This window comes from Phoenix dactylifera, chromosome 1 (genome assembly GCF_051530095.1).
Source record: "Phoenix dactylifera cultivar Ajwa chromosome 1, Ajwa_hap1_PhDact_Kaust_v1.1, whole genome shotgun sequence".
Taxonomy (NCBI): Eukaryota; Viridiplantae; Streptophyta; class Magnoliopsida; order Arecales; family Arecaceae; genus Phoenix; species Phoenix dactylifera.
In genome coordinates this window covers 58,949,857-59,075,374 of record NC_143190.1, presented here as the reverse complement: position 1 = coordinate 59,075,374, position 125,518 = coordinate 58,949,857, and the positions used below count along the sequence as shown (strand labels likewise).

The following is a 125,518-nucleotide window of genomic DNA, read 5'->3' as shown; positions in this document are numbered from 1 at the left end:
TGTTTACAAGGATTTGGTTTCGTGGAATACTACCATCACCTGCTACACTCACAATCTCCATGACATCAGATTATAGCAGTAATATGGTCCCTCTTAAGCTCTTCAGATGCCTCCAGTCCATGGGAACAGAATTTGATGAGTTCATTATGGCAAGCATTCTGAAGTCTTGTGCTATGCAAAAGGATTTAGAAACAGGAAAGATGATCCATGCTTGCATTATGAAACTTGAAATAAAGTTGGACGCATATGTGATCAGCTCACTGATTGATATGTATGCCAAGTGTGGGATTCTTGAGGCATCTCTCTGTCTCTCACAGTGTTTCAAGATAATCTAACATTTCATTATACATCCAACGAGGTAAATGGTTTCATCTCAAACACCTCAGCTTTAAGATTTAATCAGTTTTTACATAAGGGGGACAAAATTATCTGCTGATACCTTGTTCTGTTTGTCAGTATCATGATGATGGGTAAAGTAACTGCCGGCCGAAGTGTAATCAACCCAGGTCCCAGCGACCGGCGACCGGTGACCGGCGACGAGCCGACAAGAAGCGGAGAAACCCTAGCTCCACGCCTCCGCCGCTCGGCTGCAGAGCGCCTCGGCAAATCCCAACCAAAACGAAGATCCCAACCAAAACGAAGAAGATTCATTCGTAAATGTAATCGTACCTCAAAACCTAGCTTCGCCGATGATAGGTGGTCGGGACTCCTCTTCACCACTTCGCCGAGCTTGGACGGTCGACGACGACGACGACCGGTCGACGACGACGACGACGACCGGAGAAACCCTAGCTCCAGGCGGACCACGCTTCGTCGCCTCCGCCGCTCGTCCGCGCCGCCTCTGCTGGCCTGCTCTGCAAATCCGTCGGGCTGCAAATCTGAAATCCCTAATGGGCAATGGCAACTCAGCCGCGATTCGGGCTAACTGGCTAAGGGCCTAAGGCATTCGACAATCGGTGGCCCGCGTCGGGCTGGAAATGGGCTCGGGCTTGGACGGGCCCGGGCCGGGCCAACCAAATACCCGAGCCCGGCCCGAAATAAAAATGGGCTGAATGATTAAGCCCGAGCCCGGCCCGAAATGCAGTGAGCCGGGCCCATAGCCCGGCCCGCGGGCGGCCCGACCCGATGGGCTTCGGGCCGGCCCGAGCCCACTTCCAGCCCTACAGGCAAGTGACAAGGTTTGCCAAAAATAAGACGGTACGGAGACATACCAATCGGAGTTTTAAAAGCAGTACGATAAGCCCAAAGTGCATCAGTTAAACGCAAAGACCAGTCTTTGCGATTTGGGTTAACCGTTTTTTCCAGAATATTCTTAATTGATCGATTTGATACTTCAACTTGTCCACTTGTCTGTGGATGATAAGGGGTGGCGACTTTATGGGTGATCCCATATTTTCGCATTAAAGCCTCAAAAGGCTTATTACAGAAGTGTGAACCCCCATCACTGATGATGGCTCGAGGCGTTCCAAATCTGGAAAGAATGTTTTCTTTTAAAAATTTTAAAACAGTTTTGTGGTCATTATGTTTGCAAGGAATTGCCTCAATCCATTTGGAGACATAATCTACAGCTACTAAGATGTACAAATTTCCGAATGAAGGAGGAAATGGGCCCATAAAATCTATTCCCCAACAATCAAATATTTCGATAATTAAAATTGGGTTGAGGGGCATCATATTCCTACGAGTTATCCCACCTAACTTTTGACAACGCTCGCAAGCTTTGCAAAAGTTATGGGAATCTTTGAACAAGGTGGGCCAATAGAAACCGCACTGTAAAATTTTTGCAGCCGTTTTCTTGTAGAGAAATGACCACCGCAAGCTTCAGAATGACAAAAGGAAATGACACTAATAAATTCGTCATTAGGTACACATCTCCTAATAATTTGGTCTGGGCAGTATTTGAAAAGATAAGGATCGTCCCAGAAGAAATTTTTTATTTCAGTTAGAAATTTTCTTTTGTCCTGTTTATTCCAATGACTTGGTAGTTCACCTGTGACTAGAAAATTTGCAATGTCTGCAAACCAGGGTGAAGATGTGATCTTAAACAGTTGCTCATCAGGAAAAGTGTCTTTTATGGGTGAATTGTCTAAGGAATCTGGAAGAGTCAGACGGGACAAGTGATCAGCTACTACATTTTCTACCCCCTTTTTATATCTTATTTCTAGAAAAAATTCTTGGAGCAGAAGGATCCACCTAAGCAAACGCGCCTTAGCATCCTTTTTTGAAAGAAGGTACTTAAGGGCAGCGTGGTCAGTGTAGATAATGATTTTGGATCCAATCAAGTAAGACCTAAATTTGTCTAGTGCAAATACTACGGCGAGTAGTTCTTTTTCCGTAGTTGTGTAATTCATTTGTGCACTATTTAAAGTCTTACTTGCATAGTAGATAACATAAGGCTTTCGTTCTTTTCTTTGCCCTAGAACTACCCCAACTGCATATTCACTAGCATCACACATAATTTCAAAAGGAAGTGACCAGTCAGGTGGTTGCATGATGGGAGCAGAGGTCAGCAAGCTTTTAAGTTTATCAAAAGCTTTTTGACATTCTTCAGACCACACAAATTGGGTTTCCTTTTGAAGGAGATTACATCAGGGTTTAGATATTGAGCTAAAATCTTTAATGAATCTCCTATAAAATCCTGCATGACCCAAAAATGAGCGTATATCTTTGATAGTTTTTGGGTTGGGTAAATTAGCAATTAAGTCAATTTTAGCCTTATCTACTTCAATTCCTTCAGATGAAATGACATGCCCGAGAACAATTCCCCTAGTTACCATGAAATGGCACTTCTCCCAGTTTAAGATTAGATTCTTCTCCTCACACCGAATTAAGACTAGCCTTAAATGGTCTATACAGTTTTCAAAAGAGGAGCCAAAAACCGAAAAATCATCCATGAAAACTTCCAAGAAGCGCTCAACCATGTCGGAGAAAATACTGAGCATGCATCTTTGGAAGGTTGCAGGAGCATTACATAATCCAAAAGGCATTCTCTTGTAAGCAAATGTGCCAAAAGGACATGTGAAAGTGGTCTTTTCCTGATCTTCAGGATCAATTGCAATTTGGTTGTAACCTGAATAGCCATCTAGGAAGCAATAATATTTATGACCTGCTAACCTTTCTAAACTTTGATCAATAAAAGGTAGAGAAAAATGATCCTTCCTAGTGACAGAATTAAGTTTCCTATAGTCAATGCATACACGCCAACTAGTGGGGACCCTAGTTGGAACTAATTCATTGTTGGCATTTTTGACTACAGTAACACCAGATTTTTTCGGGACCACTTGGGTTGGACTTACCCATTTACTATCTGCAATTGGGTAGATCATACCCGCATCCAGAAGTTTCAGAACTTCTGCTCTAACCACATCCTTCATGTTTGTGTTTAATCGACGTTGAGGTTGACGAGAAGGTTTGGCATCAGCTTCTAAGTGGATTCTATGAGTGCAAATTGAGGGACTAATTCCCTTGATATCAGCAATTGTCCACCCTATTGCTCCCTTATGCTCTTTGAGAATTTCCAATAATTTTAGTTCTTGACTTTGTTCGAGTTGGGATGATATGATCACAGGAAAAGTCTCTTCTTGACCAAGGTATGCGTACTTGAGCTCAGATGGCAAAGGCTTTAGCTCAAGTTTAGGTGCTTGAACACTAGATGGTAGAGGACTATTGTTGCGTGTGGGCAATTCTTCAAAACGAGATTTCCACCTATCTGTATCCAACAAAGGAGCTGAATCTAATATAGCACTGATTTCTCTAAAGTTTTGGTTGATATCTGTATTTCCGAAATGAGTTAGGCATGTTTCTAAAGGATCAGAAGAAAGAGATGGGACAAGAGCATCTTCTACAATGGAGTCGATCAGATTAACTCCATGAATTTCATCATTTTCGTTATCATTATCGGGTTGTTTGCAAATGTTAAATATATTAAAATCTATAGTCATATTCCCGAATGACATTTTCATTATTCCATTTCGACAGTTAATCAAAGCATTGGAAGTAGCTAGAAATGGGCGGCCTAGAATGACAGGTATTGGAGTGGTACAGTTCATGACAGGCTGGGTATCTAATACTATGAAGTCGACTGGAAAATAGAATTTATCAATTTGGACAAGTACATCCTCGACTATTCCTCTTGGTATCTTTATAAATCGATCGGCAAGTTGGAGAGTAACCTTGGTGGGTTTTAATTCACCAAGTCCTAACTGTTCATAAACTGAATAGGGCAGTAAGTTAACACTAGCACCTAAATCCAGAAGGGCTCGTTGTATCCTGAAGTTTCCTATGATGCAAGATATGGTAGGACAACCAGGATCTTTATATTTAGGCGGGGTGTTGTGTTTGAGAATAGCACTCACCTGTTCAGTTAGAAAAGCTTTCTTTTGTACGTAAAGTTTTCGCTTTATGGTACAAAGATCTTTTAAAAATTTGGCATAAGATGGGATCTGCTTAATGGCATCTAATAAAGGAATGTTAATCTTTACTTGTTTAAAGATTTCCAGGATTTCTTGATCATGTACTCCTTTTTTAGCTGCAAGCAAGCGCTGAGGAAATGGAGCAACTATCTTGTGATGCAGTATTGGATCATTTTGTTCATTATCATCTTCATCATTCTTTTCAATAGATTTTTTAGGTTTGTCATCTTTTGTTTGAATTTCTTTGTTAATTATTTTTCCACTCCGAAGGGTTGTGACAGACTTTACTTGCTCAAATTTAGGTTGGGATGAACTTGCTTCATGGACCTCATGTTGACCCTTTGGGTTAGATTGAGGTTGGGCTAGAAATGTCTCTCTTTCCCTAACATTAAGTTGAGCCTCAATTCTACCTACAGAATTTTTAAGTTCTTGGAGTGATTGCATTGTATTCTGATTTATTTGAGTCTGCCCTTGCATGAAGGTTTGCAAAGTATCTTCAAGGGATTTCCTATGTGGTGGCACATAAGGAGTAGGAACAGAATTTCCTTGAGATTCATTGGCAGTGGGTCCATGTCTCCAGCTAAAGTTAGGATGGTTTCGCCAACTAGGATTATATGTTTCTGGAAATGGTCTTTTATAAGTATTGGTGAAATTTGCTTGATCATGCAACACTTCTTGAAAAGCAGGGATTGTAGGACAATCCTTGGTTACATGTGCATTACTCTCACAAATTCCACATATACTTTCAACAATAGTTTGTGCTTTTCCTAAATTGGCTTTGCTTAATTCCATGGCTTCTACCTTCCTAGTCAGATTAGCAATTTTTACATTGACATCATTATCATCTTTAATAAGATATATTCCTCCTTTTGCATTAGGTGCTATTTTTGATTTGTCATTTTTATCTGTTGTATCCCAAGCTTGTGCATTTTCTGCTAAAAGATCAAAATAATCCCAAGCTTCATTTGGTTCCTTACTCATAAATTCACCGTTACACATCATTTCTACAAATTGTCTCATATTGGAGGACAAACCATCATAAAAGAAACTAATGACCCTCCAAATTTCATATCCATGATGTGGGCAAGCAAGGAGAAGGTCCTTAAATCTTTCCCAACACTGAAAAAATGTTTCTCCATCTTTTTGTGCAAAGTTCATGATATTTCTTCTAAGTGTGTTTGTTTTATGTGTTGGGAAGAATTTCTTTAAAAATTCTCTTGTCATTTCTTGCCAGGTAGCTATGGTCCTAGGCCTTAAGGAGTGTAACCATGACTTAGCTTTTTTCCTTTAAAGAAAAAGGAAATAACTTAAGCTTAACTACCTCTTCAGTGACATCATTGAAATGAAGTGTTGAACATACTTCATCAAATTCTTTCAGATGCAAATAGGGACTTTCAGAATCAAGTCCGTGAAACTTTGGAAGTAATTGGATTATTCCTGGTTTCATGTCAAAAGCTCCCGCAGCAGTAGGAATAACCATACAGGATGGGGTACTGGTCCTAGTGGGTTGTAGATAATCACGAAGCGTTCTAATAGGTAAGTCATCTTGGAATTCATTATCTCCCTGATTACTACCATTATCTTCCATTTGATTATTTGAATTTTGAACAATTAAATTTTTATCTTTTGATTCAACTCGAAATAATCTATTCGTTTTATCTCTTTGCCACAACCGCATATACTAAGTTTTTTATTATTTTTTATTTTATTTTATTATTTTTTATTTTTATTTTTATTATTATTAATTTTTTTTTTTTACACAAACACCCTAATACAGCAAAACAAAAGTTTAATTAAAACATGCATCACCCAACAATTTCTAAGATTTTCCTAAAAATTCTAGACAGCTCCTAACTGGGTTGAAGAGTACACTTAAGCCTCCAATCCGGTCTAATAACCTAGTCGACCAGATAAGCTCCCAGGTAAGTGGAGGGGTCACGATGCATGTAGCAAAGGTCCCACTTAAAAACCACTTTCCTCGAACAGAAACTGTCTCCCTTTAATCACTTAGAGGGACAAAGCTTGCCTAGACATCGACCGGGGTCATAGAGCGAAATTGGTGCAACTTTCAGTGGTCTTCGTCCTATTGAGCTCGATTATCCTTAGGGGACAACGTCTAGTTGATTTTAATTAGGCTTAGGATATTTATGCACTTGGATGATTTTTGGGCTAAGGACGAGTGATGAAATTCCGACCTTATCTTGTTAATGGGTTCAGCCCTTAGATTATTTTATGCAAATGCTTTATACTATATGCAACAATCAAGAAGATTTTTAACATTTTATGTCATGACATTAAATTGCATTTGAATAGTTGATCAAGCAAACTAGCTAAATTTTTTTTCTTCTTTTTATTTATTTATTATTTTTATTATTTTATTATTTTAATTAATAATATTTTTTTTTTAAAACAAGAGTAAAATTCTAATCTAGGAAAAATAGGACTAGTATGAGCAAAACAGAAAAATTAATTTAAATACTCACGGCCGAAGTTCGTTCACTCCGGAATCCAAAAATGTGATCTTGATCTTCCTTGTTACTGGTCCTGCTTTGTGTCGCCCTTGAATCTGAAAAGATTTGAAATTTCAGCTGTGTTAAAAATAAAGAAAAATTGAAGAACTAGAAATAAAGAGTTGAAATTTGCAGCCTTGTTCTCGTTCGCACGTTGCAAATCTCCGGCAACGGCGCCAAAAACTTGCTACGTTTTTGATCTTGCTCTTTTTAAAAGAGAAATTAAACGTAGGATACCCCAAGTATAGGGTGTAGCGAAGTAATATTCTCGGTGAGTCCGAGATCATATCCACAGGGATTTGACTATGAACAAAAACTAAAGGCTAAATAATATTCAGATTGACAAAAATATAACTAAGGCATTAGGATTCAGCCTAGCACTTCATCATGCTTTTCTTAAAATCACCTATTAATCATAATAAAATAGATTTAGTCTTATGGGCAGCATTACAATAATTCTATTTTAAACTACAGGGATTTCTAAGCATCTGTTATACCCGGGGGAAATAACAAATCAAAGAAAATATATAAGTTTGAAATAATTTCTATCAAATCTACTGCACCATAAATCAAATCTAAAACATTAAAATTCAATTGATGATTTAAAGAAAATACATGAAGAAAATGCTAGGCTTTTTCCTAGCCTTAGCTAAAAGAGATTTAGCTATCCATATGAGATGCAAGCAATTTTATAAAAGGGATTAGCATAGAATAAATAAAATAAAACATAAATCCCCTTTTTTTTTCTTTGTTTGGTTCAGAAACAGGGCACCCTGTTTTCTTTCCGTGGCCTCTTCTCCTCTCTCGCTCGGCTGGAAAAGGTGTGAATGTTGTCTCCCCTTTGCTCCGTGTCCTTCTCCTTCTCCTTCACCGGATGATCCCCAAAAAATGGAAGGCCTCTTCCTTCTCTCGCTCGGCTGGGAAAATCGGAAGAAGATATGCTTCTGGATGGATCCTGCTGACCGCCCTCTTTCTTCCGTCGGCTGCTGCTGCTTCCACGCGATGGTTCTCCTCCTCTTCCTTCTTTGCTCCCTCTTCCCTCTCCCTCCTCCTCCGGATGGCCCTCGTGCTCCTTCCCGGTTCCTTTTATAGATACTTTTAGCATGTTTGAAGGAGGAGAAACGATCGGAGAAGCTGAAACGCTGCTGGGAGTGGATGAGATTCGGATTAAATGAAATTAAGGCTGCAAATGGGTCGGGTCGACCCGAGATCCGACCCGACCCGACCCGTGTAGACCCGATCCGACCCGAATTTTAGAACCCGCGGGTCCGGGTCGGGTCCTAAAATTGGACCCGAATCATTTTCTGGGTCGGGTCTGGGTTTACCGAACGGACCCGACCCGACCCGAATGGACCCGAAGAGAGAGAGAGAGAGAGGGGGGGGAGCAAAAGAGAATTTTTTTTTGTGTGTGTGTGTGCGTGTTTGTGGGGGGGGGGAGTAGGATTCAAGCTTGGAAGGATAGCAACAAGCATAGGCTCACAGAATCCAAAGGAACCTCGGCCTATTAGGATTCTCTCTCGATCTATTACACTGTTGATACCTCTGGTGTCTCGGTAGCTGGCTTTTTTTTTTACCTTCTGTTTTCTGGTTTTTGTTTCTTTTAACTTTTGTAGAGAGGAAGTGAGGGAACACTGAACTGAATATGGGTCGCGCCAGTTTTCTGCAATGGAAGTGGATTTTGGAAGAAGGTCTGGGATTTTTTTTGTCCTCGTGAGAGGAGAGCTGGGAGACACCAAGTTCCCTCCAATCAGTCATATAGATAAAAAATAGTGTGATATGAAATTTGGCTTGTAGACCGACTTAGTAAGTCATGGGTAATTTGTTCTGACTGGAGGTCAATTGCAAGTCATGGGTCACCCAGCACCTCATAATTATGATATGACCAAATTAAATTTGTCCAAATTTTTTTCTAAAACACAAAAAAAATGGACCCGATTGGATCCGAACCCGACCCGACTCGGACCCGGACCCGATCCGGACCCGACTCGGACCCGACCCGACCCGATCTTCAACCGGGTCGGGTCTGGGTCCAAAATTAGGACCCGAACAAAAAATCGGGTCGGGTCGGGGTCACTTAGGACCCGACCCGACCCGACCCATTTGCACCCCTAAATGAAATCGAATCACTTGGGATGCTCTTCATGGCTGGGACGGTTCTCTGTTGCTTGGAATCCAAAAGATCTTGGGGAGTTGTTTCACGGATAAAAGAAAGAGCCGGTTTGGCTTTTGGATTTCCCTCACTGCCGTTGGGAGCCACGGACGGTTGAAGATGCTAAGAAGCTCCTGGAAAAGAAGTGGAGGACTCGGCTTGCGACTCTTCTCCTCCCTATGGTTGCTGGCCTCCTTCTCTTCCGTCGCACGCTCCACGCTTGGATGAGCTGGGAAGAAACAGGGGAGACGGAAGGATGCTGATGAGATGCCATGATCGGTTGGGAAAACTGGGAAACTCCTCGCGTGCTCGAACGGATGGAATGTGGCGACGGTTGAAGAACTGAGTGCTGGGTTTGTTCCAAAACAGAGGAAATGGAATGTTGCCACTGTCGGTTGGAGAACTTAAACATTGGGAAGTTGATGGCAAACGGATTGAATTGTTTTGGGACTTTCGAGACGGCACAGGGACACTTGAAGATGTTGGGAAATCACTTGCTTCAACTCATTGATGTGGATACATGAAAATTTTATGTTAGGAACTGTTGAGTCGCCTCATCACGGACACTGGGGAATTCGTTGAGCTCGAACTACCAGGCATTGCGCTAAAATCCAGCATTATTGGGTCTTTTGAATTACATGCACTCAGACACAGATAAAACATTAATTAATTAATTTTATTAATAAAGATTAGCTATAATACTAATTAAGATAATATAAAAATTATACTTTTGTACTCTCATCATAAAGCCTAGCGTGCATAGTTTTGGTGGATCCTCTTGGTTATCACAAGTGTAAGAATAAAATATTAATACCACATCTATTAGATGCATGAAGTATGATGCTGTATATGCCAAAACCAGTCTAACTTGCCATAACTGTAAACCGACTAACATTACTGCATCTAATAAATGCAGGAGCATTAAAAGCTGTGCATAACAGAAACGTAAGAAAGAGATACAGAGATTTCCATCTTGTGGTGCCATCTATAAGTCAAGCTGATAAAGGCAAGAGGCCAATGAGTTCAAGGATGGAATAGTTGTCTACATACTGATGTCTCAGAGGCTTTTTCCCTCTTTTACCTGCCTTAGGGCAGGATTTGGAGTTGTAAATTCCAGTCTCTTAATGAAAGATGGTTTGGTCTTCTGGCCTAATCTTTTTCTCAAGAAAAAGCACATTTTATTGAAGAAAAGGACACTAATGTTTGTGAGAGAGAACATGGCTTGATCATTTGCGTATTAAAAGGTACGGAAGTTTCTGATATAAAAGTGAAGTTCTCATTTTCTTCTTCATGCTTTAACTGCACATTGAAGATCCTGACTCCTTGCTGCCTAGATGATCGGTATTGGATCCTTTTGATGGTTTCCTGCATATACATAATATCTGGTCGGTGTAATTTTAATTATTTTGTCAACTTTCTGGAAAAGTTTCCTAGATTCTCCTCAAATCTCCATTAAGCCTTGTATAGTAATGGCTAGCTGATCCACTATAGGTACTTGCAGTTTCACATAACAGTAGCAGCCTATACAGTCTAGTTCTTTGGTAAATTTACAGCCTCTAATGAACAAGAAGTATTCGATTACCTCATATGCGAATTTGTGTTTCAGCAGAAGTTTATTTCTTTGCCTGTTTCTTGTCTCTGATGGTGGATTTAAAATTGATTTTGGATTTTTTGGGTCTCATCCCTTTTGTTGTTAATAAGATAGAAATAATCTTAGAATTGGATTTGGTGAACAGTCTTAAAACTCTTTTTTGGGTGAAAGCGAAGGAAAACATATTACTCCTTTAAATATTAGTGGCATCAAATTTGAATATGAAAGTTATAGCATGCTATGGCTGAGATGCTTGCAGGCTCAGATTCCGAAGTTTATGGTTGCAAGCAATACATCAGAACTGTCTATTTTCATGCAGTAATTATGCTTCTGTTTACTGCTTGCCAAGGTGACTCTTGGACTCAAACCTGGAAGGCTGCAACCCAGATTAAATCGAAAATGTTCTTGTTTGGAGAAGCTGGAACAGAGCGTAATTGCAAGATGAGTTAAAAACAAACATATTTCTGCAAAACAAAAAGGTTTTTCATGAGATTTTGACATCATGGTTGTCAAAAATGAGATCTGTTTGGAGGAGCAAGAAGAAAAAGAGAAGTCGCAGAGGCCTCTGTTTCCCGCCGAAGTAAAAATGTTCGAGAAAGATATGCATGCATTTCTATTTACTCGACCCTCCTGCTCTCCAGCATTGCACATTTGCACATTACTTGGATCATAGGCTTGTGCGAATTTCTAGAGGGATTCATTCAAAACTTTTCTAGAGGGATTAATGGCGTCCCCAAATCTATCATGGTGGATTAGATGTTTTTCTGCTGCGACAATCCCACCCGCTGAAAACTTCATGTGCCTTGTCAAGAAGGTGATTTTCCCAATGCCTGTCAAAGAGGACTTAGCATTTAAAAATGGTAAATACGGTGTTTTAATATCTTTGATCTTAAGGATGATGATGGATCAGGAACTAGTTTATAATGTCTTTTGGACTTGTCAATTATATACTGTCCTAATTAACAGAGGTTTTGAAGGATCTTGTGTGCTCTTTGGTTACAGAGACTTGTATAAATTAAAACTCGTCCATCTCGTGTGTGAAGCATTAGTTGGATAAAACAAAAATGTTGGTTCAAATAGGCTGCATGAATGATGGATGAAAGCCAGTTTTTATGAAATCCAAGTAATCCGGATAATCCGTGGGTATTCTGTCGTTTAACATTTTGGGAGGTTGGCATTGCGGAAAAACTGAAACCTCGGGCATGCACCAGTTTCATCATCACCGAGCCCCCTCAACTTCCTCATTAATTACTCTGGCTGCTGCGCCTGTCCCGTCACGGTCATACCAACCGATAAACACCTAACCGCCATCAATCAAATCTCCCTATCTCCTCTTTCTCTCTACGTGCATGCATGCCTTCTTATTTAAGCACCACCACGTCCCCAAACCTGAACCATCCCTGAATAATGCCTACCTCGAGATGGCCTCAACTTGTTCTAAATCCCAGCTCTCCCTCTCCCTTCTCTTTCTCCTTTTCCTCGTTCCGGAGCATGCGACGACAATGGGTGCTGCCGATGCCTGTGATGCGGTCGTGATGCCGCTCGTTCCGTGCCTCGCACCCTTCAGCAGCCGCAATGGCAGTTACACTCCATTTTTTATGTGGCGCAGCGGCATGAGCGGCTCAATACATTTAGAAGCCTAAGGCGATCTCACTAAGAAGTTTTTTTTTTTTTTTCGTTTTGTCTTTGAGGCTTTTTCTGCAGTGGACTGGCCTGAGGCGAACTCACTAAAGAGGGTCGTTTTTCTTTCTGTTTTGTCTTTGAAGTCTTTCCTATGGTGGGCCTTTTTTGGGCCAGAGCCTTAGGCGACCGTCTCAATCACCACAGGGTTGGGCCAGCTGTACGCAGCGGGGCTGCTCAAGAACAACAACACTCCCTCCAGGAGCTTGATGGCCAGTCTGCATGTGCCTCAAGGCCCTCGTGGCCCAGTTCCAGCTGATTCGCCCCCAAGCTGTGCGCAATTGCCTGAGCCAAGCACTAATTGCCTACCGTAAGTTCTTTCATCTTTCCATCCTCCTTCCTGCCTTCCCAATGGATCGATTGGTAGTTTGAAAAGAAGCGTAGGCATGGTGAAGCTAGAAATAATATTTAAGAACTTAAAACACTTTATTTTGAGCTTCACTCGCTTTGTTCTTAAGTACAATAGATGTGGATGAAAAGATTGGTGTATGTGTGCTTGATCTATTCACAGAACCGACTACAAAAAGAGTTGCTCCGTATACACGTCTCTTTGCTCAGTTTTGAGAAGTGCCTGCTTGTAATATCTCTTTGCTCTTGCTTGCTGAGGGAGGTGGAGCGCTTTCTTTACCACTTAGGGTAGATATCGAGGTATCGATCAATGGTCCATCCATTACAATGCTCTTTGATTGGCTCTCACGGCACATTCTCTCTAAGGATTTGAATCTCGAATCCTCAGTTTTGTCGATTGAGCGCTTCACTTCGGGGAAACTCACCGGCGTTTTCCCTTTTAGCATGCTTACCACAGCGGACATTGAGGGCCTGAGAGCTGGAGATGGGTTGGTGCATACGAGGGCGATGGACAGCATCCGCAACGCCTCTTCCTTGAAGTAGTTTGAACCGAGGTTGGGGTCAACTAGTTCAAGCAGGCTTCCCTGCTCTAGTGAAATATAGGCCTGCGGATGATGTACACATGGAATGGATGTTATCACCAGATTCATCTATAATAATGGTAAGTAAGAACACGACATAGTTTATTTAAGTGAGAAAGTTGATGTAAATTGAACCTGATTATAATAAATATTCTTATTTAATTAACTTTTCTTTTTTTTTTTGGGTACAATTTAATTAACTTTTCTTGACAGCTAGCAAAGTAATGAAATTGGCTCGAGCAAGGAAATCTTGGCAATTAATATGCTATGTCTTTGTTTAAGGGAACTCTCGTGTGTGCATATGCATGTGTGCATGTCTTATAAGCACATATGTATATATACATAAATATATGCATAACTTGATTGTTATAAAGTCTATTTTTATTTAATTAACTTTTTCTGAGAACTCGCAGAGTTGTGAAACTGGCTCTAGCAAGAACATCCTGATTCCTGACATATTGCTACATCCTTGTTCAAGATATACGTGAACTTTGTGTGTGCACATGCAAAAACCTCTTAGAAGCCAAATATTATATGTTTTGGCACTTTTGCAACCTGTGCATCAACGGGATACAAAAACAAATAATTTCCATTATATAAGTATGCTCAAATAGATGATGAAGCATTTAAATTGGAAATTCAACTTATTTATCATAATTTACACATGCTACAACTTATATAATTGAAAATTAATAGATTTTAATGCTCAGATTCCAGCTAAACAAGGTCTTACATCATTTTCACTCTTCATTTTTGTACCCACTTAATGCATAGATTAGAAGCTACTATAATACATGATTTTTGATTGCTAAACTATCTTACTAGGATCGATCATGATCAATGGTGCCGATCTTCGATTGGCATGCCATATTATTAATTTTGGATTTGAAAAGAGTAGATACCCTTCTAGAATAATTCTTCTGAGAATATTTGGCCTTATATACTTCCCGGCAAAAATCAATGAAGGACTTCTCAAAATCAAAGTCCACACCATTGATTATGATCTACATTGTGTAAAGTATCTAGAGAATAAACATAATTTATTTTGAAGGTCTTTTTTCCATGCATCGAACTTGAACAAAATGACAGTAGAAATAAACCTAATAAGAAAAATAATATTATAGGCTGCATAATTTATAAATCTAAACCATTGATCTTGACCTAAATATATACAAACCAAATTTTAGCTGGTTTGGATGTCTTTAAAATATATATCAAACCAAAATGTGCTATGTCATCATTAAAATCATCCATTTTTATTTGATGCACAGGGAAACTATCTAAAAATGCATAATTTTTTTTTGCCTCTAAGCGTTTTATATAATGTAAATCATGATCAATGATATGGATTTTGATTCTGAGAGGTTTATCACTGATTTTCACAAGGAAACATTTGAGGCTAAATATTCTCATAAATATTCTAACCTAACTCTCTTTCTCTCTGTTTGTGCGAGTGTTTGTCACCTTTTTGTTTTATTATAAAAGATATATGGTATAATCCTTCACTTGATGAGTATGTCAAGTAAAATTCGTGATCATGTGAGATTCTACAATTTTCACTTACCCAATCAAGAAGATATACAAAGTCCTTCGGTCCATAACTAGTGTTGCTCATTCCACTGACAATCTCCAACGTGACAACTCCAAAGCTGTAGACATCAGCTTTGTCTGTCAAGTAACCCCTCATTACATATTCAGGAGCCATATATCCTCTGCACGAGTAGGTTTTTCATAAAATATATAAAGAAGCTCTCTAGGGAAGAAAGTGTAGAATATTGTAAATCATACTTTCAATAATAAACAATCAAGGACTCATGCATTCTTTAGGAGCCATTGTCAGGCAAATATAATTAAAAAAAATAAATTATATTTTCTAGATAGACAAGAAGATTAGCCTAGAAGATGTTAGCATGCATTACAAAAACAGAAAATTAGCATTCTGTATGTTTGATACTAAATATAATCTGGCATTGCATATTTTTCATTTCTCAACTGTTGTATAATATGCTAACATTAGAAGTTCATACTCTTGACTCCTATCTTTCAGAATTTTATAGTGTCCTACATGATTTGGAATACTCTAATTTATTATGTTATTCTAGAATCCTGACGAACTACCCTTAATTATATTTTATTGTCTGGTCAATACATTTGAGAAAAGCATAACTAGAGAAAAAGAATCACTTCCTCAAAGCAATAATTTCTACTTACACAGTTCCAGCTATCCTGGTGTTGATGTGAGTGTTCTCTTCTTCATCAAGTCTAGCCAAACCAAAATCAGATATTTTAGCACTGAGGTCTTTGTCAAGCAGAATATTTGTGGCCTTGATGTCTCGGTGAATGATCTTTATCCTTGATTCCTCATGCAGAAATGCCAAACCTCTTGCTATTCCTAGACAAATCTTATGCCTTGTTCGCCAGTCCAGTTTCAGCTGATGTCTTTCAGGACCTGTAAACATTATAAATTTTTTTGTCATCCACAAGGCATAAACAATTGGTCAGAGCACACACACACAAACACACACACAGAGAGAGAGAGAGAGAGAGAGAGAGAGAGAGAGAGAGAAGAAATCACTGAGTGCAAAATTTTGAAAAAGATATTTAGTACAATGGAAGCACTTACCAAATAGAGCACGAGCAAGACTATTATTTTCCATGTATTCATATATTAGCAATAATTGATTTCCTTCAATACAAAACCCATAAAGCTTAACAAGATTTGGGTGCTGCAAGGCAGATATCATGCCTATCTCATTAATGAATTCACGGTTCCCTTGTTTAGACTTGGAAGAAAGCTGCTTCACAGCAATTACAGAACCATCTGGCAGCACCCCCTGTGACATGCAAATTATAAAAGGATCAAAATTCTACCTAAGGATAAGATCTAGGATTTCATACGCAGAATATCACTTAAACTGAGAAAAAGATACAAGAGTTCAACCAAGGGCAAGATATAAAAACCTTAATTTAAAAATGCTTTGTGCATACCTTGTAGACTGGACCAAAGCCACCTTCACCTATCTTATTTTCAGGATCAAAGTTCTTGGTGGCTATTTTAATCTGTTTTAAAGTGAAGTAACCTGTCTGCAACTCTAATCCTCTGAGGCCTGAATGCAAACATCTTGTAATTTTTCTTTAAAATTATTATATGTAAGATAAGAATGAACGATGAATAACCTTCAAAAAACATTTTACAAAATGCAATGATAAAGCAAACAACATTTACGACCTTGATTTACGTTTCATAAATGAGATATTAATCTGACATTGAATTTGTGGCAAACAAGGTCATCAGCCCTAACATGTATAGGATATCATAATCATCTGCATAGAGTGCATATGCTAACTAATAATGGCAGTGCAGATTGATGATCTCACAAGAACAAATTCAACCAATTGGCCAAAAACTCTTTAAAACTGTTGTTCTTTTTTCATATTCAAGCATTAGGATGTTCGGTATATGATACATGGCATCTTCAAAAAGATAGATCATCTTTGGAAAATTCGAGCTCCATTTTTCCTAAACATATTTCGGTTAAACAATTGATCGTACCATTGTTTTCATTGTTTTTCCTTCTGAAGAAAGACCATATTAATGTTATTGTCAGCACGATCCCAGTACAAGAAGCAGCAGCAATGCCCAGAAAAGCTCCAGATAACTTGCTTTTATCAGGCTTGAAATCTGCAAATTTGAAATTATTTTACGTCATCGTTATGAATAATGCATAAGGAAATGAGAGGATAGTGCTTTGAAAACTTACTTGGTGTCACTGAAATGGCTGATATGAGAGGTCCATATACACCTCTCCATGGAATGGAATTTGTGCCTTTCCCAAGCCATTGCAAGTGAATTTCCAAAGTACCATGTACAATGGTAGTAAAGGACTTGATTATTTCCTTTCCAGTCCCATTTGCTTCTTTTGCAATATTAAAGTCTTGCAAAACCTTTTGTCCCTGCATAAATTTATAGTTTTATCCATGCAAGAAGTATTATTTCTATGTGCTCTTTGTCGATAAATAAGAGATACATAGAAAAAAGTCTATGTAAAAAGTCAAAGAAAATAAAAATGAATAGATTTGGCTTATATTTTCAATGTTGGCATAAAAATTGTATGTGCATAAGTACATACTTATGTGCACATGCATGTAATTCAATGAATGCAACATTAAAAGTAGTCGCACCCTCCACAATGAAACATATAAGTTACTATTATATACTCTAACTACTAGCAACACATTAATATATATAAAGGCTTAGAGAGAAATATCAGAAAAAAAAAAAATCTTAATCTTGTCATAATAGGATATGCATAAAAATCAATAAATGTAATACTTAAAGCAGTCAATGCCGCAGATAAAACATGAGAAATGTGACGAATTGATGTAAGATATGCGATGGTGAAAACAGTCACCTGAATTGATACATCAAAGAAGCGCTCTCCAACACTGGAATATGTTTGGTCATCTGTGAACATAACCTCAGCAAAATGAAGCTTCACTGTATAATATCTCTTTTGTAAGCAGAGACCATAGTATTTAAGGGACAGAGGACTAAGCCTAGCAGTCATGTACAATTCCGGATTTGCCATGTTCAATATTGATGAATTTATAGCAATGTATTTTGCCTCCTTATTTCCTACAAAGCCTCCCGTACTGCTATAAGCCCACTTTCCACTATTAGATTCAGCATATATTGATGAACCTAGATGAGTGGTATCCTCTTCATATTCATTGCCACCAATAGTCACGTTGCTACCACCACAATTTATAAACAAGTTGTAGTCTGCAAATATATTTAATTGTCAATATGGTTTTTCTAAAGTAAAATTAGAACACCCTCATGATATGAGACAAAAGCTTCAAAACTTTCACAGAGTGGAAATTCTTTTGCAAATTACTCACTTTCAGCTTTTCCAGAACAAGGGAGGTTCCTCCTTAATCATGATGCTATCCTATAAGACAAAATTAAAAAAAATAATGTTAGGCATAGTTTTGAAACTTAAAAAATCGAGTTAATTGGAATTGGCAACAATTCAAGAAAGAAGTGACAATGCTATAAGAAGCTTACGAATAACTGTTTGCTGATAAATAACTAGAAACCAGATTCCTACGAGAAAGAGAATGAGAGTTCTAAGAGTAAGAAGAAACAAAATCACCAACTCATAGATCATAAGAGGGAGAGAGAGAGAGAGAAAGAGCAAATCTGAAAATCCTTACACATTGCCTTGCTGACATGTAGACAGTGCATTGGATCCTGTAAAGGAGTTGTAAGAAAGATCCCTGCAACATCAAAAGTCTTGAATAGTTGAGCAGCATTTATGATCAAATAAAGCTCCTCACAGCAGCATGACCTACAACTGAAGAAGTTTTAAGCAAACAAACATACAGTCAGCTTTTCCCTTATGCAATCCGTGCTCGCCCAAGTGGGAGAATGTTAGAATATTTTTAAAATATAAGCTTCCACTGATTGCGTATTTTTATTTTATAAAACAGGTGAGATGTATGGCTCATAATGGTACTATTGTTAAGCCCAATATAATGCGTGATCATTTTGTTTTATGGGCTTTGGTGCACCTTGGATATATAGGATTGAGTCATATTTATTGTGGTAATTTTGGTATGTAGGCTAGAAAACCCAATTAGGGTTTTGGAGCCTTTAATGGGAAGGCTCCCTTATGTTTTCTATATAAAGGCTAGGTCCCCCTCTCCTCTCTATATGGTTGATAGCTTGCCCCATTGACGGCTATCTTTTGTGAAGAGCAAGGAAGGGAAGATCCAGCCGCTATTATTCCAGGTGATTGAAGAACGTATTCAATATGTCTTCCGCAGGTATATCTCTTAAACTTGAATACATTATTGTTGTGATTCTAAATCTTAGCATGTTATTATTTATGATCAACAATAACTTATCCTCATGGCGCAGCGGAGCATGTTATTATTTATGATCAACAATAACTTATCCCCAAGGCACCGCGACGCCACTGTTCCCTTTGATCGCAAAATATAGAATCACAACAATAGTGTATTCAAGTTTGAGAGATATACCTGCGGAAGACATATTGAATACGTTCTTCAATCACCTGGAATAATAGCGGCTGAATCTTTCCTTCCTTGTTCCTCACAAAAGATAGTCGTCAATGGGGCAAGCTATCAACCATATGGAGAGGAGAGGGAGTCCTAACCTTTATATAGGAAACATAAGGGAGCCTTCCCATTAAAGGCTCCAAAACCCTAATTGGGTTTTCTGGCCTACATACCAAAATTACCACAATAAATAGGACTCAATCCTATACATCCAAGGTGCACCAAAGCCCATAAAACAAAATAATTACGCATCATATTGGGCTTAACCATAGTACCATTATGAGCCATACGTCTAACCCGTTTTATAAAACAAAAATACGCAATCAGTGGAAGCTCATATTTTAAATATATTCTAACATACTCCCACTTGGGCGAACACGGATTGCCATATTAATTTAAAAAACTTTATTTTGAAAACAACTCTCGGGTTAGACTACATAGGTGGCCACACATATAGCTCAAATGATAATCACCTTGGATACATGATCCGGTCCAACAAGAACATCAACATCGAACATGAAAGTCGTTACACCATTTAATCGATGTAAGACCACTCCACAGCTATAAATGCTAACATCCTTATCGACATGGATCCCCATCCTCCAACCAATGTGGTAGTATGTAGTATGAACTTAGCACCAAAATGTGATCAAAAGGTGTGCTAATTCACATCGGTCCTCATAAATGCTTCAAAAAGAAGCCACATGTCTCAAAAAAGACTCACATCATGTCTTTATACATTATATCTCGAGATCAAAATGATATCATAATAAAAGACATATGTGAAATGCATACTCAAATATAATTATAATTTTTGTGCACAAAATACAAAATTATAAATGGAGAGATAAATATTATTATTATTGAAAGAGGTTGTACCCGAAGCATATGGGTTGCCTACGTACCCCGTAAAGGGGATCAAGCCAAAACGTAGTTCTTTTACATAAATAACTCCCACTAACCAAAAACATCAAAAATTTCCACAATGCCTATATTAGCAATATGTATCTTAAAAACATATTATCAAAAACATCAAAGGTTTCCACAATGCCCATATTAGCAAAGCCCAGTGTCCAAAAAATGAACTTGAAAGGAAATCTTTGAAGAACAAACCGTATGCAAGTGTTGTAGGGAGCCTGATGTATGCTCAAGTTTGCACTAGACCAGATATAGCCTATGCAGTGAGTGTCCTTAATAAATTTCAAGTTTGCACTAGACCAGATATAGCCTATGCAGTGAGTGTCCTTAATAAATTTCAATCGAATCCAGGACAAGAATATTGGAAAGTAGTTACGAAAGTTATGAGATATTTGAAAAAGACTGAAGGTTACATGCTTACCTTTCAGCGTACAGGTCATCTTGAGGTGGTAGGCTACTTAGATTCTGATTTTGTAGGATGTCAAGATGATCTGAAGTCAACTTCAAGTTATGTTATTATGATGGCTGGTGGTGCTATTTCTTGAAAAAGCGTTAAGCAAACTCTAGTGGTTTCTTCTACTATGCAGGCTGAATTTGTGGTATATTATGAAGCTATGGTCCAAGCCATTTGGTTGAGAAATTTTATTTCGGGACTGAAAGTTGTTGATTCCATCTCGAGACCAATTATTATTTATTGTGACAATAGTGCAGCAGTGTTATTTTCAAAGAATAACAAGAGTTTTGGTGGCTCCAAGCATATAGACATCAAGTACTTGGTGGCAGAGATAAAGTTAAAGAAGGGCAGGCAAAAATAGAGCATATAAATACGGAGGTAATGATTGTAGAACCATTGACTAAGGAACTCGCACCAAAAATCTTTAAGACACATATTGCTAATATGGGCATTGTGGAAACTTTTGATTTTTTTGTTAGTAGGAGTTAATTATGTAAAAGAACTACATTTTGGCTTGATTCCCTTTTATGGGATATGTAGGCAACCCATATGCTTCGGGTATAGCCTCTTCCAATAATAATAATATTTATCTCTTTATTTATAATTTTGTATTTTGTGCACAGAACTTATAATTATATTTGAGCATGCATTTCACCTATGTCTTTTATTATGATATCATTTTAATCTCGAGATATAATGCATAAAGACATGATGTGAGTCTCTTTTGAGACATGTGGCTTCATTTTGAAGCATTTATGTGGACCGATATGAATTAGCACACCTTTTGATCACATTTTGGTGCTAAGTTCATACTACATACTGTCACATTGGTTGGAGGATGGAGATTCATGACGATAAGAATGTTAGTATTTGTAGCTGTGGAATGGTCTTACATCGATTAAATGGTGTAATAACTTCCATGTTCGATGTTGATGTTCTTATTGGACCGGATCATGTATCCGAGGTGATTATCATTTGAGCTATATGTGTGGCCACCTATGTAGTCTAACCCGAGAGTCGTTTTCAAAACAAAATTTTAAAATTAATATGGCAATCCGTGTTCGCCCAAGTGGAAGAATGTTAGAATAATTTCAAAATATGGGCTTCCATTGATTGCCTATTTTTTTTTATAAAACGGGTTAGATGTATGGCTCATAATGGTACTATGGTTAGCCCAATATGATGTATGATCATTTTGTTTTATGGGCTTTTGTGCATCTTGGATGTATAGGATTCAGTCCTATGTATTGTGGTAATTTTGGTATGTAGGCCAGAAAACCCAATTAGGATTTTGGAGCCTTTAATGGGAAGGCTCCCTTATATTTTCTATATAAAGGCTAGGTCCCCCTCTCCTCTCCATATGGTTGATAGCTTGCTCCATTGATGGCTATCTTTTGTGAGAAGCAAGAAAGGAAAGATCCAGCCACTATTATTTCACGTGATTGAAGAACGCATTCAATATGTCTTCCGCAGGTATATCTCTCAATAAATGTGGGTAGTCTGGTCTTCAACCTTAAGACACCAATGATCCATTGCACAATTGTCGTTGAATCTCCCTCTAACCAGACTTGAATTGCATGTAGATGGTTAATTACATAAACAACGCCGGAGAAGGGTTGTATTTTTCGTGCGAATCCACTATTGAATGGGTCACATATCGCACAGATATCAAAGCACTTGAATTGTCTGTTAGCTCTTTCTCATTTGACATACTTAGCTTTGTATTTGACAGTGCTCCTATCTGTTGGTTTTGAAGGCTGCTCCTTCAAAGCAAAATCTAAACCCAAAAGACCCAGTGCTATTTCTATGTCTCATTTCCATCTCATATAATTATTTTCAGTCAAGGTTTCAATGGCAGACAATTGGCTTGAAAGGGAAGAGGCATTTAAAACTGGGGAAACAACATCTTTTATTTAATATCATCCAAATGTGATGCATGCAATCAATGGATGACAACATATCTATCTAATCAACTTGGGCCATTAATTAGATAGTCTATAATCAAACTTGAAAATCATATAAGTTTAATTACGGTAAGAGCCTTAGTGCATCATTGTAAAGTCACCTTTGGGCTGACAATACAACACACTATGAGGTGCTCTTAAGACATATTATGAAGCCAATTAACAAAATCACATCAACTTTCGAAACACCATCACCTTTGGGTAGAAGGATGATTCTAGGCTAATGCAATCCAATTAATCACTTCATGTCATTTTTCTAAATCATCATACACAATAACACCTTCGGGCAAGATATTGCATGCAATGATCTGAAAAAATGCAATGCTACCCTTTTTTTTGAGGAAATCAGATAAATATCAGTGAGTGTGCCACTTTGGCGGCTACCAGTCACTTCAATTTCAAAATATTCTCTTAATAGAAAAATAAGGATAGTCTTTATGCCCAACAAAATTTCTGATGGCGGACCACTGCAGGGAGAAGAGAGAAAGAGGAAGAAGAAGGAAAGGAGGAGGAAAAAAGAGGTTATAGAGACGCTGGAAGAAGAGAAGAAGAGGAGGAAGAAGAAGAGAAAGAGAGGAGGAAGAAGAAAAAAGGAGGCTAGGGTTTATTCAATCATTCCACTTTCCTAATTCATGACCGGGGTGCCCTTATATAGGCCCTATATCATGAGTTGACCAAGTCAACAATTAACAAATAATCAAACTTGGATCCTTCAATTAATTGACTAAGTCAATTAACTGATTACAAACCAAATTAAACCTTACTAACATTAGACCATTAAACCAATTGATCACACCCAAAATTTGACCTTTGTAATTAGGCCTTACATTGATCAATTGATCCAATCACTTGACTCAACACGACTTAATAGCTAACCCAATTGACTTGACTAAAGCAAATGACTAAATCGACTCGACCAATAACAAAAGCAACTAATTAACTCCATCATCTGAATGAGGGACTCTGATGTCCCCATCAATTTCAATCACAAAATAATGGTTTATGTGACAAAAACATAACCATCAAACATGCTACAATCATAATCAAAATCACATGTGATTAATCAAACAAAAATATTAATCACAAAATTTATGGCATATATGACAACAAGATATGTCCAAAATTTATCACCTCATTAATTTAACAATTTAATAATTAATATGGATGAGGGCCTAATTCAAATTATTCAGTATTTAAACAATAATTAAATGGGTTACTAACTTTTAGCCCTAGGCTCAAAACCCATTCCGATCCAATAGGATGCAATGCAAATAAAATAATCTAATAAACATGGGCTGATTAAATAAAAGGCCCAACTTGCAACTATGGACCTATTTAGATTTGGGCTTAGTAGGCCAAAAAATCCTAAATTATTCCTTCCTATTTTCCTTCTTCCCAGCGTCGTCACTGTTCCCATTTTTTTTTTGGGAGGCATCTCGTGGCTGCCACCCATGGCCGCCACCATGTCGGCCATTACAAGTGGCCAGCGACACTCACCGGGTTGCCGCGATGCCCCACGGCCTACGGCCGACCGTGGGGTGGCTCGGGACACGCCCCGGCCCGCAGCAGCGGCGGCGTCTGCCCGCTGTGGTGCTGTGAGGCGGCCGCTTCTGCCCGCGGCGGATCTGATGGGGCGGCTGTCCGCCCGCGGTGGTGGCGGACGAGCCGCCTCGGCCTCCCTCTGCCAGCCGTTGGACGGCACAGAGGCGTCGGCGAGCAGGGAGGAAGGCCCTCTTTTTTTTTTAAAGCAACCTGTGGCTGCCTTCCATGGAAGCCACCATGCTGGCCACCACCCGTGGATGACAACCCCCATCTCTAGGTCGCTGCGACGCCACGAGGCGCGCGGCCAGTCCGTGGAGTTGCCGAGCTTGGCCATGGGGTGGCCAGGCTCGTGGGGTCGGGCGTTCTTCTGCGGCGGAAATGCGAAAGCCACCTCGGCTTCCTTCCGCCGGCCCGCACAGCGCAGAGGCGCCGGCCGGCGGCGAGGAAGATCCTATGCCATTCTCCTCATCTTCCCTTATGTTTACTCATCCTCCATGAATGGATCTAGAAAGAGTGATTAGAAAACGGCGAAGCAGATGAAGGAATAGGCATGCGGTTGGGAGGAGAAGTCTACGGGAAGGGAAAAAAAAGGATGAACAGTGAAATCCTTTTCCTTTTTTCTTTTTTTTTAATCCAAAAATCATATACAATCATATTTCATGCAAATCTAAAATAAAATCAAATCAGATATTTGATTATCAATGGGAGATATGTGTATGAAGATTTATGCACCATATATCACCAATGCATAAAATCAATCCGTAAATCCAGATAAAATAATAATTGTGTATAAAGATTTCTAATCCTAACATAATGGCTCTGATACCAATTGTTAATCATAAATAATAACATGCTGAGATTTAGAATTACAATAACACCGTATTCAAGTTTGAGATATATACCTGCGGAAGACATATTGAATGCGTTCTTCAATCACCTGGAATAATAGCTGTTGGATCTTCCCTTTCTTGCTCCTCTCAAGAGATAGCCGTCAATAGGGCAAGCTATCAACTATATGGAGAGGAGAGGGGGACCTAGCCTTTATATAGAAAACATAAAAGAGCTTTCCCATTAAAGGCTCCAAAATTCGAATTGGATTTTTTGGCCTAGATACCAAAATTACCGCAATAAATATAACTCAATCCTATACGTCCAAGATGCACAAAAGCCCATAAAACAAAATGATCACACATTATATTAGGCTTAACTATAGTACTATTGTGAACCATACGTCTAACTCGTTTTATAAAATAAAAATAGGCAATTAGAGGAAGCCCATATTTTGAAATTATTCTAACAAAAAGAATGAGAGAATAAAGAAAGAAAAGAATCGCAATTTCCAACCTTTTTTCATGGGAAGAATGAAGAGAAAAACACAGTCTTGACGCGTCCAACGATCAGAACCAAAACCACTGAAAACCAACCAAAAACGCGAAATCTATTCATCGAGAGCAGAGGAATCACGAAGAACGAACGGGAAACTAGGGTTTCGGACAGTTCCATAGCTATCCGCTTGCTTTGCTCTGATAATAGGGGATGTCATGGGCCTCCTCCACCTTCCCCCGCCATCAATGGCCGAGAGGCGCCTCGGTTCGACGCCATGGAAAGCCTCGAAGCCTCAGCGAAGAAGAAGAGCGGGAGACAGAGAAGGCCCTGCCGCGGATTTCGCAAACGATCTGATTTTTTTTTCTTCTTTATATTGAACTTTAAGGATCTTTGACAGGGATAAAGAAACTAGGGTTCGCAAATGATCGTATCAAGAACGATACCAAACTTTTATCCGCTGACTCAAGAAAAAAGAAATGCGATCAAGAACGAGATCTGGCCAGGGAATTCCAAACGAGGAGATCGAGGGTTTGGAAGCACTCACCTCTGCGATTCGGTTTACCTTTCCTCGACTTCCTCTTTTCATTTCTTGTGCGAGCGGAGATGACCGCCCGCGAAAGAGAACCGGGAGGGGGGAGAGGGAACGGAAAGTTGCGGTGGTTTGAAACGGGGGCATATTTATAGAAGGTGGATAAGGTGGTGGGACCTGTAGCTTCCGTGCAACGCAAGCTGACAAAAGGAATTTCGCACGCACGCATAGACTTCACCAGGGTCCGGAAGGAAGGGAATAAAATTAGATCGTTCCTGCCTACATAGGATCTAAAACAAACATAAAAGAAAACAAATAACAGAAAGGAAAATTGGATGAAAAAATTTAGGAGGCAAGAAACAAAAATTTATTAAAAAAATATTTAATCAAGGTTGGTTTTATGACAAACAAACAAAATTTTCTATCTTTTTTTTCTCTCTCTTACCTTATGCCCACGGGCATCCCTCCTCTTTTATAACTCTTACTAAAAGACAAAATTCGACTACATGACACAATTATGCTAAGCTGACCTAAAGCCGATCCTCAGTTAACTCGTATCAGCACATAAAAATTAAAAATAATAATAATAAGTATTTTCGAGTTCGTTACTCCAATATTTACTTTTTTGTTTTTTGGTACAACTAATTAGAGATGGGCACTGGGCCGGGCCGCCCACGGCCCGGCACGGCACGGCACGAAGCGGGCCGTGCCTGGCACGGCCCCTTTGATAGGGCCTTGCTGGGCTAGAGGTTCCTGGCCAGCGGGCCGTGCCAGGCACGGCCCGCTTCGGGCCTGGGCCGGCACGGCCCGGTCTAGGCCCGCAGGCCAAGCACGGCACGGCCCGTGGGCCAGCACGGCACGGCCCATAAGGGCCTGGGCCGGGCTGGCACGCGAGCCTGGCACGGTCCGGGCCTGGGCCCGGCTCGGCCCGATAAAATTTTTTTAATAAATTAATAAATATTGAACACTAAGAAATCTTGATTTATGAATATAAAGCCACCTTAATGATGGGGGGTTTGGCATAGACCCCTACCAGTTTATTAATTTAAATCAAAATGGTACATGAAGGGAGGTTTGGACCTTGGTCTGACCTCTAGATTCTAGAATACAATAAGAAACTAAGAAAGGGCCGAGGTTTGGACCTTGGTCTGACCTCCAGAATACAATAAAAATGTACAATTATAAAAAATTAAGAAATCTTACTAATCATCAGTGATTCAGTGAATCAGTATTCACTCTTCAGTCTTCAGTCTTCAGTCTTCAGTCTTCAGTCTTCAGTAGTGTTTGTATCATCATCATCAGAGGATGTTGTATTATGTCCACCTTTATCTTGAAGTCTTGCCTCAGCATCCAGCCAATCCTTGAAGCAGAGAAGCATCTCCACCGTTTCGCCCGTCATCCTACTTCTCTTTTCGTCAAGAACACGCCGACCTGCACTAAAAGCGGATTCCGATGCTACCGTGGACATCGGCACAGCTAAAATATCGCGTGCAATTGCAGACATAACAGGATATTGATTTCTAACACTCTTCCACCAAGATAATACATCTAGATTCTCTATTTGATTTTCATCATATGCAGACTGAAGATCATTTCGTAAATAAAATTCTAGTTCACTACTTAAAGATGAAGAAGATGAAGAGGAACTTGAAGCATGTGTGTGTCTTCTCTGTGCAATGAATGAAAAAATAGATGACGAACGAGAACTACTAGAAGGAGGAATAGAGGTTTGTATTTGTGTTCTAGATCCACGAATTTTTTCATCATATATAGCATAAATATCATAAAGAAGTTGTCTTACCTCATCTTTAGCAGATTCAGCATCTTGATTCATATTTTCAGCGTATGCATCAAGTAAAATTAGCACGCCATTTAATTTAACTCTAGGATCAAATACAGCAGCTAAGTTATGCATAGGACATATCCTGTCCCAATACTCATTCCATTTAGATTCCATTAGGTGAATAATAGGCATTAAAACATCATCATATCTATGTTCTGCAAATTTTTGACTAATTATATATGCTTGTTGTAAAAATGAATATGAAGTAGGGTAATAAATACCAGAAAGAACATTGGTAGCATTATAAAAACTAAGCAAAAAATCTTCCAAAATTTTTCCTTTATTCCAATCAGTTTCAGTCAATGTAAATCCTAATCCACGATCATTAATATATGCACTTAATAAATTTTTATATGGGTATGCATCATGTATCATGCTATATGTGGAGTTCCAACGAGTAATTACATCAAGTTTAAATTTTTTAAAACGTTTACCATGATTTATGCATAATTCCTTAAATTCTTGAAGTCTTGATCTAGAAGCATGAATAAAAGAAACTGCATTTCTAATTTTTGAAATCACATCTTGAATCATGCCCATGCCAGCTTGAACAGAAAGATTTAAGATATGACATGCACATCTAATATGCAGTAAATTTCCATCTAATATGGGATGCAATGAGTCTTTTAATAATACAACAGCAGAATTATTATTAGATGCATTATCAAAAGTAATAGACATAATTTTATCATTAATATTATATGAACATGCAGTTTGATAAATTATATTTGAAATTTGTTGCCCAGAATATGGAAAATCAAAAGCACGAAAAGCAAGAATACGTTTATTTAATTGCCAATCATTATCAATATAATGAGCAGTAATGGCAATAAAACAATTACTACCTACAGATGCTGACCAAATATCAGAAGTTAATGAAATTTTTACATTTAAAGTAGAAAGTGTTTCAATTAAATTTTGTTTCATTGCTAAAAAATTGGTCATAGCTACTCTTCTAAATGTACGCCTACTAGTTCTTTTGTAAGCAGGTTGTAGGTTTAATTGAACATATTCTTCAAAATTAAAAGATTCACATAAACTAAAAGGTAATTCATCCTTAACTATCCATTTTACAAGTGCTTTTCTTTGATTTTCATGATTATATGCAAAATTACCTACAAGTAATCCCCCTTGTATATTAAGGCTACTTTGAGTTTGAGCATGAGAATCATGCATCCTATGACTCTCTTGATGTCTTTTTAAATGCCCTGTTCCCCCACTACTACTACAACTATAAAGTTTGGCACATTTTTTACATTTAGCTTTCCAGACTCCCTCAACCATAACTCTATCAAATTCATTCCATACAGTACTAGTCCTCTTACGAGAAGAGGTTTGACCTTCACTCGGTTCACCAGTTCTAGAGGAACTAGGAACAGGGGGTTGGGGATTAGTTTCTTCTCCCTCAGAAACAGGAATGCCAAACTGATTTTCCTCAAAAGATGACATATCTATGATTAATTCAAAAAATAAAAACTAACCGCAAGGAGGAATTGAGTAGAGGGTCGGAGGGCAGAGGCAGAGCCGAGATTCCGAGCTTCCTCTTGTGCTCTCAACAGAAGCGACCTTCTCTTCTCAACAGGAACCTCCTCTTGTGTAGTACTTGAACAAACTAAAAATTAAATTGCTAGAAGAGCACTTTAGAGGAGAGAAATAATAGCAGTAGAGAAGGAGAGAATGAGAGGTTTGGTGTGGTGAGAATGAGGGAGGAATGGGCTATTTATAGAAGCCCAAATTTTTTTTTCCCAAAATACCCCTCCATTCAGCCGTTATTGGACTGTTGGGAGGGGTAAAATCGACTTTTTCCCGAAACCCCCTCTCCAGACGGGCTGTGCCAGGCACGGCCCGTCTGGAGCCGTTACGGGCCGTGCCAGGCACGGCCCGTTTGCGCCCGTTACGGGCCGTGCCTGGCACGGCCCGTGCCGTGCCGTGCCCGGCCCGGCCCACCAATAGAGGGGCCGGGGGCCGGGCCGGGCTGGCCTTTCGTGCCTCACGGGCCGTGCCAGGCACGGCCCACTTAGAATTTGGGCCCGGGGGGCCTGGGCCGGGCCGGCACGGCCCGTTGCCCAACTCTACAACTAATATGCACCGTAAAATGGCAACCACCCTATTGGGTCACGTGCATCATTTCCGTAAAGGCGGCGAAGCACCCATGTTCATTTAAAGAGTATGCTCAAGCTTGGTAAAAAAAAATCTTTATAAATTAGGTATGCTAGGCTAGATTTGGGCCCCAATTTTTTTTTAATTCTTAAATCATTGTGCATATTGTCTGCAAGAAATATTATTTAAAATATTCAATAGAGTTCTAAAAATAAAATTTTTGATTTTTTTTCCGCAAGGAACCAGGATAAACGAGAGCTAGGGCAAAACTGAGTGAGACTGGGACTAAACCTATCTCTTAAAATTGTAGATAAATCTATACCAACTTATTGAATTGGTAATCTCAATCCTTTTGAGAAAAAATTAATTTGAGTCTTTAGAATAACTATCATTTAATAATTAAGTTTGGTCATGCTTATTTAAATTTTCATTCATATGTTACATAATATGCTATTTAATACCATGAAAAATAATAAATATATTTTGCAAGTCAATGGATGTCATTGGGTGTCACAAATCTTTGGTGAAATCTTTATAGAACGCTTGTTGCAAACCTGAAACAAAATAAAAAAAAAATACTAGAAAAAAAAATTTAGAAGAGAAAAAAAAATTGTTAAAAAAATATAAATCGAGATCGGCTCTCTTACAAACAAATAGAACTTCACGCTATGCATAAAAAACACCTCATGTCACACATCTTTCTTCTCTTTTGTAATTCTCATTAAAATACAAAATATTACTACATGACAAAATTCTATTAGGCTGAATTTATTGAGCCTGTGACTCATCCTAAGCTAACTTGAATCATCACATAAAAATAATAAAAAAAATAAACTTCTTGTTATGACTTCGACATTCAGCTCCTCTTGGGTACAAGTAATATGTATTGCAAAATGATCACCACCTCGGTCATCTTTTCCATCGTTAGAGGTGTCGATGGCGAAGCAGGCATGGCCTTACTGGTGAACCATGGCATTTTCAGCGAATCACGATGAAACTTGCGTCAAATTATCTTGAGGTTACACGGTAAAATAATTTTATTTTTCTTTTCTTTTCCCCCAAAGCACTCAGCCCATCCTGTTTCTGCATGACAAATTCCTGAGACGGTTGGTTGCACACGATGGTGGATTATGACTTATGGCCTCGGTGAAACCAATTAAGAATTATCTATCAAATCATAGAATCACAGTCGAGGATCCGAAGCATTATTTTTTGAAGCAAAATGTTGAAGTCACCACCAATTCACAGTTGTAGTTATAGATGATTTTGGCCATTTGCAGAAATCGTTTCATCAAAATATAATTATAGACGGACCTAATTAATTAGCAAACTTGATCTTTTGCACCAGAAATCCAGTTTAATTTAATCAATTCAACTGTATAGCAGCCAACTATGGACCGGAGAAGGTTAGCTTTATTATTTGAGTCCGTGGACGAAATCCCTCGACCCTAGGCACTGGAATTATATGATCAAAGACCTTGCTCCAGTCCACAAGTCACAATAAGCAGGTTGGTGCGGCTTACAAATTTGAGCGTCCCGGGTGCAAAGACCAGAATCAGCCATAGTCAGAAAAAAAGCTTATATGAAATACTTAATTGCCTTTGAAATTTATAGTTATATTAGCAAAAAAGAGCTACTTGATCCAATTCAAAGTACAGCAGAAATACTGAAGCCTTTGTATTATTGTTCTTCCAAATATCACAGTTTCCTGCTAAAAACCAATGCAACTAGTGGAACTTTAGGAAAAATATCCTTCTATTTTCTTCTGTAAGACGAAACTAACCATGTGAGCTCTAACTTCATAACAATATAAGCTTTTGCTGCACAAGAACCACTGTACCTGTAATGGAGAGTCACTAGTCTGCTTGAGACAAGACACCCACTTTATTCTTGACTATAACAGAAGAGATGACAGATATGCGTCCACATGATCTGTTCTTAACTATATCATCTCCTAATTTACTTTTCCCCAACCCCTCAACTATAAACTAATCTCTGTAATCTGAAGGTTGCTTGATGAAGAAAGTGGAGCGATTTCTTCCTTGCTACTTTGGGCAGACATTGAGGTATCAAACATTTGCTCATCAGTCGGAATGCTCTGTGCTCGGCTTTCTTGGGATATTTCCTCAAAGGACCTGTTTCTCAGATCCATGCTCCTGAAGCCTCTGGACTCTGTAGTAGGTACCCGCACAGGCATCTTCCCGTCTAGCATGCCCACCACAGAGGACATTGTTGGTCTGAGAGTTGGAGATAGGTTGGTGCATATAATAGCCAGGTTCAACATCTGCATTGCCTCTTCCTTTGAGTAGTTCGAACCAAGGCTTGGGTCGACGAGTTCAAGCAGTCTTCCCTCCTCTTGTAAAACATAGGCCTGCAAGCCACGTAGAAGAAAAATGAGTAAGCATCAATGTTCAATTCAAATCTTACAATAAAGAAAAAAAGAACATCCAAGTGATAAATCGACAAAGAAAACACTACAAAATACGAATTTAGATTAAAGTGAAGGCAATGTCATATTTGGAAAAAAAAGAATGACTATATTTTAATAAACTTGTGTCACCTCAAGTAGACTACCCATAAGAGTGTATCGCATGGATGTTCACTTTGTTGACAGTTAGGAAGGCTATGGCATGACCCAGCAGTAGGATGAAAAACACAGCCAGATGGGTGAAGAACTTGGCGAGTCTTGGGAGTACAAAGCAAAGGTTAATTCAGTGATTCAGGCGAAGCAAACAGCAGATATTCTGTCAGCAGTTTTCAAAGCAGGTTGGATTAAACTAAATACCATACAAATGTGTTTCAATTGGATAAATTTTTGTGATGAGTCTGGTAAGCCAATTTGGCCGCTGCTGAATGGTATCCTACAGAAACTATTCAATACAAGGAAATTAATGCTGCTGGAGATGGCTTAATCCAAGCTAGGCAGCAAGGGACGAGGAAGTTTATTAACAAAAGGATTGGGAAGAGAGATTTGCATGGTTAAATTGGCTCGTCTATAATGGTCTCTCCAACACAATGGTCAAATGAAAGTTGGTTATCGAGTATAAATGAAACTGGGAATTGATGATATTTGATACAGTGGCGGTAAGGGATTCTTTTCAATTATTTCTAGGCATGAAAATAGGTGCCGTTGCTGGTTGGGTTTGGTCAGTTTAGAATAATACCATATATAATGTTAACCCAGAGTTAATGTGAGTCAGCGTCAAACAAGAACTCTTTCACCCATAAGTACCCATGGGTTGACCTGCATGAACAATCCTGACTACATTGTCCCATAACCTACTATACTTTGCATGACCCAACTGCAAACCTACTCCACCCATCCAGATCCAGGCACTAAAGACTTGGTGTCTCAGTTCTAAGGTGAACTAAACGAATAGTATTGAAAAGACAAACTACTCTTAAAAACCTAATGTCATGGTCATTACCCGACTAGGCATGACCCAACTCACACAATTAAAGAACTCTATCTGCATGGTCCAAGTTGGATCAAAAGCTTCAATCCAAATCGAACCTGTTTAGGCCAAGTTTGGAAGGGCATGCATTTTCAGTGATTTGTTATCGCAGGTGGGTGCAACCAATACAAATTTAGCAGGATATCGTCTAGTTTCTCTCGAGGATAAATGTTGCCATCAAAGTAATGATTACAATTTTGTTATTGTGCTATTCGATGCTATCTAAAGATAAGAAAAGAAAGGGGTAACTTTCAAAAATAGACAAATTTGCCCTTGCAATTTCCTTCATTCTTGGGCCATTTGAAAATAAAGAATGATATTAAATTATTTTGATATTAAACATATCAAGTACAAACCCAACATAATAATAATATAATACATTTTTCAATATAACATATAACCATACCATGTAATATATTCTAATAACAAATGTACTATCAATATTGTATTATTTTATAGAATATAAATGTTAATTTATATATTAGTTGGTAGATAATAAGGATATATTCATATAATGTAACATAAAAATATTATACTATAACAGTACCATAGAATAATACTACTGTTATTAAACATAGGGTACTGTTTGAGATTGTAAGGGGAATTTATGAGTTAAATAAAATTGTTGGGCATAAGCCGTTCCAGGGTACCTATGGAACAAATTATCTAGGTAGACCTAATTTGACCAAACCGTTGGGTATAAGAAACCCAACCAGTTTAAGAGGATCTGGCGCCCACCTTAGATCAATGGAGCTATATCTGAAGTTCAAGTCAAAAAATTTGACCCAAACCTCACCCAAATTGGAAAAATCTTCACCAAAACCCAGCATAAACATGGTCAAGTCAGATCTGTTGTTGGGTTGGTTCAGTTTTTGCAACCCCTAATCATTTCTTGCTCCTGAGATTCTTTTTAAAATAATAAAGAGGGCATCCCTAAGTGAATGCTTTGGAAGGACTTCAACTTAGGTGGTTCTATCATGTTCCTTTAAATGTCAGAAATGACCATTCAGAAGGAGGCTTAGACAGTTACAACAAATTAACATTATTATCTGCTTTACTGGCCCAAAGCAATTAGGATCTACTATGAAAATCAACTCGTAGTTTTTTGTTTTCTGAGGATAAAAAAATGAACTCAAAGTTATACATTCACGTTTTTGTTAGTATATAAAAGTAAGATCTTGTCGTTCACCTAACAATGATCATGTCAACAAAAGTTCCTGAACAAAAATATGAGATCCAATAACCCTTACCCAATCAAGAAGAAAAACGAAGTCCTCCTTGGGCCTATAACTTGTGTTGCTCATTCCACTAACAATCTCCAACGCAACAACTCCAAAGCTGTAAACATCTGCTTTGTCTGTCAAGTAACCCCTTGTTGCATATTCAGGAGCCATGTATCCGCTGCATAAATACAGATCATCTTCATACAGTATACAAAAAGTACTGAATGTGCAGTAAGACCAACCAAATGATATTAAGTGTTCAAAGGCTGACAGTGCATGACACTGTAAATTACCATAAGTACCACAGAACTGTATTTTGCTACTAAGTATCTTCTCAGGTTGTATATTCTATTCACTAATTAATGCATAAAATACCATTTTGACAAATTAATATCTTATACATCATCTACTTACAATGTACCAGCTATTCGGGTGCTGATGTGGGTATTCTCTTCTTCATCCAATTTCGCCAAACCAAAGTCAGCTATTTTTGCATTGAGATCTTTGTCAAGCAGAATATTTGTCGCCTTGATGTCTCGGTGAACAATCTTCAACCTCGACTCTTCATGGAGATATGTCAAACCTCTTGCTACTCCTAGGCAAATCGTACGCCTTGTTCGCCAGTCCAATTTCCGTCGGTGTTCTTCAGGACCTATTAAAATTATGCTCTTGTTATCCTTTCTGGAAAAAATAATTAGTCAAAACAAAGAACATAAAATGAAAAAGGGTGTTGAATGCAAAGTATTGGAAATTATGGTAAAACAACAGCAACATTTACCAAATAGAGCACGAGCTAGACTATTATTTTCCATATATTCATATATTAGCAATAATTGATTTCCTTCAATACAACAACCAAAAAGCTTCACAAGATTTGGGTGCTGCACTGCTGATATCATGGCTATTTCATTGAGAAATTCACGGTTCCCTTGTTTAGACTTGGAAGAAAGCTGCTTAACTGCAATTACAGAACCATCAGGCACCACACCCTGTGACCAGGTAGTTGCATTTTACAATCAAAGCTCTACCAAAGGATAAGATGTAGAATATTTAAACATAAAATTACTTAAAGTGAGAAAAAGTAATCAAAATACAACAAAGAGGGAGAAATGAAAGTATCGATTTAGTATTGCTTATGCATACCTTGTAAACTGGACCAAAGCCGCCTTCACCTATCTTATTTGCACGATCAAAGTTATTGGTGGCAGCTTTGATCTGTTTTAAACTGAAGTAACTGGTGTGCAGCTTTAGGCCTCGAAGTTCTGCATGTATAGGTTTTATGGTTTAGAAACTATTAGATCAATGCATGTATTACTAATACATGGCCTTTGAAACACCTATATATGGGAAAGCAATGAACAAAATGCCAACCACCTATGCCCATGATTTATATTGCTCTAATTTCTTAACATACAATGAGAAATATCGATGCAAGATATAATTTAATAAAGTTCTAGACAAATACAGCTGTCAAGTGGAACATATGAGATATGATAACCATAAGTTTTCTTTGGCATCTTACATATTTTATCAGTATTGTGTACAACATCTCTCCTAATGCTTATTTACAAATCACGCCAGATAAACCTGTTTTTATTTGCAAACAGACCTTGGGCAAGGTTGACGCTACCTTCATTTGGTTCCACTAATAAAAATATGTTTATCTGGTTCAATTTGTAAATAGACATAAGAGGAGCTGTTATATGCAATAGTTATAAAATATTGGACGTGAAATGTAAAATACCCTAACCATAAATATAGAGCTTCCACTAAACTTATTCCCCATAAACTTGCTGAAATCATATTTGCTTCTTTTTATCTCCAACTTGAAGAATATTTAATGCGGTGAACCAGAGATTGTCTGATGAGTGTAATTCCTAGGAACCCCTCAAAAGAGTATTTTAAAAGGAAAGAAAGCAGTTATCTCAAATAGATGGGGATCTTCGTTCAGCCACTTGTTTTTTTTTTTTTGAAAAAAATGGTTGAGAATGAAACCATTTTGCTTCGGTCTCCAAACTGCAAATCACACACAAATCTTAGAGATCCTAGAAACTGATGTCAGATGCCGACAATACAGTCTTCTAGCTGCACTCTTGAAGGCATAAGGTCTCCATTGAAAATAAATGTTCTGCAATAATTCCTAAAGGAAACTTTAAAAGCACAATCAACTAAACTGAGCTTAATTATCTTACCATCGTTCTCAGCATTCTTCCTTCTGAAGAAAAGCAATAACAGGATTAAGGTCAACACAATTGCAACACAAGAAGCAGCAACTATGCTCAAAATAGCTCCAAGAGATAGATTGCTTTCTTCTGTATCTGGCTTGAAGTCTTCAAAGAAGAAATTATTTTGAAGAAGAAATTATCAGACCTCATCATTATATAAGTAATTCAAAAGGAAATAAGAAATGCACTTTTAAAGACTTACTTGGTGTAACTGAAATTGCAGATATAAGAGGTCCATATACACCTAATTGTGGAATGGCATTTGTTCCTTTGCCAGCCCACTGGAAGTGAATTTCCAAGGTGCCATTTACAGTAGCATAAAATGGTAGAATAATATTCTTACCAGTCCCATTTGCTACTTTTGCAATATTAAAGTCCTGTAAAACCTTTTTTCCCTGCGCAAATATACAGTTTCGTCATACAAGAAGTATTATTTACATGCTCACTTTTTGACATTGACATGGTAGAATATATATACAGAATATAATGAACGTAGCATTTAAAGTATTATTAGAGCAAGCAAAAAAAATGTGAGACCTAAAGATTGTAAAAATAAAGAAAGCTACCTGTATTGATACATCAAATAAACGCTCTCCAACACTAAAGTATGTTTGGTCATCAGTGTACATAATTTCAGCAAAGTGAAGCTTGACTGTATAAATTCCTTTCTGTAAGCAAAGACCATAGTATTTGAGAGACACAGGATTTAGCCGTGCAGTCATGTACAAATCCGGTTTGGTCATGTTCAGTGCTGATACATTTGTAGCAGTAAACTTTGCATCGCCATTTGCCAGAAAAACTCCTGTGCTGCTATAAGCCCATTTCCCACTATCAGAGGCGGCATATCTTGATGGACCCTGCTGTGATGTATCATCTTCGTATTCATCGTCATCAATGAGCACTTTAGGACCACCACAGTTTATGAACAACTTGTAGTCTGCAAATATTACAAAACACAATGATAGCCATTCATAGCTATGGTTTTATTTAGATATTTTAACATATCCCAGTACTTTGGAATATAAGCCTCAATCTCTTTAAAAAGCATAACTGAAACAAATTATTGCACCTACTTCTAGCTTTCCCTGTGCAAGGGAGATTCTGCCTTAAACATGTTGCGATCCTACAAGAAAAAAAGAAATAGTAGGTAGAAATTACCAACACATACTGTTAAAGCTAAATTTGACATGATAAGGACCTATATGAATTCAAAAATGAAGACATCATATGATATAAAAAGCTTACAAGTCATTGTTTGTTGATGAATAACTAGAAACCAAATTCCTACAAGCAAAAAACTGAAATCATAAGAGAAGGATTAAATGAATCACCAACTATAACTAATTGATTGTGTGGGAATATGAAATTTGAGAATTCTTACACATTCCCTTGTTGACAACTGACTGGTGCCGGAGATCCTGTGAAAGAGTTATATGAAATATCTCTGCAATTTTAAGTAACACAGTCAATAAAATGATTGAGATGAATGTTAGCACAAAACCATGTTTTTGATATTTCTAACCAAGACTATGACTCATCATAGCCAAATGAATAGAAAGTTCTGAGAAAATAAACATTTTCTGAGAAAATAAACATACATGTTTTTTCTACTGCTCAAGATCCAACTGGGTATTGTTCCACTTAGCATGTTATTAGCAAGGAACCTACATGATAAACTTAAGAGATGGATACGAGACAATTCATCCAAAAGAAAAGGAATGTAACGAATAGGAAACTAGAGTAAAACTTTCTGAACAAGGAGACTACTGTAATGTTATATAATGTGTTCGTCTAGTTTGCTTACATAAAACCTATTGAATTTTGAAGGCCATCAAAGCTTTTCGGAATTGAACCTGTCAGGTTGTTAAAGCTAAGGTCTCTGCAGGATAAACAAACATAGAACAAATAAGCAGGAAAAGTTTGCAACTTTGTTGCTGACTTGTATTACGTCTTCTTAATAGTAGATAGTGTGAAAAATAACTGTAACGCAAACAACTAATGAAGCTAACAGATATGGACAAACTTACAAGATATAGAGAGTGGTCATCTCTCCAATAAAATCAGGGAGTTCACCAGATATGGACAAGTTCCTCAACACACTGCATCATACCAACAACTAATATGCATTAAGTAGGAAAAATAAACACACTGCATCGACATATATTGTACTATTAGCCTTTGTTGACTTCAATTACATTCACACTTACAGATATTTCATGCTTCTCATGTTCTGCAATGGAGGGAACTTCCCGTCCCCTCCTTTCCAGTCAGACACTGCCCTGCAGTCCCAGCCATGCTAATTAAGAAACACTAGAAACCACTGGACTGATCAAAAATTGAATGAAGCAAAGCACTAAAAAGGGTCTTACAGCTGAGTTATGTTTTCCAACTTTTCTAATACGGGAGGAAAGGGCCCCTCCATCGACGTTCCTTGGATATTTCTAGGAACAGATTGTTCAAGATTCAAATCGTTAATCACTCAAACGGAGGACTCATCTGGCATTGCCTTTCTTTCAAAAAAAAAAAAACAAAAAAACAAAAGAGAAAATTTTGACAGACTCGGAAACAGTTTTCGATTTTGGTAGGTTTGTTCCTGAAGTTTTTATTTTTAAATCAGTTTTTATAATTTTTAGAACTTTTTGGTGGAAAAAAAAAAGAAAATTTACTTCCGAAAGTATGGAAATGGAAACAAAAACCCGTTAGGGAATTCCGTCGAACATTTGGCCCGCGCTCCTCCCCGTGCACATTGCGGAGCTCAATGTCCCTGTGGACTCTGGCCTTGGCCTTGGCTCTGCGGGGGGCGATGTTCCTTCTCCTACGTGGGCGCCACATCGTGGCCACCGAAGGAAACAAGAGGAGGAGGCGGCAATGCATGGCCGCCGGGGAGCCGCAGGCGGTGGAAGATTGGGTGGGTTTTTGATGGGAAACGAGGTCGTGTGTGCAAGAGTTTGTACGAAGCTGATATTAAAGCATGGACCATGTTGCTGGAAATTGGACCGGGGGTGACCACTGGGTGAAAAGGGAGGAGCTCCGTCGTCAAGCGGTGGGTGGCGATCCGTCGGCAGGCGGCGTCCTCCGGAGGTCCTGCAAAAAGCCGGTGGCCGGTGTTTCTGGTGTCGGCCCTCCGATGCCTAAGTCAGAGGGGGCAAGAGAGGGGAAAGGATCTCTTTTTTTCTTTTTGGAATTTTTTGGAGCCCAGCCCTTGATAAGGGTGAGGGGTTTTCCTTTTATAGAGGGATTCAGGTGTACCTTGAGATGCGACGGGGCGGACGAATTATCATCATGATTGAACGCGATCGTGTGAATTAATGCGTCGCCGTAGGAGATCAGTCCGGAGTCTGAGTTGCCGTGGAGAGCTTGAGGTCCGTGAATGGCATGCATTAATTGTTGGGTGAGCCGGAGGTCTGCAGAGGCCACGTGCATTAATTGTTGAGTAAGTCGGAGGTCTGCAGAGGCCACGCGCATTAATTGTTGAGTAAGTTGGAGGTCTGCAGAGGCCACGCGCATTAATTGTTGAGTAAGCCGCTCAAGGCGTGGTCCCAGATCGGGCCATAGGAGGATGTGACCATAGCGGGCAGTCGGCGAGGTCCGGCTTCCTAGATCGGACGCCTTTTGGATCGGGCGCCTTCCAGGTCGGGCGCCTTCTAGGTCGGGTGCCTTCTGGGTCGGGCGCCTCCGAGGTCGGGCGCCTTCCAGGTCGGGCGCCTTTTGGGTCGGGCGCCCTTTAGGTCGGGCGCCTCCGACCACGTGCTGGCGGCTCGCTCATGTGCTTTGGGGCAATTTATTTTCCCCCAACACTACCCCCCGACTTCCAAGTTCGAGCCGTTTGCGAGCTCGGGCGTGGGAAGTAGTCACCTTTATTGTGTCGGTGGGGACCAGGGAGTCTTTAATTATTCCGGCGCTTTTGCGCGTTTCGGGGCACCTTTTAATAAGAGGAGATGGGGAGACACCTTTTCGCCCCTCGAGGCCACCTCGCCTAGTGAGCTCATGATGGGGTCCCGGGATCCGACAGGACACTGCCTTGTATTCGAAGCGTCGATTCAGGTTTAATATGTCGCTTCGATTTTTGGGGCCGACACATGGCATGATCTAGATAGAAGGCGGGATTCAGTTCCGTCGATCTGGGCCATCGGGAGGGTCTATATAAACCCTCCAATTTAGCCCTAGAAAGGTTTTGGTTGGCCGTTTGTCACTGCTCCTATCCTTTCTTCTTTCTGTTCCTTTTCTTTCTCTCCTGGTTGCGACCGAGTCTTTCCGGCAGCGTTCAGGGGCGATTTCCAGCGACCCCATAGTAGGTCATTTTTCCAGATTGGCTCGGGAGTCTTTTCCTTTCAGTATTTGCCTTCTTCTCCTTCTTCCCTTTTATTTCTTGCTTTCTCCTTTGTTTTATCTTTCGTTCCTCGTCTTTTTCTTCGTTTTTTTCCTTTTCTGAAATGGGTCTTGGTCCCGGTGAGGTCGGGTCTACCTTAACCGAGGAGGACCTAGATCTGGTCCGTTCCCGATTTTTCTTCCAGCCCGAATTTCGTCTCGAACTCGCGGGGTCGGAGGGCCGGGTGACTAGACCTCCACCAGGTCGGATCGGAGTATATATTGATATGCTCTGGGCCGGCCTGCAGTTTCCCCTCCATGAGTTCGTAAAAAATTTGCGGGTGGAGTACCGGCTCGTCCCAGCACAGCTCGCCCCAAACTCGTGGAGGACCATTGTCGGATTTTTGTCTCTTTGTCTTGCGCACAGGATCCCGACATTGGTAAGTGTCTTCCGCCGGTGCTTCTTATTGAAGTCGAATCCGGCGGACGGGGAGTGGCTGTACTTCGCCTTTCGGGGTGGCATGTCACTCTTCCGAGGTGCCCCTTCTCTATTCATGAGTGGAAGAGGAGATTTTTCTTCCTTTCTTCCGAGCTCTCGTGGGGGTTCAACTCGAGGTGGGGGCGTCCCGGGCTGAAGGCCATGAACAGGCTTACCAATCTTACGGCGGACGAGCAGAGGGTTTTCGATGCTCTGCGTGGTCTCGAGAAGGATATCATTCTGACCGACCTCCTGACCGAGGATGCTTTGGTGAATGTCGGCCTGAGCTCGGCGCGCCCCGAGGGTAAGGGCAGTTGTACTGCTCCTTTATTTTACTGTTTTCTACCTTATATGTTTCTGTCCTTTTCTTTTTTGATGCTGGTCTGATACTTAGAAAATTTTTCCTTCTTTTCAGACATTCCAAATATGGTGACGAGCAACACCGCCCTTTTCTCCCGACTAAGGAAGAGAGCGGCCGAAGCCAGCGGGGCTGTTCCCGAGCCCAGAAAGAAGGCCAAGTCGGCTTCCACTTCTGCCCCCGCCGAGGCGGGGGGCTCTGGGGCCGGACCCTCCAGGTCCGTACGGATTGAAGCCCCGACTACCGAGCAGGCGAGCTCGGGTTCCCGAGGGGCGATGGGCTTGGCGACCCTTGCTTGCCTCGCCCCCATTTCTCAGCGGCCAAGTCGGCCGGTTATCTGCCTGTGACGCTCGGGCCCCCAGCTGAGTGGGGGCCCCGGAGTTTCGAGCTCGGACAGGCCAAGCTCGTCGGGGGCTGGAGATCGCTCCGAGAGAGAGTCTAGTGACCCGGAGTCCCCGATTCACGAGGGCAGCTCGGCCCTTCGAGACAGCGATGTCGCGCGCGCGGTATTTCGCCGCGCGATGCTCCCGGCCGACCGAGCCGAGTTCGCAGGCATCGCACTTGGGGATATCGTCGACTAGACCTATTGCAACGCTGCTCGGGTAAGCTACCTTTTCATTCTTGCTTCGGTCATTTCCTTTACTTGATATTTCCTTTATTTTCGCTTATCGTCGCTTTTCCTGCAGCATATCCACGAGATTGATACGCTGGTATTCATAGCCTCGGGAAGAGGCTCGCCGACTCCAAGGCCGTGCAGGCGGAGGCCATCACGCGGATGGAGGCCGCCGAGGCCGAGCGGTGATCCGCGCTCGACCAGCTCGCGGAGGAGAAGGCCGCGCACACTCTGTCGAGGTCGGAGTTGCGCGCCTCCGAGGTGCGTCTTGCTGAGGCCCGTGCCGAAGTCGTTGGCCAAAGATATGAGGGCGGAGTTCTCCGCCTAAAAATCGAGCAGCTCGAGGCTCGAGAGAAGAGGGCGCTGGAGCAGGCCCAAAACGCCGTGGAACTCTTCAAGGAGTCGAAGGAGTTCCGCGATATGTTGGAAGAAGAGGCCGGGGATGGGTTTCTCCGCGGCTTCGAAAATTTTTGGAGGCAGATGCACAGGTTCTGCCCCCAGCTGGACCTGACCGAAATTTGGCCAAGGATGGGGATCGGTGTCGAGAGCGAGGTCGACGTTCCTGCGATCCTCTCGGCTGAGCAGGAAGTTGCTGAGGCCGAGACTAGTGCGGCCGAGCAGGCGACGCTAGAGGCTCCCCTTGGGGAAGTCACCGAGGTCGCTCCCGAGGCAATGGGAGAGGCCCTGCCTGAGGTCGCCGCGGAAGGTCCTGAGCCAGTTCCTGCCGACAATCCCCAAATAATCATCGTGGACGACCCTGAGGTCGGCAATGATGCAGCTGCCGCTTCCTAGGACTTAGCTTTTCTTTCTGTTCTCTCTTTTGTAAGCGGGTTCGGCCCTTGAATACGGCTGAACCTTAATTTTGTACTTGGCCCTTAGGCCTTTATTAATGAAGGGCTTCTTTTTAAATTTGTACTTTTCTCTTCTTTGCATAGTAGGTAAACTTTTACCTTGGCTGGCTAAATTAAATTCTTCTTCCACGAATGTTTCTAAGTCTTCGATCTCGGCTAAATCAGTAGACCTGGGTTCTGGTAGCATTCGCTAGATTGTCGGGCTTAGCTCTGATAGGGATCGCGCTAAGGCTCCGTGCTTAGATTTTAAGAAAATCCACTAAGCCTTTGAGCTCGGGCTCCAAAGAAGTCCCGCTAATCCCTTAGGCTTAGATTTTGGAAATTTAGCCAAGTCCTTGGGCTCGGTTTCTAGGATAATCTTGTCAAAGCTTTAAGGTCGGACTCCGAAGAGGTCCTAGACCGAGGTCAGACCACTGTTAGGGCCTTCGTGCCCGTTGGCCTCGAACTCGGTTGGAGTATCAACAAGTAGAATCCAAACTTGCGGTGAGTGTTTTGACGCCTCCGGGCTTAGCTATAGTATCATTGGGCGGAGTTTGAAGTTGTCGTTACAGGTCGTCTCGGCTTGAATTAACGCTTGAAGTCGGCCGGGCCTTCGCTCAGAGGGGTCCGGAATAAACGGAGACCGAGCTGCAGATTGGTGCACGGGGTCGAGAAGACCTTGGCTTATAGTTGATTCAGAAGAGCATCCCAACCTTGGTCGGGGGAGGTCCCGAGCTTGGTCGGGGTTTCGTCGACCGTCTTGCAATATAAACGAATAGAGGTAATGACATAGGTGCTAGATAGAGTTGTACCTTTCGCAACATCGAAGCCGGGCATCTCAGGCCAGGATAAGCGATTTTGCTCTATGGTTAGCTTTTAGGGGCATTCTTTGGCCTGTAGGCTGCTTTAGACGCACCTGCATACCAAGGGGTCCGCGTAGGTACTGCCGTAGTGTTGGGTGTCTCGGGGGGCCATGTAGGTACTACCCCATCTTTCCGAGGTCGAGGGAGCTTAGGCTCGCTGTCGATCTGGTGATGCTTTTCGAGGTCGAGGAAGTTTGGGACTCTACGGTCAACATACGGAGCATCCCGACCTTGGTTGAGGTTTTTGAGGGAGATCAAGTCCAAGCTCGACGTCGGCGTGGTGAGGTGTTCCAGACTTGGCTGGGGCATCCGAACTCAGTCGGGTTTTCTGAAGATCACAAATATCCCAATATCAGGAGAAGCACGGAACAATTAAGGAGAGTTATGAATAAATTATCAGGAGAAAGAGGCAAGAGTTGCGTTTTCAAGTGTTGTGGACCCCCTGGGGGGAGCTACTGATAGTATATCCAGAGGTTCTCGGAGTTCCAACTTCGTGGGATGAGGGTCCCATCGAGAGACTCCAACTTGTATGCCCCGGGCCGCTGCACTCGGGCAATTCGGTATGGTCCTTCCCAATTCGGGGCAAGCTTTCCGCGCTCGGTGGGCTGAGAAGCTTCAGCTCTCCTGAGGACGAGATCTCCTGCCTTGAAGAGCTTGGCTTTTACTCTGGAGTTGTAGTACTGTGCCATTTTTTGTTGATATCTCACCATGCGAACACGGGTTGCCTCCCTTGTCTCTTCGATGAGGTCCAGGTTGTCCCTGAGTTGGGATGAGTTAGAGGCTGTGTCGTAATGTTCCACTCTTGGTGAGGGGAGTTCGATTTCCAGAGGGATGACAGCTTCCGTTCCATATGCCAGGTTGAAGGGGGTCTCGCCGGTAGAAAGTCGGAATATAGTTCTGTAGGCCCAGAGGACGTTGTAGAGGTCTTCGACCCATTGCCTCTTGGATCGGTCGAGCCTGGTCTTGAGCCCCTGAAGAATGGTGCGGTTCGTCACCTCGGTCTCTCCATTCGTCTGTGGATGGGCCACCGAGGTGAAGCGGTGGTCGATACCGAGCTCGGAGCAGAATTCTCTAAATCGGGTATTGTCGAATTGGTGGCCATTGTCAGATATCAGGACGCGAGGAAGTCCAAATCTACAGATTATTGACTTCCAAACAAAGTCCCGTATCTTTTGCTCGGAGATCCGGGCCACAGGCTCAGCTTCAACCCATTTGGTGAAATAGTCGATGGAGACGACCAGGAACTTCCTTTGCCCGGTAACCAGGGGAAATGGCCCCAGAATATCAATCCTCCATTAGGCAAATGACCAGGGGGCGATGATCGAGGTCAGCGGGGCTGAGGGTCGGCGTTGGATATTGGCATTTTGCTGACACCGATCGCATCTTCGGACGAAGTCCGCTGCATCCTTTTGAAGTGTGGGCCAAAAATAGCCTTGGCGCAGGACTTTGTGGGCCAGCGCTCGGCCTTCCAGATGGTTCCCGCATATCCCTTCCTCTAGCGCTAACTGTTGCTGGAAATTGGACCCGGGGGTGACCAATAGGTGAAAAGGGAGGAGCTCCGTCGTCAAGCGGTGGGTGGCGATCCGTCGGCGGGCGGCGTCCTCCGGGGGTCCTGCAAAAAGCCGGTGTTTCCGGCGCCGGCCCTCCGATGCCTAAGTCAGAGGGGGCAAGAGAGGGGAAAGGATCTCTTTTTTTCTTTTTGGAATTTTTTGGAGCCCAGCCCTTGATAAGGGTGAGGGGTTTTCTTTTTATAGAGGGGTTCAGGTGTACCTTGAGATGCGACGGGGCGGACGAATTATCGTCATGATTGAACGCGATTGTATGAATTAATGCGTCGCCGTAGGAGATCAGTCCGGATTCTGAGTTGCCGTGGAGAGCTTGAGGTCCGTAAATAGCATGCATTAATTGTTGGGTGAGCCGGAGGTCTGTAGAGGCCACGCGCATTAATTATTGAGTAAGCCGGAGGTCTGCAGAGGCCACGTGCATTAATTGTTGAGTAAGCTGGAGGTCTGCAGAGGCCATGCGCATTAATTGTTGAGTAAGCCGCTCAAGGCTAGGGGTAGCAAAATATGACCCGACCCGCCAACCCGACCCGTGTTCGACCCGCCATAAACAGGTTTGGGTTTGGCCTAAACAGATTCGGGTCGTAAACAGGTCGACCCGTTTAACCTGTTTATTAATTGGGTCGGATACGGATTTTAGATGTCTGACCCGTTTAAACCGTTTAACCCGTTTAACTGTTGGGCAGGTTAAACAGGTCTAAACAGGTTAAACAGGTCTAAACAGGTTAAACGGGTCTAAACAGGTCTAAACAGGTTAAACGGGTCTAAATAGGTCTAAACAGGTCGGGTTGGGCAGGTTAAACAGGTTGGGTTGGACAGATTAAACATGTCTAAACAGGTTAAACGGGTCAGGTTGGGCAAACAGGTTAAACAGGTCGGGTCGGGTTGGGTAAACAGGTTACCTGTTTATTAAACAGGTTAAACGGGTCGGGTCGGGTTACCTGTTTAATAAACAGGTTAGGTTCAGGTTTGTAATTCCTGACCTGTTTAATAAACAGGTCAGGTTCAGATTTATAGTTCTCTGACCCGACCTGTATTTGACCCAACCTGTTTATGCCTGACCCGACCCGATTGCCACCCCTACTCAAGGCGTGGTCCCAGATCGGGCCGTAGGAGGATGTGACCACAGCGGGCAATCGGCGAGGTCCGGCTTTCTAGATCGGACGCCTTTTGGATCGGGCGCCTTCCAGGTCGGGCGCCTTCTAGGTCGGGTGCCTTTTAGGTCGGGCACCTCCGAGGTCGGGCGCCTTCCTGGTCGGGCGCCTCCGACCACGTGCTGGCGGTCTGCTCATGTGCTTTGGGGCGATTTATTTTCCGCCAACAGACTAAATATATCAAAAGACTTACGAAAGTTTAAATTTTATATGCATAAATTTTGAGGGTAATTTGCGACCAAGACAATGGCGGGTAAACCGGCATCACACGAGATAAGGCCATTTCCGTTCGATGGTTGAATCTGAGAAAGAAAAAGGATCATCGGTCATGATATTAATTTCTTTCCACCACCCCTTTCTCATCCTTTAATTTTCTTAATAAATAAAAAAATATGCAAGATCGAGCTAGTCCAACATAAATTAATTTTTTTTCCAATTTTGTGAAAAAAATTGCAAACTTAATAACTATTGATTTCTTAGAAATACCCAAAATATTTTCCAAATGATAATTATCAAAACTAATAATATTTTCGTTACAAATTATTTAAAAATATGCAACAAAAAAATAAAGATATATTATAATAAAACAATTGGTCAATAGAATTGATGCAATATTACTTGCTGCCAGACATGGATCAATTTGTATCATTACTCACAGAAATTCAAGTTTCGTCCAGTTTCCAATGAAGCTTGGAATTTTGCCAGAGATTGGGTTTCCATCAATTCTACTGCAAGAAGAAGCTCCATCAATTTTCAGAATCTACTTTAATTTATTTGATTCTAGGTAGCATATCAAAATTGTCGGAAAACCCATGGCCAGTGAGGCCCCGTGGGTGCACCTTGTAACTGACTAGTGGGAAGAGCTTCTTGACTTACAAGTCTGTCATGTTCCTGAGTTTCCCAAACGACTCTGGCAACTCTCCACTTATGTTATTTGCCGAAACTTGGCTGTAGGGAAGGAAACAAAGGGCAATTATAAAATAGAATAGTTAATAGTTCTTAGTTTAACAAATAAGAGTTGGAGATTTAATTAAGAATAGCCTGTGTATAAATGAGAGGGGGACTTACAAGATTCGTAAGTTGATCAGGTTACCAAGGGCTGGAGGAATAGAGCCTTGCAGTTGGTTATCTTCCAGAACCCTGTAAGACAGAAAATAATATAAAATAAAAAAAATTCTTCGTGGCATCCACAAAATTGTATACGAGAAATTCATTGAGTTGCACCAATCTTCTGAGAGAGTTATTCCTGGGTATTTAGGGAAAAAAGATAAAGAGAAAATGAAAACCGAGGAAAGGTAAGTACAGCTCCTCAAGGGATGTCATTCTTCCAAGCTCTCGTGGAATCGTCCCAGAGATTCGGTTTCCCAAAAGTGACCTACATTGAAGCCAGTCAGGATTATGTCATTTGTACAATTCTTCCTTCATCCTCTTTTCTTGAAAAGAATCTAGGAGGAAGATATGAGACGAAATACAGATGGGTGAGGGGAAGGGATGCCCAGGATGCAGGAATGGATCCACCGAGATAGTTCCAAGTTAAATCTCTGTTGCATAAACAAAAACATGGACAGAATAATGGCATGAGCTTGAGGTCCCGTAAATTCCTATATTTTTCACCATACTGCTATGTAGACTTACATATCTGTTAAGAAGGTGAGGTTGGCAAACTCCTCGGGAAGAACTCCAGTCAGGTTCTGACCCTTGAGCCAACTAAAATCCAAATAAAAGATATGATTATGACAATAATCTCAAAGCCGTCACCGGGAGAAGAAATATATTTAGCTTTAGACTGCACTAGTTGGGAAAATTGGTCTGATAGGATTACATGTATTTAAAAAGTTGCATTTCCAATTATACGACATTGTTTGTTTGTATTTATATGCACTTGCAATAAAAGAAAAAAAATATTTTCTAGATGTAACTCCAAATTTAATAATCTAAAACATATAATAACTTATCAGAGAAAATACAAATATGATACTACTGCATATTATATTAAAAACAAGGATATTATAGGGATATTAGTTTATTATATGTTTACAACATTATATTGAGTTAATAGATTGATAATACATCAAAGTATAAAATTAGTTAACACGATAAGGTCATAATCATATGGCTGTAGTTCACTTACTTTTATTATTTAACATTATATATATTAGTGTATATTATATGTAATGTTTTGTTGTAACAATGTCTGTGCCTGATGTTTTGTTGTAACATTGTAATATCGCTTCGCAATGTGTGCGCGTGATGTTTTGTTATAACAATGTAATATCACTTCGCGGTGTGTGCATGTGCATGTGCATGTGCATGTGCCTGTGGGGGTGCGTGGGCGTGGATGCAGGTGTGCGTCTAGTTGCATGTGTTATTGTTATTATAATTCTAGTAATACAATATATCTAATAGTGATAGAATCAGAATACCATTATATGAAAACTAATGATATTACACAATCATGTACATAATACATGCAAAAGAAGTATATCATATAGCATGCAACATATATAGTAGATTTTCCTTTAAAAAAAGGACATATATAGTACATTAATATACATAAGAATAAGTATGCTATGGTGATAGAATTATATGTATATCTAGATTACATAATATTTAATATTATAGAAATTTATATTTTGACATATGATAGTTATGATATGTAACATCCACTTTAACAATATGAAGCTATATTACCATGCGATAACAAACCAATTCCTCGTTGCTTAAAAGTGACAACTCTCATTAGCCTAGTTTGGAATTATTATACTGGCACTCAAAAATAGAATTGAGAACACATCTTTGACATCCTTCTATATGAAACCAGATAATGAATTTGAGGTCGCAATAATTGAAAATGCATGTTCATTCTTATGATACTAAACAAGCTAAGTATATTGTTTTTTTCATAAAATTTAGATCAGGCTTTATTCTTTGAAGGAGATCAAATGCAGAACATCGAAAAAGAGACTCGTGAGCAAAGGGGGCGTACATGCTTGTGACGTGACAGATATTGGAGGTCGTGTTGCACTCGCAAGTGACATTTTTGGCTATCCCGTAGGCGTCGGAAGATTCCAACCATCCTGCGGTTCTACTGCAAGGGTCCACTGAGAAGTCCCACTGCTTTCTCAACTTGGAGCCGATCGTTTTTAGCGCTTCAACTGTGGTCCATCATTACCAATTCATGAAACATTTTGTTTCTTAATTTCATGCAAATTAAAGAAAGAAAAGAAGGATGGTCTAATTATACTGCAAGGTTGTTCTAAAATCAAGATCATATCTACTGAAAGGCAATACCCAATTCCATACGGCACCCATTTCATGGAGTTGGGTCTTGCTCATCTGGAAACTGCCGTTCATTTTTGCATCAATAACTATGCTATGGAAAGATAGATTTTTTTTCTTTTTCTGAAAGAACTGAAATATAGAATGACCAAGGTTATAGGCAGTTTACTTAAATCTCCATCACATCTGTAACTCATTGACCTTGTATAAAAACAATCGTTGAGGTGACTCCGAATAAGAACGGAAGGAGATTATTAGTCGATACCAGTATCATCAGGAGCCATTGTTTCATAAGTCATGATGTGAAGAAAAGAGAATATATATTACTAAAAATAAACCAAAAAAGTACCTTCTTCATCAACCAGTTTCTGAGCTCTGCCCATATCAAAGCAGCTTGAAGCTAACAGCATGGAGAAGACAAGGAGAAGCGTAAGCCGACGCTTCCCCTCTTCTACTACTACGATTACTCTCATCTCCTCCATCTCACCCTCTTCTTTGGAAACAAGAACCAGGAACAAGCAATGCTGGCAAACTACATCAGGAAAAAAATGAGGATTCTCTGCGATGAATACCACTTTGGTCAAGAGCCGCGCCTTCGTTTCGGGAAAGAAAGATTAAAAAAGGAAGAGGGCTGCGCCTTTCCGTGTGCGGTCAAGAACCGCGCCTTGGTTTTACGGGGAAAAAAATAAGAACGAAAGAGGGCTGCGCCTTTCCAAGTTGCAAAGATGGGGTGGAAAGCACATGGCATCCAGATCCCATCCGCTCACCGTGCTTCTTTTTTGTTTTTTTCTTTTTCTGATAGGACCCACCACGTTCCTCAGAAGAATGCAACTTGTGAATGGATGAAACGCTTTGACCAACTGTGGCCCTTGACTCTGATGTGATGTTACCACGTACCATGGCTCTCCCGCTAACTCGGTAACTCGCCTCTAATTACAGACATAATTTGGTAAATTAAATATTATAGCACCACTTTGTCAGGACTTTGTCGATGTCCAAAAAGATTGTTATCTTTTAAATAAATTTTTAAATTCAAAATTGGTGTCACCGTGACACTCTGATCTTATAGTGAGCATAAATTTATATTCAAAATTAAAATTTGATAATCTTAAATTGAACTATATTTGGATTCTGAAGGCATAAATATTATTGTTTTTGGTACAAGACAAGTATATACTATTGATTTGTTAGTGGCATTAGAATCATCTGACGATGCGCATGCAGTTGATTCCACAATAAAAGTGATGACATTCGTATGTTGTACATATGCTACCTCGTTAATGTAAATAAAAAAAATGATGGAAGGCAAAATGGATCGTCCTACTCCAGTGTGGAGCTATCCAATTTTGGCCAAGCAGACCTCAGAGTCGAACAGGCCAGACTTCGGTCCCACTAAGAGCTAGGCCGACCTCGGACCCCATTGAAGGCCGAGCCGACCTCGGACCTCGCTGAAGGCCAAGCTGACCTCGACATAAGGCCAAGCCGACCTCGGCCCATCGGACCCTGTCGAAGGCCGAGCCGACCTCGGCTAGAAGCCAGGCCGACCTCGGACCTTGCTGAAGGCCGAGCCAACCTCGTCCTTATCAACCTTGATCTCCGTGATTCACGCCGCCTCCAACTAATGGCCAGCTGATCACAGCTCGACCTGAGACTATAGGTAACGGCTGAGACCCTCACCCTATAAAAAAGGGATAGGAAAAGGCCCTCCGTAAGCAATACAAAATAATTCAAGGACCAAGGACCATACCTTGCCATACCTATCAAGAGCCATATCCTGCTACACCAGCCAACACCATGCCATGCACAAGTACTGCCCAAACTGTGTGCCTCAAATGAGCCTTAGCCCTGGCCACACGCCACCTGATTAGGACCATCTTCTCTCATGATGAGGATGGACCATATCTTAGCCACCGGGGCATCTTTGTGAGGACTATATATAAGCCATATCAAAAATACTCAGAAATTTTTCCAACTCTAACTTAGCCATCGGAGGACTTTCGCCGGAATCTCCGGCCAAGGCTTTATGCAGATACTCCGGAGCGCAGGAGGTGGCCCTCTTTCTCCATCCTGACTGGCGTTTTCTCAGCTTCCTCCGGCGTGGTCACCCTTAGGCCAAATTTCAGCCCCAATAAAAGAAATATTTCCTTCATTATGACTCTCTGAACATGATATAATTTAAATTTCAAAAATTGAATCCAAATGCTTCTCTAATTTCCTCCATGGTTAGCTCCCAACTTCTCGGTGGTATAATTATCAATGTATTAATGGACGAACCACCTTGATGGTGGCAGCTAGATCTTTGTCTATGAAACTTAATTCTAAAAAGAATGGCAGGGACACTTTCAAAGTTTAGACCAATTTATCCACTAACTAGCCGACAAACTAAGCTATGGGGTATGGTGGGCTTTCGTGCCCAAATTAATGCACGATTCTAGTAAATATTATTAAAGTAATGTAAACTTCTAAATTTAATATTATTAATTTTTGACTATTTAATTAATGATTTTTTGTATATACTGAATAAATAAATTAAGTTTTAGATGCTATCCTATTCGAGGCACACTAAGGTAGGTGCTCTCTTTAAAATAGAATTTATTTACCGTTATACTTATGGCACCTTTTGATGATCACGTTTCTGTAAAATCAAAGAAATTTTTTGGACTGAATTTTATCCACCGGCATAGCTAGATGCACTATTGGTTGATTCCACATAAACTGAAGAAATCAATAAAGGTTGATTACGAACTAGCCAAATCCAGATGTAGTAAAAACCAGCAAAATAAATTGAAGAAATCTCTCAATGTAGATACAACTTATTCTCTGAAATACTCAAAGGATGCACTTCAATTCATTCAATTAGTACTCAATTTACTCTCTCAATTTTCTCCGCTAACTCACTTGAATAATATTATTCCATGGATGGAAAGTATGATTCTTTTCCTTATTTATATATGTGAAAGTATGAATGTAAATGGGTGCTTAGGTATTTTTTTATTGGTTGCATCCCTTTACATAATCCATCTGTTCAACAAGGAATGTGTTTCTTGGCATCACCGGAGAATTTTTAAAAAGGAGAGAGAAATAAAGATAAAATTAATTTTTATCTATTAAAAAGACCTAGTTATTCAAGTATCTAAGATGAGGTTTTTTTTATTTAAGTAGGTTTATATTTAGTTTGCTATGCAAGATGGGACTATGCTTGAAACCTCAAAATTTTGAATTAATATTATTAATAAACTAATAGGTTAGTCGTTCATCAGCTGACTTAACTTGTAATGAAATTAATAGAGGACAATTAGACTGTAAATTGGCTCCCCAAAGAAGATCTTAGATTCAATGGATCTTCAGTGGACCAATAATAGTCTTCAATGCCCCTATAGAATTTTGGTACTCTTGACTGCAGCAGCTATTTTTGTTAGGAATATTAATGAAACTATATAGGCTTTGGCCAAAACCGGCCTAACTCTTAGACGATTGAGGTGGTCGCCTAAGACCCCGGTCCAAAAAAATTCTACCACAAGAAAGGTCTCAAAGACAAAATAGAAAGAAAAAAAACCTCTTGTGAGTTCGCCTTAGGCCGGCCCAATGCAGGAAAGGCCTAAAAAATAAAACGGCCTTAGGCTTCCAAATACATTGGGTTGCTTCTGGCTTTAGCCATTTAAGAAGGACGAAAAAATTTCATCTTTAATAGAGATGTACATGAGCTTTATCTGGAATGGCAGAATACCACCATCAAATTTCAAGCTGTGGACTTCTTCCCGCAGATTGGCAACAAAACCTTAAAAGGTTTTTATTTTGGTCGGGATTTCAGTTTGCCTCAAAATCAGGCAAAACTCCTGAATGAAATATGAAGATTTTAGCTTATTTTCTAGGCTGATATAAAAAGACAAATCTAAAATATCGACTGATATAATATATTCATATCAACCTATTTTTTTTTATTTATTCTTCACATTATTTTTAAATAATAGATCTCAAATTTAATGCTTAAACAAGCTACCAATATCAAATTTATATTCATTTAATTATTTATTATGAGAACTTGGGAGCAGGACAAAGCTTTTTCATTATACAATATAACTAGATAATTTTGGATTTATCATATCAGCCAAGATATCGATATCTCAGCTCTAAAATATTATAGAAAATTTTAGCTCCCTCAAAGTTTCCCTGTATCCGTTAAGGTAAACTAAAAAGCTCATTCTATCTCGATCTTGATCATTCTGCAAGATAACTAATATCTCATGATAAACAACCCTAATTCTTATCCACCTTCTCTCTATCTGTAAAAGTATCACGGGACCACCCCTCGCACAAGTTGTCCTTCTCTTAAAGTTGTGGTGAGGTTGGCACAACACTCGAAATATTGATTAGCTTTCGACTGCAGAACACTTCCCACCGCTGCTACCATATCAGGAGTCTGAGAAACTATGCCCCTTCCTCTACAAAATTAACGATGACCATAGCAAACTCTAACATGATCGACTGTATTATATTTTATATGCAATTGGATTAATATATAAATTATCACTTGCTGTAACTATCCTATGCATTTTTCTTTCTCGATGAGAGACCAAAAAGCACTTTTTGGCCCTCCAAAAATACTTTTGGATGAAAAAGGATATTTGGTAAAAATTTCGTAAGGCTGTTTTAACTTTTTCAAAAAGCTAAAAACAGCTTTTTGGGAGAAGCTCCATTTTGAAGCTTCCTGAAGAAGCTATTTTGAGCTTTGTCGAGAAGCTATTTTTTTTGACCAAAATACCTATAATAAAATGTTACAATTACATATTTGTCCCTTTATAAATCTAAAAATCTGCTGGAGCTCTAACAAAGAACCCTAGCCGTAGATCAGATTCCCGCCTGTGCAAGAAAAAGTATTCTTGTTTCCTATTATTGTATTATACTATAAATATAATATTATATTACATTATATCATAATACATTAATATGTTATGTTAAATAATTTAATATTATGTTATATTATAAAAAATTAATGTACGCTAATAATTATAATATTTTGTACCTTTATAATTATATTATACTATAAATATAATATTATATTACATTACAGTAATATTATACTATATCATATATTTATGTATTAATATATGTTATATTTTATTATGCTCTGTCATATAATACTATACAATGCACTTTATAGTAATTTTGTCATACAAAAGTATTTTTTCAGTTTGTTTATTAAATACATATTAAAATGCCACAATATTTTAACATGTAGTTACCAAATAATAAACAACTTTTATAAAATCTTTACTTCAGAAAGTCCTACTTCTAAAAGCTTTACTGCCAATAGCTTTCGAAACAGGCTTAAGCAACTTTTTCACCAAGACATGGCATTGGAGGCATGGAATTTCAAAGATTGTTGTGGCCCTGCTGCAATAATTGAGACTCCGAGGGTCACTGCACATACTGAAATCCACCACATAAGGGTAGTTCTAAATACACCCCCCCTATTGCTCAGGACACCCCCCAAAAATAAAAAAAAAAATACCCAAACTAACCTTTAGTGTAATTACCATATTGCCCTTGAAATTTTCTCAGTACACCCCCCTTCCTCCTCCTCCGTTTCGTGCTCCGTTCGGCACTGGATCGCCGAACAAAATGCTTCTGTTCGGCTGAACGGTGCCGAACAGAAGGCTTCTGTTCGGCGATCCAGTGCCGAACAGAAGGCTTCTGTTCGGCAACCCTCAACCGAACAGAATCCTTCTGTTCGACGGAGGGGAGGGGAGGAGGGGTAGGAGGGTGGGGAGGAGGCGGCGGAGGGGGGAGGGGTAGGAGGGGTAGTTGGAGGAGGGGGAGGGGGAGGTGGAGGAGGAGGAGGAGGAGGGGGAGGTGGAGGAGAAGGGGGAGGAGGGGTAGGAGGAGGAGGAGGAATGGGAGCAGGGAGGAATAGGGGGTGGAGGAGGAGGCAAAGAAGGGGGAGAAGGCGGAGGGGGATGCAGAGTAAGAGGGGATGGGGATGGGGGGCGGAGGTAGAGGGGTGGAGGAGTAGGAGGAGGGAGGAGGGAGGAGGAGGAGGAGGGTGAATAGGCGGAGGAGGAGGGGAGAGGGATGAGGGGGAGGCAGAGGTGGGCGGGAAGAGGGGGAGGGGGAGGAGGAGGATGAGGAGGGGGGAGGAGGAGGAGGCAGAGGCGGGGCGGAGGAGGAGGGGAGAGGGATGAGGGGGAGGCAGAGGTGGGCGGGAAGAGGGGGAGGGGGAGGAGGAGGATGAGGAGGGGGGAGGAGGAGGAGGCAGAGGCGGGGGGTGGGGAGGGTGGGGGTAATTTAGGAATTTTTAATTTTTTAGGGGTGTCCTTAGCAAATGGGGGGGGGGGGGGGGGGGGGGGGGGGTGTAGAGAGTATTTAATTTTTTTTTAATTTTTGGGGGGTGTCCTGAGCAATAGGGGGGGTGTATTTAGAACTACCCACCACATAATCCTAGCTCCTTTCTTTTTCCCCGCCCCTTTTGCTCAATTTTAGAATAAGCAGATGGCACAGAGTTGGCATGTATATTTCTTTAATATCGCTATTGATGACTCATCGTATCATTGCTTAGTTCACTGGTCTCGGGACACTCGGGGATTGATGTGATACATGACGCGATACGTGATGTAGTCAAACCTTGCATTCTACTTAGCCAATCACCAACTTTCATATGGGACCGGCTAAGCAATGATGTGAGCGGTGCTATCGAGGAGGCGAACACCAGTAGTGACGCAGCTTGGCTAACCAGGAGTGGTAGAAACCAGAAATAGGTATTTAGTATAGCAAACCTAAGATTTCTCAAAATCAAAGAAAACATGGCCTCCCTAAAACATTAAAGTGCATTATCTGGTTTGCATGTCGAAATCCATCATCCAGCTGATGAGCAGAGTTGATGGTGGGCTGATATATACGGACGGTCTAATACATTTGAAAGCCTAAAACAAATTCAGTAAATAATTTTTTTTATTATTTTAATAATAATAAAATTAATAAATATAAAATATTTAAAAAATGATATGAAAATAAATAGTTGTCAAGTACACTATTTTAATAAAGATGGATAGACAAAAAAACCACTTCAATTTAATATAATTTTTAAATAAAAATATGAAAAAAGTAATTATCCTTAAAAAAGAAGAGCCCATAAACTGATTAGATAACTGAGATAATGCTCGATAATACCGTTTACCATGTCAAGCGAGGGAAAGGGTATCCATGGCACTTCATGGTCAAAGTAAAGGAAATAATTTGTGGCATTATGGAAAATTCACTCCATCTAATTAATAAAAGTCCCATCCCACCATCTCCCCTTCAAGTGAGTAACCAAGCAGCAACTGCAACGTCACAGCCAAGCAGCCATTCAACGCCCCCTCAGCCCCTCTCCCTCCTTTTCTCTCTCTACCACCCAAGAGGGGAGAAGAAACAGATAGGAGAAAATTTAAAGAATCACCACCCTCCAAGAAGTCCATCTCCAATCCCCCTATCTTTCTTCCTGATGGCCCAGCTGGATCAGGAGTAATGTGAGGGAAGGAAAACCAAGACCAAAACCAAAGAAGAGAGAAGGGATGAAAGATAAAGAGTGGCTTCGTGCATCAAGCCAATCAAATCCCTCCTCTCTCTTTCTCTCCACCCAAAACAAAACTACTGTCCCCAACTTTCCAAATTGCCCCTCTGCGGGCCAGGAAACACTCAACCTCCCTTCCATCGAGGAGGAAGACTCGTAGCCAGCTCTTGTTCCCATTTTACATGGGGCCTTTGCTTCCTTTTGGTCACGGTCAGGCACAGAAGACGGGGCAAAAAACCTCCCTCCCCCTCCTTCTCTCTCTCTCTCTTCTCCTCTCTTTATTTCATCGCAAGTCGGTACCTCTTTATCTTCTTCCTTTTTTATGTGGTTATCTTCTCTTTGCCTCCCAGAGGCCTTCCCTCGGTCGCCTAAGGCTCGGACCGGCTCTACTGATTTCTTAATTAGTTTAAGTTTTTGGAATCAACCGATTAGTTAACCATAAAACCTAGCAAACTGGGCCGGTCCACTTGACCGGCCCAATCACTTTGGCTCAACAAAAAATAAAGAAAAAAATATGGCACGTGCCGCGCCCATGCCTAAGAAGTAGAGGACTTCTGATGGGAGTTTTCTTTCTCTCCAAGATAGTCTGATAGAATCCGATAATGGGTCGGATTCCAGTTGCGGTCGAGCTCTATTTAGAGCTCTTCACCATCCTCTCTTTCACCTCACTAAGGAACTTGCTCTAATCGAAGCTCTTCGCTGGAGATCTCTTTGGTTTTCTCTTCGAAGCTCAGTCGCCATTGCACTGCCGTCATATCCAAATGCCGCTGAAAATCAGGTAACGACCCAACCCCCTTGAGCCACCTTCTCTCGCTTTCTTTTAGATTCTTTGGAGCCTCTATGCCAAACAGTGATCGCTGAATTTTGGGCAAAAAGGGATGCTCTTCTTTCCCTATTTTTGGAAACTAACCCTATTTTCTTTCGATTTTGGCTGCCTCCGTCGTCGGTGATTGTTGCTGAAAGCCTTCCTCCGTTTCCTCATAGTGGCTAGAAACTATGGCTGGAACTCTAGCCGCCAAGATGCCGCAGATTCCACCATTTAAAAGGTCGAAACTTCTGCTTTTGTTGGTTTTGGCACTACCGGTCGCTAGTCCCCGCCTACCGTCTATTGGCCGGCCATGGGTCTCTGACCCCGGGCACCACCTTGCAGCCAAACTTTTTTCTTCATCTTCCTTGGTTAGAGAGAGAAGATTGTTCTCTCTTCCTATCTCTTTTCTCTCTTCTCCATTTTTTTCCTCTCTTGATTCTTTCTCTATTGGACTTTTTCTCTTTACTCTCTCTAGAGATGTTAAGTCTAGCATGGCACCGCTCTTTATAATTTTGGATCCACCCTAGTGAAGTGCCCAGATCTATTGTTCAGCGGGTGGCACGCCAACTCTATTTTTGGCTCTTTCAAGATACTATAAGATTTGGTTACTTCCGATCTCTATTGAACCATTTGTAACCTAGTTCGAATATAGTCAACTGAGTTTTGTCTTGATTGACTAATTGAGGTGTCGGGCACTCCGCTTGGTCAACCCTATGAGTGTGATGGAATTAAGGTTTCTATTTTTGGAACAAATATGATGAATTCCAATGGAAATATAAGTTTTAAATACCATGATCTTAGAAGAATTTTTTTGAAATTGATTGGACTGATACTTTGGATTCGCTCGCAGAGTAAGTAATGCCTCACTTTTTCTAAATTTATCAATAATGATTAAATTATTATATTCATGACTTTATGAGTGGTATTATTCATGATGCATGAATTTAATATATAATACATTATTATGTAATATATTATTTTGCAATATTATGACGATATATGATCTTATTATGAATATGATTGGTTTTGATACCTTATGATTTTAGAATTGAAATATGAAACCTAAAAGTATTTAAATTTCAATCTAGCTATGTTGAGGGTCCTGCCAATGGGACTAATACGTTAAAATATAATTTGTTCTGAAGGTTATGTCTAAGATGATCAACGACATACCATTAGTAGACCAACAATCTTGAAAGACTTTGCTGCAAGATGAAGCACAGCTCACCGCAAGGATATTAGTCTGTGTTATGATCCTGCCACAAGATGATATGGTCATAACTCATAATCGATAAGATGAATTGAATATTTAAAAGAATTTGAATCCATGAACAAAATTTAATATTTTAAGAAATATCTGATTCGTATATTAGTACTGCATATATATTTATTTTCTGCAAATTATTATCTATTTGATTGCCTAATTTGATTGCTTACTGTGTTGTCTAGCTCATTATACAATTTTTTTTTTATATATATACAGATTCAGAGAACTAATCCGATCGGAGTTTTCAATATGGGAGAGCAATAGCAGAACTTTAACGTAGATTATCTTAAATTAGAGTTTAGTTAAATTGGTGTACTACTTTAGAATATTATTCGAATCGTGAGCTATTTAAATGTTGAGCTAGTTATTGAAATAAAGTTTATGTATTATTATTTAAATTATTTCGTTACATATTTATGATATCATATTGAGATGTCCTGCATATACTTGTGAAGCAAATTTTCTATATGTGGTGGTTGTCATGCCCTCCGATTTATAAATCAGATCGGAGTAATGACATTAACGGACCGAGGCAACTAGACCGATGCTAACCTCCTCCACTCTACATGACTCGAGCTCCCCTATTTTAGTCGCTTAGGTTCCGCCTTGCTCCAGCCAGGTAAAGGTTAACCTCGATGAATAGGCAAATGGGAGTCAACAGGGGAAAGACATCATGCCGCCGTTGGAGTCGACAAAGTGGGGTCACGCTAATTGCTAGTGCCATCAATCCACTAATAGTGCCACCATGGCCACGTCAACTTTTCTCCGAAGACCGATTCTCACTGGTCTTACTCAGGCTGCTGTTCCAATCAATTATTACAGGGCATGCGAGTCCCACTGTGTAATATTGGGAATGATGGAGATCGGACATTCAACAGTGTAACAGGAAAACCAGTCGTCGAAGTCTTCTCAATCCAAAAAAAAGTATTTTTTTCTTTTAATTTCAACAGCTTGAATTAAAAGAGCACCTTGAAAGCTCTCAGATACCATTATCATCAAAACGATAACACGCTAAATCTCTCCAAGTTTAATTATAAATATCATAAATTTATTTACAAATACAATCAATTCATGGTCAACCTAAACAAATCCGTACTGCAATATCTTTTATCCATATGAGCTATAAATCAACTCCACTTTCATACCATTTATAATAATTTAGAATCTCATCCAAAAAATCTAACCGAAATATGTTATTGAGATTGTTCTACCATATCTAAGCACCTAAGATTCATCTAATACACAGCTAATGTAAAGTTAAAACACAGCCGCATAAATTCTCACATAAAATAATTTTAGAATTTTATAAAAAAATTTTTAAATACATGACATGCTTGCATCCCAGATGCATCTAAAGCTTAGTTCAGTATCTTGTACCTTGCTAGAGTTGCAAGATCAGCACAATCAAAATAAATATAACAGACGGCCCTTCATACCTTGCAGCCGCCCGGTTGCGCACAAGCCACAGCTGCAGGCTGATTACTTCCACTTGCCTCCAAATATGAATTTCTTATCAGCCAATCTTCCTCTCCACAGGCCCCCCCCTTTTTTTTTTCATAAAACACTGGACGATGGCTCCAGTAGCCTCATGGAGTCAAAAATAAAACTAACAAAACAACATTTATCTGATTTATATATGCACGCCAAGAAATTTCCAGTCAGTGCGGATGCAAGAATGGCCCAAACTCAAGTAACACATATTTTGGCTAGTGTCAAGTAGTATATTTAGTGAAGCTTTTTGGAGTTTGTATCTGGTTCTCAAAATAAAAGCACTCCTATTCATGTCCATTGCAACGATCATCCACTATTACATGCGAACTGGAACCAAGCAGGGAACGAATTGGTGGCTGATAGCAGTCTTTATATACATCTTTATCTCCTTGCAGCAGCAAGACTTCAATAATGGCATTATTCCATTTTAACAGACCTTATAAAAATAGTTATGGACCATTATGATGTTAAGAAAAAAAAAATGAAGAGAACTGAAAGAATTCCAGAGCCTCAGCCAACTTCATGTGGATCCCACACCCAATAATGGCTGAAGCATCATTCACTGCCTAAACTCCCATACAAAAGAAGGATTCATCTTCCTTGGCAAACAAACATACGGTTGGATCACCCGCAACACAGATTTGAAAGCATTCTGAACCATCATTCATCCGTTGGCACATATCGCAAAGTAGCAGCTGATGATCCAACAGAGGATTTGTGCAAAGGAAGGTGAATCCGTCTTTGGCACGAAAGATACACCCCTGAGACGCCCATGCCCTCCCCTTGCAATCAAGGTTGAATTCAAACTAGCCAAATCAAGATGTAGTAAAAATCAATAACATAAATTGAAAAAATCTCTCTGAGTCTTGCTCAAATAGTGTATTTGATGTGAAATGGTGAGCGTCAAAGGGCACATGATTCATCCGTTCATTAAGAGTCGTGTCCCCTAGAATCACCATATAAGTTTAAGAAGATATAAATAAAGATAAAATTAATCCTTGTACGGAACAAAAAGGATAAAACTATTCTTTGTCTACTGAAAGATCTAGTTTTTGTGTATCTAGGATGAAGTTTTATTTTTAAGTAGATTTACATTTAATTTTTTTTTAATACATATAGGTTTATATTTAGTTTAATATCCAATATAAGACCATTATTAAAACCTCCAAATTTGGATTAATAGTATGGTTATATTAAATGTACCTTAGAGAGGTCTAGACATATAGAAGCCATGCATCAATTAAAAAAAAAAAAAAAACAGCCTATCGTTGTCAAGGAAAAAAAAAATTGCTTCAGAGGCAACCCATAAGATTAAAGTCTCCGTGTGGGAGATTGGCGTGGAAAATCTACGCGTGGTTGCGTAGCAGACAAAAATCTTCCCCTATCGCCTTTCTCAATCCTCCCGGCAACTTGTCGATCCACCAGCTGTCTTGAACTGGTCTTCGGTCGCAGAGGAAGAATAGCCAAATGGGAGGGGACCGTGGAGAGATATCAGTAGATGGGTCACACTAACTGCTAGTGCCATTGGTCCACTAAATTAATGGTGCCACCGTGGCCTTTTCCAGTATTACATCTAAATAGCCAAAGCTCAACCACCATGACGGTGCCACCATCAACCTTTCCCCGAATGCTTGAAGACTGAGGCTAATTGGTCTTTCTCAGACTGCTCTTCTAATTAATTATTACAGGACATGCGAGTCCCACCAATAATATTGGCAATGAGGGAGATTGGACATTGACTGTATAAAAAAATAGAAAACAGTCATTAGATCCATTATCATAATGGGCCGGGTGTGCATAATGGGCCGGGTAGGCCTAGGCCTGAAAACAACCCGGAGTTTAAACTTTAGATCCGATCCCGGCCAGGCACGAATAGGTTCCCGGAAGCACCAAACCTGAGCGCAATCCAACTCGGGGTAGTATTTGGGGTAAGCGTGAAAAAATGTCATGTAACTCTTTCGTCAACAATCTCAGAACTCTCCCATTTTGAGATATCTTTAAAAAAAACAAAAAAGAAAATAAAAGATGATAATTTCCAGGAATTGTGAAGAAGAGATGTTTGTACAGCCAGCGTGCAATGTCTACAAACCCGCTGCATAAGTCAATTAAGCAATGCATTAGTGATCCATCATCCCTGTTGCACCATCTCTCTCCCATTCTGTGTATATTTAAATAAAAAAGGGAGGGTGGGGGGGCTAAACATTAAACATCCATTGAAACCAGAAGGAAGGGAATCAAATTTCAGCCGACAAAGACATACCGAAATGGCTCTCCGGTAAAAGACCAGTTGTCATAACTATTCAAGGTTTCGATTAAGGTACTATATTGTTATAATGGACATCCATTGAAATCCTTTTTCCCCGCTATAACAATTATATTAGCCATCATTTTCCTTATTAGAAATTATCTAGTATTAAAGCAATGCTTATCATAACAGCTATGATGATGATATCATAGAAAGACATGATAGGCAATAATGAAAGAATAATTATACTATTGCCTGTTGTGAACCAAAGTTCATCTCTCAGCCCAGCTGAGCTTCGAAGAACTTCACCTGAAGTCAAGAACTTCAACTGTTTCAACTGTTTCCGTTCATTCAGTTGCTTACTGTTAGATAGTTAAAGTTTCTGTTATTCAGTTGTGTATCCTTATATATAGACCATGGGATGTAATAAGGTGATTGATTTTCGGAGAAATAAAAGGACTGAGGTTGGTTCCTCAGTTTCCCCTGTTTTTGAGTCTTCTTTCATTCTTTCATCATTCATCAGTTCTTACATTGCCCAAACTATTTACTTAATGAAAAAAATATTCTTGTCATATGATACAAACTTTTCTTGGAAAAATGTTTGTCATGGAAATTTCAAATATATATATATATATATATATATATATATATATATATATATATATATATATATATATATATATATATATATATATATATATATGCGCAAAGCCATTACAATGCCAAGGCAGTTTTTTTTTCATAAAACATAAAAAGAATAGATATTTTTTTAAAAAAATACAAAGGTTGCATACGGAACTTTCTGAACTCAAAGACGAGTAAGAATATCTTCCCCGCAGACCAATTTCCAAGAAAAGTTTGTATCAGTTCTTACATTGCCCAAACTATTTACTTAATGAAAAAAATATTCTTGTCATATGATACAAACTTTTCTTAGAAAAATGTTTGTCATGGAAATTTGAAATATATATATATATATATATATATATATATATATATATATATATATATATATATATATATATATATATATATATATATGCGCAAAGCCATTACAATGCCAAGGCAGTTTTTTTTTCATAAAACATAAAAAGAATAGATATTTTTTTAAAAAAATACAAAGGTTGCATACGGAACTTTCTGAACTCAAAGACGAGTAAGAATATCCTCCCCGCAGACCAATTTCTAGGCTCCGCATCTGATATCATGTGAGAATCCGTGTAAACATGTATTTAGTCCCATATCGGTTACGCACTAATTAGATCTTGTAAATAGTTTATACGAAATATTTCTAGGTGCAGCAGAAATACTAAAGCCGCTGTATTATTATTCTTCCAAATATCACACAGTTTCCAGTTAAATACCCATACAACTAGTGGAAATTTAAGAAAAACATCCTTCTATTTTCTTCTATAAAACGAAACTAACCATGTGAGCTCTTCGTAACAATACAACTTTTGCTGCACGAGAACCACTGTATCTGTAATGGAGAGAGTCACAAGTCTGCTTGAGGCAAGACGCCCACTTTATTCTTGACTATAACAGAAGAGATGACGGATATGCGTCCACATGATCTGTTCTTAATTATATCATCTCCTTACGTACATCCATGCATTTATATCCAGAAGGTGAGTGCTTTTAATTTACTTTTCCACAACCCCTCAACTATAAACTAATTCTGTAATCTGATAGAAGGTTGCTTGATCCAGGAAGTGGAGTTATTTATTCCTCGCAACTTTGGGCAGACATTGAGGTATCAAACCGTTGCTCATCAGTCGGAAAGCTCCGTGCCTGGCTTTCTTGGGATATTTCCTCAAAGGACCTGATTCTCAGATCCATGCTCTTGGAGTCCCTGGACTCTGTAGTAGGTACCCGCACAGGCATCTCCCCGTCTAGCATGCTCACCACAGTGGACATTGTGGGTCTGAGGGATGGAGATGGGTTGGTGCATATAATAGCCAGGTTCAACATCTGCATTGCCTCTTCCTTTGAGCAGTTCGAACCAAGGCTTGGGTCAACGAGTTCAAGCAGTCTTCCCTCCTCTTGTAAAACATAGGCCTGCAATTAATGTAGAAGAAAAAGAAGTAAGCATCAATGTTCAATTCAAATCTTACAATAAAGAAAAACAGAACATTCAAGTGATAAATCGGCAAAGAAAACACTACAGAATACGAATTTAGATTAAAGTAAAGGCAATGTCTTTGTAACAACACAGGACCTTACCTAAAATGGTTAGCTGAAAGGTATTTTTTGGTTCCTTAATCCTATATAAGTATCCAAAATCTTTTCGGCGAATAACCGATATAGGATTAAATGCACGTATGCAAGAGTTCTCACATACTCCCTCCGTTTAAGCCCTAACGTCCTCATCAAACTAAGGATCTATATCCATTCAAATTTAATCATAAGCATCATAATTGGCTCATGGTCAGCCTCCAAGAATCCATGTTGTAATATCTCCTATTCCACATAGGTTATAGGCCGGGTCCGCTCTAATATCATTTGTAACAAATGCAGGACCTCACCCAAAAAGGCTAGCCGAAAGATATTATTTGGGTTCCTTGATTCTATATAAGTACCCAAGATCTACCTAGCGAATAACCGATGTGGGATTAAACACTCACCCGCACGGGTCCTCACATACTCCCCCCGTTTAAGCCCCGGCGTCCTCGTCCGGCTAAAAGTTCAAATCCATTCAAATCTAATCATAAACACCACGATCGGCCCATGGTCAGCCCTAACGGATTCGTGCTGTAGTGTCCCCTAGTCCACATAGGTTATGGGCCAAGTTCGCTCTGATACCATTTGTTACAACCAATGACTTCACCTAAAATGGCTAGCCAGAAGGTTTATTTTTGGGTTCCTAAGTCCTGCATAAGTATTCAAGATCTCCTCAACAAATAACCGATGTGGGACTAAATATATGCCTGCACGGGTCCTCACATACTCCCCTCGTTCGAAGTCAGGCTAAGTGATGGCGGACCACTGCAGGGAGAAGAGAGAGAGGAAGAAGAAGAGGAGGAGGAAGAAGAGGTTATAGAGACGCAGGAAGAAGAGGTTATAGAGACGCAGAAAGAAGAAAAGAGGAGGAAAAAGAAGCAGAAAGGATGCTAGCATTTTTTTTATTCAATCATTCAATTTTTCTAATTTATGAACAGGGTGGCCCTTATATAGGTCTTACATCATGAATTGACCAAGTCAGACAATTAACAACTAACCAAACTCAGACTCTTCAATTAATTGACTAAGTCAATTAATTAATTACATACCAAAGTAAATCTTTTTAACATTAGACCATTAAACCAATTGATCACACCCAAAATTTGACCTTTATAATTAGGTCTTATATTGATCAATTGATTCAATCACTTGACTCAACAACCAAATCGACTCCAAAATAATAAAAATACAACCAAATCGACTCAAACAAAAGCAACTAATAAGGCAATAAAAGAAACATCATGCAGACTCGAATGGACCCAATCCGGTGCCTGACTCAAATCGGTAGCTCAAAACCATCTCCTAGCCATAATGATGTCAACCCTTGGTGCGAACGCGAGTAAGCAGCCATGATGGTTCGATCGTCTGAACGAATGACTCTGATGTCCCCATCAACTCCTCCCATATGGGAAAAACTTGACCCCGTCAAGTGTAGGTCTGGCCGGAAAAAATTCTGTCATGAAGCAGATGACCAGATTCGCTCGCTAGTGGAGAAAGGGATGCTGAATCGGATGACAACCAGAAGCGCTGTGCAGCTAGTGGGCTCTTCAAATGGCTCCAATCAGGCTGACCTCGGCAAGTCAGTGGAGCTGACTTCAGCAATTTGCAGACTTGATTGATTTGCTTAATAGCGGGGCCTGAAGAGAAAGAATGGAGGGCTTCTGGTGTTGTGATGGACCTGTGGGCCTTAGATAAAGGAGTCGGGAATCGGTGTGGCCTGATGGAATCAGCTCAGCTGATTTAGTGGGGGAAAGTGGTTGGAGGGAGCCTGTTGGGCCAATGGATTGAGAAGGTGGGGAGGGTGGGTTGGTGTGTTGTCGGGCCTGTTGGGCCCAAAAGAGGGTTCGGGTGTGGTGTGGGTGGATGGAAGGGGAAGATGGGGTGGTGAAGGAATTTCAACCGAAAACCTGAGAGCCAAATGGGAGGGGAAGGAAGGCGAATGGTGGAAGGGTCGGCGGCCGCAAATGGAAGAGGGGCGGCTCGGGATGGTGACAGGTAGTGGAGGAGCAGGGTACGGAGGCGTAGAGGACGTGGGAGAAGCCCAGGTGGACGGGGACAGCGGAGGCTTTGAGGTGGACGATGACGACCGAAGGGGTGGTTGAAGGTGGTGGGGTGAGGCAGGCGACGGCAGGAAGGTGCGGCGATCGTGGGAGATCGGCCGAGAGAGGAAGATGTGCTCGGGAAGGAGGCGCTCGACAACGAGGGCTCACGGCATGCGGGTGTGGCGGTGCAGGCGGCGCGGCTCAATGGAGATCTCTAGGCGGTGGCTCGGCCGGTGAAGATCCGCTGCTCCAGCGGTGACGCGGCAAGGCGGAGGCCGCGGCAAGGCGGAGGCCGCGGATGGTGCGGGATGGCGACGCGGCAAGGCGGAGGCCGTGGACAATGCGGGACGGCGGCACGGCGTTGCGGATGGCCGCGAAGGAGGAAGACAACAGGTCATTTTTTTTTAACTCAGATCCGTTAGGATCCAAGTTATCAGGTTTGATCCGACCCAATGTCCGTTACAGGCTTATCATGTGTAAATCACGTGCGCCCCTTTTTCTTTTCTTTTTGATGGCACGTGTCATTCACGTGCGATATCTTTTTTTCTTTTAATGACCTGGGTTACTTGGTTGTGCGGCTCGGGCTAACGGGTTTGAAGCTTACCCGTTAAGCAACTTCAACCTCCCGACAGTTCGGGAGGGCGCTCCAACCCTTGCGGCGGCGGTCGTAGGTGGGGCTCCAAGGCTATGGCGTAGGGCGGCGGTCACGGCTCCGGTAGGCGGCGGATCCTGGCGACGCATCACAGGCTGCGAGGGAGGCCGCGGGTGTGACGGTTTCTGATAAAAGAGTTGTCGCAGGGAAGGGGTTGGTGACGGCGAAGGCAGGATCGGATGTGGGTGGGGCGGCATTCCCATCCTTCACAGTGTGGACATCCGACGGTGGCCCGGGTGTTGCTGGCGGCGCCTAGTGACGGCGGCGGGCGTGGGTACGACGACAGGTGGGAAGGTTCCGGCGACCGGGGTTTTTCCCTTTTGTTTTGGTGAAAATGGAGAGAGAAAGAGATGGACCCTCTCTTTTTTGGATCAACAGAACTGATAGAGAGAGAGAAGGGCATGTTCTGGTTGTCGGTGGGAACCGAGGGAGAGAAGAGAATCTGAATCGTGGCTTTGACAGCAAGGGCAAAGCCGGCCTGCTCTGATACCAAGCTGATGGCGGACTACTGCAAGAAGAAGAGAGAAAGAGGAAGAAAAGAAAAGGAGGAAGAAGAAGAGGTTATAGAGATGCAGGAAGAAGAGGTTATAGAGACGTAGAAAATAGAATAGGAGGAAGAACAAACAGAAAGGAGGCTAGGGTTTTTTTATTCAATCATTCAATTTTCCTAATTCATGAGCGGGGTGACCCTTATATAGGCATTACATCATGAATTGATCAAGTCAAACAATTAACAACTAACCAAACTGGGACTCCTCAATTAATTGACTATGTCAATTAATTGATTACATACCAAATTAAACCTTACTAACATTAGACCATTAAACCAATTAATTACACCCAAAATTTGACCTTTATAATTAGGTCTTACATTGATCAATTGATCCAATCACTTGACTCAACAACCAAATCGACTCCAAAATAACAGAAACATAACCAAATTGACTCAAACAAAAGCAACTAATAAGGCAATAAAAGAAACATGATGCAGACTCGAATGGACTCAATCGGGGGCTGACTCAAATCGGTGGCTCAAAACCATCTCCTAGCCATAATGATGTCAACCCTTGGTGCGAACGCGAGCGAGCAGCCCTGATGGCTCGATCGTCTGAACGAACGGTCCTGATGTCCCCATCACTAAGGGTTCAAATCCATTCAATCTAATGATGAGTAACACGATCGGCCCGTAGTCAGCCTCCATGAACCCGTGTTGCAGTGTTTCTTAGTCCACGTAGGCTATGGGCCGAGTTCTCTTTGATACCATTTATAACAACCTAAGGTCTCATCCAAAAAAAACTAGCCAGAAGGTATTATTTGGATTTCTTGATCCTATATAAGTATCCAAAATCTCCTCAGCGAATAACCGATGTAAGACTAAACACACGCCCATACGAATCCTCACATGCTCCTCTTGTTCAAGCCTTGACGTTCTCGTTAGGCTAAGAGTTCAAATTCATTCAAATCTAGTCATAAGCACCACGATTGGTCTGTGGTCAACCTCCATGAATCCATGGTACAGTGTTCCCTAGTCCACATAGGTTATGGGCCGAGTTCACTCTGATACTATTTGTAACAACCTAGAACCTCACCCAAAAAGGCTAGTCGGAAAGTATTATTTCGATTTTTTGATCATGTATAAGTACCCAAAATCTTCTCAGCGAATAACAGATGTGGGAATAAACACACGCCTACATGGGTCCTCATGGTCTTATTTGGAAAAAAAAATGACTATATTTTAATAAGCTTGTGTCAGCTCAAGTAGACTAACCATAAGAGTGTATCACATGGATGAAGATGGCAATTCACTTTGCTGACAGTTAGAATGGCTATGGCATAACCCAGCAGTAGGATAAAAAAACACAGCCAGATGGGTGAAGAACTTGATTCAGGCAAACCACACAGAAGGATATTCTGTCAACAGTTTTCAATGCAGGTTGGATTAAACTAAATGCCATACAAATGTGTTTGAATTGGATTAGTTTTTTGTGATGAGTCTAGCAAGCCTATTTGGCCTCTACTGAATGGTATCCTACAGAAAATAATCAATACAAGGAAATTAATGCTACTGGAGATGGCTTAATCCAAGCTAGGCAGCAAGGGATGAGAAGTTTATTAACAAAAGGATTAGGAAGAGAGATTTGCTTGGTTAAATTGGCTCGTCTATAAAGGTCGCTCCAACACAATAGTCAAATGAAAGTTGGTTATCGAGTATAAATGAAACTGGGAATTGATGAGATTTGATGCAGTGGTGGTAAGAGATTCTTTTCAATTATTTCTAGGCATGAAAATAGGTGGCGTTGTGTTGGGTTAGGTCAATTTAGAATAATACCGTATATAATGTTAACTCAGAGTTAACATGAGTCAGCGTCAAATGAGAACTCTTTCACCCATAAGTACACACAGGTTGACCTGCATGAACAATCCTCGCTATATTGTCCCATAACCTACTCTACTTTGCAAGACCCAACTGCAAACCTACTCCACCCATCCAGATCCAGGCACTAAAGACTCGGTGGCTCAGTTCTAAGGTGAACTAAACAAATAGTATTGAAAAGACCAACTACTCTTAAAAACCTAATGTCATGGTCATGACCTGACTCGGCATGACCAAACTCACACAAATAAAGAACTCTATCTTCACGATCCAAGTTGGATCAAAAGCTTTAATCCAAATCCAACCTGTTTAGGCCAAGTTTGGAAAGGGCATGCGTCTTCAGTGATTTGTTATCCCAGGTGGGTGCAACCAATACAAGTTTAGTGGGATATCGTCTAGTTTGTCTCGAGGAAAAATGTTGTTATCCAAGTAATGATTACAATTTTGTTATTGTGCTGTTCCATGCTATCTAAGGATCAGAAAAGAAAGGGGTGACTTTCAAGAAATAGACAAGGTTGCCCTTGCAATTTCCTTTATTCTTGGGCCATTTGAAAAAAAAGAATGATATTAAATTATTTTGATATTAAACATATCAAGTACAAATCCAACGTAATAATAATAAGATACATTTTTAAATATAAAATATAATCATACCATGATAATATAATTATTCTTATTATTCTAATAACAAATGTACTATCAATCTTGTATTATATTATAGAATATAAATGTTAATTTATATATTAGTTGGTAGATAATAAGGATATATTCATATAATGTAACATTAAAATATTATACTATAACAATACCATAGAATAATACTACTGTTATTAAACATAGGGTACTGCTTGAGATTGTAAGGGGCATTTATGAGTTAAAATAAAATTGTTGGGCATAAGCCGTTCCAGGGTACCTATGGAACAAATTATCCAGGTAGACCTGATTTGTCCAAACTGTTGGGTATAAGAAACCCAACCAGTTCAAGATGATCTGGCACCCACCTTAGATCAATGGAGCTATATTTGAAGTCCGAGTCAAAAAAATTGACCCAAACCTGACCCAAATTGGAAAAATCTTCACCAAAACCCAGCCTAAACATGGTCAAGTCAGATCTGTTGTCGGGTTGGTTCAGTTTTTGCAACCCCTAATCATTTCTTGCTCCTGAGATTCTTTTTAAAATAATAAAGAGGACAACCCTAAGTAAATGCTTTGGAAGGACTTCAACTTAGGTGGTTCTATGACCATTCAGAAGGAGGCTTAGACAGTTTCAACGAATTAACATTATTATCTGCTTTACTGGCCCAAAGCAATTAGGATCTGCTATGTAAATGAACTCATACTTTTTTTTTCTGAGGATAAAAAAATGAACTCATCGTTATACATTCACGTTTTTGTTAGTATATAAAAGTAAGATCTTGTCCTTCACCTAACAATGATCATGTCAACAACATTTCTTGAACAAAAATATGAGATCCAATAACCCTTACCTGATCAAGAAGAAAAACGAAGTTCTCCTTGGGCCTATAACTTGTGTTGCTCCTTCCACTAACAATCTCCAATGCAACAACTCCAAAGCTGTAAACATCTGCTTTGTCTGTCAAGTAACCCCTTGTTGCATATTCAGGAGCCATGTATCCTCTGCATAAATACAGATCAACTTCATACAGTATACAAAAAGTACTGAATGTGCAGTAAGACCAACCAAATGATATTAAGTGTTCAAAGGCTAACAGTGCATGACACTGTCAATTAAGATAAGTACCACAGAACTGTATTTTAGTACTAAGTATCTTCTCAGTTGTATATTCTATTCATTAATTAATGCATAAAATACCATTTTGACAAATTAATATATTATACATCTTCTACTTACAATGTACCAGCTATTCGGGTGCTGATGTGGGTATTCTCTTCTTCATCCAATCTCGCCAAACCAAAGTCAGATATTTTTGCATCGAGATCTTTGTCAAGCAGAATATTTGTCGCTTTGATGTCTCGGTGAACAATCTTCAACCTCGACTCTTCATGGAGATATGTCAAACCTCTTGCTACTCCTAGGCAAATTTTACGCCTTGTTCGCCAGTCTAATTTCAGTTGGTGCTCTTCAGGACCTGTTAAAATTATGCTCTTGTTATCCTTTTTGGAAAAAATAATTAATCAAAACAAAGAACATAAAATGAAAAAGGATGTTGAATGCAAAGTATTGGGAATTATGGTAAAACAATAGAAACATTTACCAAATAGAGCATGGGCTAGACTATTATTTTCCATATATTCATATATTAGCAATAATTGATTTCCTTCAATACAACAACCATAAAGCTTCACAAGATTTGGGTGCTGCACTGCTGATATCATGGCTATTTCATTGAGAAATTCACGGTTCCCTTGTTTAGACTTGGAAGAAAGTTGCTTAACTGCAATTACAGAACCATCGGGCACCGCACCCTGTGACCAGGTAGTTGCATTTTACAATCAAAGCTCTACCAAAGGATAAGATGTAGAATATTTAAACATAAAATTACTTAAAGTGAGAAAAAGTAATCAAAATACAACAAAGAGGGAGAAATGAAATTATCGATTTAGTATTGCTTATACATACCTTGTAAACTGGACCAAAGCCACCTTCACCTATCTTATTTGCAAGATCAAAGTTATTGGTGGCAGCTTTGATCTGTTTTAAACTGAAGTAACTCGTGTGCAGCTTTAGGCCTCGAAGTTCTGCATGTATAGGTTTTGTGGTTTAGAAACTATTAGATCAATGCATGGATTACTAATACATGGCCTTTGAAACACCTATATATGGGAAAGCAATGAACAAAATGCCAACCACCTATGCCCATGATTTATATTGCTCTAATTTCTTAACATACAATGAGAAATATATATGCAAGATATTATTTAATAAAGTTCTAGACAAATACAGCTGTCAAGTGGAACATATGAGAGATGATAACCATAAGTTTTCTTTTGCATTTTACATATTTTATTAGTATTGTGTACAACACCTCTCCTAATGCTTATTTACAAATCGCACCAGATAAACCTGTTTTTATTTGCAATCAGACCTTGGGCGAGGTTGACGCTACCTTCATTTGGTGGGACCTTCATAAGTGAGGGATGAAACTGCTCCTGTCCCCATTTTATATGGTTTCTTCCCTTCATCGTTTATTACCTTTTTACCCCCCTCTTCCAATGATAGGGTTCTTCGCTGAGCTCTCCAAGTTTTGTTCAATGATTACAGGGTTGGGCAAGCTCTTATTTGACCTTGTACTCTCAATACTAAAGATGCTGTGAAACTTCAAACATGAACCGAAACAAATTGTCTGATTATGAAGAAGCATAAGGAATACCATTCAATGGTAATAGCATCTATGTCCATGTAACAATCGAAAGCATGAACTTTCATCTCACTTGTCAATTTCTAGGTCCAAGTACTACAACAAGATACACTCTCAGGCCAACACTGCTGAGTGTTGAAACCAACAAAAAGAAACCACATATAACTAACTCAATTCATTCAGCTCCATAAAACAAAAGAAAGAAGCAGAGGAGCTACCATCTGGTGGATAGTGCTTCCAAAACTGGGCCAAAGACTGGAGACACACACCAATGACAGAAGATGCCCCTTCAGCCATCGCATTTCAACTGAGATTTATACTGGCAAGCCTCAGAAAACCTTCAACTCAGATAGCCAGCACAGGACTGTAGGAGAGGCCAGTAGCTAACCAGCCATAAGTGTCAGTATAAAGATCAGAACTCAGCAAAGAGGCAATCTGCTCAAAAGCCTTGGATTCTTCGAAGCCAATGGAATGGAATATGAATGCTGGGTGATGACAAAGGAGGAGGAAGGTATTTGGAAAGGGAACTGGTGCAAGAAAATGAACAGAGAGATAATGTTCCAGATAAGGCTAACCAAAGCTGAAAAATTCGTAAATTTTATCACTGGGTCCAAGATCTTATTTAGCATATGTTGAGGAATTGCTAGTTCTACCTCCAGCTAACAGGGTGAGTAGAACGCCGCCGATGGTGGCGATCATAGTGCCCGTGGGTTCTCAGCAGCCAACAGCGGCACTGGTGAGGGCTGCATGTGCAGCAGCAAGGACTATGATGTCATGGGGTCTGCAAGTTCTCATGTGTGTTGCGCGCAGGGGTGGTAACCCTACATAGTGGACGGTTGGTTATGAGTTTTGCCTTAGGGAAGGGGAAAGCGTATCCACTCCAGGTAGACAGTCATTTCCTTGTTAAATTAACCAGGGACAAAGATTACTGCAGAAGGCTAACAGAAGTGCCATTTGCAAGTTAAATTATGTTTACCTGGTTCAATTTGTAAATAGACATAAGAGGAGCTGTTATATGCAATAGTTATAAAATATTGGATGTTAAATGTAAAATACCCTAACCATAAATATAGAGCTTCAACTAAACTTATTCCCCATAAACTTGCTGAAATCATATTTGCTTCTTTGTATCTCCATCTTGCAGAATATATAATGTGGTGAACCAGACATTGTCTGATGAGTGTAATTCCTAGGAGCCCTCAAAGAGTATTTTAAAAGGAAAGAAAGCAGTTATCTCAAATAGATGGGGATCTTCGTTCAGTCACTTGTTTTTTTTTAAAAAAAAATGGTTGAGAATGAAACCATTTTGCTTCGGTCTCCAGACTGCAAATCACAAACAAATCTTAGAGATCCTAGAAACTGATGTCAGATGCCGAAAATACAGTCTTCTATCTGCACTCTTGAAGGCATAAAATCTTCATTGAAAATAAATGTTCTGCAATAATTCCTAAAGAAAACTTTAAGAGCACAATCAAGGAAACTGAGCTTAATTATCTTACCATCGTTCTCAGCATTCTTCCTTCTGAAGAAAAGCAATAACAGGATTAAGGTCAGCACAATTGCTATACAAGAAGCAGCAACTATGCTGAAAATAGCTCCAAGAGATAGATTGCTTTCTTCTGTATCTGGCTTGAAGTCTTCAAAGAAGAAATTATCAGACATTGTCATTATATAAGTAATTCAAAAGGAAATAAGAAATGCATTTTTAAAGGCTTACTTGGTGTAACTGAAATTGCAGATATAAGAGGTCCATATACACCAAATTGTGGAATGGCATTTGTCCCTTTGCCAGCCCACTGGAAGTGAATTTCCATGGTGCCATTTACAGTAGCATAAAATGACAGAATAATTTTCTTACCAGTCCCATTTGCTACTCTCGAAATATTAAAGTCCTGCAAAACCTTTTTTCCCTGCGCAAATATACAGTTTCGTCATACAAGAAGTATTACTTGCATGCTCACCTTTTGACATTGACATGGTAGAATATATATACAGAATATAATGAACGTAGCATTTAAAGTATTATTAGGGTAAGCAAAAGAAATGTGAGACCTAAAATTGTAAAAAGAAAGAAGGCTACCTGTATTGATACATCAAATAAACGCTCTCCAACACTAAAGTATGTTTGGTCATCGGTGTACATAATTTCAGCAAAGTGAAGGTTGACTGTATAACTTCCTTTCTGTAAGCAAAGACCATAGTATTTGAGAGACAAAGGATTTAGCCGGGCAGTCATGTACAACTCCGGTTTGGTCATGTTCAGTGCTGATACATTTGTAGCAATATAGTTTGCATTGGCATTTTGCACAAAAACTCCTGTGCTGCTATAAGCCCATTTCCCGCTATCAGAGGCAGCATATCTTGATGGACCCTCCTGTGATGTATCATCCTCGTATTCGTTGTCATCAATGATCACTTTAGGACCACCACAGTTTATGAACAATTTGTAGTCTGCAAATATTACAAAACACAATGATAGCCATTCATAGCTATGGTATTATTTAGATATTTTAACATACCCCAGTTCTTTGGAATATAAGCCTAAATCTCTTTAAAAAGAATGACTAAAACAAATTATTGCACCTACTTGTAGCTTTCCCAGTACAAGGGAGATTCTGCCTTAAACATGTTGCGATCCTACAAGAAAAAAAGAAATAGTAGGTAGCAATTACTAACAAGTACTGTTAAAGCTAAATTTGACATGATAAGGACCTATATGAATTCAAAAATGAAGACATCATAAGAAATAAAAAGCTTACGAATCATTGATTGTTGATGAATAACTAGAAACCAAATTCCTACAAGCAAAAAACCGAAATCATAAGAGAAGGATTAAATAAATCACCAACTAAAACTAATTGATTGTGAGGGAATATGAAATTTTAGAATCCGTACACATTCCCTTGTTGACAATGAACTGGTGCCGGAGATCCTGTGAAAGAGTTATATGAAAGATCTCTGCAATTTCAAGTAACACAAAGTCAATAAAATGATTGAGATGAATGTTAGCACTGGACAATGTTTTTGATATTTCTAACCAAGACTATGGCTCATCATAGCCAAATAAATAGAAAGTTCTGAGCAAATAAACATACATGCTTTGGCCACTCTTCAAAATCCAACTGGGTATTGTTCCGCTTAGCATGTTATTAGTAAGGAACCTACATGAGAAAACTTAAGAGATGGATACGAGACAATTCATCGAAAAGAAAAGGAATGTAACGAATAGGAAACTAGAGTAAAACTTCCTGAACAAGGAGACTACTGTAATGTTATATAATGTGTTCGTCTAGTTTGCTTACATAAACCTTATTGAATTTTGAAGGCCATCAAAGCTTTTCGGAATTGAACCTGTCAGCTTGTTAAAGCTAAGGTCTCTGCAGGATAAACAAACATAGAACAAATAAGCAGGAAAAGTTTGCAACTTTGTTGCTGACTTGTATTACGTCTTCTTCATAGTAGATAGTGTGAAAAATAACTGTAATGCAAACAACTAATGAAGCTAACAGATATGGACAAACTTACAAGATATAGAGAGTGGTCATCTCTCCAATAAAATCAGGGAGTTCACCAGATATGGACAAGTTCCTCAACACACTGCATCATACCAACAACTAATATGCATTAAGTAGGAAAAATAAACACACTGCATCGACATATATGGTACTATTAGCCTTTGTTGACTTCAATTACATTCACACTTACAGACGGTACATGCTTCTCATGTTCTGCAATGGAGGGAACTTCCCGTCCCCTCCTTTCCAGTCAGACACTGCCCTGCAGTCCCAGCCATGCTAATTAAGAAACACTAGAAACCACTGGACTGATCAAAAAATGAATGAAGCAAAGCACTAAAAAGGGTCTTACAGCCAATATATGTCTTCCAACTTTTCTAATACGGGAGGAAAGGGCCCCTCCATCGACGTTCCTTGCATATTTCTAGGAACAGATTGTTCAAGATTCAAATCGTTAATCACTCAAACGGAGGACTCATCTGGCATTGCCTTTCTATAAAAAAAAAACGAAAGAGAAAATTTTGACAGACTCAGAAACAGTTTTCGATTTTGGTAGGTTTGTTCCTGACGTTTCGATTTTTAAATCAGTACTTATAATTTCTAGAACTTTTTGCTGTAAAAAAAAATTACTTCCGAGAGCATGGAAATAGAAACAAAATAACCCGTTAGGGAATTCCGTCGAACACTTGGCCCGCGCTCCTCCCCGTGCACATTGCGGAGCTCAATGTCCCTGTGGGCTCTGGCCTACTTGGGCGCCACATCGTGGCCACCGGAGGAAACAAGAGGAGGCGGCAGCAAAGCATGGCTGCCGTGGAGCCGCAGACGGTGGAAGATTGGGTGGGTTTTTGATGGGAAACGAGGTCGCGGGTACAAGAGTTTTAAATATTAACTGCACATGTTTGTACGAAGCTGATATTAAAGCATAGACCAAATATATCAAAAGACTTAAGAAAGTTTAAAATTTATTTGCATAAATTGAGAGTATAATTTGTGGCCAAGACAATGGCGGGTACACCGGCATAACACGGGATAAGGACATTTCCACCACCCCTTTCTCATCCTTTAATTTTCTTAATAAATAATAAAATATGCAAGATCGGTCTAGTCCAACATAAATCAATTTTTTTCCAATTTTATGAAAAAAATTGCAAACTTAATAATTAATTGATGCACTAAAACATCCTGCTCTATTGCAACAAAGATTTCAACAGAACTCCAAGAACCCAATTCTTGAAGAGAGTACCGGAAGCATTGAACACGAAAAGAAATCAAAATGCCCTAACTCCATCGCAAGAAAGATTTCAAAGAGAACTCCAAGAAAAACTCACTTCTTGAAGAGGGTAGCGGAAGTATAAGGAAAAAAAAGCAAGAATAAAATTCTTCGCGAGGCTATCAAGGATTCCGAACCTGTGGTACTTGGGTGGTCGACAGTCGTACACCGGCAGCCTCTGCCGCTGCCTCCCCGATTTTGATCCAAGAATCCTCCGAGCGTGACGGTTTTGAGGGTTTTGATCGAAGGGGAAACTCTGGGGAAAGGCGAAGACCGGAGACGCAACGGATAGTTTCTAGAGAGAGAAACTCTGGGGAAACGAAACTCTGGGGAGAGGAAACTTCTCGGAGGTGGTCTAACGGTCATCTTCCACCGGCGAAGTGCCCGGTGAGGTCGTCGCCGGTCAAGGATAGGAGGCTCACCTGTAGCGCGTCGTGCCGCCTGGTTCCTGGAGGGGCACAACGGCAGGGCTCCCGTGGGCTTTCTGACGAATCGGGAGCTCTCGTCTTCATCTAACCCTCTCTCCTTGCAGGTGTCCCATCTCCACAGGGCTCCACTTCATGGACCGGAAGGGGAAGCAGCCGGCGGGGAAGGAAGAGGAAGGAACGGCGAGAGGAAACGGCAAGTTGAAAACCTAGCGGCGGTCGGGGGGAGCATTCCGGTGCCTGGTCGAGGCCGGGGCCGTGGGTGACTCAATGGCCCTCGGCCGCGGAGGTGGAGCGGCTGAGCCGCCACTTCCCGGAAGTCGTGACACTTCCGGAGGAACCCATTGCGGCGGCTCGGCAAGAGTGGGACGGGCGGGCGGTCATGGTACGGAGCCTTGGCCGCCGTGTTCCGGCCGAATGGGTAGCCAAGGACGTGGCTACCCGGGCTAAGCTAAAGGAGGTGGTGGCCGTCCCTCTAACGGACGGCTACCTGGCTCTGCGCTTTCGGTCGACGGCGGACCGGGATGGGGCCTTAAATGAGGGACCCTGGGTGGTGGCGGGGCAGCTCCTCGCCATGGCTCCTTAGGTCCCTGATTTTGAGCCAGGGGAGGAGGTCGTGACATCGGTAACGGTGTGGCTTCGACTCCCCCGCCTGCCGCCGGAGTACTGGACGCCGTCAACCATCCTTGACATCGCGTCCAGGGCAGGCCGGCCGATCGCTGTGGACGGGGTCACCGAGCAGCGACGGGCGATGGGCTTCGCCCGGGTGAAGGTGGTGGTCGATGCCTCCGCGCCCCTTAGACCTGGGATTTTGATCCAGGGAAAGACGAAGGTGCGGTGGCAGCCCTTCGTCTTCGAAAATGTCCCCATTCTCTACCCCCGGTGTGGGCGGATGGGTCACCTGGAGGCGGCGTACCGATTTCCGGTGTTTACCCAACCGGCGGAGGGCCGGCCACCAGGGGTGGTGGACCCTGGGGGTGGCTCTGTTCCAACGGCTCCTGCAGCCGGGGTGGAGACCCAAGGGCCGGTTTTTGGCCCTTGGATGGTGGCAACACGGCAGAGACCTCTGCCGCGAGAGTCTCGACCACCACGGCCGAGGGAGACCGAACCAGGACCTGAGTCCGCCCCATCTCGGCCGCCACCCCCACCCCCGGCAGCTCGATCGGTGAGGGCTGTGTCTGGCCCTGGACCTGAGCCACCCTTAGCCTGGCCGACATCGCCGGTTGCCCTCTTGACCCTACCGGTGTCCCCGTCGGACACCGACGGCTGGCAAAAACCGTCGAAAGTGGCCCGGCGACGGTCGCCGGCTGGTGGGGGGTGGGGCGTACCCGGAAGCCACTGTCCCGCTCTGGGTTGACGCCGTCGACGATCTTGACGAGGCTGACCCGGAGCCGAGTGCAGGTCGCTTATCGGAGAGGAGGAGCCCGGATCACAGTTGGTCTGACCCGGGTCCCAGTGAACCGAGCAGCCGTCCTCGCGGTAACAAGCGGGCCAGGGCCCCGGTGGGCCTCGGGCCGCCATAGGGCCCAGGAGTGCGGGCCCAGTCGGCCATGCCCAGGTCGACCCAGCGGGCCAGGGCCTTCAGGGCCCGGCGTGCTTCTCGTGGGCCAGCGGGCGGGGCCCAAGGCGCGCCGCGCGACAGGAGCGGGGGCTGCGCCGTTGGCGTGCCGCGCGCCGTCTACGAGCCGCGAGTCCAGCATGCTCGGGGCGCGCGGTGTGCACGGGCCCATCCGGGCTTTTTCACCACGCGGGCCCAGCGCGGGCTGCGGGGGGGGGGGGGGGCTATATATGGACAGCGGGCCCTGCTACAGGGACAGGGTCCGCGAGTCCAGCTTGGGGGGGCTCCTCAAGCCCAGCCTGGGGGGGCCCACAAGCCTAGTTAGCTGCATGCATGGGCACCCAGGTTGAGCGGGACTTGCAGATCCGGGGAGATCTGACCGAGGATCTCGAGATGCTAGCAGGCCCGTTTCAGTATAGGTCCCCGGGTGGGGGATTGGTCTCAGTGCAGGGGACCCCCCTGACTGTTGGTCAGACCCCCCTCGTGCGGGCCCCCTGGGATGCACTGGAGGGCCTTGGGAGAGGCCCAGATGGGGTCTACCGGTTTGGCTCTCCGACCCCAGCCTTGGGCGAGCGGCTGGAGGCTGCCCCCAGGGGATGCGAGGCCAGGGCCCATCCTGGACTGCACTTGGAGGAGAGTCCGACCGAGCCACTGACGCCACGAGAGGGTGTGGTAGGGGTGCCGCCCGGAGGGGCGCCCTGTGAGGGCCCCTCTTACAGTGGTGACAGGGGCCATGGCTCCATGGGTATAGCTACGGCAGAGGGGGACCACCCAGCTGTCGTGCGACTCATTAGGGCGGCGGTCATGCGCGATGCATCTGGCGATGCATCTGGTGTGGTAAGCAGGGCGACCTAGGTCGCCAGCTTGAGACAGCTCCCACGGCCCAGGGGGAGGATGAGCCTGAGGCCGACCCTGCGGACTGTGATCCATGAAGGTTCTAGCCTGGAATTGTAGGGGGGCGGCCAAGCCGGCCTTCATGTCTTCCTTTAAGCGGCTAGTGCAGGTCCACTGCCCAGAGATCTGTTTTCTCTGCGAGACACGGTTATCTGGCGATGGACTAGTTCGACTGAGGCGGCGCCTGGGGAGAGACTGGGAGACCTATGCAGTTGAGTCCCAGGGGCTGTCTGGTGGCCTTTTGGTCCTGTGGAGGCGAGGGGTGGCGACGATTGATGTCTTCCACTACTGCCCTCAACAGGTAATCATGGTTGTATCGGAACCTGATGCTGACCCGTGGGTGTTGTGCGGTGTGTACGCGAGCACGGATTACAGGGTTAGGAGAGCTCTCTGGCAAGAGATCACCAACCTGGCTTCCCAGGGCATCCCGACGGTGTTAGTTGGTGACTTCAATTGTATCCAGAGTGCGAGTGATAAGAGGGGAGGTGCGGTATTCACGGATAGAGTGGACAGGAGGGAGTTTCGCGACTTGGTACTGCGAAACGGTCTGGTGGACTTAGGTTTTTCGGGACCGCGGTTTACCTGGTGTAACAATCAATCCGGTAGTGCTAGGGTTTGGGAGCGATTAGATAGGGCCTTTGCGACCCCAGATTGGATCCTTCGTTTCCCTACCTGCTGTGTTAGTCACTTACCCCGGATTGCATCAGACCACTGTCCTTTGCTGATTTCCACTTCATCGGGACCTGGTCATCATAGCCCCTTCCGTTTCGAGAAGATTTGGCTATCGTACCCTCAGTCTTGGGACATCGTTCGCGATGCGTGGCGTGTCCCGGTACGGGGAAATGCGATGCAACGGGTCTCCCGCAAACTTGAGATGACCAAACGGCGGCTTCGTCGTTGGAATCGCGAGGAAGTGGGCGACATCTTTCGGAGAGTGGAGGGGGTCGAGACTGCGATTGCTGAACTACAGAGGAGAGAAGACCTAGGAGGTGAACTTCCGGAGGAAGACATGATCGACCTTCGGGGACTTCTAGCGACCCACCATTCATTGCTACGGCAGCATGAGATATTCTGGCGACAGAAATCTTGGGTCCAGTGGGTACGTGAGGGTGATCGTAACACTAGGTTCTTTCATCGGACGATGGTTATCAGGAGACAGCGGAGTATGATTCACTCATTGCGAGATGGGTCCGATCAGCGAGTGGAGGGAGAGCCTGCCGTCAGACAGGCTTTACTTGATTTTTTCCGCACCAGATGGACGGAGGATGGAGGCCCTGATGATGGTGGCCTCCTTCCGAGGGCTGATGCGGGTATTGCTGATGACGAGAATACGACAGTGGTTCGACCGGTGTCGGCGCGGGAGGTGGAGGAGGCAGTCTGGGCTCTGGCAGCAGATAAGGCTCCGGGACCCGATGGGTTCCCCCTTTTCTTTTTTCGGAGATATTGGGGTATCATTCGGGGTGCAGTGGTTGAGGCTGTGCAGTGCTTCTTCACTTAGGCAGCTATGCCTGAGGATTGGAAGGCCACCTTCATTACGCTCATTCCGAAGCGCTAGGAGGCGGTAGAGCCGGGTCACTTAGGCCCATTAGCTTGTGCACAACCTTGTATAAGGTTGTGACGAGAATAATGGTGGGCAGGATAAAGCCTCTATTGCCGGGCATCATCAGCCAAGAGCAGGGGGCCTTTGTAGCGGGGAGAAACATTTCCCACAATGTTATGTTGGCCCAGGAGATGATGTGGGATCTTCAGCGAGCATCGAAGCGGCGCAGCTTGATGGTAGTCAAGCTAGATATGGAGAGGGCATATGACAAGATCAGGTAGAGCTTTCTGCGGAAGGCTTTAGAGGCCTACGGCTTCCACAGGAGATAGATTGGATGGGTCCTAGGGTGCGTCCAGAGGCCAAAGTTCTCTATTTTGGTCAACGGCACACCGTCGAGTTTTTTCGAGTCCACTATGGAACTGCGGCAGGGGTGTCCCTTATCCCCTTACTTATTCATTATTTGTTCTGATATCTTGTCTCGTGCATTGCAGGGTGTGTGTACTAGTCGGGAGCTGGAGGCCTATGTCCCAGCACCGGGGGTGGGACCTATCTCTCATTTATTTTTTGCTGACGACTGTCTTCTTTTGACCAGGGCGCATGCTTCTGATGCACGGGTACTCGCGAGAGTGCTGGCAGGTTACTGTGCGGCGTCCGGACAGAGAGTTAACTTCATGAAGTCAGCCATTCAGTTCAGCCCTAGCGGAGATTAGAGTCAGACTGGAGATCAGGAGGATTCTGCAGATACCAGAGCAGGAGGAGACATTGGTCTACCTGGGAGTCCCTATCACAGGCCGGAGACTGCGGGTGACAGAGTGCTCGGGGCTGGTACAGCGGGTCGAGGGCAGGCTGGAGGGATGGAGGGCATCATCTCTATCCATGATGGAGAGATTGACACTGGTCAGATCGGTGCTAGGATCTATGCCGGTATATCTCATGGTCAACACTGTGGTCCCAAAGACGACTCTGTTGAAGATTGAACGTCTTCTTCGGAGCTTCTTGTGGGGGTCTCACAGTGGGGGCCATGGGGTACATTTGGTGGCCTGGGAGTGCACTCCCTCATGGAGTGGCGTGAGGCCCTTATTGCTCGACACGCAGCCCGTTTCTTGCTGGAGCCGCAGGGGCTTTGGAGCAGGGTGATGGCAGCCAGATATGGCCGAGGGGGCTCTGAGGTGGCACGGAGAGGCCGCCGAATTTCCTTTATGTGGCGCGAGATTGGGAGGTATTTGCCGACTGTGTCGGCTAACACCAGGTGGCTGATAGGCGATGGGCGGAGCATCGCTGTGACCGATGATCCATGGGTGGACACTTTGCCTTTGAGATGTTGGCCGACGATGGTGGATACTGAGGCAGCAGAGGGGCTTCGGGTGTGTGACCTCCTAGCACCAGGGAGGACAGAGTGGGATGACACCAGACTACATCAGTTGTTTGGGACACATCTTGCTGAGAGGGTACGTTCCCTTCCAATACCAGATTGCGAGGGACCAGACGTTAGGGTCTGGGGCACCTCATGCAGGGCTAGTGTCAGGCTGGGTGATCTATCCCGGGTCATCCAGCGGGAGCATGAGCGAGGACCGGACTGCGCCTGGATTTGGAGGTCCGGACTCCATCCGAGGGCAGCACTCTTTTTATGGAAGGTGATGTGGGACCGCCTTCTGACGAGAGCAGTGTTGAGCCGGCGTGGTCTGGGGATCCCCGCGGAGTGCGGGGCTTGCGGTGTAGATGAGACTGTGGATCATGTACTATTTCGGTGCACTTGGGCGAGATCGACATGGCTGTGGACAAGTATCCCTGAGGAGGTGTGGCAGGAGAGGAGACTCTTCCTGCAATTGATACGACAGGGGTTGGCCAGTCCCGGGTCATGCCAGGAGGCCACCCGAGCGACTTGCACAGCCCATCAGATCTGGCTGGCGAGGAACGCTCGCACCTTCAGCGGGCGCAGGATGTCGCCGAGGTTTGTTGCGGAGTCTGCTCGAGCACTAGCGATGGAGTCCAGATTTCCTACCCCCTTAGACACACCCTTGATAGCTTGGGACACCTGGGGTTCCTCTTCTGCTCAGGCAGCTCCTCGGACGGTGTTTTTCACCTGGGAGCCCCCACCCCCGAGCTTCCTCAAGGTAAATTTTGATGGGTCGGTGCTGGATAGAGGTACGCGAGGCGGGGCAGGCTTCGTCATACGGGACCCTCACTCTAGGGTTGTGGCAGCGGGTGGCTGCCGGTTGTTCGACATATCAGTTCCAGGGGCAGAGCTGCGAGCTGCCTGGGCAGGTCTTCGCCATGCCCGGCGGGTGCTGCAGGCCAGCTCGATCATCCTGGAGGGTGACTCGGCTACAGTTATTGGGTGGATCCGACGGGGACTGAGTGGTGAGAGCAGTGACCATCCTCTGATCCGGGACATTAGGATGATGGTGAGGGATGGCGTGGCCTTTGAGGCCAAGCATGTATTCACGGAGGCCAACGGGGCGGCTGATTGGGTGGCTGCATACGCGGCCCACCATTTCGGATACGCTCTGTGGGCTGGAGAGAGAGAGTTGCCATTGGCACTTCGTGAGATTGTGTATTTTGACTTTCTTGGGTGTATTCAGATATGCGTTGTCTGAAACCCGGTTTTAGAAAAAAAATAATAATTAATTGATTTCACAGAAATATCCAAAATATTGTCCAAATGATAATTATCAAAACGAATAATATTTTCTTTACAAATTATTTAAAAATATGCAAAAAAATAAAAATAGTAAAAGAATTGGTAAACAGAATCAATGCAGCACTACTTGCTGACAAACATGGATCCATCAGTGTCATTACTCACAGAAGACCAAGTTTCGTCCAGTTTCCAATGAAGCTTGGAATTTTGCCAGTGATTGGGTTCCCATCAATTCTACTGCAAGAAGGAGCTCGGAATTTTCAGAATCTACTTTAATTTATTCGATTCTAGGTAGCATATCAAAATGGTCGGAAAACCCATGGCCAGTGACAGAGGGTTATAGTCATCAAGTTAATCACTGTAGGCCCCGTGGGTGCACCTTCTAACTGACTAGTGGGAAGAGCTTCTTGACTTACAAGTATGTCATGTTCCTGAGTTTCCCAAACGACTCTGGCAACTCTCCACTTATGTTATTTGCCGAAACAAGGCTGTAGGGAAGGAAACAAAAGGCAATTGTAAAATAGAATGGTTAACAGTTCTTATATTAACAAATAAGAGTTGGAAATTTAATTAAGAATAGCCTGTGCATAAATGAGAGGGGCACTTACAAGTATCGTAAGTTGATCAGGTTACCAAGTGCTGGAGGAATAGAGCCTTGCAGTTGGTTATCATCCAGAGCCCTGTAAGACAGCAAATGATAAAAAAATAAAAAATTCTTGGGGGCATCCGCAAAATTGTATATGAGAAATTCATTGAGTTCATAATCTTTGACTTTGCAACTCTAGAATCAAATGATCGATCATATTGGGCAACAAATCTGTGTTGCACCAATCTTCTGAGAGAATTATTCGTGGGAAAAAAGATAAAGAGAAAATTAAAAGCAAGGAAAGGTAAGTACAGCTCCTCAAGGGTTGTCATTCTTCCAAGCTCTCGTGGAATCGTCCCAGAGATTCGGTTTCCCAAAAGTACCCTACATTGAAGCCAGACAGGATTATGTCATTTGTACAATTCTTCCTTTATCCTCTTTTCTTGAAAAATATCTAGGACGGAGATATGAGACAAAATACAATTGGATGAGGGGAAGGGATGCCCAGGATGCAGGAATGGATCCACCGAGATAGTTCCAAGCTAAATCTCTGTTGCATAAACAAAATACATGGACAAAATAATGGCATGAGCTTGAGGTCCCTTAAATTCCTATATTTTTCACCATATTGCTATGTAGACTTACATATCTGTTAAGAAGGTGAGGTTGGCAAACTCCTCGGGAAGAACTCCAGTCAGGTTCTGACCCCTGAGCCAACTAAAATCCAAAAATGTACGACCATGCAATGAAAATATACAAAAAATATGATTATGACAATAATCTCAAAGCCGTCATCCGGAGAAGAAATATATTTAGCTTTACACTGCACTAGTTGGGAATATCGGTCTGATAGGATCACATGTATTTAAAATGGTGCATTTCCAATTATACGGCATTGCTTGTTTGTATTTATATGCACTTGCAATAAAAGAAAAAAAAATATTTTCTAGATGTAACTCCAAATTTAATAATCTAAAACATATAATAACTTATCAGAGAAAACACAAATATGATACTACTGCATATTATATTAAAAATAACAACATTATAGAGTATTAGTTTATTATAAGTCTAGAACATTATATTAAGCTAATAGATAGATAATATATCAAAGTACAAGATTAGTTAACACAATAAGATAATCATATGGCTGCAGTACACTTACTTTTATTATTTAACATTATATATATTAGCATATATTATGTATAACATTTTGTTGTAATAATGTATGATATCGGTTCGCATCACGTTGGCGCTATTTTTGATGAACATTAGTATATGATGTTATGAGATACTTAATAATTTACTAGCTTGTTTGATCTAATGAAACCAGATAATGAATTAGACGTCGCAATAATTGAAAATGCATGCCACTTCTTATGATACTAAACAAGCTAAGTATATTGTTTTTTACAGAAAATTTAGATCAAGCTTTATTCTCTGAAGGAGATCAAATGCAGAACATCGAAAAAGAGACTCGTGAGCAAAGGGTGTGTACATGGTAGTGACGTGACAGATATTGGAGGTTGTGTTGCACTGGCAAGTGACATTGTTGCCTCTCTCGGAAGACTGATCTGTAGGTTCCAACCATCCTGCGGTTCCACTGCAAGGGTCCACTGAGAAGTCCCACTGCTTTCTCAACTTGGAGCCGATCGTTTTTAGCGCTTCAACTGTAATCCATCATTGCCAATTTATGCAACATGTTCTTTCTTAATTTCATGCAAATTAAAGAAACAAAAGAAGGATGGTCTAATTACACTGCAAGATTATTCTCAAATCAAAAACGTCTATTAAAAGGCAACACCCAATTGCATATGGTAACATTCTCATGGAGCTGAGGACTTGGCTCCTCTGGATACCGCTGCTGATTTTATATCAATAACTATATTGTGGAAAGATTATTTTTTTTCTGAAAGAACTAAAATCTAGAATGACCGAGTTTATAGACAGTTTCAATTAAATCTCTAATTGCATACGTCACCCATTTCATGGAGTTGGGTCCTGCTCTTCTGGAAACTGCTGTTCATTTTTGCATCAATAACTATGCTGTGGAAAGATAGCAAGTTTATTATTATTATTATTATTTGTGAAAGAACTGAAATATAGAATGACCAAGATTATAGACAGTTCACTTACATCTCCACCACATCTGCAACTCATAACCCTTGTATAAGATCAATCTTTCATGTGACTAGGAATAAGAACGGAAGGAGACTATAAGTTTGTAACAATCCAGGACCTCACCCAAAATGGCTAGCCGAAAGATTTTATTTGGATTTCTTGATCCCTTATAAGTACCTAAGATCTTCTTGGCGAATAACCGATGTGAGACTAAACACACGTCCGTACGGATCCTCACAAAATTGATACCGGATCGAGAGCCATTGTTTCATGAACATGATGTGAGAAAAGAGAGAAGGTATTATTGAAAATAAACCAAAAGAGTACCTTCTTTATCAACCAGTTTATGAGCTCTGCCTATATCAAAGCAGCTCAAAAGTAACAGCATGGTGAAGACAAGAAGAAGCGTACACCGACGTGGAGGAGCGGCCAACCGCTTTCCCTGTTCCACTACTACGATTACTCTCATCTCCTCCAACTTATCCTCTTTCTTGGATACAAGAACGAAGAAACAAGGAATGCTAGGAAACTATATAGGGACAGAATGAGGATACTCTGCGTCCAAAGGTCTCCATCCTATCTCTATCTCCATATAGATAGATGGATAAATAGAGAGAATGAGGATGCTTTGCGCCAAAAGATCTCTAGTCCATCCCCATTTGTATATAAATAGATAGATATAGATATAAATATAGGTATAACTTCTCAACGAGGCGTTTTGAGAGACTGTAGCCCTTGCCAACAAGGGTCATTGCTCTCTGTACACGCCCAGAAGGCCAGGAGCATCAACAGTTGCAGGGGAAAAAAAAGAAAAGTCAGTAAAGAAAATTTGACCCAGCTTACAACTAATTTAGATAAAAAAAAATCGATAAAACACTAGCAGGAGTATATATTGATGGAATTGCAGAACTAGTTAAAAAATATGTAAAAATAATGTCCCACCATTCCGAGGACTCCCTGATATGTGTACTATTGGTAGGTTGTTAACGTTAAAATCATCTAATGATCCACATGTTGTTGATTCCATAATCAATGCGATGCCATGTATTTAACTCAAGTCGTGTCGAAATTTTGGCCTAACGCGACAGAAAGGGACTACGGAAACAAACAATGCATTCGTAAGTCAAGTTGTCTTCACATGTTATTAGTGGTTCGGCTTACTTTTCTAGTACAAGAGTGATACTCGCCGGTTCTGATTCCCAAAAAGAAAAAGCGGTGACAAAACACTCCGCCCATCCCCATCTCTGGGTGATAAGGTCTCCTGCCAGCGGGAGGATGAAATGGGAGAACTAGTCAACAGATATTCATCAAATTATAGGATAATAGTTCGGACTCTTTGGAATCTAGATGGTGTCACCGTCTTCCTAAAATTTTTCTAGAGAAGACAAATTTATATTTAAAATCAAAATTTAGTTTTTTTAATTCACACTATATTTAGATCTAGAGACTTTTCTTACAAGTATTATTAATTAATTTGTTATTAACGTTAAAATCATCTGATGATACACATATTATTGATTCCATAATCAATGTGGTGATGTTCATCTCTTATACATATGCTACCTCGGTCATGCAAATAGAAAAAAAAATATTTTATTATTATCAACTTTCTTATTGTATAATTATCAATGCTGCAATGGTGCCATTTAGATCTTTCTCTATAAAACTTCCTTCTTGACGGCGACACTTTCAAAGTTTAGACCAATTCATTCAGTGGCTAATTGACAAGACTAGCTCTCTGGCCTAAGTGGATCATATATGGTTTTTATGGGTCTCAAAACGAGATATTTTCAGAAAAAAAAAGCAAGATGCTTTTATATTTCAACATTGTGTCGCCTCTCAATCATCAATCAAATAAACAAGAGTTCTATGGTATGACGGGCTTTTATGCCCAACTGCACGATTTTGCGCACACTAAATAAAATAAGTTTTAGATATTATTTAGTTCCAATAGCACTGTAGAAGGTGATCTCTTTAGAATATAATTTATTTATTATTTTATTTATAGCATCGTTTGATGATTACATCTCTACAAAACTAAAAAAATTCTTCCCACATAATTTTATCTATGAGAATGCTAGATGCACTATTGGGCAATCTTTTAGAATTATATTCTTCGCTCTGCCCAAGTACAAACAATTGATGTCAATTTATTCCTAAAATATAACAAACTGCTTTGTGTGCTCCTTTCCAAGTTGAAAAGAAACTTGGTTGTTCTTAGAAGAAAAAGTCTTCGCCGACAAGGCCATTGCTCTCTTGACACGCTCAGGAGGCCAAGAGAATCACCAGTTGCAGGAAAAACAAAAATCAATAAAAAAAATTGACCCAACTTTCAGTAATTCAAAAAAAAAAAACAAAGGTGGCGATAAAACACTCCGCCCATCCCCATCTCTAGGTGCTAAGGTCTCCCCAATGAGAGTACATCTTATGGAATCAGAGAACTAGTCAACAGATATTCATCAAACTATAGGGTAACAGTTGGGGCCCTTTGGGGTATAATTATGGATGGTGACACCGTGTCCCTAAGATCTTTCTAGGACAAATTTATATTTAAAATCAAAATTTAGTATTTTTAAATCGCACTATATTTGGATCTAGAGGCTTCCCTTACAAGTACTATTAATTAATTTGTTATTAACGTTAAAATCATTTGATGATACACATATTGTTGATTCCATAATCAATGTGGTGACGTTCATCTCTTATACATATACTACCTCGATCATGCAAATAGAAAAAAAAATATTTTATTATTATCAACTTTCTTATAGTATAATTATCAATGCTGCAATGGTGCCATTTAGATCTTTTTCTATAAAACTTCCTTCTCGACAGAGACACTTTCAAAGTTTCGACCAATTCATTCAGTGGCCAATTGAGAAGACTGGCGCTCTCCGGCCCAAGTGGATCATTTATGGTTTTTATGGGTCTCAAAACGAGCTATTTTCATTAAAAAAAAAAAGCAAGATGCTTTTAAGCCTCTCAATCATCAATCAAACAAACTAGAGTTCTATGGTATGACGGGCTTCTATGCCCAACTGCATGATTTTGCGCACACTAAATAAAATAAATTTTAGATATTATTTAGTTCCAATAGCACTGTAGAAGGCAATTCTTTAGAATATAATTTATTTATTATTTTATTTATGGCATCGTTTTGATGATTACATATCTACAAAACTAGAAAAGTTCTTCACACATAATTTTATCTACGAGAATGCTAGATGCACTATTGGCCAATCTTTTAGAATTATATTCTTCGCTCTGCCCAAGTACAAACAATTGATGTTGATTTATTCCTAAAATATAACAAATTGCTTTGTGTGCTCCTTTCCAAGTTGAAAAGAAACTTGGTTGTTCTTAGAAGAAAAAGTCTTCGCCGACAAGGCCATTGCTCTCTTGACACGCTTAGGAGGCCAAGAGAATCACCAGTTGCAGGAAAAACAAAAATCAATAAAAAGAATTGACCCAACTTTCAGTAATTCAAAAAAAAAAACAAAGGTGGCGATAAAACACTCCGCCCATCCCCATCTCTAGGTGCTAAGGTCTCCAGCCAATGAGAGTACATCTTGATGGAATCAGAGAACTAGTCAACAGATATTCATCAAACTATAGGGTAACAGTTCGGGCTCTTTGGGGTATAATTATGGATGGTGACGCCATGTCCCTAAGATCTTTCTAGGGAAGACAAATTTATATTTAAAATCAAAATTTAGTATTTTTAAATCGCACTATATTTGGATCTAGAGGCTTCCCTTACAAGTATTATTAATTAATTTGTTATTAACGTTAAAATCATCTGATGATACACATATTGTTGATTCCATAATCAATGTGGTGACATTCATCTCTTATACATATACTACCTCGATCATGCAAATAGGAAAAAAATATTTTATTATTATCAACCTTCTTATAGTATAATTATCAATGCTGCAATGGTGCCATTTAGATCTTTCTCTACAAAACTTTCTTCTCGACAGCGACACTTTCAAAGTTTAGACCAATTCATTCAGTGGCTAATTGAGAAGACTGGCTCTCCGGTCCAAGTGCATCATATATGATTTTTATGGGTCTCGAAACAAGCTATTTTCAGAAAAAAAAGCAAAATGCTTCTATATTTCAACATTGTGTCACCTTTCAATCAAACAAACTAGGGTTCTATGGTATGATGGGCTTTTATGCCCGAATGCACGATTTTGCACGCCCTAAATAAAATAAATTTTAGATATTATTTGGTTCAAATAATACTGTGGAAGACGATCTCTTTAGAATAGCATTTATTTATTATTTTATTTATGCCATCTTCTGATGATTACATTTCTACAAAACTAGAAAAATTCTTTGTGTATAATTTCATCTACAGGCAATGCTAGATGCACCATTGGCCGATCTTTTAGGATTATATTCTTCGCCCTGCCCAAATACAAACAGTTGATATCGATTTACTCCTAAAATATAACAAACTGCTTTGTGTTTTTCTGGAAGTGCATTCTAATAAAGAAGAATCAAGGTTAAAGTTGAACCAACCAAATCAAGATGCAATAAAAATCAGTAAAATAAATTAAAAAATTTTCTCTCATTCTTCTTTAAAATGGATATATTTATCTGCTCAAATAGTGTACTTGATATGAAAGGGTGAGCATCAAAAGGTGCATGGTTCATTTGTTCATCAAAAGTTATGTCCGTTAGAATCACTATATAATTTTAAGGGAGGAGAGATAAAATTTATCTTTGTACCCCCGCCTAAAATATATAAAACTAATCTTTATCTATTCAAAAGATCTAGTTATTTAGATATCTAAGATAAAGTTTTATATTTAAGTGTATATATATATATATATATATATATATATATATATATATATATATATATATATATATATATATATATATATATATATATATATATATATATATATATATATATATATATATATATATATATATATATATATATATATATATATATAGGTTTATATTTAGTTTAATATTCAATATAGAACTATTATTAAAACCTCAAAATTTGGATTAATAGTATGGTTATATTAAATGTCCATTAGAGAGGTCTAGCCATGTAGAATCTACGCATAAAAAAAAAAAAGAACCAGCCTATGGCTGTCAGGGAAACAAAATTGCTTCAGAGAAGATCCATAAGACTAAAGTCTGTGTGTGGAAGATTGGCGTGGAAAAGCTACAGGCGGCTGCCTAACAGACAAAAATCTTCCCCTATCGCCTTTCTCAAACCTCCCGGGCAACTTCTCGATCCACCAGCTGTCTTGAACTGGCCTTCCGTCTCTTATGGAAGAGGAAGAATAGCCAAATGGAAGGCGACCGTGGAGAAATATCAATAGATGGGTCAACGTAGATGGGTCACACTAACTGCTAGTGCCATTGGTCCGCTAATGGTGCCACCATGGCCTTTTCTAGTATTACATCAAAATAGCTAAAGCCCAACCACCATCAACTTCTCCCTGATTCTCCCCGATTCTTCCCGTGCTAACTGGTCTTTCCAGGCTGCTCTTCTAATCAATTTATTACAGGACATGCGAGTCCCACCAATAATTTTGGGAATGATGGAGATTGGATATTAACCGTATAAAAAACGAAAACCAGTCATTAAAGTCTTCTCAATCAAAAAAAAAATATTTTTTTTTAATTTTAACAGCTTGAATTAAAAATATATCGCCAGGCCTTTCACAAATCTTTTTTTTTAAACCCTAGGATCTAAATTCATACAAATCTACTTATAAACATTGTGAATTTAATTACAAATACGTTCAATTCATAGCCAACCTAAATAAATCGCCACCTCCTAATCCATATAAACCATAAATCAACTCCGATACTATTTGCAATCTCCCCTTAAAAACCTAACCAAAAAATATTATTAAATTATTCTATCTTATTTAAGTCATAAATCCTCACAAAAAAATAATTTTAAAATTCCATAAAAAATACTTTTAAATTCATGACATGATTGCATCTTTCATTCATCAAATATTAATAACAGACGGACCCCATACCTTGCAGCAACCCAGCTGCCCACAAGCCACAATCTGCAGGCTAATTCCACCCACTTTCCCCCACATATGAACTTCTTATCAGCAAATCTTCCTCCCCACAGGCCTTCTTTTTTTTCATAAAACGCTGGACGATGGCTCCGGTAGCCTCATGGAGTCAAATATAAAACTAACAAAACAACATTTATCTCGTTTATATATGCACGTCAAAGAAATTGCCAGTCACTGCTGATGCAAGAATAGCCCAAATGCAAGTAACACAGTTTGGCGAGTGCCGAAATAGTACAGTCAGTGAAGCTTTTTGGAGTAGTATCTAGTTCACTCCTATTTATGTCCATCGCAACGATCATCCACTACTACTTGAAAGCTGGAACCAAACAGGGCACGAATTGGTGACTGATAGCAGTCTTTGCATACATCTTTATCTCCTTGCAGCAAGACTTCAATAATGGCATTATTCCATTTTAACTAGAGGTGGCAATCGGGTCGGGTCAGACATAAACAGGTCGGGTCAGATACAGATCGAGTCAGAAAATCATAAACCTGAACCTGACCTGTTTATTAAACAGGTCAGAAATTACAACCTGAACCTGACCTGTTTATTAAACAAGTAACCCGACCCGACCCGTTTAACCTGTTTAATAAACAGGTAACCTGTTTGCCCAACCCAACCCGACCTGTTTAACCTGTTTAGCCCAACCCATCCTAACCCGACCTGTTTAACCTGTTTGCCCAACCCGACCCGACCTGTTTAACCTGTTTGCAGTAATTAAGAAAATTAGTTGAAAAAAAGATTGCTTGCCCCTTTTTGTTTCCTTTAGGCTTTAATTTTTGTTTCCTTTAGGATTTAATCTGTTTCCTTTAGCAAAGTGTATCACATCTGAACAATATGCATGGTTACCAACATAGATATAGGACTGCCTGCATCTTAAACTTTCTTCTGAACTTTCATGTTCTTTTTGTTCACTTTTTCTTGGCATACCAAAAGCACTAGAATAAATTAGCTCTAGCATGCAACAGAATGTTAAACATGTGCAGACATTAGACATTGCAAATGTTTGGAAGTGATAATCTGCAGAGTTGAGCTAATAACTGCAGCTTAAATAAAAGGAGAACATCATTGCAGCAAAGTGCAAAAGAGTACACATATGACACAAGGTTTGAAACCTTTTACATATATCTGTAATTCTGTATAGGAATTTTCATAAGTCAAACCATGTAGCAACATCATGGTCTGAGAGATAATAATAAGAATGGCCACGAAGCAGTAGTGCCTCCAAATTATCTTCATCTTGTTTAAGTATGTATCCAGTCTCTGAAATAACACTTGAGTAGTCTTTCAATGTTAACAACAATTTCACCTTGAGAATTTTTGCCTGCAAAGGACACGCTTCACTGAAGTAAGGTTGCAGCTTATTGGTACAATCTCTATCTAATTTAACAAGCAAAGACAAACATCAGTAATCCATAAATGGTACCCGTAAGCATCCTAGAGAAAAGACAAGGACAATTTTGTCAATATAATCCAAAGCTTTTGAAAATCATGAAAGGCATCTGAGATACATGAGAGGTTAGTGAAGCAACAAATGTAAATCATAAGATTTAGAGGCACAGAAAGTGCTGAAACAACAATATGCAGTAGAGACCCATGGAACACAGTTTAGTTTGTTTTATGAGCAGAAGCAACTCACATAATATGATAGAAGAAAGAAATGTAGTGGACCAGTAATATACAGAACCTACCCCAGTGACACTAGCACATAGCATGTAATCCACACCAGAATCTTAGAAACAAAGTGACCAAACATAACAAGTTAAACTGATCTGACCGAGGCACACAAATGGCATAACAAACAAACAACATAACAAGCCTAAATTACAACAGTATAACCACAATGAATCAAGAAAACAACAAAGATAAAAATAAAAACAACAAGACACAACAATAACTAAGGCGACACTTATCCATAAAATTGAGATGGTCTCTGTTAATGCAATAAGGAGCAATCCTTCAACAACATCTATGCATGGAAGAGGTCCAAAAGACAGAGAAAAAGGAAAGATTTCACAGAGGGAATTACTACTATAATATTATCTGCAAGACACAAAGAATAAACCAGAGGCCAAACTTAAGAACTTTCTCAGGGGAAAAAGGAGCCAAATTTAACAACCAACAAAACCAACCTCCACAAATACAAGTTTCAAAGACCACGCATGTTGAAGAAAAATCGACCAGCAACCACAAGGCGGTATGGAATTTCATTGATCTCTGCTCTCAAGGAATAAACAAAGCAGTACTTCAAATCAAACAACAGATAATGTTCTCACATAGTTGATAGGTCAGCTAAAGGATTTAGTGCTATCCTTGGGGTAGCAGTATGCTCAAGAAAATACCGTATGACACTTAAATAATATCAAATGGAAATTAAAACCCCGTCTTGTGCTCATGCTACCAAATCTCAGAAAATTCCAAACAGCGCCAGCCAAAAAGCACACCTTTTACCAAATTAGTATTACAGTGCAGACATTCACAAACATGAGGTAGATGATAATCTTATTTAAGATCCAAGTAAATGGAATTGCTTTCGGCAATGAGAGAGATCCAGCTAATTCCAGGAGCTTCCACCTGAAAGCCAGCAAATATATTTATTAATTTAATAAAAAGAAGTCGATGAATAGGATCAGCATTTTTTTAAAAAAAAACAGTATCTTGGTCATTTTATCAAGTTGTCAAAAAAAAAAAGCAAATAGTCGATCTTCTTAAATCCTTCCTGAATGCTACTACGTTGGAGGTTGAAATCAAATGTATGGATTTGAAACCCGGGTAAGAAAATAAGTAAAATTGCAATATTGCATATAAAAAGAGAGAAAGAAAATCGAAGATTTAACTCCGGAAAATGGATGGATGAAATCACCTCTCCTATCCAAGAAACGGTTCTCAACTCTATTTTATGGGCCGATCCGCCGTCCGATCTGACGATCCTAGGGTTCCAAGCTCTCACTCCACCGAAGAAAGAAGCCGGAATCGGAGAACACCGAGGACCAGAAGAGCAACAACTTCACAAAGAAGAAAAAAAAGTAACGAAGCTCTCACTTCATCGGAAGAACTGCTGATCCAAAAGAAAATCTTCAGAACCTTGTGAATAAAAATCTAAATCAAGTGAGAAATCCTTGCAAAACTTGCTTAACCTAGATCGATTGAAACCAAAAACAAAAGAAAAGGAAAATAAAAAATTAGGGCAGTAGCGAAATTATGAGAACATTAAAATACTAACCACGGCGATCTTCCCCTCCTCCTAACCGCGGTGATCTTCGTCTTCCCCTCCTCTCAGACTCGGGGCGATCTTCTTCCCCTCCTCCTAACCGCGGCGATCTTCCCCTCCTCTTGGACTCGCGTGCTCGGTGCTTCCAACTCCAAGCCCTCGCACGACACGGCCGCATGGCTGCACAGCGCACGGGGAATAGAAAAGGGTTAGGGGCCTAGGGTTTGGAGAACTCCTAGTGATTATAAACCACCTGATCTTAGATGAACGGCAGCAGCTTAATTACAATCTAAACAGGTTAAACGGGTCAAGACATTTAAAATCCGTATCCGACCCAATTAATAAACAGGTTAAACGGGTCAACCTGTTTACGACCCGAACCTGTTTAGGCCAAACCCGAACCTGTTTATGGCGGGTCGAACGCAGGTCGGGTTGGCAGGTCGGGTCATATTTTGCCACCCCTAATTTTAACAGACCTTATAAAGACAGTTATGGACCATTATAATGCTAAGAAAAAAAAAACGAAGAGAACAAAAAGAATTCGAGACCATCAGCCAACTTCACATGAAGCCTACACCCAATAATGCCTGAAGCATCATTCACTGCCTACACTCCCATACAAAAGGATTTACCTTCCTTCGCAATGAGAAATACCATTGGATCACCCACAATACAAATCCCAAAGCACTCAAAACACATTATTCATCTATCAACACAGATCTCAAAACAAGCAGCTGATAATCCAACGGTTGCCTCGTGCAAAGGAAGGTGAATCCGTCTTTCGCACCAAAAATACACCTAGCCTCTTCTCCCCTTGCCATTTTGGATGAAGTCTTAGGTTGTTCAAAATGGAATCAAAGCGAACTCGGCCCATAACCTATGTGGACTAGGAGACACCCACGGATCGATCGTGGTGCTTGTGATTAGATTTGAAAAAATTTAAACTCTTAGTCTGACAAGAACGTTAGGAATTGAACAAGAAGAGTATATGAGGACCCGTGTGGACATTTGTTTAGTTCCACATCAGTTATTCGCCGAGAAGATCTTGAGTACTTATACAGGACTAAAGAACTCAAAAAACTACCTTCCGGCTAGCTATCTTAGATAAGGTCCTAGGTTGAGACAGGTCGTATTCTCCGCAGAAAAGAAGGATTCACCTCTCTCCATGCCAATCCACTATTGGATCACCCAAGGCACAGCTCTCAAAGCGCTTTTCATTCTTCCAAACAGGCTAGAAGTCCTTCCAGAGAAACAAATATCTACACTATCTTCCCATCTGACAATGTAAAGCAGAAAATACATAAATTGCACTGGGTGAGAAGAGATTGCATAAATCAAACCTATGTACATGGGGTTCGGTGGTTGCAACACCAATTGATGACCATAAGTCATCTTCACTGGATTAATCCTGAGAACTACTAGAATGAAGGTTTTAGTTCAGTAGCTTTTGAAATCATTAACAAAGATATGATTTAGGTCCCTAGGAGCATGAGACAGAATGAGAAATAACTGGCCCGAAAGGTAATATATAGAAAGGAGATTTGGAAGTGGATGCCGCTCGAGCAAAGCAATGGGATGATATTCTATGGACGGATCAGGATTCAGATTGGATCAAACTAAATGCTGATTGGCCAATTCAAACAATACTTTGTAATGATTCTTGTAGGGCTATTCAGGCTACTGCTGAACAGTATTGTACAGAAAATATTTTAAGATTTATAACTAAATGTGATGAGTTATGGCTTAACTCAAGCTAGATAACAAAAACTGAGATTGCGGACCAACAAAATCTTCAAATGTTGCTAAATATCTTCAGACGGTCATGTTGGCCATGTTATCTTCAAGAGGTTTGTGGTACTCCGGGGAAAAGCATAAGATCCTAGAAGGTCCTCATTGAAGGTCATGTTATAGATTCCAGAAGGTGACACCAAAGCAGCAGTCTACTAGCTGCACTCCGGAAAAGCATAAGGTCCTGAAAATAGATGGGCTGTCATTTTTCTTAAAGCAAATTATAACAACACAATAATGTAAACTGAGGTTTAATTATCTCACCATGGTTCTTAGCCTATTTCCTTATGAAGCAAAATCAAATCAGGATAAACATCAGAGCAATTATGACGCAACAAGCAACAATGATACCCAAAATAGCTAGAACAGATAGCTCGGTTTCTTTTGCACGAGGCACGATGTCTACCATGAAGAAATGATGAGACTTCATTACCACGAGCATTTCAAAAGAAAATGAGAAAAAGTGTTTTAAGAGCGAGCTTGGTGTAACTGAAATAGCTGATATAAGAGGTCCATATACCGCGAACTGTGGAAAGCTTTTTGTCCCTTGCCAGCCTACTGAAAGCGACTTTCCACAGTACCATGTACCGTAGTAGTACATGACTCAATAATTTCTTTACTCATTTGCTTCCTTTGCAAAAACGGTGTCTTGTAAAACCTTTTGACCCAGCTTAATTACAGGTTTTTCGATCCAAGAATCATTATTTTTAATGCTAATTACAGTATCCCATAGATACACAGAGTTGAATGAACCTAAATATGCAAAAGCAGAAGCAATAACCTGTCTTGATACATCAAATAAGCACTTTCCAACACTGGAATATGCATGGTCATCTGTATACATGATTTCAGCAAAGTGATGATTGCATGTACTGTATCACTTCTGTAGGCAAAGACCATAGTATTTGCGCGAGAGAGAGGGTTTCTACGAGCAGTCATGTACAGTTTCAAATTGGCCACATTTTGCACCAATGCATTCCTAACAATGTATTTTGCTTGGCTGTTCCATAAAAAATCTCCTGTACTGCTATAAGCTCATTTCCACTATCAGAGACGGCATAGTTTGATGGACCAGACTCTAATGTATACGCGCGTACTCATTATTATCAAAAGTCACCTTACTGCCACCACAATTGATGAACAAGGTGCAATCAATAGTGATAGCAAGACAAGGGGAATAGTCAATCACAAATATGCTTTTGATTAGATATTTTGACATATTATATCATACCAATATGAAATAAAATATTCAAAATATTATTGTGAAGAGGGGAAAAAACACTTCAGCAAGTCCCTATACATCAAGGTTCCCCAGGACAGGGCAGGTTCCTTCCTAAACATGAAGGGCGAGTAAGGAATTTGTTAATCCTTAAGAATAGACAAATCACTAACTAAAAACAATTGATCAAGGGCGAGTAAGGAATTTGTTAATCCACCCACATCTTTTATTTGACAGCTGGATATATTCAAGGGTCCTGTAAAAGAGTTCTAAGAATGATCCCTGAAATTTTGAATTTCATAAAATGATGGAGATGGAATTACGATTGGAGAATGATAATTCATAAGCAAATAATATGCAGCTTAAAAAGCACACAGTAAGTATGACATGCAATTTTTTTCTGCTGCTCAAGATCCAATTAGGCAGTGTTCCATTAAACATGTTACTGGTAAGGTACCTAGATGAGAAAAGTAAAGTGGATATGAAACAAATTAATGAAAAATTGAAAATAATAGTTAGAAAGTTGCAGTGATTGTAATAAAAAAGGAAAATAATAGTTAGAAAGTTGCAGTGATTGTAATAAAAAAGGAACCTAGACTGAATCTTTCTCCATCAAGTCACTGGTTATACTTCATGGTATGCATATGACTATGTCGATCTAATCTGCTTACATAAAGCTTATTGTTGTCAGTCCATCACCGCACTTCTTGGAATTGGACCACTGAGATTGTTAAATCTTAGATCTCTACAAGAGAAACATAAAGCATACAAAAGAAGTACAAAAGGTTTACACCGATGTTAATGAATTGATAGTATAACAAATATTCATAGTAGCAGATTGTGGAATTAAAATCATATAGTTGAAATATAACCCAAATGACTAATGAAGGTAAAAGTCACCAAAGTGAATTTCTGGATATCCTTGCAAATGGTCAAGATTAGGCATCTCCCAATAAAATCTGGGAGTTCACCAGATATTGATTAACACTCTGCATCATACCTCCAATTGATATGTACTCAGTGAGCAAAAGTTCAGAATAGACCAAATCACATGCTCTACTTGCTATCCTAAATTAACTTTGTTCTTTCGTACTTACTGTACTTCCAAGTTCTCTATAATTTGCAGCACTGGGAACTTCCCATCTCCTTTCGAGTGAGAGACTTTCCTGCAGTCCCAATTGTACTGGTATGTATCACACTAGAAGCCACTCGACTAATTGAAATGGGTGAAGTGAAGCATTAAAATGGTTCTTACAGTTGCATTAGAGATAGCAATGTGGAGAAGATAGGAGGAAAGAGCCCCAGCATCGAAGTCCCCTGTATGTCTCTGCAAGCACCATAATAGATTTAAGATTCAAATCATTATTATTCTCAAGGTTGGCATTGCAAACAATACTAGCAAAGGACATGGATAGCTTGTTGCAATACTAAAAAGCGAGTCCAGCAACTCCCCGGTTAAATTGTTTGATGAAAGAACACTAGAAGAGGAATAGAAAATGTGTTACAAAGTGTAATAATAACAATGCAAAAATGCAATTAGCAAACTGCCATGTGGTGCATGAAATTCTTCTCAGGAGGTTGTGTATCTCCATGGAGTGTGCATTGCACCTAGTGTATTCTAGTAAAATGCTATGAAAATAGTGAGGATTGGAGGAGTACAGGGACTGAAGGGTCGTAATTCTTCCAAGCTCCTCTGGATGCTCCCTGAGATCCGATTACCCAGAAGAGATCTGCAGAACAGAGTTATTTGCAATATTGTCATTTACAGGACTCTCTATTTTTATTTTTCTGCCGGTGAATCTTCTTTTAAAGCAACAAATGGGGAGACATAAACTACAGAAGCGTGAGAGGAAGCAAAGCCCAGGCAGCTGGAATGGATCCACTGAGATAGTTCCATGCAAGATCTCTGTTACAAAAACACAATAATAGCGTGAGTTAAATGTATGACAGATTCCGGTACTTATACTAGACAGACTTACAGCTCGCTTAAGAAGGTAAGGTTAGCAAACTCATCTTGAAGAACTCCAGTGATCTGACTCTTGAGTAGGCTGCATCTAAAATACAAATATTATGGCTGGTGCGGCAACAATCTCAGGACTCTCCTACTTTGATATTTGTTTACATAAAAATTAGAGATTCGAGGATTTTTTTTTCTTTTTTCAACAAAAGGAATTAGACAGGGAGTCGTGAGGAAGAGATTCTTAAGCATACGAGGCCTACCGGCTAGTCACATGACAAATATTGGACGTGGTGTTGCCGCGGCAAGTGACGTTGCTGGCTTTCGCGAAGGAACCTGTGGGTTCCAACCACCCTTGCCTCCCGCTGCAGGGGTCCACTGAGAAATCCCACTCCTTCCTCAACTTGAAGGAGATCAAGCGCAATGCCTGAACTGAAATACATCATCACCTTTAGTTGCATCATCTTTCTTTCTCATTGTGGGTGCATTAGAACGGAAAAAGAAAAATGCAGAACAAAAATCACAAAGACGCATCAAGATAAACACAATTTCCTACTTTTCCCATGATGAAAGAACGAAAGAATAAAGAAAAGAATGGCAATTTCCTATCCCTTTTTGGGAACAATGAAAAGAGAAACAGACAATCTCGACGCGTCCAACGATCAGAACCAAAACCACAGAAAACCAACCAAACTATTCATCGAGAGAAGAGAGATCACGAAGAATGAACGGCAAACTAGGGTTTCGGACAGTTCCATAGCTATCCCTTTGTTTTGCCCTGATGATAAGGGACGCCATGGACCTCCTCCTACCCCACCATCGACAAGGGCGGCCGAGAGGCGCTTCGGTTCGACGAAGCCTCGGAGCCACGGCGAAGGAGAAGAGCACAGGACAACGAAGGCCCTGCCGCGGATTTCGCAAACGATCTGATCTTTTCTTTTCTTGGTTATTGAACTTTAAAGATATTGGAGAGGGATAAAGAAACTAGGGTTCACAAATGATCGTATCCAGAACGAGATCGACCTTTTATCCGCTGACTCAAGAACAGAGAAACGCGATCAAGAACGAGATCTTGCCAAGGAATTCAAACGAGGAGATTGAGGGTTTGGAAGCGCTCTCCTGCCATTCGGCTTCCCTTTCCTCGACTTCCTCTTCCATTTCTTTCGATCGTGCGAGCGGAGCCGACCACCCGCAGCAGGGAAAAGAGAGAAAGCCGCCCCAGAGACCGTGGTGGAGCCGGACTGGGGGACCTATTTATAGAAGGCGGAGAAGGTGGTGGGCCTTGTAGCTTGCTTGTAACGCAAGCCGACAAGAGAAATTTCGCACGCGCTTACAAGCTTTTCACGAGGTGAGGAGGGTCTTGCGGGTGTCCATTATGGGCTGGGTCGGGCCTAAGCCCGGAAACAACCAAGCTATGTTATTTTTAAACTATGTTATTTTCAATCAGGAAAAAAAATGTTGTACTATTTTTTGGTATGTTATACTTGAAAGATAAATGTAGGAATACAACATTTTTAAATTCCAGGCGATGCAATCGTCAGAAAACTCCCTTTGGTGGCATTTGTATTAAAAATTAAGATTTAATATTTTTAAATTGCATTATATTTGAATCCTGGAGGCCCTGCCTGAGAGGTAAGTTGATTTCATAATCAATATGACGACATCCATCTGTACATCTTGCAAATAAAAAATAAAAAAACCTTTATCATTATCTTCTAATTAACATAACATAATTTAAATTTCAAAATATAAAATCCAATGTTTCTGTAATTGTCTCCACGATTAGCCCACAACTTGCTTATGATATTGTTGGGGGAATAAGGTTTTTCCCCCAAATGACACGAATGCCCCTAAGAAGCCGCACAATCGTCGACCCTGGAAGGCCGAAGTCGGCATCCGAACTCGGAACCTCCGACCTAAGAAAAACCCCAATGTCCGAGGCCTACTTTTGTCAGCCACCTACTACGGCCGTACGTCTCCGAGGTCCGGCCAGAGACCGTACTATGACGCCCCTCCGGCATTTATTGCGCATGACCGCTGTGATCCTCCGGCACACTCCACAATAAATGCGGATCTCCGGCTTACTCCACAATAAATGTGGATCTCCGGCTCACTCAACAATTAATGCACATGACTCCTGTCATCTACGGACTCCCAGCTCTCCACGGCAAATAAGCCCAGCAGAGTCTAGTCGACTGTGATAAGTCTCTGATCTCGGCCATACCTCCGACACTGATGCAATAAATTCGCCTGGTAGCGTGCTAGTTCGGGTTGTACGACGCCCTCATCGCCGACATCAGTGCAATGATTCGCCTGACCAAGCGCCGACCTGAACGACATGCCGAGCCGTACTACGGCTTCGCCCCGTTACATCGCAGGTAAACCGACCCCCGGTCTATAAAAGGGGGTTGGAAAATCGATACTCTGGACAAGCACTGTTTACCTCTACTCTACACGATTTGCCCCCTCCCTGACTTGAGCGTCGGAGGGCCGGCGCCGGAAGACCCGGCCACCGGTTCGTGTGCAGGCACCCAGACGGAGGACGCCGCCCACTGTCGGATCGTCGCCCAGCCACGGGAACCAGCCGCTCCTTCTCTCCGATCGCCCCAGACGGAGGACGCCGCCCGTCGACGGACCACCGCCTCGCCGTGAGTAACCACCTTCCGCTCCCTCTCCTCGACCGAAGATTGCCCCCGGGTCCAATTTCCAGCAACAGTTGGCGCTAGAGGAAGGGCCCGAGTAGCAGTCATGAAGTTGAGAAGTAAGGGAGCCTCTAACGTCTCCCGGCGTCCCCCGCAAAGTCCTGGACACTCCGTCCAGAATTCCCCAACTCCAGCTGACCCAGGTCCTCAGGTCCAGCTGGAACAGTTCAATGCCCTGGTACAGCAAGTCCAGGCCCTGGCCGCCGTCGTTCAGGGCCTACGGCGCGTGGAAGCTTCACCGGCGCTTCCCCCGCAGGCCCAGGCCCCGCCGGAGTGTCTCCCCAACGGCCCGGTTCTCCCCAGTCAAAATCTGCATGGCTCCTCCAGAGCCAACAACGGAGAACGGGCTGCTCCCCGTAGGGAGTTACCGGGAGAAGGTTTCGATCGGAGACCCCAACTTTCCGAGGCGAAGTCAACCCCGGACCGCCAAGGGCCGGCGCAAACCACAACGACAATCCCACGGGTGGGGGAGCTCGACCGAAAAGTTGAGCATCTGGAGCGCCAGATTGCGGCACTCCACGGCAAGAAGGCAAGACAGGAAGGGGACTTTGAGTTCACTGCCAAGTCCCCCTTCTCCCGCCAGATCGAGGACGAGCCGGTTCCCGCGAGATTCAAAATGCCTCAGGTGGAGCCCTACAGCGGAATCACCGACCCCCTCGACCACTTGGAGAGTTATCGGGCCCTCATGGCCCTACAAGGGTCCTCGGAGGCCATACTCTGCAAAGCCTTTCCAGCGACCCTCCGAGGGACCGCTCGGCTTTGGTTTTCTGGACTGAAGCCGAACACGGTGTCCTCCTTTGAGCAGCTCGGCAGGCAGTTCGCCACCAACTTTGCTGCCAGCCGGCGCCAGCGACGGACATCAGACTCCCTCCTGGATATCAAGCAGAAGGAGGGGGAGTCCCTCAAAGAGTACCTGGACCGCTTTACCGCCGCCACATGGGAGGTCCGCGAGCTAGACCAGTCGATAGCCATGTCAGCTCTGAAAACTGGGGTTCGCTCCTACCGATTCCTCTTCTCCATCGAGAAGAGCTTCCCGGCCGACTTCACCGAAATGCTGGCCCGAGCCCGGAAGTATGCCAAGGCCGAGGAGGCAGTCGCCTCCAGGCGGGGAGCAATCGAGCCCGCCTCTAAGAAGCAGAAGAAGCGCCGCGAGGAGCGCGGCCGACAAAGGAGCCGGTCTCCCCGCAGAGAGAAAAATCTCCCCAGACTGAGGAGTCCGCCCCGTCAGCAGGGGCGACCTCAGCAGAGGACACCTCCTCGTCCGAGGTCTCCACCACGGCCCCGGATGTACCAGGCGAGGTACGAGAACTATACACCCGTCAATGCTCCCCGGGCCGAGATCCTGATGGAAATTGAGGGTCGGGACTTCTTCCGACCCCCGCCTCCTATGCGAGACACGGGATTTCCCCGAAATACCAGGAAGTATTGCCGCTTCCACCGAGACCATGGGCACGACACGGAGGACTGCTTCCAACTCCGGGACGAGATAAAAGCGCTCATCCGACGGGGAGTACTCAACCGGTTCGTGAGGAATCGACCTGAGGAAAGAAGGCCGGCGGAGAATATCGCACCAACCGAAAATCCAGGCGACAACAGGCCCATCGCCGGCACCATCAACATGATCGAGCGGGCCTCGGCAGGAACGGCCGCCCAGGGAACACCCCCGAAGCGCCCACGTACTGATGAAGTCATCTCGTTCTCGGACGAGGACTTAGAAGGGGTCGAGACCCCTCACGATGACGCTGTGGTCATCTCAATGATTGTAAATAGGTTTGATGTAAAGCGTGTCCTAATTGACAATGGAAGTTCAGCCAACATTTTGTACTACCATGCCTACCAAAAAATGGGGTTGACAGAAGGACATCTCCGGAGAATCAATGCCCCGCTTGTCGGGTTTACCGGAGATGCGGTCTCGGTTGAAGGTGAGGCTAGCTTCCTTGTCACAGTTGGCCTCGCCCCCCGGGAGAGCACTGTGAGGATGGACTTCTTGGTGGTCCGTCTGCCCTCGGTCTACAACGCCATCCTTGGGCGCCCAGGGTTAAACACCCTTCGAGCCGTGGTTTCAACTCGCCATTTACTCATGCGGTTCCCCACCGGCCAAGGAGTAGGCGAGGTCCGCGGAGACCAACTGGTCGCCAAGCAATGCTACATGGCGGCCCACACAGTGAAACAACCAGCTGAGGCGCCAGACCGCCCGACGCGCCCTTCACTCCCCATAGAAACCCTCGATGCGAGGGACACCCCCTGGAAGAAGCAAGTAGAGCCCGGTGAGCTCCTTATTCAAATCCCACTACGAGAAAATTTTCCCGAGCTAACCGTGCAGGTCGGCTCCGGCCTCGGCGCCCATGAGAGGGATCGCCTCGTCAGCTTCCTGCGGGATAATGCCGACGTCTTCGCCTGGTCGCCCGCGGACGTGCCAGGAATTGACCCTGAGGTCATGGTCCACCGACTTCAGGTGAAACCAACCAGCAGGCCTGTAAAGCAGAAGAAAAGAGGCTCCGCCCCCGAGCGACAACGAGCTGCGGCCGAGGAGGTGGACAAACTCCTCGGAGCCGGCTTCATCCGGGAGGTCTCCTACCCGGACTGGCTCGCCAACATAGTCCTCGTAAAGAAGGCCAACGGAAAATGGCGTATGTGTGTGGACTACACCGACCTGAACAAGGCCTGCCCAAAAGACAGTTTCCCCCTCCCGAGCATCGACCAGCTCGTCGACTCCACCTCGGGACACCAACTGCTAACTTTTATGGACGCCTTTTCAGGATACAATCAAATCCGAATGGCGCCAGAAGACGAGGAGAAGACGGCCTTCATCACCGACAAGGGCACCTACTGCTATAAGGTGATGCCCTTTGGCCTGAAAAACGCTGGGGCCACCTATCAGAGGCTGGTCAGCCAGATTTTTAAAGACCAGATCGGCCGGAACATGGAAGTCTACGTGGACGACATGTTGGTGAAGAGCCGAGCGGCGGAACACCACATAGCCGATCTCGACGAGACGTTCGCCAAGCTCAGAAAATATCAAATAAAACTCAATCCGGTGAAGTGCGCGTTTGGGGTCACCTCGGGTAAGTTCCTGGGTTTTATAGTGACCCAGCGCGGAATTGAGGCCAACCCGGAGAAAATCCGGGCACTGCAAGAGATGTCGCCTCCAAAGACAGTTAAGGAGGTGCAGCGGCTCGCGGGGCGGGTAGCCGCCCTGGGAAGGTTCGTCTCTCGGTCGGCCGAGCGTTGCCTCCCCTTCTTCAAGAGCCTCAAACGGCCGAAAGACTTCCGGTGGACAGAAGAATGCCAGCAGGCCTTTGAAGAGCTTCGGAGCCTTCTGGCTTCTCCCCCGCTGCTCACCAAGCCCCGGAAAGGCGAGGTCCTTTACTTATATCTGGCCGTCTCCCCAGCCGCAGTGAGCTCAATTCTCGTCCGGGAAGAGGACAAGCTCCAAAAGCCGGTCTATTACACCAGCCGGGTTCTCAGGGATACCGAGACCCGATATTCTAAACTTGAGAAGACCATCTTCGCTCTCATCATCTCGGCTCGGAGACTCAGGCCTTACTTCCAAGCCCACACGATAGCTATATTGACCGACCAGCCCATGAAGCAAATATTGCAGAGGTCGGATCGTGCGGGGAGGGTCGCCAAATGGGCGGTCGAGCTCGGGGAATTCGACCTCGAATATCGGCCCAGGCCGGCTATCAAAGCTCAGATACTCGCCGACTTCATCGTGGAGTGCACCCTTCCGGACGACCCCGAGCTGCCATCTGGACCCGCGGAGGAGGCCCCGAGGCAGCCATGGGTCCTGCACTCGGACGGGTCTTCGACCTCGGGGGGTAGCGGGGCCGGACTTATCCTCACTAGTCCAGACGGAGTGGTGGCTGAGCAAGCCCTGCGCCTTGAGTTCCCGGCCTCGAACAATGAGGCCGAGTATGAGGCCCTCATCGCCGGGCTCAAACTGGCGAAAGAACTAAACGTGGGAGACCTGACGGCATTCAGCGACTCCCAGCTGGTGGTGAACCAGGTCCAAGGAGATTTTGAAGCTAAAGAGCCATCCATGCAAAAGTATCTCCAAAAGGTGCGGGAACTCATATCTGCCCTGAATTCTTTCAACATCCAGTACATTCCTAGAACGGAAAACCTCAGGGCAGACCAGCTATCCAAGCTGGCAACCTCCCGCATGAGCGAGCTTCCTAAGGGAACCGCGCTCGAGTATCTTCAGACCCCCAGCACGGAGGAACCCGAGCCTACCATGTGCATCGGCTCCGAGCCAAGCTGGATCGACGGGCTCGTCTGCTACCTTCAGGACGAAACCCTACCTCATGACGAGATGGAGGCTTGCCGAATCAAGCGCCAGGCCCCCCGGTATGTCCTATACGAGAACAGGCTCTATCGACGATCATTTACTTCCCCCCTTCTCAGATGGCTCCGCCCCTCCGAGGCGGACTATGCTCTCCGAGAGGTCCATGAAGGGATCTGCGGAAATCACCTGGGGGGCCGGGCCTTGGCCCATAAGATCCTGCGGCAGGGATATTACTGGCCCACACTCCGAAAAGACGCAACAGATTTCGTCCGCAAGTGCGATCGGTGCCAGCGAAACGCCAATATCCAGCGCCGACCTTCAGCTCTGCTGACCTCCATCATCGCCCCCTGGCCGTTTGCCCAATGGGGGATCGACATCCTGGGGCCCTTTCCCCTCGCCACCGGACAGAGAAAGTTTCTGATCGTCTCCATCGACTATTTCACCAAATGGGTCGAGGCCGAACCTGTCGCCCGGATCACCGAGCAAAAGATGCGGGATTTCGTGTGGAAGTCTATAATCTGCCGATTCGGACTACCCCGTATCCTTATATCTGATAATGGTCGACAATTTGACAATATTCATTTCAGGGAGTTTTGCTCTGAACTCGGCATTGATCATCGCTTCACCTCGGTTGCCCATCCCCAGACAAACGGGAAAACCGAGGTAACTAACCGAACTATTTTGCGGGGACTTAAAGCTAGGCTTGATCGGTCCAAAGGACAGTGGGTCGAGGACTTGTACAATGTCCTTTGGGCGTACCGGACCACGTTCCGACTACCCACGGGAGAGACCCCCTTCAACCTAGCATACGGCACTGAGGCCGTCATCCCGTTGGAGATCGGCCTGCCTTCTCCCAGAGTGGAGCATTACGACCCCGACACCAACTCTTCCCAGCTAAGGAGCAACTTGGACCTTGTCGAAGAAACGAGAGAGGTCGCCCGGGTTCGCATGGCGAGATACCAACAGCGAACGGCCCAATACTACAACTCCAGAGTCAAGCCCAAGCTCTTCAAAGTAGGGGACCTCGTCCTCAGGAGAGCCGAGGCTTCTCAACCGACCGAGCAAGGAAAGCTCGCCCCAAATTGGGAAGGGCCGTATCAAATCGCCCGGGTACAACGACCAGGGGCGTACAAATTGAAGTCCCTGGAGGGGACTCTGATCCCACGAAGCTGGAACTCCGAGAATCTACGGATGTATTACCAATGAAACCCTAAGGGATTCAAAACAATCAGGACAATGGACTCAGCTCCTTTTTCTGCAAATATTTCTCTCACCTTGATAACTGTAATCCTCTTTTAATATTGGGTCGTCTGTGATCCTCAGATTCCCCGGCCAAAATCGGGATGCCTCGAGGCTCGACCGTAGAGTCCCAAACTCCCTCGACCTCGGGAAGAATCGCAAGACGATGAAACGTGGAATGGAGCAGGATTCCTCGACTAAGGCCGAGATGCCCCGAGTGTCGACAGTGCGTGCCCAGACCCCTCGACACTTCGGGAAGACGGGGTAGTACCTTCGCGGCCCCCCGTGGCGCTCATCACCAACAACGGGATAGTACCTTCGCGGCCCCCGGTAGCGCCTCCTCGACAGTGCCTTCGCAGGTCGACAGTGCGTACCCAGACCCCTCGACCTGACGAACGATTCCTCGACCGAGGTCGGGATGCCCCGAGGGTCGACCGTAGAGAACCAGACTCCCTCGACCTCGGGAAGGCGCCGTGAGGGGTGGAAAGGGTGGCTCCATCTGGGGCGCCACGAAGTGGACCCCCAGGAGCGGTCGACGATCCCCGATCCCCGAAGCGAGCGATCCCTCGACTAAGGTCGAGGTGCCCCGAGTGTCGACAGTGCGTACCCAGACCCCTCGACACTTCGGGAAGACGGGGTAGTACCTTCGCGGCCCCCCGTGGCGCTCATCACCAACAACGGGGTAGTACCTTCGCGGCCCCCCGTAGCGCCTCCTCGACTAAGGTCGGGATGCCCCGAGGGTCGACTGTAGAGAACCAGACTCCCTCGACCTCGGGAAGCGTCGCAGGTCGACAGTGCGTACCCAGACCCCTCGACCTGACGAACGATTCCTCGACCAAGGTCGGGATGCCCCGAGGGTCGACCGTAGAGAACCAGACTCTCTCGACCTCGGGAAGGCGCCGTGAGGGGTGGAAAGGGTGGCTCCACCTGGGGCGCCACGAAGTGGACCCCCAGGAGCGGTCGACGATCCCCGATCCCCGAAGCGAGCGATCCCTCGACTAAGGTCGAGATGCCCCGAGTGTCGACAGTGCGTACCCAGACCCCTCGACACTTCGGGAAGACGGGGTAGTACCTTCGCGGCCCCCCGTGGCGCTCATCACCAACAACGGGGTAGTACCTTCGCGGCCCCCCGTAGCGCCCCCTCGACTAAGGTCGGGATGCCCCGAGGGTCGACCGTAGAGAATCAGACTCCCTCGACTTAGGAAGGTACCACAGGTCAGCAAAGCGTCCGCAGACTCGCCGACCTGACACAAGACCCCTCGACCAAAGTTGAGGTGCCCCGAGGTCCGACCACAGGGTCTCAAACTCCCTCAACCTCGCAAAGAGCTACAAATCAATAAAGTCTCCCCAAGCCCTCTCAACCTCGGCGGGTGCTGTCGAGTCCGTGAGAAGCCCGAGCCCCCTTAAAGTCAAAAATGACTCCGCAGGTCGACGAGGAAGAGAAGCAGCCTACTCCACCATGCGAAGCATAACTCTGAGAATGAAAGAGGTACATTCAACTGGACGCCCTCCTTGTCAAATTTTATTTACATATTGCTGAGCGGAATCTTAATGTTGGAGCCTTATCTCGCCCCAAAGTTGGGCCTCTCTAACGGGTCGGCTTAGGATCGACCTCCTAATTACATTATGCATGCACCGTTCGTCAAGTCTCCGAAACTGGTACAGAGGATTTCATAAATTAGTGCCCAACTCGGCTCTTCGACGTAAACTCCTACGTCCGGCTGAAAAAGTGGTCCCGGCCACGAATGTGCCAGCCAAACACGGGTACCAAGGCAATCTCTGGAAACCCCAGCCTTGCTCACCGAAGCCTCGGCAGAGTCCGAGAACAATAACTACGAAAACCTTCGGTAATAACCTGCCTATTGGCCCGCGCTCCCTCTGAGGGGTTTGGAGTTAAGTTCGGAGACCCGACTAAACTCCCCGATTAGCGGCACGCACAGACCTAGTCCGATCTTAGTTAAAGGGCTAAGGCCCGACCTCGACGCCTTGGGACTTCCCTAAAGGCTAAACGCAATGACCTCCACGACTCCCAAATCCGAGCTATAGGACTTAGAGAAATTTTCTAAAAAACTCAAGACTCGGAGCTCCTCTTCGTCGGGATGACTGGAACCCGAGAAGGCTAAGACGTAGCCCGGGAAGAAGGGCAACTTCGTTAAGCAGCCCGGAAATTAAAATGCAAAGCTAGGCCATCGAGGCGGTTCGCTAAGGCCCTGGCCTCGGTCACGACAACAGAGGGAAAGATGAACACGGAATGGCAAAAATACTTTTTCATTAACAAAGGGCCGGAAGGCCAATTACAAAATTGGAAGTCGGCCGCTCAAGGGCCGACCCCGGATACAATGAAAAAGAAAAGAAAAATATGCTAAGTCCTAAGCGGCGGGAGCCACATCCGGGGGGTCGTCCGGCACATTGATGACCTCAAGACCTTCCTCCGGAACAGGCTCGGGGTCGGGAGCAGGAGCTTCGAGCACCACCTCCGGGACAGCGTCCGTCTCGGCCGCCAGAGCTACCTCCATGACACCGTCCGCCTCGGCTACCCCCGTCGAAGGCTCGGCGGGGTCTTGCTCATATATTCCCGCCTCGGATGTCAGGATGGTGGGAAGGGCTCGCACGTCGGACCCCCAGCCTCGGTCCTCCCTCGGACGGACCGTCGAGAAGTCGTACTGAGGGCAGTACAGGCGCACCTGCTCTCGGAAGTTCTCGAAGCCTCGAAGGAAACCGTCGACCGTCTCCTCCTCCAACATGTCGCGGAACTCTTGCGACTCTTTGAAGAGCTCCACGGCGTGCTCGGCTCGTTCGAGAGCCCTCCTCTCCCGGGCCTCAAGTTGCTCGAGTCGGAGGCGAAGGGCCCTCTCCTCATACTCGAGGGCCGCGACCCTGGCCTGGACCTCCCCCAAGCGCGCCTCCGTGCCGCGCATGGTTGCCTTGGTCATGGCGTGAGCCGCCTTCTCCTCCTCAAGCGCCCCCACCACGGCAAGGCGCTCGGCCTCGGTGGCCGCCCACCGAGCCTCGGCCGCGGCCGACACCGCTTCTAGCTCGGCGATTCTTTTCTTGGCCGGCTCCAGCTGCTGGCCGAGCTGCCGAACTTCTTCCCGATACCCGTGGGCGAGGAACGCCATGGTGTCGAGCTCGAGAATATGCTGAAAAAAAAAAAAAAAAAGCGAGGGTATTGTGAGTTGAAAGGCACGTATGCATGCTAATAACTCCGGAAAATTAAGAAGGGAACTTACCCGGGCGGTGCTGCAGTAAGCACTGCCGGCGACCTCCTCCAGCGAAATCCCCCGGAACACGGCCCGGTCCGCTGGAAGCACTGCACGCCGCAACATGGAGCGTGCGACCTCGGCGTCCTGAAAGGCCGAGCTCCCCTCAGGAATGGAAGAGTCCGGCTCAACCGACTCTTCTCGGAAAGCTCGGGAAGAGCTCGGCACGATCGAACCCGAGGTCCCGGAGCCGCTCGCCTCGGGGCCTCGGGCAGGCCCGGGTCCTGGCTGCTGCGGCCGGGCCGCGGACGATTCCCCCCGCCGGGCAAGGGGGGCAGGGCAAGGAGGGGCCGATGGGCCCGCACCACTGACCACCCGCTCCCGCCTCGGGTCGGCCGCAGGGGCCCCCGCCTCGGGGCCACTCGTCCCGGCCGACGAGGAAGCGCCGTCTGTCCTCGCCCTCCTCCGAGGCTGGGGATTAGCCCCCCCGGCCTCGGCCTCCCGCCTCCTCAGGCGGGAAAAAAGCGACGTGTTACTGGTCGGCATACGGGGAATATCTGAAATCAAAAATTTTGTTAAGTGTCAGGCCAGTGGCAGTAAAAGCGAAAGACAAAGAATGAAAATAACGTAGCCGCCCTTACCCTCGGGGCGCGCCGAGCTCAGACCCACGCTCGCCAGGGCGTCCTCCCGCAGGAGCTCGGTCAGGTCGTTGCCCCTCCCGAGGGCTCGCACAGAGTCTAGGATCCTCAGCTCCCTCCCCGTGGGCTCGGAGAGTCTGTTGAGGGCCTTCAGCCGTGGGTGTCCCCACCTCGGCTCAAACCCCCAAGGCGCCGCGGACGCCAGGAAGAAAAACTTCAACTTCCACTCATGGATCGAGGAAGGGGCGCCCCGGAAGAGTGACATACCGCCCCGAAAGGCGAAATATAGCCACCCTGCGTCCGCCGGGTTCTTCTTTAACAGAAAACACCGGCGGAAAAGGCCTACCGTGATCGGGATCCCGTGCCCGAGGCACAGGGACAAAAACCCGATTATGGTCCTCCATGAGTTCGGAGCCAACTGCGCCGGGACGAGCTGGTACTCGGCCAGCAAGCTGCTCACGAACCCATGGGTGGGAAAACGCAGGCCCGCCCAGAGTGTCTCGCGGTAAACCGCGATCCGACCTGGGGGCGGCTGCGTCACCCTGTCCCCCGGCCCTGCGGTTTCAAGACGAAAACCGGGCTGGAAGAAGAAACAGGAGCGGATTGTCTCCAGTTCCTCCTCTGACATATTCGACCCAACTTCTTCGGGACCGAGACCCATTCTCACAGAAGAATAGAGTAAAAATTAAGAGCAGAAAATGGAAGTTGGCGAGGAGAAGAAAAGAGGAAACTCTAGTGAAAACAGGAAGAAAACCTACTGGACATTGCCGGAAATTGCTTCGGGCACCGCCGGCAAAATTCGGTTGAGGGAGAAAACAAGGGGAAAAAGACGACGAAAATGAGGGGAAGCCAAACAAGACCTTTAGGGCAGACTCGTGGGGTTTATATAGACCCCCCTGACGGCCCAGATCGATGGGGTCGGTTCCCATCCCCCGATCGGGCTGCGCCACGTGGCGACCTCTGAGGCCGAGGCACTGCATCCACTCCGGATCAATAAATCGAATACGAAATCAAAGTGTTGTCCCATCGGATCTCGGGACCTCATTATGGGTCCACAGAATCCCATCGCCTCGAAGAATGAGCGGACGGCACCCCCGCTCCCCTCGTTTAATAAAATCTGGGACACGTGGAGCCCCGGTGTGGCCTCCACTCCCCCGAAATTATGACCCGGTAACACGAAATCGGAAGCGTCCGACCCCTGGTCATGCCGCGTGTCCGTTTTGAAACCCGAAATGGCACGCTCATTGATGAGCGGGAACTCTCGATTGTGGGGCCGAGGCGCCGCCTCGTTGAACCCGAGGACCCTCATCCTGGGTCCGCCTCGCAAAGCAACCTCGGTAATCCAAGAGACACCGCCCCCGCTATAGTCGCCTCGAAAGACGTAGGGATATGGACCCCATCATTAATTCGCCGAACAAAGTAACCTCGAAACGCCCAAGGGCGCAGGTCCTACCATGAAAATTCCAAGAAACATGAGGGTGCGGACGAAGTTCGCCCCCCAACTTTAACGATGGACTTTACTTCCTACGTCCGAGCCCACAAGCCGCTCGAACTCGGAAGTCGGGGGGTAGTGTTGGGGGAATAAGGTTTTTCCCCCAAATGACACGAATGCCCCTAAGAAGCCGCACAATCGTCGACCCTGGAAGGCCGAAGTCGGCATCCGAACTCGGAACCTCCGACCTAAGAGAAACCCCAATGTCCGAGGCCTACTTTTGTCAGCCACCTACTACGGCCGTACGTCTCCGAGGTCCGGCCAGAGACCGTACTATGATGCCCCTCCGGTATTTATTGCGCATGACCGCTGTGATCCTCCGGCATACTTCACAATAAATGCGGATCTCCGGCTTACTCCACAATAAATGTGGATCTCCGGCTTACTCCACAATAAATGCGGATCTCCGGCTTACTCCACAATAAATGTGGATCTCCGGCTCACTCAACAATTAATGCACATGACTCCTGTCATCTACGGACTCCCAGCTCTCCACGGCAAATAAGTCCAGCAGAGTCTAGTCGACTGTGATAAGTCTCTGATCTCGGCCATACCTCCGACACTGATGCAATAAATTCGCCTGGTAGCGTGCTAGTTCGGGTTGTACGACGCCCTCATCGCCGACATCAGTACAATGATTCGCCTGACCAAGCGCCGACCTGAACGACATGCCGAGCCGTACTACGGCTTCGCCCCGTTACATCGCAGGTAAACCGACCCCCGGTCTATAAAAGGGGGTTGGAAAATCGATACTCTGGACAAGCACTGTTTACCCCTACTCTACACGATTTGCCCCCTCCCTGACTTGAGCGTCGGAGGGCCGGCGCCGGAAGACCCGGCCACCGGTTCGTGTGCAGGCACCCAGACGGAGGACGCCGCCCACTGTCGGATCGTCGCCCAGCCACGGGAACCAGCCGCCCCTTCTCTCCGATCGCCCCAGACGGAGGACGCCGCCCGTCGACGGACCACCGCCTCGCCGTGAGTAACCACCTTCCGCTCCCTCTCCTCGACCGAAGATTGCCCCCGGGTCCAATTTCCAGCAACAGATATAATTATCATTGCTGTAATGAATGAACCACCTTAATGGTGGCAACTAGATCTCTGTCTATGAAACTTCCTTCTAGAGAGATAAGGCCATGTTTGGGGGAGCTTTTGGAGGGCCAGAAAGTGTTTGGGGGAGCTTTTGGAGGGCCAGAAAGCACTTTCTGGCCCTCCAAAAGTACTTTTAGATGAAAAACTGTGTTTGGTAAATTTTTCGAAAAGCTGTTTCAGCTTTTGCGGGAAGCTGAAAACAGCTTTTGGGAGGAAGCTCCAATTTGGAGCTTTTGGGAGGAAGCTGTTTCAGCTTTTTCGGAAAACTGTATTTTTGACAAAAATGCCCATATTAAAATAACATAATTACATAGTTTATCCCTTTATAAACCTAAAAATCTGCTGGAGCCAAAAATCTTAGCCGTCAGACTCCCTTCTGTAAGAAAAGGTATTTTTCTTTTCAATTTTTGTATGCATCTCTTGAACCACATTTTAGAAGAAAAAAATTTTAATCATTTTCCATACCTTCCAAAATCAATCTATTGTTTTTTTTTTTAATCATCAACCTCGCGGCCCACGCTATATTTTTTAAATAATTTAATATTATGTTATATTATGAAAAATTAATTTATAATAATAATTATAATATTTTATATCTTTATATATTATATTATACTATAAATATTGTATTATATTACATTACATTATAATACATTAATATGTTATTTTAAATAATTTAATATTATGTTATATTATGAGAAATTAATTTATACTAATAATTATAATATTTTATACTTTTATTATTGTATTATATTATAAATATAATATATATTACATTATATCATAATACATTAATATGTTATGTTAAATAATTTAATATTATGTTATATTACCAAATATTAATTTATTCTAATAATTATATTACTATTATGCTATATTAACATAATATTATTTTATATTACAATAATATTATACTATATCGTATATTTATATATAAATTTATATTAGGTTTTATTATGTTCTGTTGTATAATACTATGCAATGTCCTTTATGGTAATTTTGTCATACAAAAGTACTTTCTTAGTTTGTTTACCAAAAACAAAACAAAGTACCACAGCACTTTACGAATGTAGTTACCAAACAGCAAACTTTTTATAACAGCTCTACTTCAGACAGCTCTACTTCCAACAGCTCTATTTCCAACAGCTCTACTGCCAACAGCTCCCCCAAACAGGGCCTTACTCAAAGCTTAGACCAATTCATTCAGTAACTAGCTGACAAGACTAGCTCTTCGGCCAAGTGGTTCATATATGACTGGATTTTCATGGTTCTCAAAACAAGCTACTTTCAAAACAAAAAAAAAAAAAAGAAAAAAAGAAGAAGAAGAAAAAAAAGAAGCAAGTTGCTTTTACATTTCAACATTATGTTGCCTCTCAGCCATCGATCAAACAAACGGGAGTTCTGCGGTATGATGGGCTTTTATGCCCAAATGCATGATTTGCGCACATTAAATAAAATAAGTTAAGTTTTAGATATTATGTGAATCTATTAACTATTTTATTTATGGCATTTTTTATGATGATATTCTTACAAAATCACAAAAATTTTCCGCGCATAATTTTATCTCTTGGCAATGCTAGATGCACTATTGGCCGATTCTTTTAGAATTATATTTTTCATTTTGTCCACTCTCAAGATACAACGAACTGCTCCTATTCTTTTTGAAGCGCATACTAACAAAGGAAAATCAAGATTGAGTTTGGACCAGCCAAATCAAAATATGGTGAAAATTAATAAAATAAATTGAAGAAATCTCCCTTGATTTTTATGTGGATATAATCATTTTTTCTCAAATGCTCAAAGAGTGCACTTGATGCGAAAAGTGAGTGGGTACATGATCATCCGTCCATCTAGAGTTGTACCTTTTGGAATCATCATAAAATTTTTGAGAGAGGGAAGAGAAATAAAGATAAAATTAATCTTTATACAAAAAAAGAAAAAAAAAATCTTTAACTATTCAAAAGATCTAGTTATTTGAGTATCCAAGATAAAATTTTATATTTAAGTAGATTTATACTGAATTTTTTTTGGTACATATAGGTTTATATTTAATTTAATATTCAATATAAGACTATTATTAAAACCTTAAAATTTTGATTAATAGTACGGTTATATTAAATGTACATGAGAGAGGTCCAGGCGGATAGGAGCCATGCATAAAAAAGAAAGAGGGAAAAAAAATTGCTTTAAGACGATCCATAAGAATGAAGTCTCCGTGCGGGAGATTGGCGTGGAAAAGCTACGCGTGGGTGCCCAGCTTGTCTTGAAAACGTAAAAATCTTCCTCTGTCGCCTTTCTCAATCCTCTCCGGCAACTTCTCGATCCACCAGATATCATGGATTGGTCTTCCGTCTCTTATGGAAGAGGAGGAAGAATAGCCAGCCAAATGGTAGTCGGCCGTGAAGAGATATCATATGCAGTCTAAACAGGGTCCTTTGTCCTTTAGCGTGAGACACAGGAATTACACACTTCTACGGAGATTCACGGAGATTTAAAGTTCAGAAATTAACTACATATAAAACGAAAACCAGCCGCTGAAGCCTTGTCGACCATTCTAGGTTGCATCTAGGTGCAAATTGTGTTCATATTGAAGGTGATTCAGCCAAGATGATCGAGTAAATTTAGGGCGAGCCTAGCCTGGTCAACTAGCATCCGTTGCCTCAAAATATTTGTAAGCTTGCAGAAGGGCTGGCCTTCTTCGGGCCACTCATGTTTTTCGGAAGACGAACAATACTTCTGACTAGGTAGCCTTCTATGCTGTGCACCATTTAGGTCCTTTCTTCTGAGAGAGTATTAAGCCCGCTCTTTCCCCCCTCTGTCATCTTCTTCTTCTCCCTGATCTCTCTAGATGTACTCATACACGTCTAATGCGAGTCGCCATTGTACCAAAAAAAAAAAAAAAAAAGCCTTCTCAATCCAAAATAAGTTCTTTTTCTCGAAAATTTTAACAATTTGAACTAAATATGCTCCCACATGGATCCTTGTATATTCTCTTCATTTAAGCTTGGTGCCATGAAGCTTTGGGAGATAGATGTGGGAACTTTGCACCAAGATTAGTTCTCTTTGTAATCCACCTCCACCTTTTCTTTTGATATAGTGTATTTTTTCTCCTCCTCGGGCAAGTGGACATGAGTCTAATGCCGAACCATGTTAAATTCTTGTATCGCTTGTATTTCAGCTCTATTTTATTTTGTATCTCGAATTATACCATTACAATTGATTGCACACATAATAGAAGCTTCCTAATCCAGTTTAAGTACAGGGGGAATACTGAAACCTTTCCATTTGTTCTTCTTGCGAGTATGAGCTGTTTCCTGTCAAATTACAGAGCAATTGCTGACAACACAAGGCATACTCCTTATTTTCTCCTTAAAACAATACAATTCTTGGTAAAACTAACCCTACAAACACATTCTTCGTGGCATATGAGCTTTGTCTACACAATATAGACAATGTCTTTAGGTTGCTTCTGATAGAATAACCACTTCATTCTTTATAACAACAAAAAGAGAAAGTACTGCTATCCCCCTAGCTAGATGACCTACTCCCAGAACTAACGACCAAGACGAGCAAAAGAGTCAAATTGTCTTCATATCTATGCATACATATTGAGGTGGCTGCTTCCAATATGTATGAGAACATTCATATTATGTGACGGAGAGCCGCTCCACTTCAATCTACTGTGTAATCTGAATGTTGCTTGCTTATTGAGGAATGAAGAGAACACTCTTCTATACTATGGACAGACGCTGAGGTATCGGCCGATTGCTCATCCATCGAAATGCTCTGCAATTGGATCTCATGGAAGATTTTCTCAAAGGACTTGGATCTCAATTCCTCACTCTTGGTGTTCATGTGCTTCATAGATGGGATGGACACCGGTGTTTTCCCATCTAGCATGCTCGCAACAGTAGACATTGCTGGCCTGAGAGTCGGAGATGGGTTGGCACATAAAAGAGCCAAGTTCAACATCTGTAGTGCCTCTTCTTTTGAGTAGTTCGAACCAAGACTTGGATCAACAAGTTCGAGCAGACTTCCCTGCTCTTGTAAAACACAGGCCTGCAGTGCATTTACAGGAAAAGGAGATACATATATAAATATAAGTGCTACATGCTTATCTGAAAAAATAGAAAGCAAAATACCAAAATAATTCCTTTATCTTCCATTCTCAAATCCACTCATAGTCTCAGATGGGCTTGCAAACTTGAGATCTTCCATGGGGGGAGTAGTTAGGATCACAAAATTTCTTCCTGATTTTATGTTTAAAGGTGTTGGATTTGAGTGCTTGTAATCCTGGGAAGAGGTTTGCCTCTTCCCTTCTACTACCAGAAACCCAAAAGAAATCTTGTCCCATTTTTTTTTTTTTTTGCCTTCGATGGTCCCAGGCGGATGCTTTGGAAGGACTTCATTATTAGGTGGTTTTTATCATGTTCCTTGAATCTCATAAATGGACATCTAATTCTTCCTCAAAAAATAAAAAAGCCATCTAATTAGGAGGCTCGGATGGTTGATGTTATTATTATTATTAATTTTTTGAACTGGCCAAAAAGCGATTAGCATCCAGTTTTAGATATCACTTAGTATTTTGGCAGTATTGCATTGACCTTTTGGTCAGTTACTACATTACAATTTTGTTACCAATCCCTGACCAAACATAGAATCAGTAATTCTTACTTACCCGATCCAGAAGATAAACAAAGTCCTCCCCGGCTCTAGTTGTGTTGCAAATTCCACTAACAATCTCCAATGCGACAATTCCAAAGCTATAAACATCTGCTTTGTCTGTCAAATAACCTCTCATGGCGTATTCTGGAGCCATATATCCTCTGCATGATTAAAGATCATGGTCACACAATTTATGAAATACTAAATGCATACAAAGACTGCCAACAGCTGGTAGCTCAGCAAGTTGACGCAGAGGTCTCAAGTTCAAAACCGAAGTGCTAGCAAACTAAGACGAGCCGATATCATGAACTAAGATTTTCATACTTTCTTTCACCTAATAAATATCATTCGCTACAAGGAGACAAAGAAGATGCAAAGAGGGACAAAAACAAAAAATGAAACTTATTCGGAGCTATTGGCGTAGACATGCATGCATGTTAAGAAAATCTGAACTTTTTCTTACCAGTAAACAAGAAGGTCAACTCTGAAGATGGTTAACATACATGGCTTAACACAGAATTCACACATGCATGCAAATGCACGCAATCAAAATTGTATATTTTATTTATGAATTATTTCATAAACAGGTTTCTTTTACAGGTTAATACTCCGTACTCTTTGGCATCTTTATGAAGTTTATTACCTACCTATTTGAACCGACTTTTGGGAAAACCACCAAGTATGTGGATTGGAAAAGGGAAATGAGAGGATACAAGGGACTAGCCAAAAGGGAATCCAATCCCAGGGAGAACAAAAGGCACTAAAACAAGTGAAGTAACAGAGAGCCGCAGAACCGGGGAAGTGAGGTCCTCTACCCCAGCAAACTTGTCCTAGACCTCATGAATGAAAAAAAAAAGCGGGAAGGGGCCGGTGGGGGGGGGGGGGGGGGGGGGGGTGTAAGCAGGGGTATGGTGTTGGTGGTGGAATGAGAACCACCAAGATTTATAGATATTTTGGCGAACACTTTCAAATTGATATTCTTGAATCTTGACAGGCCAACTTCAGTTTGACTACATGAGCAATAATTTATTAAAATGCATATAAAGAAACGTTAACTTCCTTTGAAGCAAATTGCTAACTTACACAGTTCCTGCTATTCGGGTGCTGATGTGTGTATTCTCTTCTTCATCTAGTTTTGCCAAACCAAAGTCAGAAATTTTTGCATTGAGATCTTTGTCTAGTAGAATGTTTGTGGGTTTTATGTCTCGATGAACAATCTTCAACCTCGACTCCTCATGTAGATATGCCAAACCTCTTGCTACTCCTAAGAAAATCTTACACCTTGTTCGCCAATCCAATGTCAGTCGGTATTCTTCCGGACCTGTTGAAGTACATGCCCTTATTATCTTTTCCCGATGAAAACAATTAGTCAAAACAAACAACATAACATGACAAATGCCATTGAGTGCAGAATGCTAAGAAAGTTTGACAAAAGCAGCACTAACCAAATAGAGCATGGGCTAGACTATTATTTTCCATATATTCATATATCAACAGTAATTGATTTCCTTCAATGCTACACCCATGAAGCTTCACAAGATTTGGGTGCTGCAAGGCTGATATCATGCCTATCTCATTAACAAACTCACGGTTCCCTTGTTTAGACTTCGAAGAAAGTTGTTTGACTGCTATCAGAGAACCATCTGGCATCACACCCTGCAACATGATAGTTTCCTTTTAGGTTCAAATCTCTGCAAAGAGCAACATCTAGAATTTTTATCTTCCAAAAATTACTGAAAGTCATAAAAGAAAAAAAAGGAATTTATCCAGGAGGGAAATGAAGCTATCAATGAAGGGGATGCTTATATATACCTTGTAAACTGGTCCAAAGCCACCTTCACCAATCCTATTTGCACGATCGAAGTTATTAGTCGCAGCTTTGATTTGCTTTAAACTGAAGTAACTGGTCTGCAACTCTAGGCCCCGAAATTCTGCATGCACGGGTAATGATTTAGAAACTACTAAGTTTGATACATTAGTTAATAATGCTTGGGTTTCGGAACGCTTTCATATTGGAAAACAGTGATCGAGATGAAATTAACTTTTCCCATGATTTATTTTGTTTTTAGTTTTCTGAATATGCACAGCATCTTCATAAGAAAAAAAATGCAAGGAGAGATAAAATCTAACAATTATTTTAAAATAAAGCTCTAGATGAACACAATCATCAAGTCAAGTCTACATATTTCTGGTATGACAATCATATTATAAGGCTTCCACCAGTAATAACCGTCATGAACATCATACAAACAACTCAGATTATGACTGAGATTATATGATACTTCATTGTATGTCAGTGTCGAAAAAGAAAAAGATCTAACATGGTACTTCAGAAGTAGTTTGATAAAAATATTTGGGGAGAACTGACCCCAACTATGCGTGCATAGGAATAAACCTAAAATAGCTAATTTTATAAGGATTAATTTCAAATGGCAACAACGACCTGGTGCTAATTTTCACTTTCTAAATGGCTGAAAGTCAAAAAAATTTGGTTCAGTCTCTGGATTGCAAATCACAACACAGTATTCTTAGCAAGCCATAAGAGGTGGTGCTGACAGAGTCTTCTAGTTGCAATCTTGAAGCCACAAGGTCCTCGTTGAAAATAAGTGGTTTTTGATAATTCCAAAGAAAACTTAAATAACCCATCATGTAAACTGAGGCTTTACTATCTCACCATTGTTCCCGGCATTTTTTCTTCTAAACCAAAGCCATAACAAGATTATGATCAGCACAATGACAATGCAAGAAGCAGCAACTATGCCCAATATGGCTCCAACAGATAATTCTCCTGTATGAGGCTTGAAGTCTACAAGGAAGATATGATCAGACCTTCATTATACAAGTAATTCAAAAGGGAAGGAGAGAAGGCTGCTTTTAGGCCTTACTTGGTGTAACTGAAATTGCACATATAAGAGGTCCATATACACCTAGTTTAGGAATAACGGTTGTCCCTTTGCCAGCCCATTGAAAATGAATTTCCAGAGTGCCATCTACAACAGTAGTAAAGGACTTTATAATTGCCCTTCCAGTCCCA

The 125,518-nt window shown here is 42.3% G+C and overlaps 4 protein-coding genes, 1 long non-coding RNA gene and 1 other non-coding gene across 37 annotated transcripts in view; 1 reads left to right on the top strand and 5 right to left on the bottom strand.

Moving 5' to 3' along the window:
• The first annotated feature begins 5,481 nt into the window (after positions 1–5,481).
• On the top strand, positions 5,482–5,588 carry LOC120107928 (small nucleolar RNA R71). Its single transcript, XR_005515003.1, has one exon. It is a non-coding gene; the product is annotated as a small nucleolar RNA R71 (small nucleolar RNA).
• A 7,161-nt stretch (positions 5,589–12,749) lies between these two features.
• Positions 12,750–26,212, bottom strand: LOC149768793 (putative LRR receptor-like serine/threonine-protein kinase At1g53430). Of its 14 annotated transcripts, none has more exons than XM_089926123.1 (13): positions 26,104–26,212; positions 25,578–26,016; positions 18,489–18,628; positions 18,340–18,378; positions 18,174–18,223; positions 17,684–18,054; positions 17,033–17,225; positions 16,825–16,953; positions 16,260–16,378; positions 15,895–16,105; positions 15,483–15,720; positions 14,836–14,983; positions 12,750–13,295 (listed from the first exon to the last, which is right to left on the bottom strand). In XM_089926123.1, the coding sequence occupies exons 6-13, from the start codon at positions 17,858–17,860 to the stop codon at positions 12,897–12,899; spliced, it is 1,614 nt and encodes a 537-aa protein (XP_089782249.1). In that variant the 5' UTR covers positions 17,861–18,054; positions 18,174–18,223; positions 18,340–18,378; positions 18,489–18,628; positions 25,578–26,016; positions 26,104–26,212; the 3' UTR covers positions 12,750–12,896. The 14 variants fall into 14 exon arrangements, with proteins under 14 accessions (XP_089782249.1, XP_089782250.1, XP_089782254.1 ...); XM_089926124.1 differs by having other exon boundaries at positions 25,578–25,645; positions 26,104–26,171; XM_089926128.1 differs by having other exon boundaries at positions 18,489–18,551; positions 25,578–25,645; positions 26,104–26,166.
• A 5,414-nt stretch (positions 26,213–31,626) lies between these two features.
• On the bottom strand, positions 31,627–51,190 carry LOC103695886 (putative LRR receptor-like serine/threonine-protein kinase At1g53440). Of its 16 annotated transcripts, none has more exons than XM_089926092.1 (24): positions 50,729–51,190; positions 50,087–50,255; positions 48,736–48,807; positions 48,573–48,641; positions 48,404–48,475; positions 48,169–48,240; positions 47,977–48,048; positions 47,757–47,828; positions 39,304–39,375; positions 39,142–39,213; positions 38,962–39,033; positions 38,739–38,813; positions 38,533–38,610; positions 38,316–38,378; positions 38,180–38,218; positions 38,008–38,057; positions 37,501–37,871; positions 37,137–37,329; positions 36,902–37,039; positions 35,853–35,971; positions 35,488–35,698; positions 35,124–35,361; positions 34,737–34,887; positions 31,627–32,402 (listed from the first exon to the last, which is right to left on the bottom strand). In XM_089926092.1, the coding sequence occupies exons 1-24, from the start codon at positions 50,859–50,861 to the stop codon at positions 32,013–32,015; spliced, it is 3,063 nt and encodes a 1,020-aa protein (XP_089782218.1). In that variant the 5' UTR covers positions 50,862–51,190; the 3' UTR covers positions 31,627–32,012. The 16 variants fall into 16 exon arrangements, 15 of the variants coding, with proteins under 15 accessions (XP_089782218.1, XP_089782221.1, XP_089782220.1 ...); XM_089926095.1 differs by having other exon boundaries at positions 38,533–38,598; XM_089926094.1 differs by having other exon boundaries at positions 47,757–47,825.
• A 13,856-nt stretch (positions 51,191–65,046) lies between these two features.
• Positions 65,047–89,429, bottom strand: LOC103699015 (putative LRR receptor-like serine/threonine-protein kinase At1g53440). The gene is made up of 24 exons (XM_088708040.2): positions 89,246–89,429; positions 88,296–88,467; positions 87,443–87,514; positions 87,279–87,347; positions 87,110–87,181; positions 86,820–86,891; positions 86,628–86,699; positions 86,377–86,448; positions 78,236–78,307; positions 78,074–78,145; positions 77,894–77,965; positions 77,677–77,745; positions 77,464–77,529; positions 77,264–77,326; positions 77,128–77,166; positions 76,956–77,005; positions 76,449–76,819; positions 76,086–76,278; positions 75,868–76,005; positions 73,630–73,748; positions 73,265–73,475; positions 72,901–73,138; positions 72,515–72,665; positions 65,047–65,797 (listed from the first exon to the last, which is right to left on the bottom strand). Exons 1-24 carry the CDS (start codon positions 89,385–89,387, stop codon positions 65,462–65,464), a joined length of 3,003 nt encoding a protein of 1,000 aa, XP_088564166.2. The 5' UTR covers positions 89,388–89,429; the 3' UTR covers positions 65,047–65,461.
• Positions 89,430–97,408: 7,979 nt separating this feature from the next.
• On the bottom strand, positions 97,409–101,985 carry LOC149768792 (uncharacterized). Its single transcript, XR_016397799.1, has 4 exons — positions 101,883–101,985; positions 98,217–98,384; positions 97,857–97,998; positions 97,409–97,567 (listed from the first exon to the last, which is right to left on the bottom strand). It is a non-coding gene; the product is annotated as an uncharacterized LOC149768792 (long non-coding RNA).
• A 19,102-nt stretch (positions 101,986–121,087) lies between these two features.
• The window catches only part of LOC103695883 (putative LRR receptor-like serine/threonine-protein kinase At1g53430), a 9,322-nt gene continuing 4,891 nt past the window's right edge, over positions 121,088–125,518 (bottom strand). Inside the window, exons 18-24 of one of the 4 annotated variants that reach the window (XM_088708023.2) lie at positions 125,370–125,518; positions 125,159–125,290; positions 124,297–124,415; positions 123,930–124,140; positions 123,568–123,805; positions 122,498–122,645; positions 121,088–121,878 (exon numbers count right to left, since the gene is read on the bottom strand). The exon at positions 125,370–125,518 is cut by the window's right edge and continues 44 nt beyond it. In XM_088708023.2, coding sequence (XP_088564149.2) covers positions 121,492–121,878; positions 122,498–122,645; positions 123,568–123,805; positions 123,930–124,140; positions 124,297–124,415; positions 125,159–125,290; positions 125,370–125,518 — 1,384 coding nt within the window. In that variant the 3' untranslated portion in view covers positions 121,088–121,491. Of the gene's footprint in view, positions 121,889–122,497; positions 122,646–123,567; positions 123,806–123,929; positions 124,176–124,296; positions 124,416–125,158; positions 125,291–125,369 lie in introns of all 4 variants that reach the window. The other 3 variants (XR_015971672.2, XM_088708025.2, XM_088708029.2) reach the window with 3 other exon arrangements.

Excerpts from the sequence above, each read along its gene's own strand:
- LOC149768793 (XM_089926123.1), bottom strand. The coding sequence starts at position 17,860 with ATGGCAAATCCGGAATTGTACATGACTGCTAGGCTTAGTCCTCTGTCC. Across the intron at positions 17,226-17,683 it reads TCTTTGATGTATCAATTCAG|GGACAAAAGGTTTTGCAAGA; the intron begins GTGACTGTTTTC and ends AAATTTATGCAG. Across the intron at positions 13,296-14,835 it reads TTGTATATCTTCTTGATTGG|GCCTATATTTCACTAGAGCA; the intron begins GTAAGTGAAAAT and ends CATCATCCGCAG.
- LOC103695886 (XM_089926092.1), bottom strand. The coding sequence starts at position 50,861 with ATGGAGGAGATGAGAGTAATCGTAGTAGTAGAAGAGGGGAAGCGTCGG. Across the intron at positions 35,362-35,487 it reads TCTAGCTCGTGCTCTATTTG|GTCCTGAAGAACACCGACGG; the intron begins GTAAATGTTGCT and ends TAATTTTAATAG. Across the intron at positions 32,403-34,736 it reads TCGTTTTTCTTCTTGATTGG|GCCTATGTTTTACAAGAGGA; the intron begins GTAAGGGTTATT and ends CGTGGCTTGCAG.
- LOC103699015 (XM_088708040.2), bottom strand. The coding sequence starts at position 89,387 with ATGAGAGTAATCGTAGTAGTGGAACAGGGAAAGCGGTTGGCCGCTCCT. Across the intron at positions 77,746-77,893 it reads ATGACCACTCTCTATATCTT|AGACCTTAGCTTTAACAAGC; the intron begins GTAAGTTTGTCC and ends TTTATCCTGCAG. Across the intron at positions 72,666-72,900 it reads ACCCGAATAGCTGGTACATT|AGGATACATGGCTCCTGAAT; the intron begins GTAAGTAGAAGA and ends GTATTTATGCAG.